Here is a 141,052-nt window from a genome sequence, read left to right on the forward strand (position 1 = left end):
AACAGCTGTAGAGCGGCTAATTTTGCAGCTAGGATGACCAAATTTTAGGACGAACTTTTATTTTTCATAACAAAAAAAATACTTTTTCTGATCATAGCCAAAAAAACGGCAAATAATGGAAACCGCTATTTTCGGCGGTTACAGCAGTAAAATGGCGGTTGGCGGTGCCAATTAATATTTTATCTGTATATTGCTGCTCAAGGATTTACCAAAAAAATTATAGGTCTCTAGCTGTAATAATATACATGATGTTCATGATATATGTCTGTAGTAAAAGCCGGACAAAAATAGGTCATAAAGTCGGTCAGGGAGTGGTCAAACGGTCATAACACCACTTTTCTCAGAAGGTCATTGATATCTAAGAATTCACCAAAAAAATTTATGTTTCTACCTTATACACAAAAGTCATAATGTAGAAATTAAGATTTATTTAGAATTTTTTCTAAATTTTATGCCACCTAACCGACTTTGACTGGACGCCACAACCGACACAGACCAGATATCCTTATAAGATCAACTCTTGCCGACGTATAATTACTAAACTTAAAAAGTCATGAAGTCACAACTCTCTATCTTACCTACAAAAAAAAATGACATTGAAAAACTAGAGGGTAGGGGGGGGGGTCAATATGACCCCCCCCCCTGGATCTGTAAGGGTTAAATACACTACAAAGTATCTTTAATTATTCAACCGTTATTCCTTAATAAACATTACTATTTCATCTGCTTTTCAGAACTCAAGATCTTTAGACGAGAACCACCCATGGACTTTATCTTCAACCGCTACTCACTGTTTGTAATAAATAAACAACCAGGTCTGATTCAAATCGCTTTATTGAAAGTGATGAAAACCATAGAGCTAAAACAAAATAAAACACATTAATCAACATATAAAGGCACAAGAATTAGATAAAGCAAAAAATCATAACAACTCAACTGAACATATTCAATATTACTAACTAGAGTTGGCTCGATATAACTATCTCACTATTGGCTAGTTTTCTATAAGTACATATCTATTTATCTATTTCAATTTTCCTCCCTCGCCATTACTATCTAAAAGAAAGAAGTAAATATTTAATATTTTAAATGATTTTAAAAAGATATCTTCAATTATATTTTTTTTTACATTACCATCACCAAAGGGTAAATATGATTAAAATTTTAGTTTTAATATTTGAACACTACAGAAGTGTCGCCACAATCGAATTCTTTTAACCCATCCGGTTTTTTCTATCTCATTTTCTGTGTGTGAAAGATGAAGAGCCCAAACTGCTTGACTTTTTAAGTATGGGTATGACACATAACTGAGAGTTGGAATTTTTTGAATATCTCCATCCTGGCGGGCACAGGATGCCAGCAAACCTGGCAGGGTCATCCAGGTAAAGAGCAAAAATATTTTTTTGACTAAAACAAAGCATTTTATCATACCAAAATACTAAAAAATCCTCTAGTAGTACATCCTTATATGAAATACAGGTGTTCAAGTCACTTTCAGGTTCCAGGTATGATCCTGCAGGTCCTGATCCTCCAGGTCTCCAGAAATCTTTAAAAGGCTCCTGTGGCCGCAATTTTTGACTTAGAGACTTCAAATTTTAAACTTAAGCTTTTCTTACATGTCTACATAAAGTATTAAAATTTCATGAAGATCCGCTGCCGTTTTCCCGCCGACCGCAGACTGCGGCGGCTGGCAGCTGCCAAGTACAGCTGCGGCCGCTGAAATTTATATTTTGATATTTCTAATGTAAAATTTACATAAAGATAAACATTTTCTGGAAAAAAAATTTTCTTCTAGCTTCAAAAATAAGAAAATTACAGCCGTTTGAAATTTTTAAGTAAAAAAGGACCTAAAAACAAAGGTTGTTAAATAAAAGGGTGAAGGAAGCGAAAATTGACTTAGACTTATAAAAGGTCGGAAATTCATTATCAAACAGGGGACTTGCACAAAAAAATTTAGCCCTCTAGCTCTAATAGGAACTGAGATAATAAGGGGGGGCGTTGAACGCCCCCCCCCCCCCCCCCCGACTGATTAAGGTGCGGCAAGGGGCCCGACTGTAAAGGGTTAAAACAGAGTTTTCTTAGATTTTCTATATTATGAACGTATATTTTTTGTTTATTAAATCAAGATTAAATACTTTATTGTAATTCAAATATCAACATGGATTGAAAAACTTTATTCATTCCATAAACAAATAGAATAAAGGTCTTATCGCTTTGGTCAATGAGAATTTAATGAGAATTATTGGAGCACTATGAGTTTTAAACATTTATTCCTTGGAAAACTTGAGCTCATTTATAGACATTTATTTCCTATGTAGATCTGACATGGATCTTGAAGCAATAAAGCAGGCTGTTTTGTAAATGTTAAAAATTGGAAGAATCTATTAAATGAAAGTTATCGTAAATATACTTAGTAAATAATAAATGCACAGGTTAAATGCTTAAGTTTTTCATAATGAGTATTAATAATCGCCATTCTAATCATAATAGATCCAATTTTTGCCCTATACACAATATGCATGAACAATCGTTACCTGGGTATATTTATAGCAAGCGTGAACAGGCTTACAGTAGGATTCTTTTGCATTCAAATGCACTTTCCAAGGTACCACACAAACAAAACGCACATTCTCCGATCAAACAAAAAGAATAGGCGCCGGAGTCGCAGTACACAGAGCGCATATGCCTTGCTTGATCATCCATCGGAGGTAAATTGTCGTCTTTGCTACATAAGGTAAGGAAAAGGTTTTTCACGGACTTTCACACAGAGCATGACACACAAAAAAGCTCAAGGGAGCCCTTGACAGCGAAACAATTACAAAGTATCTTGAATCCCACAACCTTTATTCCTTAATAAACATTACAAAGTATCTTGAATCACATAACCTTTATTCCTTAATATACATTACAAAGTATCTTGAATCACACAACCATGCAGCGCATAAATATATTTAATTTCCATACGCAAAATAAATTATATATATTTTACAAATTTTTGCAGCACAGCAACTCTAAACCGTATAATTCTATGATTCTTGTATGATCGTTCGTTTGTAAGATATCGCAACCGCTGAACCGATTGAGATCTCCATTTTAGATTAGCTTTAAATTTTTCCCTGTATGTTTTTTTAAGTAGATTAAGGTCTAACTTCCCAGTTTATGTTAGAATAAATATGAAGCATATCATTAGCGAATCTACATAAATGAAATCCTTAACAAAAAAAAGCAAAATCTAGATTTCATTAGTTATGTATATTCTTTAATAAATTAATCACAAGAGAGATTGCTTTGACTTTACTTAATACTTTAAATAAAAGTCGTGAAATCAAAGAATCAACCATTTTTTGAGTGGATTTGATTCACTGTTTAGTTTTAAATTGAGGAATTATGTTACCAATTTTTGTTCTTTTGAATGAAACTAAAGTAAGTTACCGAGGCGCTTTACTATTTTATTCAATTAATTTCCTTTTAATACAAAACATAGGGAAATTAATATATTCTTAGCTTAATGATTTCACTATATATAGAAATTAATAATCGGAAATATAGCACAAATAATATAATATTGTTTTTTAGGTTCAAAATATCTTTTTAATTTTTAAATCTTATAAATTGATATACATCCACCATCCCCAATGCGGATAAACACAATTACCAATTAGTAGTAGTTTAAATCACTACTCATTACGTACCAATCAATCAAAATCTAATAAAAGTACCCAAAGATTTTGAGCCTATCAATAAGATAACGTGGTTATAAGTTTTACTTTTAGGTACCAGTGCAATAAAAACAGTCCAATGTCTTCTCCCTCCCTGATTTTTTTTTTTTTTTGATCCAGTTAAAGGTTGTTTATAATTAACTAGAGGCTTAATCCCTCCATTACAGGGGAATGGGCAGTGATATAATCATCCAGGAAGCCTTAGTAAAATATAGAACTTAATCGATTTAATCCTTAACGGTCTGGCCCCTTGCCGCACCTTAATCTTAACGCCCCTGCCCCATATTATTTCAAATCCTCCTATCAGAGCGAGAATGCTAAAAAAATTGGCATGTTTCCTGTTTTATAATGAATTTCCGACCTCCCCCCCCCTTCCCCGACCGTTAAGGGTTACTGATTAGCGAGATCTCAACGGACAAAAACACTTTCTTCTTTATATAATAGGATAATGACTGGTGTAAGTTTATAATTAAATAGAATGATAGATATGGAAAGGTCAATTAAAATAAATCTGCATAAAATCAATCAAATTTAAAATACTTCATCCAAATCAACCTTGAACAGAATATTATTAAAGATTTTCATAAATGATTATATAGAAAGAAATTGCAAGAAAACGAAGATTTAAGTGTAATCTAATTTATGTTAAAATTTTTATATTTTCGGTACATAATGTATAAGGAAAAGGGTTTAGCTATAAAATATCCACGTAAAGAACAACTAAAATTGTAGATTCAGTATTTGTACAGGTCTGTAGAGTTGTATACGCGTAAAATGCGAAAGGCTTGAAATGCAGGGAGATGTATAATAAATATATATAGCCAGCCATTTTAGCTAGATTTCTCTGAGGGAATGAAGAACAGATGAACTTAAGCAAAGTAGCTATGCTACAAAACCTCCTAGCTTATTTAAATGTGAATGATGACAACATCCATATAAGCGAAGCTGTTAGAGACAAAGTTAAACCGTTATACTTGCAGTTCATAAAAGGGAAAAGAAAACATAGATATGTACATGGTTTTAAAGTTTCTTCCTAATAAAAAATATCTACTTACGGTCAGACTCTTTTATAAATAACCCATAATTTTACTCAAAACTATTTTTGGCTACCAGGGCTTTTCTAATTAATGATTAACCTAACCTAATTTAAATTTCTTCGAAAGTTTGTGTTTATGTGCCGACAAAAACCATAATTATAGAAAATCATTACTATTAAACTGCAGAAAACCACCTCGCTCCTGTCGCAAACAAAAGCTTTTGTCGTCACAATGAAGTGAAAAAGTTAAAAAGTTTGATGGTTTATTCAAATCTATTATAAAGTTTCATCATAACCCAATTTTAACTGATATTGCTAACGGTGAGAATTAAAAGGACAGTCCCTCATAATATATAAAATTTACAATTGAAATGAACATTTTCTGAAAAGAATGTGTTTCAAACCTAAAAATTAAGAAAATTACAGCCGTTTTAAGTTTTTCAGTAAAAAAAGTAACAAAAGAAGTTCAATAATGGGGAGAAGGAAGCAAAATGTGACGTAGATTGTCTTATGGTAAAAATTTCTTAAACACTCAAAAGAACTACACAACATTCTTAGACCTCTAGCTCTAATAGAAGCAGAGATAAGAGAGGGGCATCCACCGCTCCCTATCCCCCTGATGGCTGACAAAAGTCCGGAAGAAAGCCCAACTGTTAATGGTTAAGCAAAGAGTATCTTATTGATTAAGCTCACAGCTTCAAGGGCACCTCCCCACTTGAAGTTTAATATAACCAAAATCAAATCCAGTGGTAATCGCTATAAAGATTAAGCTTATTCAGCTTATACCAAGAAAGAAATTAATCCCAAAATTGACGACCTCTCCGTTTGCCCCCAAAATATCATTTTAGATTTATTCCGCTTGTTGGTTATACCTAATTCCTGTATCTTATTAAAGACTTAAACTTCTTTTTTTTAAATCCTTGATCGTGTTTAAAAACACGAAACTTATCACTAAAAGCAAAAGATAAGGTAAATTGAAAATAAAATAGTGGAGATGTGGACAAAAGCCTGAGTACCTTGTATAATATAATAGTTGCTATGCCCCCAGCTTCTAGGATAGTGTGGAACCACCCCAAGACATTTATAAAGCTTTTAGAACAGAGCAAACCATTCGGACTGCATTTATCTTTAGCTTCAGATAAAAAAATTACTACTCTATATAACAGGAAAGACCTACAAGTAATACTAATGAATAAAAACCATAAAGTAAATGTTTATAATAAAAGAAAATATCAAATAACACGAAAATGTGAAAGGTGTAATAAAAGGCCCAGTGGCAGTATACTTAACTTCCTTTTATCTTTCCATTTACAAATTTATTTATTAAAAGAAGAGGCGGGGAAGGGGAGGGCTGAGGTATATCTACCTCCCTAGGCCTGATTTAAAACCTACACTCCTTTTTTGAGGGGTGTACAAAAGGCCTGGCGTTATCCATAAATTTGTCCGTGTTTCATGCCATGTTTCCCCCGCGACCGAACATATTTTTCCCGCTGGACATGACATGGCCTCTGTAGGTCCCTTTCTACCTCTCACATTCTTTCCCTCCCTTCTCTCTCTTTATATCTTGTTTTTCTCTCTTTCCCTTTCTCTTTATCTCTCTCTCTCTCTCTCTAGAAAAGACTATAGAAAGTGTTAGTTTTCATGTAATTGTCACTTAAGAGGTGTGTTATTAGAATAAGGTTATTGAAAATTTGTGTGAAAAATCCGCAAAACAAAACTGTGTGTACGTAACGTACATAGTAATTAGCTGTAGCGTGTTTTACGCATCTTAGGCCTTTCTAGGGGGTATTCTAGGCACTTAAATTTCAAGGTATGCTCTTTTTATAGTTTTTAAAAGAACTGTGTATTGTGTTTTTTTGTATAAGTTTAACAACGATCCACAAAATAAACATTTCAGGGGCTGCTATTCAGCCAATAAATTCCAATTTAAAATGCCGCAAAATTTAATATTTTGTTGGAGTAAGGTTGGAGTATAACTTGCTTTTTTTTCATGTAACTCAAGAGGAGAAAAAGGGGAAGGGTGTTGTGGAGAAATTTTCCTTTAGAATTGTTTGTCAGAATCACCTTCCCTTTTCCCTGTAAACATTTAAAAACACTTATTATAAAAAAAACATTTGCTCTTAATGTATGGAAACGCGTAAAAAGAAAATTCCGCAAAACACTTCAAATATTGATGCTTTTATTAAATAAATACATTAAATTTTATGCTGTATTAAAACTAATATCTTACATACCTAATAAGAAATTATATTTACATCCTATTTATAACTTTAAAATTATACGTATATTTTATAACTGGCTATTCTTTGCCTATGACTTTACAATCTATGCAACTATTAAGTTTACAATACACATGACCTTATTATTAATTAATATATTTATTTGAATTTATTTTTGCTTTTTGTATGTATTTTCTGTTTAATTAGTAATTTATTCATTAACAGTGTCTAGTCCTTTATTGAATCTCAAAATTAATATTATTACTTCCAGTCTTTATTTTTCTTATGTTGTAATTTAATGACGATTCCTATGAAAAATTGTAATGATTCTTGTAAGTGTTTTGAGATTGGATCCAATTCTAATTAATTAAACCTGGTTTCATATCTCTACTTTCGATTAGAATTATTTGGTTGAAACTATCCTTGGTTGAAACTTGCTCGTTTCAACCGAATAATCATGCATTATTTACTGAAAGTGTCCAAAATGCTACAGCCGACGAATTAAATATTCTAAAAATTGGGTGCCTTTGTAATTCTTGGGAGAATGTCCCTGTCCAGGATTTTTTTTTTCATTTTCGCGGACAACTGGAAATGAAATAACCATTAAAGAGCTCCCGTTTGAATTGACCTTCTTTTCTTGTAATTGAATTTGTCTTTTAGTGGATTCTGAAGCTAGCAAATAGTCCAGATAACATCTTGATAATCAGAAATCTCAGCCCGTTTTTAACTTGTAATTCTGAAAGTATTATTTAACCTTAGAACCTTTTTTTATTGTCGTCTAGTGCATGTAAATTTTAAGTGTATTTACAAAATAGCTCAAGTCAAATACGAATTTAATCTGAAAAACAAGATATCTTTATTAAGAACTATAATCTATAAAAGGACATTAAACATTTACATGTGTGTACATTTTCTTATCCCTTCTTACAACCGAATCAAATAGAAATTAGAATAGATAGAATATTTTACATAAATATTATATGGGCGTAAGTCGAGGAAAAGAAAATACTTGAATACTCGTGTTACTTGTGGAGAAGTTTCGCTTAGAAATTGGTTTGTTCGTAGTGACACTTTCTATCTTGCACAAGACACATTTCAAATTGAATTTAAAACCATTTAAACAGAAATTGAAGAGTTTCAGTTTTTTTGGTTGGCTATATCTCACCTTTTTAAAATTTTATTTCTCAAAATAATTAATTTGTTAGCTTTTCATGATAAGGTTTAGTAGGTCTGTCTGCTGTTGTGCTTATCATATCTCAATGTTTCCAAAGTTTTAACCTTGGGGATTGTTCTGTTTTTATTTCTTATGTTGCTTTGTACTGGAAATAGCAAAAATTATTAACTTATTTTAATTATTTATTTGTTGTTGTTTTTTATCATGAAATGTTAAAATTTTATTAAGTTTTGTTTTAACCTTTTCAAAAATGTGTCATATTTTTACCGAAACTTCCCACTGCACAGGTTTTATTTATAGATAGAGTAGTACAATTATAAAGATAAAACAAGGATGGTAACATCCAAAAATCAATTACAATAAATGAGATTCAAATTGAAAACAGAATTATTTGGAATTTACGTATATATTATAATTAATTATACAACGAATGGACTTTATATCATGATGTAAAGTAGTTGTGGCTATAAATGGAATTGAACAATTTAATTTAAAAGATATCTTTGCAACAAAATTAAACAAAACTATCCCTAATGTAGATTGCTGCTAGTTAAAAACAAAACAATCAAGATTCAACCAGAATACCCAAATAGTTCTAATCAATGAGAAAACATGATAGTAAAACTTTGGGTACCCAAATGATTTATTATCCAATGTCAACTCCCCGCCTACAGATCAGAAAGGCTCCGGCGACGCGTTTCTTACAAAATTTAAATAAACATTATAATTAAATCATATTGAAAAGGTTTGCTTTTGAAATAAAGTAGCAGAATAATAAAGTTATTTCGGATTAAATAAGTTATAATAATAAGAGTATCTATTAATATATGATGGAAACAATAGATAATTGATTAGACTGTGTGTTTTTTTGCATAGAATCCTAGATATTTTTTTAGTTGATTAAAATCAAGCATATGCAAACAAGGTATGCTAAATTAAATATGGTTAATTATATAGCTTTAAAAATATGAGTTCCTTCTCACTGATTATTTTTGATTTAAATTGTTGCAAGCTGTAATTGTCATGGATAAAATTAACTTTTTTTTCTTTAAAAAATATCTTTATTTTGAAAACTCTAATATACATCTACTTGATTATTGCCATATTGATCTTAAATATTCCCCCTGAAGCCAAGCTTATCATATATCAATATGATTAGACATCGTTTGTGGCTAATATTAATTATTAGATTAACAGAATTAACCTCAAGTATATACATATATTTATATTATAATACACTAATAATATGATATATCTAGATTATAGTCTTTATTAAAGAATATGATACATATAGAAAACCTTCTCCTAGTCTCTAGGGACTCTGTTTTTTTGATTAATTACGATTAATATCAAACATTAAGACTTATTAGAACATAATAATCAAAAGTCTAAACTAAGTCTATATATAACGGATATGTCTAAGACAATAAAGTATGTAATGCATATACATGTTTAAGCTTGCAACATGTAATATATTGTAAGTTGACTTAATTTAGTTTCTGCATTCTTATTAGAAACCTTGCCAAGGTCAAGAGTAGAGATTACACCTTGTAATTAATATTATACTTCATAGTTAGGGTTTATAAAGAATAATTTGATATAAGATTTAGTCTTTAGATTTATATTAGATTTTATATAAAGAAGTAAGAAGAAAGGTTTTTAGGTTTTTATAGTCCTATTGAATTTCAATTCAGGGAAACTTCATCTAGCAATCAGGTTGGTTTTTAATTTCAAGTCTTGAGATGGTATTAAGTCTTTCATCTACGCTTCCTTTCAACCCATTCGAATACAAACACACTAAAGGATAGGGTCGTTAGTTGTTTTTAAATCAAACGGAAGACAAGAAAATTAGAACACTTGTGTTTAACAAATACTTTTGGTATTTTCTAAGCAGAAAATAAAAAGTTATTTGCTGCAGGCCTGCTTAAAGTCTTTAGAAGCCCTGACTAATATATATTAATTACTGCAGACAATAGAACTTGTTGATTAGATCTTGATAGACTTACTACATATTTATTCCCAACACGTTCAAATAAATGTTTTTTTTCTATAAAGCGCATTCTTATTATTTTAGGGTAGACATTGCGTAGTAAAAAACAGGAACACATCTTTTTCGCGCAAAGTTACAAAATGGTAGTAGATAGAATAAAAAATATCCAATATTATCATAATTTTAGCTTAAAAGTAAAAGCCGACATTTATTTAAATTTAACCTAAAAAGCTGGTTCCTATTCTATAATATAAAACGTCTAATTCTTTATTATATAAATATTTCATTGCAAAAAAAGTTTCTTAAAAGTTTCTGCTTTGATGCAAAATCTTAAAAATCATTCCACAAATTTTGAAACGAAGCTTTTCCAAAATTAGTATTTGTTAATTTGTCTCTTTAGTAGTAGGCTTAGTTAACTGCTTTTAAACGAGTTAGTACAGCAAATTTTGATAAACATAAGTTTCTTTAAAAAAACGTTATATGTAATTATTTCAACAGTTTATTAACAGTCCAAAAAGTCAATGGGTTTCTTGCTTTATTATAATTGAATTAAAAATAAATTTATGAAAGTTATTTATGTTGTTATCCTTGTTAAAAGGATATTGGTTACTAGAAAGTTAAACTTTGCCTAATTTTAGCTTAACTTCTTGATATACATGCAAAAATGTAGGTTGGACCTTAACAAAACATTTAATAACATTATGCTGAAAATAAAACTACAGGGTTTCCATATATCAGGAAAATTAAAGAAATTTAGAAAGTTGATAAATATGTAAAAGTTTTATCATTCAATATAAATATTAGATTTAAATTATCATGATATCAATTAATTTATTAATAAGATATGCATAATCGTTCCATTTATCTAGATGACTCAAATAAGTATAACAGTTCCTTATTTCTATCTGGTTTGTTTTATATTTTATAGCCTTTTACTAGTGCCTGCAACCGTAGCAATTATTGGCTTTTATTCGAGGGAATTTTGAAGCGCAGAAAATAGCCTAAAATAATCCCGAGAATTCAGTTTAACCCGGCTCTGGATCTTTCTCAAAATTGAGAGCTTAATCAATTCAATAGTTGAATCTTAAGCTATAGACAAAAAAAAACTTATTACTTTAAATTATAGTATAATACATTAACAGCTAAGTCCCCTGCAATTAGTGCAGTGAATTAGCTTAAAACCTTTCTGGGATCTGTATAAAACTTGCATGAAATTGGCTCAGGGGTTAGAGAGGTCGTAATAAACAGACCCTATACTTTATGTAACATGGTGTGTATTTCATAACCTTATACATTTATTGTAGAATATCGATCAAAAAGAACTCTTTTTCGTATCTTTGATGTTTACACCTTTCTAAATAAGATGTGCCCAACTTTTATTCTTTTATCTAGAAAACTAAAAGTTGACCGTGAATGAAAGAAGTTGTACCTTAGTAAGACACAAAGGGATCTCAGGGTATAAGACAATGGATGATGAATGGATGTACGTCTCCAATAATGTAAATGAATTCCCCCTTCTGCAGAAAAGATTATTGTGTGATAATCTAGACGTATGAAAAGTATCCATCTTTTTTATGCCGACGATTTAGAAGACGTGTTCAAAAAAATTTCAAGTTTTATTATAATGTGGAGTCCAAAGGCCCTACCTCCCTGTTATACACCAGGCTTCCCTATCAACATTGCACAGCATAGCAGGGGTTAAGACAGGACTAACGTGCGGTTGAGGGTAAACTTGAAAATTTATTCGCCGAAAGCATAACATAATCGCCAGTTCTGATTTTATGTACTGTATGATTTTACTATATAGAGCACTAAAATATGCCTTTAAATAATTTAATCATATTTTTTATTTATTTGACTTCAAGTGCATTGCAATAATTTAAATGTGTTTAATTCCAAATTAGACGCTTTTTGAAGATATTTTTATTTGATTAGGTAGGTGATTAGAAAAGGGTTTTTATAGTTCTCTGGGTCTTATCTAAAAAAATATTAAAATGTAATCTTTTTTTTTTCAATAGGTGGTGTATATAATTGTATATTCTTCTTTTCACAATAAAACTTTTCCCCTCCATTGAATAAACAACACTCAAGTAAAGTAACAAGAATAATAAAACAATAAAAATCGCGCAGGTCTTGAATTAATTTAACCCTGGTGATATGTAGATTCCACCTCCCCATAATATAATAAGAAAGTAAAGAGATGATAAGTACGCTAAAGCAGAGTTGCTTAAGAAATTTATTGAAAATGATGCATTATTCATAAACATTCCTTAATTTCTTTCATTGAACTATGTAATGGATAGCTGGTTTAGACCTATCGAATTCAAACTTTGTAAGATGATTCCTGTTAGAGTAAGGTACGATTTAGAAAGCATAGCAACTCTATTATCATTACCAGAATATTCTCAGTCCACTTAAAACATAAACATATGTTGATTTTTAAATTTTTCTATAAAATATGATTATATAAATTATCTTATTTTTTAATCAACGTTTCCTGGGACAACAATATACAATTTAATAAGCGAAGCATCTCCATAATAAAGACTACAAAATTAAAGTATGTTATAGTTCAATTTTGCAACAAATTTACATACTTACAAATCGAATTTAGAGCTTCGCTTTTATTGATGTTGCCATCCTTTTTTTATTACAGTAGCAAATAATAGACCACATAACCTAATAAATTTAAAAAGACATCTTTTTAGCTACTTCAGGTTTTTTATCCTGCTTGGCCCTATCCATGAGGGACTCTCTTACTCATTTTTTTCATTTACTAAAAAAATTATAAACTATTTCTTAATATAAAACAATGCCTAGTAGATCAATAATTTTGTTTATATAAAGTAAGGTATAATATTATGAATATTGTACTATTTATCCAAAAAATGATTAATATGATTTATGCTTTATACATAGGCATGCACAAAGGGGGGGTTGATAAATTGGGGGAGGGGGGGGGCGGGGGGGTTACATCCCACCTTAATATTAATTTCAGGAAATGGGTGTGTACTTTTTTTGTAAAGTATACTTTTCAGGGCGGAAGACAAATTTAAACTGCATTAAAAAAGCCAAAACCTGGGTAAAATCGTTAAGGGTAGGGACTGCACTCCAAACCCCATCCCCCCACTCACTAGATATTTTTTAGTTGGTAAGGCGGAAGGTAGAATCTTCCCCAAGGCAAAGTAGAGTGTACGCCCTTGGCTTCATAATACTTTTACTGAGGTGCATTATCAGATTAATGGAATAATTTATACAGGATATTATGTATAAAACAAAAGATTTACCTGATTATCAAAGGATTACTATATTCAGCCTTTGTAATTTTTTGACAGGATAAATTACGTGTGGGGATTAAAACCCGCGACTGTTGCGTAACAAGTAGCGCATTCGCTCGTTGTTCTAACCGTCCACATTGATGGAAATGTTGACAAGAAGTTTAAACCTTCTATCTTTCTTGGAGCCGAGAAAATCACGTTTTCCTCAAACCTTTTCAGACTCACAGACGGACATTTTAAATTATAGAGTAGAATTGCTATCAAAAATATCAACGTGTTTAAATAGACATACTGACTTTTTGGTATTATTATACTTTTCCTAAGATTAATTATACGTTAACTATACGTTAGGGACATTCTTTATTTAGATAAAGAAAATCTTTGCTTTTAAAAATATACCAAGGTTAATGCAAAACCTTGAAATTAAGAAAATTAGATTAAATGAGTTGTCCCTTTAAAGTCTCCCTACTTTGATTTGATAAAGAACGGAAGATTCATCCAGATTTAGGCAATGATTAAATTAGGATAATTTTCAAATAAAACTTTTCAGTCACAGGGAAATATATTCTGAAGACAATTCCTTTCCCTCTAGACTTTTTTATCCATCTTTCTATCAATCTATCTCTATCCATCTTTCTATCAATCTATCTCTATCCATCTTTCTATCAATCTATCTCTATCCATATTTCTATCAATCTATCTCTATCCATCTTTCTATCAATCTATCTCTATCCATCTTTCTATCAATTTATCTCTATCCATCTTTCTATCAATCTATCTCTATCCATCTTTCTATCAATCTATCTCTATCCATTTTTCTATCAATCTATCTCTATCCATCTTTCTATCAATCTATCTCTATCCATCTTTCTATCAATCTATCTCTATCCATCTTTCTATCAATCTATCTCTATCCATCTGTCTATCATTCTATCTCTATCTATTTTTCTATCAATCTATCTCTATCCATCTTTCTATCAATCTATCTCTATCCATCTGTCTATCAATCTATCTCTATCCATCTTTCTATCAATCTATCTCTATCCATCTTTCTATCAATCTATCTCTATCCATCTTTCTATCAATCTATCTCTATCCATCTTTCTATCAATCTATCTCTATCCATCTTTCTATCAATCTATCTCTATCCATCTTTCTATCAATCTATCTCTATCCATCTTTCTATCAATCTATCTCTATCCATCTTTCTATCAATCTATCTCTATCCATCTGTCTATCATTCTATCTCTATCTATTTTTCTATCAATCTATCTCTATCCATCTTTCTATCAATCTATCTCTATCCATCTGTCTATCAATCTATCTCTATCCATCTTTCTATCAATCTATCTCTATCCATCTTTCTATCAATCTATCTCTATCCATCTTTCTATCAATCTATCTCTATCCATCTTTCTATCAATCTATCTCTATCCATCTTTCTATCAATCTATCTCTATCCATCTTTCTATCAATCTATCTCTATCCATCTTTCTATCAATCTATCTCTATCCATCTTTCTATCAATCTATCTCTATCCATCTGTCTATCATTCTATCTCTATCTATTTTTCTATCAATCTATCTCTATCCATCTTTCTATCAATCTATCTCTATCCATCTGTTTATCAATCTATCTCTATCCATCTTTCTATCAATCTATCTCTATCCATCTTTCTATCAATCTATCTCTATCCATCTTTCTATCAATCTATCTCTATCCATCTTTCTATCAATCTATCTCTATCCATCTTTCTATCAATCTATCTCTATCCATCTTTCTATCAATCTATCTCTATCCATCTTTCTATCAATCTATCTCTATCCATCTTTCTATCAATCTATCTCTATCCATCTGTCTATCATTCTATCTCTATCTATTTTTCTATCAATCTATCTCTATCCATCTTTCTATCAATCTATCTCTATCCATCTGTCTATCAATCTATCTCTATCCATCTTTCTATCAATCTATCTCTATCCATCTTTCTATCAATCTATCTCTATCCATCTTTCTATCAATCTATCTCTATCCATCTTTCTATCAATCTATCTCTATCCATCTTTCTATCAATCTATCTCTATCCATCTTTCTATCAATCTATCTCTATCCATCTTTCTATCTATCCTTCAATATATAAATTTATAATTCATTTTCATTCCCTTTTACCAAATTTAACATTGTTACTTTTATTTCTCTTTTCATCTCTTTAACACAGTTATACTTTCATTTGGTTTCAAGTTCATTCCAGTTTTGGTAGCTAGGCAGCTCTAAAGTTGAAAATATAAGTGTGTCCGTAAGCTACATTAATGGAGAAAAGGGACTTTTTGAGGCGTAACCAATTCGGACCAGCTGTTTCCGAGATATCCAGCTTCAGACAAAAAAAGTCTTATTACTTTTTATTGAAGGGTATTTATATGCTTCGATCACCTCTTGATGTCGCTAAACTAGATAATTTTAAAATTTAGATTTTGAAAAAAAAGCCACGTTAATTTTTTAATATTTCTTGTGTTTTTTGCCTTGTATTTTATGACTTTACAAAATATTGTTGTTAGCTTGTCTAAGGTTATCTTATATGAATATAATGATTGATATTATTTGAGTGGTAAAACCTCATTAGATCCTATTATACATAATAAAGTAAAGCACCTTCATAATTCATAAAAAAACAAGGATGACAACATCCATAAAAGCGAAGCACTGAACTGGTAGGACAAACGGACTTTAACACTTGCATAATGTCAAAACTGAATAATCAGAATATAAAAGTATAAGAATCGAAGCAAAATTGTAAGTAAAATTGTTGAAAAACTGCTTGATACAGAATAATTTTTATGGACATATTTACAACTTTAGGATTTGATTATAGGGTTGCTTCGCTTATAAAATTGAACTTTGTTGTCCCAGGAATCAGTATACAAAAAATCAGATCAATCGGATTATTAGATCACATAACAATTAGTTGTTAAAAAAGTAAAAAAACGTACGGACGGACGGACGGATGGACGGACGGACGGACGGATGAATGGACGGACGGACGGACCGACCCTAATTATAGAAAAGCTTCGCTTTAAAAAAAAAATTATTAGCCTAACTACTTTTAAACTAATGTTTCTTTGTGTGTAGATATGAATATTCCATTGCAAAAATTATTATTAGATGGCAATTAATTATTTTTATAATTATATGATCCTGAAGTCACGGGAAAAAACTTAAGGTATATTAAATATACATTTCCTTTAATTTTAGGTAAGATTCAACAGAAAATGTGGATTTAAAGGACTTTCAAAGGACTACCACTTTTGGATACTTTTGGTGCCAAGTATACCTTAATATTAAGTAACGTCCTTGAGCTTTATTTATCTTGGCTTCTCTGGAAAATTTGAGTTTATTTAAAAATTCAAATAATTAAGTTTGTAAGGATTATGAAAAAAACAAAGATGACAAAAAAAAGCGAACCTCTGAAACAGTTGGACAAACGATTGTTAACACTTGAAGAGTGTCAGAACTGAATAATCAGAATATGAATGTATAAAAGTCGAAACAATGTTGTAAGTAATTATTTTAAAAAACTGCTGAGATATAGGCTAATGTTGAAGGACATACTTATTTTTTTAGGACCTAATTATGGAGATACTTCGCTTATAACATTGTTCTTTGTTGTCCTAGGAATCAATATTCCAAAATAAGATAAAGCGGATAATTATATCATATAAAAATTTGTTATTAAAAAAGTTAAAAAATCAACATTTTTATAATGGATTTTCGGACATTATCGTAACGACCATAGAGTTGCTACGCTTTCTAATTCGTACCTAACTTTTAAAGTAATCCTATTCAAAGTTTGAAATCGATAGGACAATTCTAACAATCTAAATTAACGAAAAGAGCTAACCGTTCCAACGGACGGACCGACCCTAATTATAAAAAGCTTTATTTTTACAAATATTAAATATCAGCCACCAGGAAAGTGTGATTAAATTTCTTTATAGCCTAATTTTATGCTTTATAATGAAATTTAACTACAAATGACAGCAAAGGGTTATTACTTACATTTAGGGAATATTTCATAAAGCAAAGCTATTCTATGTTTTGGGTTGGTTCACCCGTAAAACATTTTTCGTAAAGTATTCGTTACTTTAAGCTTGTTTGAATCTTATAGTACATTCAAATTTTGTCTTAGCATTACGGTTTGTATGAGAAATAGTTTAAGACTAGAAACTCTTTAGTATACGAAGCAAACCTATGTCAGTACGTCTATTTCAAACATGATACTATTTTAGTTTTTTAACACTATTTTTACCAAATATATTAAGCTAATTACCTAGATTTCTTGGATAGCCATTTCTAGGAAGATTAGACATAACTTCTTTATATTCAAGTCATAAAATAAATGTCTTTAATTTATGAATATTTTGCCACAAGTTTAAATACATTTAGAAATGAATAAAATTATTTGGTATCTCTGAATTTGTAATGTTTATTTTATTTGTTAAGCTATACTTTTGTGGATGTTGTCATCCTTGTTTTTTACATCCACTATATGATAAAAACATTACGTAAAGTGTTAAGTAATTGCTCTAAAAAGCATTAAATTACACGTTGGATAATTACATTATGTCTCAGAGATAGAGAGATAGATATAAAGACAATAAATAGTTCTTAACTTGGTAGCTTATGATTTTAGGGAAAGGAAAGGGTTGTTAATTAAGTTTATTTAAAAACTCAGACATTAGATTATATGTAAATAAGGCTAAATAAAATTATTCATAATTTAGATTATTGTTGGAAAATTTTTAACACTAATACTTTGTACAACTCAATGAAACTTCAATATTACCATCAAAAGTTTATAAACCAACAAATGACAGTATTAGTTTTAATTTTTAGAGGGCAGCATTATTTACAATATAGTGTTTCTTTCTCTATGCTAAGAACAGACAGGTTCAATTTTTATGTTGTCAAATGCTTTGTTTAGTTCAAAACTACAATAATTAACTTGACTCTGCTAATAACGATTGTAGAATTGCTACGCTTTCTAAATCATATCTAACTTTCATGGGAATTATCATGCAAATTATATTCGACAATTCTAACATATATAAATTAAAGAAAATAGCTAACCGTTTCGGACCGACCCTAATGGTAGAAAAGCTTTGCTTTTAAAAAGCTAAAGATAAATGTACAGAAGTGAACAACAATAATATTTTTCTCTTTTTCAACCATTATAAAGACATTTAATGAGGGGAATATCTTCACTTATATATATATTTTTAGTAGCGCAGCTATTCTATAATTAGGTAATGTCCGTCCGTCCTTCTCTACTCAATATTTAAAGATGAACAAAAAAATTTTAAATACTTTTTTATTGCTGTATTTTAAAATAATATGATTTTTCTAATTAATTAACAATATCGGCATAGAAATATTTTCACTTTAGTTTTTAAGTGGTTTCTCGCATATTGCAAATGGACCCAAGTTTTTAATTCTTATTATAGGTTAGATAAGGAACACAGTAATAGTGTCTGACTGATTATGACGTAACAAAAAAAATAGCCAATGAGAGGCCACTATAAATTTTACCATTGGTCAATAACGGCCTCTCATTGGCTAATTTGTTTTTGTTACGTCATAATCAGTCAGACACTATTACTTTGTTCTTAGATAAGGTTATGTAAGGTTAGAAGATCTCCGTAGGGTTAGGACCTTGCCGTGGAGAGAAACATCCTTTTTTTTTAATTAAAAATGATACATTTTAAGTTATAAGTGAAATCATCATTTTAATTTGAAGTATAATATAATGATAATGCTGAGCTACTTATGGCTCTACTATTTCTTGTTATTGTATCAACAATACTTTATGGTACACTAGCGGCTACGCCCCTAGAGGCCTCTAGTGGCACTTTAAATGTTTTTGTTTGTTAAAGTCTACGATAATTCTTTATGTTACAGATACATCTTAATGTTACGTTGAAGTCTTCCAGATTTTAAGAAAATTTTAAATTTTTTTGTCATTTCTTTTGGGAGGGTGGTAGTACCCTCCCCCAAAATAGTTAAAAAAAAACCTTCCCAGGACATATGAGAATCTACCCTGTTAAGGAGAACCCGATCGGTTCAGCGGTTAGCGAGATCCTTCGGTACAGACACACAGACAGACAAACATCCTGTTACTTTAGTATAAGGATATATCAAAATACTGCTGTGCTACTTATGGCTATATTATTCCTTGTTATTGTATCAACAATACTTTATGGTACATATATCAGAATACTGCGCTTCTTATGGCTATGTTATTCCTTGTTATTGTATCAACAATACTTTATGGTACATATATCAGAATACTACTGCGTTACTTATGGCTATACTAGCCCTTGTTATTGTATCAACAATACTTTATGGTACATATATCAGAATACTGCGCTACTTATGGCTATATTATTCCTTGTTATTGTATCAACAATACTTTATGGTACATATATCAGAATACTACTGCGTTACTTATGGCTATACTAGCCCTTGTTATTGTATCAACAATACTTTATGGTACATATATCAGAATACTGCGCTACTTATGGCTATATTATTCCTTGTTATTGTATCAACAATACTTTATGGTACATATATCAGAATACTACTGCGTTACTTATGGCTATACTAGCCCTTGTTATTGTATCAACAATACTTTATGGTACATATATCAGAATACTGCGCTACTTATGGCTATATTATTCCTTGTTATTGTATCAACAATACTTTATGGTACATATATCAGAATACTACTGCGTTACTTATGGCTATACTAGCCCTTGTTATTGTATCAACAATACTTTATGGTACATATATCAGAATACTGCGCTACTTATGGCTATATTATTCCTTGTTATTGTATCAACAATACTTTATGGTACATATATCAGAATACTGCGCTACTTATGGCTATGTTATTCCTTGTTATTGTATCAACAATACTTTATGGTACATATATCAGAATACTACTGCGTTACTTATGGCTATACTAGCCCTTGTTATTGTATCAACAATACTTTATGGTACATAAATCAGAATACTGCGCTACTTATGGCTATATTATTTCTTGTTATTGTATCAACAATACTTTATGGTACATATATCAGAATACTGCGCTATTTATGGCTATGTTATTCCTTGTTATTGTATCAACAATACTTTATGGTACATATATCAGAATACTACTGCATTACTTATGGCTATACTAGCCCTTGTTATTGTATCAACAATACTTTATGGTACATATATCAGAATACTGCGCTACTTATGGCTATATTATTTCTTGTTATTGTATCAACAATACTTTATGGTACACATATCAGAATACTACTGCGTTACTTATGGCTATACTAGCCCTTGTTATTGTATCAACAATACTTTATGGTACATATATCAGAATACTGCGCTACTTATGGCTATATTATTTCTTGTTATTGTATCAACAATACTTTATGGTACATATATCAGAATACTGCGCTACTTATGGCTATGTTATTCCTTGTTATTGTATCAACAATACTTTATGGTACATATATCAGAATACTACTGCGTTACTTATGGCTATACTAGCCCTTGTTATTGTATCAACAATACTTTATGGTACATATATCAGAATACTGCGCTACTTATGGCTATATTATTTCTTGTTATTGTATCAACAATACTTTATGGTACACATATCAGAATACTGCTGCGCTACTTATGGCTATATTATTCCTTGTTATTGTATCAACAATACTTTATGGTACATATATCAGAATGGACATCTGAATCTAGAGTAAGAACACACAGAGAGTTAATTTCCGGCCATCTCGTTCTACTAACACCTAGGCATTACACAAAAATGCAAAGAAAAAAAACTAAAGATCTTAAGATGGACAATCATGGCAAAAATAAGTGAGGTTTTAAGATTTATTGATATGATAAAATCAAAAAATTTAAAAAAATCTACCAATTAAATTTAAACCCTAAAAAATGTATAAAAAATACTGTTCAAGCCAATCCCAACCTTTTTGGGATGCTTTTATTAAACTGTTTTTTATTTTTATTTCATTAGCTTTAACGTATAAAACATCATGTAACACTATACATTTTCCCCTATTTTTTTCAGCGATCAATAATAAAATATAATACAATATATTTTTTTTTTGGGTGGGGGGAATAAGTTAAAGTGTTGATTTTCATTTTTTTGAGTATATTCATATTGAATGCTAAGATAAGGAAAAATGGAAAATTAGTACTAGAAGTTTTTGTCTTCCAATATTCAGATGTGTATTTTTTATTAAGTAGAAAAAATAATAGAATCCTTTTTATATTGTACTAAACAATTCAATTATATAAAAAGATAGGCTTTTCTTTCTGTAGCCCAAGATCTCGAAAACTATTGATACCTTTGAGTTTTCCATTTAGGGGAAGGTTTTCCAAGTTGCAGATATGAATTTAGGCTTTTCAGAAATCATCATATTAAGTTTGAAATCGATCGCACAATTTTAGCATACTTATAATAACGATAAGATATATGATATCATTAAAATCGAACGAAATATATAGAAAATATAATGTTAAACCAACTGGTAAAAACTAAAATAAATTTCTTGTATGCTTTTAAGTAAATTTTTTGCGCAACGTTTAATAATTATCTTGAAATTTTACGTAGTGTCTACCTACATACATTATTTGCATTAGCGAAGTTACTCTATAAGTTTGTCCGTAGGTTTAAAAATCTAGGTATCTAGGTATCCAGAATGATAAGAAAATAACCGAAAAATTTATTTTATTCCTAATGATTATACTTAAAATTACCCTTTCTGTAGATAAAAATTAGTTGTTGAAACGTTTTAGCATTAAACAATTAAATTTTATTAAAGTCCTGAAAGTTGTTGAGTCAACGAATAAGAAAACGTTATTTTACAACTTTGGGGACTAGTGTATTATTGAACTAGCCAAATGTCTCCTCTTTCTTCTTTCCTAGTGAAGAATCAATATTGGATGTGAATTATACTGATACCCAAATTCGTTCTGTCAGTCGTTAGTAAATGTATTAAATTTTGATTAATTGGTTCTAAATTGCAGATATAAAACATTTTGCAAATGGTCTAGTAGATCATACTAAAGGGTAAATTTTGTTTATCATAATTCAAGATCATCTTTTCGGACTTTATTTTACAAAACTGAACAAAATGGATAAAATCGTCCTTGTTTTTTTTTATATATTTAAACAAGTGGATAATGTATCTTAAGGTAAATATTAAAAACAATTATATGAATATCCATAAGTAGCAGTGCAAGCATAAATCCTAATATCCAATAATATAAAGTAGTAGGGTTTATATGTCTGAATTTAGGATCTCAAAAATTAATGTTACGAATGGATTGTACTTTTCAGGAGAACTTTAATCATTTTCTTGAACCCACCGAACTCCTCTTTGACTATAAATAATATTTAATATTTTATCAGTAATAATAGGTATCATTAAAAACAAAACAGCTGTTTAAACACACACAAAAAGAGCTAAAGAAAAAGTTTATATAAAAAGAAACAAGAAATAATTCATTCATAAATGGGTAGATGTACAAGTACATTGCATAACTAAAGTTCAAAAAGTAGTCTTTAATAGCGACTAATGTCTAGTTAGATCCCAAAAAAAAATTATATGCTCCTTTCATTTGCTTTTATATTTAAATATATATGAGCTTATTGTATCTTGTAATTTATTTTGTTATGTCACAAAGCTATTCTTACTTTGTTCAATTTATTTTAGTTATATTTTTGTGTACATAACATTTTATGACATTTAATTTAAATAGGATATATCCTGTTATGTTTACTAGGTCTGTTCAATATTACAGTTTCAAGTTTTTATATATTCTAAGGCATTGGTATCCAGAGTTGTGATAATTTAACCGTATTGTCTTTTTCATTGGTTCAATAATTTGGGCACTTCTGTTGAATTTTGATAGGTTGTGTTCAAATTGTTCAAGCAAAATTTTTGATCAGCAAAAAAACAGCAATTTTGACAATCATAAATGTGAATATAATCGATTTATCATCCATTTAACTATCCCTAAAGATCACTGACAAGACAAAATTTAAAGCAATACCAACTATGTATAATGTATATCAGTTATGACAAAGGCACTCTTATGATAAACACAAAATAAATGATACAGATATATGATGTCTCAATTGAAGGTTTAAAGCATTTTAATAGTTATTTCTCGCATCGTATTATAAACGGCTTTCCGCGGATATAGAATGTACAATTATGAGATTAAAACTAGTTTTTTTAGCCCCGAGGTGAAAGTTATTTCTCGTATTCATTCGAATCCGGTGGATAGGAACCGGTTCTCATACATACGAAAAAACTATGTCTAGCATCGTATTATATCCAGTTTTCTACGAATATAGAAATGTACAATCATAAGATTATAACCAGTTTTTTAGCCCGTGCCTTCGGCATCTCGGGGCTAAAAAACTGGTTTTAATCTTTTAATTGTACATTCTATATCAGCGGAAAGCTGTTTATAATACGATGAAAGAAATAACTATTCCAGTATGGCTTCGAACCCAATTAATAATTGTGGATTAGAACCGTTTCTAATCAATATCTTATGGTATTATAATGCGATAAATAATTATTTTTGTATAAAAAATAAACAAATTTTAAACAGTTCTATCATACATGTATACTTAAATTGTATAATTTATTTGTAAATACCAACATTTAAATGTACTATTCTTTTAAATTACACTATTAATAATAAGATTTAAGAAGAAATCATTTTCTAAACTTAGAGACATTAGTTTGTTTTCATTTAATTATTTGTTTAAGAATAACTTAAATTCAAAATATGTTGTTTTTAGTAGAGAAGCTAATTTATATAATTCACCATCCAGATAACAAAATGATTAGTCAATCGGTCTGTCCATCCATGTTTTTTTTTGTGCTACGCTACTTATGGATGTTGTCATCCATGTTCATTTTGCGTAAATGAATTAATGGGCCAAAAAATTGCCTATAAAATTTTATTGCTGCGCTACTTATGTACTGCGCAACTTATACATTTAATATTAATCTTGTTTAATAACTTTAAACTAGTATTTTTTCCACAAGCTAACTTTGTTTGAACAAGAAAATGGAAAAAATGATTATTATTATTATATTTGCTTATAATCTGTTTCCTAACCTACTTTGTAAATAAATATATATATATATCAAAAAAAGTACATTTGATAAAGGTTTATTCATAATGAAATAATAATAAATGTGTTTACTTTGATAATTGATTCAATAATGCCAAAATTGTTCATTATAACCTGAAAGGAAATTAATTTGTTTAAGGCAAATTTCTTTATATTGCATCAATTAATATTTTTTGGGGGAGCGGGATTGTTTTTCACATTCTATAAAGCTATGCTTCACTTTATACTCTGACTGTTTATAAAGCTATTTATTATTCGTATTTTTAAGAGAAAAAAACAATAATTAAAGAAAACAAAATAACCCTTTCTTTAGAGTAAAATTGTTGGTGAAAAGGTTTGGACACCACTAGTTTGGTATCAAAATTCAATAAAAGTACCCAAAGTTTTTGAAAAAACAAACACTATTATTATACAACTAATGTAATTTTCAGTCCAATGTCCCCTCCCTCCCAGGTAATATGTAAAAGAGGGGTAGAAAAGAGGCAATATTTATACATACAAGAATACAATGAGTTTTAGAGTCAGTCCGTCAGTAAGAAAAGAGGACTTTTATAAAGATGCTACGCATCTGAACATATTATATATATGTATAATAATTATCTTTTATGTCTGTAAATATGCGTATATTATTTATTATAAGAATACATATTGCTAAAGGCTTTTTTAATGCTTTATTGGAGGTGTGCATATATTACCGCAGTGCGCGGCTTGTGTTAATAGTAGAAAAATATTATTAATACAGTTTGAATCGTCATGTTTTAGGAAATATTATATTTCTGCTATTTGTAATTTAGGAGAAATATGTTGAAAAATGTGATAAATATTGAAAAGTTTTAAGTCAGTTAGAATATTTTTCCACGTAGCTAAACTATACGTTCAAAACTAAAGTTTAAGATTTCGGAAAAACCTATTTTAAAGGCATAATTTGTTGAAAACCAAGAAAAGATTTTTTTATACAAAATATCTCACGTCAATAAAGACAATGAGATACTGATTATTAACTACTGTTAATGGTAAGTGGGTTAAATAAAGCAATACTTTTGTTCCTTTAAACAATGCATTTAATATTCGTCCATTAAACCAAGAATATATTAATATGGGAGCGCGAAGCAAACCAGATGAGCTTGTTTATGCTATTGTTTTAATAAGCGTTTCTGTTTTTTTTCATAATGCGAAATATTTGCGAAAATGATAGAACACATTTATTGTAATTATTAATTACTTAGCCAGACTAAACAACATACTAGAATGTAGTAAATATAATAATCCCTTTTGCTTATCCAATAGATTTATACAATATAGATTGATACTAACTGGGCTAAGACAAATACAATGTTTCAGACATTTATTTATTAAATAAAGTTCAATTGTTTGTTTAATTCTTTATCTATCTATCCTGCTTGACCACTATACCGACCAAATTCTGTTGTAGTTTTTGCCAAACCATTTCAAATAAATAACCTAAAAAACTATTGAAATCTATAATCAAAGTATTTGTTTTTCTAATCTACTAGTGTAAAGGGATTTACCTTTGTTAAACAACCCATAGATTCTTTTTTATAGCGTCTATTTTTGTATATATATTGTTAGTGAAGTTGCTCTATAATTAACTTTCAATGCCCCTTTCTTTCAATTAATATACACAATTTATATGTCAACATGCATAGTTATACTGTATTTATTAATATGTTTCAATGATAATAATAGTAGAACTAATAACATAGCTTTAGAGATGATCTAGGGAGGGAGGGGACATTTGATTGTAAATTATCCTGGTACCAACACAATTATTATGATATTATCTTATTAATTGGCTCAAAAAATTAAATCATTATATTGAAATTTGAATGGTTAGTTCAATATTGTCCAAATTTTTCAACCAATAATCTACAGAAGGGGTAATATTTTTCTTCGTCACTGGGAATGTATGTCAATTAATTTTTTATGGTCTTATCACTGAAGATCCCAGATATTATCTATATGAAGAAATATAACTAGTGATAAGACAATGGAAGATTTTCAATACAAATAGAAAATTAAGAAGTTACATATTTTTACATCATTTTACTTTTTACAAAAATTCAAATCAAGATAAGAACCTAATCGGTCCAGCGGTTAAAAAGATCTTTTGACAAGCACAGACATTTTACCTTGATTATGTTAGGCTGTTTAGATAGGCGAAAGTGAACTTTTAGGGATCTTAAGGGATAAGACAATGAACGATAAATGATATACATAAATAATGATAAATAAAATTATAATACTTTTGGACACTACGATTTTGGAAGCAACCAAACATAATTTAATAAAAGTATTCAAGTTTTTGAGAAAACGAATATTATCTATTGTCCCCTTCCTCCCTGAAATTTTTAAAATAAAGTTTGAATGGCCTATACCTGTGTGCATTAAAGTTGTAAAATTAGGTCGAACTTAATGGGGTCTGTATATTACCATTACCATGTTGTATATATCAGTTTCAATGTTCGATTTTGGCTAATCTATCTAAAATATCCATAGCTAAACTATATGCACAATTTACTCCATATTCCCAATAGATATATTATATCTAGATCACCACTTACTAGATTAGAACAATAATAACACAGTGAAGGAACAATCTGGTCATGTTAATTTCAGTTAGAAAGTGTACTCGTTTTGGAAAAAAAGAACAAATTGTATCGTTCTAAATTTAGTCTCTCGTAGAATTGGAATCAATCATATACTACTAAACATAAACAAATATGGCCGCATGCTATTGATTCCTTTTTTTGTAGCATCAAGGGGAAATGTATAGATAGGGGGAGGGTAGAATGTCAGAAAAACATTATAGCATAAAACAATCTCTGTAGATTTTTAAATTTTAAAATAGAAATGTCTAAAACCAACAAGCATTGTGAATCATACCTACACTGAAGAACTCAATCGGTTCAGTGGTTAGCGAGATCTCAACGGACAAACCTTAACATTTTGTATATTTTTATAGTTAATTGCATTATAGGCCTTTTAAACAAAAAAATTTAACCTTACTTTTAAAAAATAAACACATTATTTTTTATGGGAGATATTTTCTAAACAAGGATGACAACATCCATAAGTAGCGAAGCACAAAAAATCGTCGATTGGAATACGTACAGGTAGATTTAAAAGGTTTTTACCAGAATCAAGAATAGATTTATTGGATAAAATAAACATGAAACCTAGTTTTATTTTGCATGATGACGATGGTCAAAGTAAATTATATTAAAGATGCTCATAACAATGGGAAAAAATATTTTGATACAGATATCCCATAAAAGTTTGAAAATTGCATCAAAATAAACAAAGATATGGGGAAATATGTAAAACATATAAAAATAGCCAAAAACCTGATAAAAGGCAGTCTGGCCGTCATGGTTGTTTTATTAAAACGACAAAAAATTTAATTTTTAAATCCTTAACTTAAAAAATTTGGAAAATCGGACCATATACACTGAAGATATGGAAAAAAGTTTTAAATATATAAAAATAGCCTAAAACCTGCTAAAAAGGCAGTCTGGCCGTCATGGTTATTTTGTTTAAAAGACGGGAAATTTAATTTTGATATATATTACTGAAAAATTTTGAAAATCCGACTATAAACACTGAAGATATGGAGAAAAATGTTAAATATATAAAAAAAAACAGCCTAAAACCTGCTAAAAAGGCAGTCTGGCCGTCATGGTTGTTTTCTTTAAAAGACGGAAAATTTGATTTTTATATCTATAACTGAAAAAATTTTGAAAATCGGACCATAAACACTGAAGAGAAAAATGTGAAAAATATAAAAATAGCCTAAAACCTGCTGAAAAGGCAGTCTGGCCTTTATGGTTGTTCCTTTAAACGAAGGGAAATTTAATTTTGATATCTGTAACTGAAAATTTTGAAAATCGGACCATAAACACTGAGGATATGTAGAAAAATGTGAAAAATATAAAAGTAGCCTAAAACCTGCTAAAAATCGGTCCGAACGCCAATGATGTTTTATAGTCAATTGTGCTCCTTAATGATGGGAATGTTGTCAAAAAATTTCAGCATTATATCTTTTATAGGAGCTGAGTAAATCCCATTTCCCCCATAGCGTTACGGACTGACTGACGGACTGACTGACGGACGGACAAAGTGAATTATAGAGTAGCTTCGCTACTAAAAATTTAAATTCGTCTTAATTTCTTGTCTGCTTACATGTATGTAAGAGAAACGATTAGATTATTGATTTTGAAATTGATAATAAAATTTAAGTGCTTTGGCCCGGAAACCTACATTACATTACATTAGATTTGAAAATCTTTATGTAATTTAATTGAATACCATAAGCGTAAGTTATAAAATAGATTTTTATTCTAAATGGTCAATCAGAAAAAGTAATCCGTCCAATTTATGTTTAGTCATATATGTGATTCAATTCCACTATACGAATATCAAACTTTTGTTTGATATAATTTTCCTAAACAAAGCTTCATCCTAAGTAATGTTTTAAAGCTGACTTATTACATGTATAAAGACCCCCCCCCCCTCCCTCATCCTCCCCTTAAAAAAAGCTTATGAATCATGAATATAAAATAATATTTTCGTAAAGAATGCATAAATATGATACTAAAACAAAGAAGAAAATGTTAATTCTAAAGGTACGTCGTTGTTCAAGAAATTCGTGCAGAATTTCTAGAGGTATTTTATTAAACTTTTATATTTTTTTCTTACATTTGACATTTAAATTGTCATACAAGAGTGTATGCCTTTTCTTTTTTAAATATTTAATATTTATATAATGATCTTATGTAAATGCATTAAAGATCGCAGCAATTCTATAATTGAATTGTTATGTTTCCTAACAGAAGGTAGGGAGGATACATTGCACTTTATATTATACAGTATGTTTTTTTTATGAGAACTTTTTTGAAAGCAATTTTACCCCACTTATAGTTATCAGAATTTAATGATTAATGGCTTATTTTCTTCGTTTTTTAATGTAATTAATAGAACACCAAAAAATATTCCAGTTTTTATTTAAAAAGTACAGTAAAATCTAAAATTCAAAACTTAGATGTCAACGTCTAAAAATGGTTTTAGCGCATTTTTCTTATGCTCAAATATTCAACCTTTTGCAAACATGGCTGCTAAACACTTCAAAGTTGAGATATAGAGCAAAAAATGTATACAGATACTATTAGGAACATGTATTAGAACATATCAAAGTTTGAAGGTCATATCTCAACCAGGGAGGGAGAACTGGCCCCCCAAAGTCGACTACAGAAAATCCAATTTTTTTCTTGCTAAGATTTAGGCATGAGAAAAATACGCTAAAACCATTTTTCAATGTTGACACCTAAGTTTTGAATTTTAGATTTTACTGTACTTTTAAAATAAAAACTGAAATATTTTTTTGTTGTTCTATTAATTGCATTAAAAAACGAAGAAAATAAGCCATTAATCATTAAATTCTGATAAATATAAGTGGGGTAAAATTGCATTCAAAAAAGTTCTCATAAAAAAAACACACTGTATTTATACTTTGATCTTAAAGTTTTATAATCACATCATCTTATTCGATTGGTGACTTTTATCAATTCTGAAAATTTTTACCAATAATTTGAATCTGAACAATCTAACTTTGAGGATTAATTTGCTTTACATACATTCTCTCTTTCTCTCTCTCTCTTTCTCTTTCTCTCTCTCCCTCTCTCTCTCTCTCTCTCCCTTTCTCTAGCTGCAAGATTTATTAATTTTAAACTAACTCCCAACTATTGTACATAAGTGTCCCTGTTTCACATAATGGTTATAGAATGTAGCTAGCTGCAAGATTTATTAATTTCCTCTCAATGTTTTTACAAATCTCCCTCATTCACTAAATCCTTTACAAATTTATGTATTAGAATAAAATACTTTTTGCCCATTCCTAAGTATATAAGGAAATAATCAACATAGATTTACCTAAAATACATTTATAATATTCATTTCATTTTTTAATCAATATATAAGAAGAATTAATAGTAAGATTATATAGGTTTTAGATTAATTATACAATATAATTTTACAAATGGTAATTTTAAAGGCATCGTATTGGTATTAAATACACAGACAGACAGACAAGGTGTGTAGTTGCTAGCTTATATGGAATTAAATAGAGGGAAGGGGGGTGGGGTAATGGTCAAAATGAAAAATTAGGGATTTTCTCCCGAATGTATTTAGAAAGTGGACAGCCAAAAATATAAATGATTCCCATTTCTAATAAAACCTTTGCACACGCGTATACACACACACTCACACACATACACACACACACATTCAAACTCAGATTCCAAAACCTTTTACGCAAATATATGTTTATAGCCTGACTTAGACTTTTTTTATTAGCGAAGCTACTTTAAAATTGTTAAAATTTTGTCTGTCCGCCTGTCCAATATGCTCGGATTGAGAAATCTCTTATGAGTGAAAAGTTAGATTTTCTCATAAAAAAAAATTAGTGAAGATTCCTTTGACTCATTTCATTCAATTTATGACTATTTCCTTCTGTTTTTTCTATATTACTTGCTTTATGCAAGATGCCATAATTATGGATGTTGCCACTCTTGACCTGACCAAAAGAAGACCTGACGAACATCAAGAATCAAAATTAGATAAAGCCGTCATGTCTTAATGTTTAACGGGTCTGTCTTTTTGATGCCAAATCTGGTTATAGTGTCTATAGAAGGTCATTACATGCTCTATCAAAAACTAAAATCATTATGGGGTATATCTTCAAGATTTAAGTACATAAATTGGTTTAAATTGTGACCGATTGGCTTTTTTAACGTTTTTTAGTTATGGATATTGTGATTCTTGTTTTACTATTACTTTTGATTTATTTTTGTAACTATTTTAGGTAAGCAATAATAACTAAAGAAGATAAATTGAAATTGGAATGAAGAATTTTGTCAGTACTTCTGAGTGTTAAGTTTTTTGACAGTTATGCATGATAAAACAAGAATTGCATTGAATTTAGCAATCATGGGGCTTCGATCGCGATACTCTTAATATAAAATATGCCGAAAATTTAATTGAGAACAATAGTTGCAGGATATATTTATAATATTAGAATTTTTTTGTTGAAGACAGTTTTTTATGTAAAATGCTCTAGTTTTTGCTTTTAACGCTAGAAGATTTTTCTCCTCGTTTCAAAATTAATTTTTAATAAAAAAACTAATGTAGATTTATTAATGTATGTAAAGTAACTGTTTATCTTATTAAATCTTGTAAAATATCCCGAAAAATAACATCTTAAAATTGTAAAATACAATAAGCATGCCCATTTTAACTCAAGATACTTATAGCGTTTTACTTAAGGGATGCTCTCCCTAGTACGTTTGTCTTCTAGTATGCCTGTTCTCTAATATATTTGCCGCACAAGTGCGTTTGTCTCCCCAGTAAGTTTTTGTATAGTATTTTAAACGTACTGATTGTTTAAGTCAAATGTATCTAATATATGTTTAATATTGTATATAGCTTATATTGGTTAAACAAAGTTAGGCTCCTGGTTTGCCAAGGAATGTTGATTTATATGCATTCATAATGGATTTAATATATAGGGAAAGCTGTAATCTTTGCTTTAAAAAACGAAGCTTTTAAATCTAAAAAATATAATTAATTTTATATAACACAAAAAGAACAATATTTGCTCTTTAGTAAGAAAATGTTTATAATTTTTATCATTTAAAGATAAAAACATAAAATTGAACGACAGGACCTAAACTTAGGTGAAACAAACTTCTTATAAAACCTCCTCATTAACAGAAAATGCAAATTTATTGTGAAAGAGAAGCATCTAAAATAAAAAGGGGAAGCCCTTAAGTACTTAGGACTATCAAATAATGATTTATCCATCCAAAATGAACTCCATTGTATGTACAATGTACATAAAGATAATTTACAGAATTCTGGTCTTACAACCGCAACCAAGTTTAACCAAAATGACTAAATCAGATATGACTAGACATTAGATGTATTAAATAGATAGATAGTTAATAAAGAAGTCTCACAATAAAGACATTAATAGGACTTTGAAGGTTACTATTAATAGAAATATAAGGTTTTGAAAACTAATTATTTTTTTTCAACAGGTAAGAAAGCAGTATTTTGGTAGTAATTGTTAAGTAAGAATAAAAGAAAGAAAATTATTTAATCATTCCTTATAAAACTAGTCACGATTTGATATTATTACAGAGATAAAAAGAACAAGTGTAATTGCTACCCCCAATGTTTCAAATTAGTTGACCTAAAATCTTTGGAGACTAATGTTAATTAATAATTTGGTTGTACTATTGTATTGTAATAATTTTAAACTATATCAGAGAAAATTGTACGGTATATATAAAATTTATCATCCATGTTCCAATACCTGTATACATGTACCAATTATGATCCATAATGTTGAGTAAAAATTTATCTAATCATGCAATCAAACGTTTTGTTAAAGTTCAACTGTCTTTAAATACGAATTTTTACAGAATAACTCTCTTCAATTGTATTTTGTAAAAACAGTTATAAAAATAAAGCCTTATAGATATTTTATGGCATGTTAAAATTTTATTTCTGTGACAATATGGTACAATTTACAAGGTGAATATGTTTTTACGGACAAGGACTTTTAAATAACATTTGTTTAATCAAGAATAGAAATATCTTGCAAAAAAAAAAGAACTTTATATTTGAGTATTTACATTTTTTATCGTGACTTACGGACAAAGTAAATTACAAAGTAGTTGGTTGTTGGTATTGGGAATCTTTACAAAAAAAATCCGCCGTCTTTCTTAAATAGCTGTAGAGAAAAATATATTTTCCCCATAGCGTTACGGATGGACGGACAGACAAGGTAAATTATAGAGACGCTTCGCCACTACAAATAAGTCGATACCCCTGTAAATGGATATCGTCTAAATGCATCGTCTGTAAGGAATAGAAGCATTAAACATTGAATTTTATAGCGTCATTAAATGTCTAGCAAAATGTTATTGACTCTTTAGTGTAACGTAGATGTACTTGAAGAAAACAAGGATGACAACATCAACAAGTACCTTGAGCAGCAACACAAATTAACAAAATACAAGTAGTAGAGTAAAACTTACATTATCATTATATAAACATTCTCAAATAAAGTCCTTTTACTTCATTTAAGTTTAATGTTTGTATATAAGCTCCGCTTATAATGAATAATGATGTCATACTTGTTGTTTTTAAGTTCAAAATAAATTTACTATTTTTAAAGTAAAGTTCACAAACAATTTAAATAAATTATGAAATATGTTTTATTTTTGAACAAAATAGTAAACATTGTAGGGGCGTAAGTGTTTACACTGTGTAGGTAATTTCTAACAAAAGCCAGTTGTTCAATTTATATTATAGATGTATAACCAGACAACTACCTGGATCCCCCTGTTAAGGACCTTTTCGTCTGCTATCAAATTGCTTTCTGATCTTTTGTAGCGACTGTTCTGCTGTTTTACTTTTCCCGACGCCATTCGTTTAACCAATTGAAAGTCAGCACAGGGTAAATTATGTAAGATTGTCTAAGATTGTATGTTCATAAAAACATACTTTCGATGTAATTATAGAGTTGCTACGCATAGAACATCATGATGAATCTTAACATAAAAAAATACAAATGTTTCAAATTAATTTTCTTACCTCTTAATCTTAATTTAAAAGTTACCACTCTTATTAATAATACCTTATCACTACAGAGATCCTCTCCTCATACAAGGTTTTGAATAGATAGAACAAATTAAAAAATAAAATAAGAGAATAAAAATGTTTCAAATCAATTTCTTACCTTTACACGTTTAAAAATTGCACTCTTTCTAATTAATGCCTTATCGTTACAGAGATCCTCATACAATGTTCTAAATTGATTGAACATTTAAAATAAACTTGTTGTTTCTGGTAAACACTTTATAGTTTGTTGGCAAAATTTGTCATTTTAGCTGTCAGCAGGGGATTTTAAACACATACTTAGTAAACTTACTCTTTATATACAGCATGACCCTCGAAAAAGTATTTTTAAGCATCTGCAGCCCATATTTCTCAATGAATTATCAAAAAATGTATATGTCCTTGTTCTCTGTAGATTTCCACATAAGTAGATATAAAAATATTTTTTTTACATCAATTAACAGCTGAGATTTTTAGAGCCAAAATTTTGAAAAAGTGTCTGAGGAAAAAGTAACTTTTCAAGAAAAATGTTTTTTTTAAAGTGAAATGACGTGTTTTCCTCATAATTTCAATACTTTTTATAAAACTTATATAAAGATGTTTACAAGAAATTTATTTCATGCTGAAAGCACTTTTTTCACTTGCTCTAAAAGGCATTTTTAGATTAGTGTAAATTGCAAAAACACCCTTACAGAAAGAAATCCTATAAAAAATAGTAGCAAATTGAAAGTTTACATAAACAGAAATCAAACACTTTTTATTTTATCAAAATAAGTTAAAAAACCAAAAAGTTACAGCTACAAACTTTTATTAAACATTTAACAATTTAAATGATTTTTATGTGTCTTAGAAAAATTTGATGAGTGGGCGTGAATTTATTGGTAAAGGTTGCGCTAATCTTCCGGTAATGAGCATAAATTGGGGAGGGGTTTATTTAAGGTCATATTAATAAGTGGGAGATATTATAAGATTTGAGGGAAAATGGTTATAAGAAAAATGTATTCAGTAAAATTTGAAAAGTAGTTTTTTATATGTAAAAGTAACGTTTTTTAATGCAATAAAAAATGTATCAATTGTAAACTTGCTCTTCTTTCTTATTTGTTTTTTAACTGGTTGATAAAAAGTAATATACTAATAAAAACTAAGAAATATTTAGCAATATCCAGTTTCTCAAGCACTTTTTCCAAACTTTGGCTTTAAAATCTCGGCTGTTAATTGATGTAAAAAAAAATATTTTGATATCCTTTGATGTAGAAAATTATAGAGAACAAGTACATATGAATCTTTTAATATTTTATTGAGAAATATAGGCTGCAGATGCTTAAAAATACTTTTTCGAGGGTCATGCTGTATAACTAGTAACTTAAAATAATATTCTTTGGCTTTCAATTGTACTTTTTCAAAAATAAAACAGTGATGGTCTTAAAGATTATCAAAACTTTATAAGCAGAATATCAATTTTTAAGTTTAAATTACATGCATATTTATTACTTTTATTAAGGAACCAACATTTTGACGGATCAAGCAAGTTGTATACTATATTCTTATTGTTATATAGTACATTTATGATAAACTAAAATCAGCAGCCATTAGCAGCAGAGAAAATCACACTTCTTCAATAGTATTTCGGCCGGACGGACAGGCTAAGTATATTGTAGAGTAGTATCGCTTCTAATAGTCTGTCAGACATATAATAAATTAAAACTATAATATTAGGAAATCTTAGAAGTATAAAGTTTATGACAATATTGTTCTTGTGTTGTTGGTGTATTCTGGGTTTGTCCTAGGATCGTGACGCAAAAGAAAAAAAGTTTAACAAACAACGGCCATTTTTCAGAACTTTCCCTTGCTATGTATTTTGGGTCCTCTTTTTACCCCCTGTTAAAATAACTCTTTGAAATTACGGTTTAACATGGTTTTGGGATGAAACCGATGAGAAGTGGGTATGAAGGGAGAAAATTAATGTTTGATTTACTCATTAAAATATTTTAAGCCAACGAATGAGAGATTGGGTTTTGATAACAATATTAGCAACTGTCCACTGTATTAAATTGTATCTGAAAATTAATTTATGCATAAATCTAAAAAAAATTAAAAGTGTAACTTAAAGCTTTTTTGATCAAATTACAATTATTTTTCCTTCATTTTTCAATATTTGTTAAAGCTTCATAAAGAGTAAACTGAAACCAGGGAGGAAGGGGATATTATAAATGAAATTATTTGGGTTCCATTTGTTCTAAAGACACCATTTTACATTCGCTGGCTTATACTTAACCTTGATTAAACTAGCAGTGTCTCCAAAAAAATTTTTCTACACATCTAGTTTGTAAGAGTATAAATGTAATTATTGTCCATTGTCTTATCTCTTAATGTCCCTGTCTGAACAGCCACATTAGGTAATTGTATATTGTTAGCATTTGTCCAGGGCATAGATGTCCAAAGGTTGGATTATTGGGGTGTTTCACTGTTTACCCCTCTCAAACCTTGATCCCATCATTTTACCACCTCAAAATTAAAATTATACATTAGATTACCCCCCCTCCCCCCTAGAACCTTTGAAAACTCACATTTTACCCCCTCAAAATAAAAAATTTTGGACGCCTCTGGTCCAAGATAGGATATTGTAAGGTTCAGGAGGGGGTCAGAAAATAAAAAAATAAGTGGAATTTTTGAAATCATTTTTTTCTTTTATTTGGCCAGAAAAAGCCTAAACCAAAGTGTGGATATTTGACAATATGTTTTTTATGGGATATTGATATGTTTCTTGATCTGGGATCAGTGGCGTGCACCGGGTTTGGCCAAGGTGGTGCGCGATACGCACTCTGGAATTTTGACCCCCCCCCCTCCCCTCTAAACTAAAAAAAAGTGGGATGTAGTGGTTGAATTAAAGACAACCAGAAGAGTGTTATTTCAGTCTCAGGAGAGTTAAAAGTACAACATGGTGACCATCCACCGACATTTTAAACATAATTAAAGCAAAAAGCCAAAAAGAAAGCGAAGCGCGCAAACATTCTCCACAGCCCATTTAAATTAAAGGGGGGTATAAAATTTTTACTTTGACACTCCCATAGGCTGTTTCACGGTTGTGTAACAGGGGAGTGTAAACGAGTGAGTGTAGAGGGGTGTAGGAGGTTGTTTCCACCCCCTTCTGTACGCTTCTGTCTGGGATAGTATAGAATAAAGTTTATATAAGTGTATTACAAGTTTTAGGTAAACAAATTAGGCAACGAATATTTACAACTTTTTATATGCTACCCAGTACAGTTTTTTAATGTTAGGGCATGGGTGAGAGTGACTTTTTGAGGGATGGTGTCAGGTCGGCCCCCTTCATCAAATTGTATTATAAATATAAAGTTAAGATACTTTTTGGGGAACAAGCTAATTTCAGGAGTATTTTGATTTAACAAGGGGAGGTGAAGAAAATTTAAACTCCCACGGGACCTATGGAAAACGGTACGGTTACCCTATTGAAGAAGCGGTTATAGAGATCTTTCAGTACAGACCAAGAGACATCCCACTTCTTTCATCAGATTATAACATTGTCTTATTAATTTTAACATGTTTTGCTAACAAAGATAATCTTATTTTGTACTTAAAAACATTTTTTGGCTAATTAGGCAATATAATGTGTACTAAAAATAACAAAAAACGTCATGCAAAAAGAATGGCGTTGCTACAAAAGATCAACTCTACAAAAGACCAACGCCTACAAAAGACCAACACTACAAAAGGCCAACGCCTACAAAAAATCGTAGAACTGGAAGGTCTATAGCTGCAAATGGTGTACCTGACCTGCCTAGCCTCGGGCGCTCGGCCCTCTAGCCTATAACATAACCTAACCTAACCTATGTTAGCCCCAGGACATTTATTTAAGAAAAATATCCTCAACTGTTAATACATAGGTGGTTTAGAATTTCGTGGATTTTACAAAAAGTGGTTGGTAGATGTTTACAATTTTTATTACTGTTTTTATAATTTTTGATATTGTTTTTACAATTTTTATGTTAAGTTAGGTTAGGTTATAGGCTAGGGGGCCGAGCGCTGCGGCCATGACCTTTATTTGATGTTTATATCACAATATATATTTGTTGGTCTTTTGTAGCAACGCCAAAAGAATAAGAAAATTGGTGGTGTGATAAAAGAATTAATATATTTTAAAAGAAAGTTTTACATCATTTCTAGTAAAAAGTAGAATAAAAATGTTCTTCGAAACCGATTTATATCCGCTGGATTAAAACCGATTCTCAGCCATAGCATCGTATTACAGATAATTTTCCACAAATATTAAAATAAAAATCATAAGATTTATACCAGTTTTGTTGGCCCGTACCTCAGGCCTTTTGGGTATAACAAAACTGGTTTTATAAATCTTTTCATTTTAATATCCGCGTGAAGCTGTTTATAAATTTATTGCGATAAAGAAACGTTTATTTATGCTTAATTTAAGTTAGGTTAAGGAGGGGTTATGAAAGCTGCAGGGGTTAGGAACACTAATTATGAAATTGGTTAAAACATTTAGGATATTTCCTTTACACGAACTAGCTTCATAAATGTATTGTTTATTCTCTACAATGTTAATCTTAGCTTGGCAACATCAATATCAATTTAAAATATAAATAGAAGCCTTTTAAAACTTTTATTAAATCCTTTGTATAATATATATATATATATATTCATAAATATCCCCGCTGACTTTCACAAGTTTTGGGGTCCACACAAGTTTTGATGGAGGTAATCAATATTCTGTAAACAGTTCTGATCAAAACAAAAGAGCTGCTATGCCTAGAGGACTTGCTAAGTCAAATATTCCCGCATCTGGTATTATATAACTGCCCAACTTTCTTGAAAACTGTGAAAATATACATGAGTTGAAACATTATAGGTTTTGTTACATAAGGTTTAGAGATAACCAATCTATTCTCAGCCAAACAATATTAGTTGTAGGGTTTCTGCTATTTTTTATTGGGGGGGGGGGGTTAATTAGCCCTATAGCTGGAATAAAAGCTGAAATACATTTTTTATTGTATTGGATATATATTATATAATATACAAATTGAGAGGGTGGTGATGAATGCCCCAACGGAAAAAGGATTAAATGTTTTTTTTAAATAAAAAAGGGTAGAGAAAATATATGTATTGCCACTTGTAATTTGTTATTGTTTAAACTTTTCTACAGAGTTTGAATAGAAAAGTTTGTTAAAATGAAATCATCTAATCTAATAACATCTTATAAACAAGAAAAGTTAATTTTAAACAAGTTACAAAAGTTAAATTAATGTTATTGCGTCAACAAATTGTTATTTTTTTAGTTGACAAAAGTTAAGGAATTAAAGTTAAATTATATCAATATATTTATATATTTTTTAAAAATAATTCATGATAAATGAAATTCAAATAAAAAAAGGATGACAACATCCATAAAAACGAAGCTCTGAAACGGTAGTACAAACGAATATTAACACTTGTAGAGTGTCAATACTGAATAATCAGAATATAGATTTATAACAGTTGAAACATAATTGAAAGTAAATTTGTTGCAAAACTGCATAAGTACAAGATACTGTTTACGAACACACTTAAGGTACTCTTTTAGGACTTTATTATAGAGATGCTTCTTTTATAATATTGTACTTTGTTTTCTTACAGACAAACTTATGGACAGACGGACCAACCCTAAGTATAGAAAAGATTCGCTTTTAAAAATATTGACTTTGTTATTCAAAAGAATTGATTTCTATTTTCTAAAAATAGGTGGGTTGTGTTAAAGGTCCATTAATCTTTCTCTAAAGCTCTCACAGAATCTGTCAATAAATATCACAATTTATTTTTATTGATTTATTAGGTGTGAAAACAATCAATTTATAAAAGATTTGAATATTTTTGTTTGGTAGAAAATTGTGTTTTCCTTTTGAATAAAAATTAATTCTCATCTTAAATCTAAATTGTTAATTTGCTTATTTGTTAAAAATATTTATTTAATGACATATAGTACAATTTCAATAAAATAATAATTTTATCTAAAGTAAAATTCTTTTATTTTTTACAAAAGAAACTTCATATTCTATTCTGAAATAGTTGTTCAAAAAGAAAAGAAAATTAGATTTCACATTTTATTTCAGCCTTTTTATGTTAAAAATTTACATGACATGCACATATTTTACTTTTTAAGTAGCGCTGCTACTTTGTAATTAGGGTTTTATAACAAATCATTCATCATTCTGTCCGACTATAATACATTCAACTTTATCAAGAGTCATTTTAAAGAAAACTTTATTTTTAAAAGTGAAGCTTATTATTAGAGTATGTCTGTACGTCTGTAACAAATAGCTATAAACCATAAAAATTAGGCTTGATATAATTTGTCTATCAAATTTAAATTTGGAATGATGGTTCCTTATAATATAAACGTAGCAAGTTCGTAGGTTTATTTAATAGATGTTGATCTTTATTTGAAATTGTAATACATCAATTATACGACTTTTTTGTCATATTATTATGATTTTATATAATTTCAAATATGATTCAGGAATGTTGAAGAAAAAATCACGAAAATTTTCTCACATATGGAAAAAAAATGAAAAAAAATCACCTGTCCTGTAATCTTAAAAAACAAAAATACCTCAGAACAACCGAAATTAAATTTTTTACTGTAATCCAAAAAAAATTTTATATCAAAATAAATCAAAGATATGGGGAAGTATGTGAAAAATATAAAAGTAGCTAAAAACCTGTCAAAATGCCTTCCGGCCGTCATGGATGTTTTGTACCTAATTATGCTCCATATTAATGGGAATGTTGACAAGAAGTTTCAGTCTTTTATCTATTATTGGAGAAAATCACGTTTCCCTCAAAACGTTTCAGACAGACGGACATATGGTATTATAGAGTAGCTTCGCTACTAAAAATGGTAGACTCAACATAATATCAACTGCAAATCTAAAACTTTCCTTTTCCTCCAAAACACAAAATGTGTGCTTAGTTGGTGAAATTTTAGTCAGGAACTTTAAGGGATAAAACATGGTTGATAAATTGACACTGCTATTGTGTACCAACCAATAATGATTTAACAAAGGTCCCAACTTTTTAAAGCTATATCCATATATATAAAACTTTGGGTACCAAGTAATAATGTAATTTACAGTCCAATGTGCTCTCCCTCCCTTGTTTAAGTCATTAGTTTTAGTGCTTGTCCCTAAATAGCTTATTTTTTACTCGAGACTACTTCAAAACTTACTTTCTATGGGTATGTCTGTAAGTCCCACCCTGGACTTGACTGCAATGTTTTTTAGCTGTTTTTAAAAGCGAAGCTTTTCTATAATTAGGGACGGTCCGTTGTCCGAGATAGATAGCTTTTATTCGTTAATTTAGGAATGTCAGAATTGTCCTATCGATTTTAAACTTTGCATGATGATTCCTGTAGTAGTTAGGTACGATTTAGAAACTCTATAATCATTACCAGAATGTCCGTGCGTCCATTTTAAACATGTTGATTTTTCTACTTTTTATGGATCTAAGTATCCGTTTGATCTGATTTTTGGTATATTGATTCCTGGGACAACAAAGAAGAATATTATAAGCGAAGCAACCCTATAATCGAGTCCTAAAAATGTAAGTATGTCCATAAACATTATCCTGTATCACTCAGTTTTTCAACAAATTTACTTACAATTTTGCTTTGACTCTTATACCTTTATATTCTGATTATTCAGTTTGGACACTATACAAGTGTTAATGTCCGTTTGTCCTACCGTTTCAGTGCTTCGCTTTTATGGATGTTGTCATCCTTGTTTTGTAAAGATTCTGCTGACCAACAGGCATATACTCTACTTCTCATACTTTCCGTCGGTTTTTATCTAATTATACTTAGGGACATTAAGATTTTAGAAATTGTTTTTTGTTTCAAGTTGTTAACAAATAAAAGATAAAATTGCCATGTTTCCAATTTAGTGCTACAAATGTTGTCATCCTTGTTAAATAAAAGACCCTGACTGTGAAAAGTTGGTATAATGGATATAATATTACTTGGATCTTACACCAGATTTGTATGTTCTCTAATAAAGTGAAACTGTCAGCAGGCTAAAATAACGATTTCCCCCTTTTCTTTACCCAATCCCCTTCCTTACTACTAAATGAACGTACTGATCAGTAAACAAGTTCCATATCAAGCTATATTGACAACAATTTTCCTGCTGTCTTAATATCCACGTATATTCTACATCCATTGTAGGTATACATATTACAGTTTATGGTTATGTATACACCGAGCTGTACAATACCCAGTAATTTTATCATAATGATACAACATTAAAAAGAAGAATAAAAACTTATTTGCCACAACAATCAACACCTATTTTTTACACTCACTATAGCTGTCTGGACATGAAACTTATGATAAATAATATTTTTTATACAACAACAATATGCGTCATTATTCATATTCAAACATATTGTAGAAAGTAATACAGTTAGGGAGTTGAATCCATTTTTATAGAAGCAGAAACATAATCTATGATTATGGTTTGGACCCTCTAAAACTATAATCTACCCTTCCACTTTCCCCTCTCTTGGTGAAGATATCTTCAACACCGATACGATTTTTGAAATGTAAGATTCCACTTTTGCCTCTCTTGGTGAAGATATCTTCAACGCCGATACGATTTTTGAAATGTAAGATTCCACTTTCAATAGAGGCGAAACTGGAATCATGGTTTACATTTTTAATATCTATGTTTCTGTAATCTTCCATTACTTTTTTAACATCGACATAATAGAAATGTACCATACTATTTTAAAATTATGTCAATTGTGAAAAAAGCATAGATTTTATATATGATTTAAACATTGTTGTATATTCTTAACTAAATAAATAAAACATACAAAGAGCGTATATAAAAGATATTTTGTTTATTTAAAAAAAATACTTTAAAAAGGGTATCAAATGAGTATTCAAAATTATTTTAAGAAAGTCGTTTATTAATTAATTCAATTGTATATATTTGTAAATTTTTTGTTCAATTTATTTCATCTTAATATTTCCCTAGTAATCTCTCACTGTGTAAGTAAGCACTAAGAGGTTAATTGCTTATTTAATTGTGAATTTTTGTGGTAAATTACTGATCAATTACTAAACAATTTGGTCTGCTTTGTGAGTTAAAAGTGGATGGAGTAAATAAATCCTTAGACATTTATAGTAAAAGTTGCTTGTATCAGTTAAAGTGAAGAAAAAGAAGGAGGAGTAATAATTAATCCTTTCCTTCCTGTAAGCAGTTTATGACGAAAATTGAAGATTTGGCTGATAAAATCCAAATAAGCAAAAATTATCATCAATTGCTTATACCAAATTTAACATAAAAAGGCATGATTTGGTATATAAGCCAAATAAGCAGTAATTGTCATTGATTGCTTATAAGTAATTTTTTTTTTAAAGTATGATTTTGTACATATATAAGTCAAATAATTTTCATTGATTACTTAGTAGGGGTGTCATGCTTAGTGGTAGCACACTGAGCTACAGTGGTGAGAGTTCAAGTTCAATTCTCCATATGTTGAGTCTAATTTCTCATTCGCAACATTAATCATGCATCATCCCCTGGTTGTGTAAGAAGGGGATTATTGAGTAAGTTTGGATACCCAATAGTCACTTACTTAAAATCAGTACTACCCTTAACCCAAGCTCCTCTTTGGAGAGGGTCATTCATTATGGTGACTTAATTTGGGACATCTGCCATACTCGGCAAGGGTAAGGTAATAATGAGTAGATCTCATGAGATAGCAAGTCAAGTCATAATGTGCTTGAACATGGAGCTTGATAGTCCTATTTCTATGGAAAAGTGTCTCAGCCTACTCCAGATCAAAGCCATACAAAACTATGGCTAATCAATCATTCAATCAAATTGATTACTTATAAGTATTTTATCATAATATAGCATGATTTGGTATATGAGCAAAATAAGCAATAATTTTTATTGATTGATTATGAGTATTTTTTTGTAAAATTACCATGATTTGGATAATAGCAAAAATTTTGGTTGATTGCTTGAAATTAATTTATCAACAAATGGCATGATTTGGTATATAAGCCTAATAAACAAAAACTTTCATTCATTTCTTATAAACAATTAAACAAAAATTTATATTTAATTTTTTTTGTACAAAATGAAAGAGCTAAATTTTCTTGCATTAGGGTGAGGGCAGGCTAAACCGGTAATTTTTTCAGTTTTTTAAAGAAAAAAAAAGGGAAAATATTTATATTTTCTAATAAAACCAAGACCATTAGACAGCTTACGGAAAAGACTATCAGGTAATCCTAGGACTTTAAGTTTGATATTATTGGACTCAAAGTCGTTACCGATTAATACCCCACATGGGGGGCTAAACCAATAACGTTTTTTTCAACCTAAAAAAATCAATGAAAAACGGCCAAACAGCCAATCAAACATAATTAATCTTAATTAGGTTAGGTTAGAGGGATTATCCACAAAAATTTTCATAAGGATTGGACTATCCCTTCTATGTCAAAAATCATTTTTTTAAAGACATGAAATTTAATTTTTTTTGCAAAAATTTTCTTTAAAAAAAAATTTAAATTTTTTCATAAAAAAAACACTGTCCTACTCACTTTTTGGCCTAATTCTTAAAAAACCCATATTGAATTTTGGAAAACCTGAAAATTGACCTTAAAAATCAAATTTTAATTTTTTTTCAAAATTACCTGAAAATGCCCCGCCACCAACTATGGTCATTTTTGAAAAAAATATTAACTCTATCTTAAAGCTCTCAACCGATTTGGAAAGTATGGACAGTCCTTAGTTAAAAAGGTTTTCACGGATTAGTTCTAGGTCTTACCTATTTTTGTGTAGGTCAATCTTTTACACCTACTGAAAAATTTTCAAAAAAAAAAAAAATTTTGTCCAACTTTGAGACCCTAAAAGTACCCTTAAAATTAAAGTCACAAAATTTTTATTAATTTTATAACAAACAAATTTGCTTCTATGTTTTTTTCTGTCATTCAAAAGGAACATGGAGATAAAGGTCATTTTATGAAAGTAGGTCAATAATTACTGGATTAACTCCTTACTGGTCTATGCCCCCCCTCACCCTTACTTGGTTAGTAAGATCCCTCAGTGCACACACACTGACATTTACGCCATACAAGTGGATACCCTGTTACTTATAAATAATTATGAAACTCATCATGCAATTTTAACTTGCTTTTCCTAAATATTTTGCTTTAAATTAAAATCCTTCGCTACCTTATATTGTAGACTATAGTGGTTGCGCCCCTATCATCATGAAGCTCCGTTTTTAAATGGGTAGGGGGCACTTTTCTCCAAACAGTTTTTCCAAACTTTTTCCTTAACTGATTTTGAAATCTCATATCTTTTTATATTTTTACCATTTTACTTTTTGTCAAACTTTTTATCAACTTTTTTACTAGACTTTTACAACATTTCTACACAATCCTTTCTTTCCTTTAATATATATTAACAGCCTTGTGAGTTATTTTTGTAGTTCAAATGGTGGGCCTGGGTTGGGTAGTTACATGTTTATGATAGAGTCAAATGCACATTTGTTTGCATTAATCATTTCAGATCTGTCTACTATTCTAATTGGTTAGCAAGAAGTTGGTCAACTCGTTGGTCGCCAAACGTTCATATCCTGCCTTACTCATTTAAAGTATAAAAAAATTTACCATCAAAATGGACAATGCAGCGTTCAAATAGGACCAAGAGACATTTAGAATCCATTGAGAACGAAATCCTAGCTGCTCCTACTTGGCAGATATTTAATTTCAAAGATTTGAGGTGAAAACACCAAATTCAACGAATATAGAAGGCAATTCTACTTTGAATACAGGAAGATAAGATGTGTTTCTGTAAATTGTGCTCAGTATACTTTTAGATACTTTTGTAACGCAAATAAAATCTTATTAATGTAAAATCAATGCAGCAGTTGTGATTTGACTTGATTTTGGTTAACCCATTAGTGCCGAGCGCCACTTTTATGGGCCGATCGAGCTGTAAGTTTCAGGGAAGCTTTATAATGGTCAAAACGGAATTCGTATTTTTTTGTTTTGCTCTTGTGGCGTGCACAGGAAAGTTGCAAAAAAACCCGGTTCGGCTTGGCCATAAATACCAACCAGGCATTAACACCCGTTTTTGGTGCTTTCCCCCAGTTTTAAAACCCGGTTGACCTGTATAAACCCGGTTATTTTGACCAAAAATCGAAAAATGTAATTTTTGAACGCCAAAAGTGAGATGAACACTTTTTAGAACTTTGATACGATCCGTAATTGAAAACTACACAACCTCATGTAATCTAAAGAGCTACAAGTATAATACGAAGCGATTTATTTCAAATTTCGTGTTTAGCCGGCGATTTCGGGTAAAAAAACCCTGTTTTGTTGTTGTCAAAAAAGATCTATTAGTGAAACCGGGTAATAAAAATTTCAGACTCAAAATGGAAATGCCGAACCAGGCCTATATAGGGCGTAAAAAAACGATAAAAAAATCATATAAAAAATAATAATTTAAATAAAACGAATTCACAAATAGATGTACTTGTCAATAAACTTTAGATTTAACGAAAAAAATCAGCGACTTTACTATAAAAACAAAAAAGTTAGATGGGGTATTTTGAATTTTCATGATTTTCAAACTTTGTTGATCTATACCGGCAAACGGAAGTAAGCAAAACTACCTGCTCCAGGGGGAAATGAAAGCCAGGGTAGTAGAGGGGGGATTCATACTGAGAATGATGCAATTATGAAGCCGAAAACCGTTTTTTTTTACATTTTCTGGCACTGGGTTTTAAAACCCGGTTCGGCACTAATGGGTTAACTTGTCTTTGTGTTTTATTTGTTTTCTTTTTGATCTTGAACATTAAGGTATAGAATTCTTTACTTATTAAGAATAGAGAAAATTTAGAGACACCATCTCTAAATCAGCCAATAGAATAACTGCAGAAGAACAATCTGGCTAAGTTATTGGTAGAAATATGTAAAAAGTTTGACAGGAAAGAGATAAAATTTGCATTTCTTAAGACAAAGATAGTTTTTTAGAAATCATATGGTTGAAAAATTCCTTTGCTGTATTACTGGAATGATTCATAAATAACTAAAAATAAACAAAAGTGTTTATCTACTAGAATTTCTCTTTTGAGTTGATGGATTATAGGACCAGTTAGACCAAATCGATATCCTGTTTCAATTGTGCTAATATATGACTTTACAGGTTATCTGATTTTTGATTGTAGGATAAATATTTCTATAATTTTCTATATATTTCTAATAAACTGCTAAGGAACAAAATTGTAATTAATCTGTTTCTATTAAAATTTTTGAATTAAATTCATTAATAAATGGAATATTAAAGGAACCCTGCAAGAAATACCTCTCTTTAACTGCTGAAAGCCTGCCATAAGTAACCCCAATAAAAAAAATTTGAAGCCTCCAGCTTCAAAAACAAAATTAATAGCTTATCTTTCTCAAAAACTTAGACTGCCAGTAACTGATAACATTTTTACACTAAAAACACCCTCTTTTATAGTCAAAATGTCTTTTAAAAAATTAAGTTTAAATTGTGTTTGAAAACGTAAAATCATAGCAGAAAAAAATGAAACTAATGTAAGTAATACAGATGCTCAGCTTTGATTGGTTGTTTAGCGGACTTAGCGTGGACTCAGACTTCTGATTGGCTAGAAATCCTAAAGGCTAGCATTCTCAGGCTACATTACTCTCAATACAATGCAAATTAAACTGAATTTTTTTTATATGATTTTGACTATAAAGAAAGGTGTTTTTATTTATCAGTTACTGGCATCCTAAGTTTCTGCCAAAAATAAGCTTACAATTTTCTGGGCGACGTATTTTAATAATGAAAATTTTATTATTAGCAATGAAAAACTTTCAAAATTTTCATTGTACTAAAAATATGATTTTGAAATGTCTATAACTTTTTTGTTTTTGAAGCTGGAGGCTTCAATTTTTTTGTATTTGGTCTACTTGTGGCAGTCTTTCAGCAGTTAAAGCGGTTTATTTCTTGCATGGTTCCTTAAAGGGTATTAATTTGCCTTTGCTACAAGTAACTTTTTGTTATTTAAAAATCTCTTCTATATTTAAACTACTGTAAAGCTTTCCACTTAAAAACAATAACAGTGTGGGAATATGAATCTTAATATATGGAGGTATAGATTCTTCTAAGTGTGTTCTACTATACTTTCACACAACTTCAACTGGGATAATTATCCTGAAGCTGGTATGTTTGATGGCAATAAGCCCCAACCTACAGCATCTTTCAGTTCGTGTTCCAGATATGGTTGAATCAAACAGCAACTTTTGATTTATATTTGATCTAAGTAAGTAAAATTTTTTTGGATAGTGTCTGAATACAAAGCAATTTGATTGTTTCAGTTCTTCAGACACCCAGAAGTTCATTTCCCTGTCCTCAATGTTTGGTACCACAAATTCACTAAAGATCTCAATCATGTAAACATTGCCACAGCAGAGCAAAAGCAAGTCTTTTAGTTAAAGACCCCTATTCTAACATAGTTTTTTTTCCAAACGGTTTTCATGGTACATCTTTAAAGTTAAAGCTTTCTTTAATAAACATGAATACAGAAATTCATTCAGTAATAAAGCTGAGGTTTAAGTCAATTTGGCCAGCAATTTTTCTTTATTGCTGGTAACTTGGATAATGTATATATGTAATCATGCAATTTTACTAAAAGCTAGATGAACTTTTGGGTCTGTCAAAAGTTTAAATTTTTTTTCAAGCTAGCTATGCAAAATCTTCTACATGGATTCTATCCTATACTTTTTCTTCTTTGAAGCAAACAATGAAAATTATTGCTTATTTGACTTGCTATATACCAAATCATGCTATTTTTTGATAACTTATTTATAAGCATTCAATCAAGATTACTGCTTATTTGGCTAATTAACAAAATCATGCTTTTTTTTGGATAAATTACTTATAAAGGTAGAACGATGTCTATCTGTCTGTCCATCTGTCTCTTAAGATCTAGGTAACCACTGAACCGATTGGATTCTACTCTCCAGGGTATATACCTATTAGTCCTGTTGTGGTTTTAAGCTATTTTCTTGGGGGGTGGGACAATCTCAACCCCCCAAAAAATGAAAATTCCCCCCTCCCAAAAAAAATAATAATTTCTTGGGAACACATTAGACAATGAGCAGCACCAGTAGTACTTTATTTTTTTATTATCTCTTGTGGAAAAGTCCCTAGGGGCTAGGGGCGAAGCCGCTATTTACATATAAGCAATCAATGAAAATTATTATTTATTTGGCTTATATAACAAATTATGCTATTTTTGATAAATTACTTACAGGTAATCAATGAAAAACTTTGCTTAATTGGCTTATATCAGTCAAATCTTCATTTTTTTTTCATAAACTGCTTACAGGAAGAAAGGGATTAATTAGTACTCCTCCTCCTTTTTCTTCATTTCAACTTGTATAAGCCACTTTTACTATAAATGACTGAGTATTTAAAGTGTGCTACCTTTTTATATGTTTCATTATTATTTGGCCACAACTTGGTCAAAAATGCTCACAAATCAGACCTTTTTTGACCAACGATACTCAAATGGTTCCTTTACAAGCCCAATCAATCAGTTTTAGGATATCTTTATATTTCAAGGAAAATACCAAAAAAAGGCAAATTTGGGTGTTTCTTTGGTAATTTCCTCTTAGGATTTTTTTATCAAAATATTATTATGTTTGACAGGAAGGAAGGGAGGGGTGGGAGGTAGGGTAAGTGGAGACATAAGCCTCATTAGTCTAGCATGGCAACCAATGAACAGAATCACAGTTCTTCACCACAAGCAACGGGCTTATTTATATAAAACTCCAACCAATGAGAGTCACACTCTCGTTGGTTGAAGTGGATGGAGCGCGTTGAAGGAGTGTGAGAGGGCAGAGACAAGGGATGAGAAAGGCAGAGAGTAGGGCACATATAGCACATATAAATATTAATGAAGCACAGTTACGCTGTAAAGTTTACTGACACTTACGCCGAGAAGTTTACCAACACATTTGCTGTGATGCCCGGACCATGCTTCCAACAGTATGAATCAAGTCCTATTTAGGACATAAAAATATTTTCAAAATTGAGAAGTTCCCCTGACAACAAACATCTCTTGCCGCAGCGCTTGGCTCCCTGGCCTATAACCTAACCTAACCTAAAATAGTTTTTTAATATTTTGAAAATTTTAGTACCCCCAACAACGAACATCTCTGGCCGCAGTGCTCGGCTCCCTAGCCTATAACCTAACCTAACCTAAAATAGTTTTTTGAAATTTTGAAAATTTGAGTACCCACCCGACAACGAACATCTCTGGCCACAGCACTCAAAATTTAAACTTTTTCCGCCTCCCCTTTTTCTTTCCCTTCACACTCAATCCCCCCTACTATTACCCTTGCCTCTGTATGTCTGGACAGGGCAAGGAAGGAAAGTTTAAAGAAAAGTATAGTTCACCAAGACTTTGCCTTAGATTGAATTCAGACTCTGTCGGGAGGGGGGGGGAGGTGCCCAAATTTTCAAAATTGATAAAAAAAATTCCTAAGAGGATAATGCCGTTTCCTTTTATATGCACTGATACCAAAAAATCAACAAAAAAATACTTATTTTTACTTTTCTCTCAGAAATAATAATTAGCCTAAAAAGTAAAATAAAATCACGCATGGTATATTTATCTTTTCTTAGGCAAAGATTATTTTAAATGTGCATTTATTTCAAACCAATGAAAATTCAAACTGAAGTACAAAATAGAATCCAGAAATTTTGCCTATCTATTTTGGCTTTCATGGTAGGTGGATTGAATTTATGTAAAGGTAATTCTTATCTGAGGATTCTTTAAAACTGTAAAAGTAGATTTGAATACATTTCCTATAGCTTAATAAATTAGATTCAAAGGCCTTATAGATTGGGATAATGGTAAAGGACAATGAAATATAAATTATCCTTGCCAAACTATTTCATTTTTATGTAAAAAGGTATGTCCTATCATGTCCTATCATGTCCTATCACTCTCAGATAAAGTTTAACTTTGGCCTATGTTATATGTTATAACACATACTTAAGACTTAAAACTTAATGTAGGGAACATTGGACTGAAATTACCTTCTTAGCTGGTCCAAAACCTCTAGGTACTTTAATTCAAGTTTATCGCCACCAGGGATCTAAAGGGATAAGACAATAGACGATAAGTGGATGTACATTCCCAAAAATACCCCTACTGTAATTTGCCATCAGTGGTTGAAACGTTTCGACACTATACTAAATAAACTAACCAATTAAAATTCAGTTAAAGTCCCCAAAGATGTTAAGCAAACAAAAATGAAAACGTTATTATAAAACTTTGGGAACTAGCAGAGAGAGAGGTGGACAATGGACTGTTTATTATACTAGTCTCCAAAGTTTTATGATAACGTTTTCTTATTAGCTGGCTTAACAACTTTGGGGACTTTTATTGGATTTTGAATGGTTAGGTTATTAAGTACTAGCGGCTTCGCCCCTAGCCTCTAGGGGCTTGGCTGATGAGGTAATTTTTAAAGAAAATAAAAAAAAATATTAATAAACAAAAAAATTCTGGTGCTGCGCTCATAATTTATGGGCAACACCAGAATTTTTTTTGGGGGGGGGGAATTTTCATTTTTTGGGGGGTTGAGATTGTCCCACCCCCCAAGAAAATAGCTTAAAACCACAACAGGACCAAAAGGTATATACCCTGAAGAGTAGAATCCAATCGGTTCAGTTGTTACCAAGATCTTAAGGGACAGACGGATTGTCGCCGACGGACAGACAGACAGACAGACAGACATCGTTCTACTTTGTATTATAGATAGTAGTGGTTAAACCAACCAATCAAAATTCAGTAAAAGTTCTTAAAGTTGTTAAGCCAACGAATAAGAAAATTTATGTTTTGAGATTTCTAATAAAAAATTTACTTTAAGATAAACATTTTCTGAAAAAAATTGTTCTAGATTCAAAAATAAGGAAATTACATTTAACCTTTTAATTAACCTTAAAAAATAAAGTTGTTAAATGAAAGGGTGAAGTAAGCGAAAAATGACTTTATCTCACTTAAAGTCGGAAATTTATTATTTAACAGGGAACATGCACAATTTTTTTGCCATCTAACTCTTATAGGAGCCAAGATGATATGTGGGGGGGGGGGGTCATTGAACGACTAAGGTCTGGAAATGGGCCTGATTGCTAAGTTTTAACAACCTTTATTTTTAGGTCCTTTTTTTTCTTAAAAACTTCAAACTAATAAAAATATAAAAAAAAACTATCTAATATGTACCATTTCTACTATGTCGATTTAAATATATGATATGTTATCTTAAATGTATCATTACAGTTTTGTCTCTATTGAAAGTAGAATGATACATTACTGTTATGTCGATATAAATAAGGAAATCAATGTTTATGAATACGCTGATATGTTAACATGAATGTATGATTTCAGTTTCGCCTCTATTGAAAGTGGAATCTTACATTTCAAAAATCGTATCGGCGTTGAAGATATCTTCACCAAGAGAGGGGAAAGTGGAAGGGTAGATTACAGTTTCAGAGGGTCCAAACCATAATCATAGATTATGTTTCTGCTTCTATAAAAATGGATTCAACTCCCTAACTGTAATAAAATATGGCAACAGTTTTGAAACATCATTATTCGGTATTTTTCTATTTTGATTTTTATCCCTCTATATAATGCATATGTTTTTTTGATATTTTTTTAAAAAGCGATACTCTATCTTTTCAAAGCTATAGTAGATTTAAAGTATGTTTTTTACAGATTTTAATTTTTCTAATCAAGTATAATCGATCTCGGACACTACGGACGTCCATCAGAGACAGTTAAGGTCGTTATTCGGTTAGATATTATTGATTTTGAGGTCAGCTTAAAATGGCTATATCCCGATATAAAACTTGTTTAATAGTTATTTATCTCATCGTATTATAAACAGCTTTCTGTCGATATAAAAATGTACAGTTGTAAAATTAAAACTAGTTTTGTTAGCCCCGAGAAGCCAAAGGCACGTGCTAACAAAACTGGTTATTACGGTACATTACATGATTTTTCTGTATGACTTAAAAACGGTTTTAATCCAGCTGATATTAATCATTTTCGAAGTAATGCTGGAAAATAATTTCTAGATAATTAAGAGTTTGTGTGACTTTAAACGAAAGGACAGTTATCATTTTTTTCATTTCAAAAAGACACTAAGTATCTTGTTTATATATCATAATGTTTCATTTTTTATTTTTATATTTCAGGTTTGTTTGGAAGTGAAAATTAACAGCGAAAATCAAAATATCAGTCTGTTTTTAAAACATTTCGAGGCTTCAAACGTGAAAGTGTTTTATTGGTAAAAACAAAATAAGATAAACTGAAGAAAAAAAATAAGAAGCTTGATTAGTGAACATTTCTGTCCTGGTTGTTTATTGAAGAGATAGAATTCCACGAAGATGTTGATTTTGGTTCTCATTAGTTCTCTCTTCCGATACTCAGATCAGGCAAAAACAAAATCAGCTAATTCATTTACTTACTCTCCCATCCCTCTATTTATCTAACTTTTTAAAGCAAAGCAACTCTGTAATCATTACAATAAAGTATGGACGTCCACTTTAAAAATTTGTATCTTTAACATTTTTTCAAAATTGTCATATGAATAATTGTCCTAAGGCTAATCTTAAGATTTTTTTTAAGATATAAGCTTAGCTTTTCTGTAATAATATTTAAAAATGTATGATATCTTATATAATATTTGAAGCATTTTTTTTCTTTTTTTGACAGTTTAACATTTCATTTTCGTTAAGGTTTTCTAAGTAATACTCTGTTTTATCACTCTGACAAATGTTGTGATTTTTATATAGCTTCTCATAAAGAAAGTTGTCATCCTTGTTTTTGCATCTTATTTGTGAAGAAAGAATGAAGATCTAATTATAAGAAGATGTACATCCTTGTATATATATAAGATTCAGGGATCTAAAGGGATATGACAATGGCAGATAAATTGATGTACATCTCCAAAATTCAATAATAGTCCCAAAAGTGGTTAGGCCAATGGATAAGAAACGTTATTATAAAACTTTGGGGACTAGTGTAATAAACAGCCAAATGACCCCTCCCTCCCTGTATGTATAAGATAGCATGATGTTGTTAACTTATTTTTCTTCATTAATGATTACTTGTTTCATCCTATAAATAGAAAAAAATATTGCAAAAATAATAATAAAAATATTGATAGTCTATAAAATCATGATCTTTTATTTACAAAAATTGCAAAAACTTTCTTGAACCTAAAAGATAGGACAAATTTAATTTAAATGGTCGCAGAAATTTGAAAAATAATTAAAGAATTTTCGTAAAAATTGTAGCTGTCTATCTTGAATAATAGCTAAGAAATATACTTTGCCAACACAAAGTTCCATACAGATGGAGATTTCGAATTGCAGAGTAGCTTCGCTACTAAAAATTAATTCCCTTTTCTTAATTAATTAAACACTATTTAGTTAGTAATTATCTTTTTAAGTAAAATTCCCCCAAGACTTTTTATTTTGGCTCTAATTCATTTTTTTGACAATTTTGCACAAAAAATAAATCTTCATAAATAGAATGATAACATTATTATGAAAAAAAAGTTGATTAAAGTTGAAAACAGTTGTGTGATGACATCTAGAAGATAGATGTCCAAACATTCTAACTATGCATTCTTCACAGAATATTCGTCGTTTTCCCTCAAAGTGACTTGTGGAGTACAGAACCCCCCTCCCTTAATTATTTAAAACCTTCCCCCACCCTCCCCCCTACTTTAAAAGAATAAGGAGGAGAGGGAAGTTTTTATTTGTTTGTTTATTACTTGGTTAGGTTAGGTTATATTAGTTATAGCACACTAAAGGTATAGCCGCAGCAGGGCATATGGGAAGGTATCTCAAATTTTATAAAAAGGAAGGTTTAAATACAAGTTAGCATTTATTAAATTCATATACATTAAAACAAGGATGACAACATCCATAAAAGACTATGCTAGGAATTCTCAATCTGAACAAGTTAAAATTAGGTAAAATGGTGTGAAATAGTTTTTAAAAATAACAACAACAAAACAAATCCGATACAATTTTAAATACCTTAAAAATATATAAAGTAAATGCGTAATAAAATGTAATAAAAACATTAACATTTCTTCCATATCTAAATTTAACATCTTTATAGAGAGATATTTCAATATAAATCTTTCTTTTTATATCAATATATTCCATCCTGTAACCTTCCCTATTTCACTTTTTCACAATGGCTGCCCTTTTATATTCCTTTTAGCTTTTACCTTCACCTACTCGATCTAAATGAAATGGATGAAATAACAACTGAACAGAAATACCTTAACTTAAATAATCATCCTTATAATAAAGTAACAGGATCTGTGTTTGTCTGTCTGTGTGTCTGTTTGTCTGTACCGAAGGATCTCGCTAACCGCTGAACCGAGCGGGTTCTCCTTAACTGGGTAGCTTCTCGTAGGTCCCGGGAAGGTTTATACCTATTTTGGGGGAGGGTACCACCACCCTCCCAAGAGAAATCACAAAAAGCAACAAAAAAATTTATGTAGAGACTTGAACGCAACATAGAAATTATTAGAAAATTATAGACAACATTTAAAGTGCAACTAGAGGCCTCTAGGGGCGTAGCCACTAATATTACATAATGTAGTAAGGTTTTATTGTTTGCTGCTAAAATCTCGATAACCTATGAACCAATTTAGTTCTCTAATTTTAGAAAGCTCAACAAAGTTTTAGTCCATTCTATTCTTGAATTTAAGTCTTGGATTGGTTTTAGGCTATTTTACTAGCCCCCATCGACTGTCTTTATTGTTAGAAATTAAAAAAATATATTTTATTCAAATGTTTCATCCCATATAAATGTATTAATATTGGATTGGAGAAAGTATCTTTATTGATAATATTGGAAATGTTAACAGGTTTTATAGACCTTAATTTTAGGCCTAGAATAGCCTTTTATAAAAGTGGTATGTTGTATGTTTGTCTGTCTGTTTGTTTGTATCGAACAGGTATTTGTATTTATATTATAGATACCCCTACTATAAAGTAACAGGATTTCTATCTGTTTGTTTGTTTGTACCGAAGGATCTCAATAACCGCTTAACCATTGAGGTTCTCCTTTAGAGTGTAGCTCCTCATGGGTCTTGGGAATGTTTATAACTATTTTCGGGGAGGGTATCAACCCCTCCCCCCCAAATTAAATCTAAAATAAAAATTGGGTTATTATAAAGAGAGGCCTCTAGGGGCGTAGCCGCTTATATATATTAAAGCCATAGAATCTTGTCTTTATTTATATACGTTTGTATGTCTTGTATTATCCAGTAAACGTCGAGATTGGTGTTTCTGTGGTAATACGGCAACAGACGGACGGGTAGTTTACAGAGTTGCTACGCAGTGGCTTATCATGACAAGCCTTCTGCACTAATCCCATTATATCACCATTCACCTCATGACCGCAGATGACCCCGTTGCGCAGCGGTCAAACTGGACTGGCTAAATAGGGGAGGGGCACGGACACGCAGCAATCACGCGCCCCTCATGCAACTATACAACCGGGAGGCGGTGCCTCCCCTTTTACCACAGCTACCCCCACAGACTGTCTACCGCCGCGGGCTACGCCCTTGTCTCCCACACCCCCTTCAAACCTAACCTATTGTTATAATCTATTTGTATATATATAGTAGACATCCATTGTAAATGTATTCAGTTAAATATATAATTTCTGTATGACTAAATCCTGCTAGTTTGTTTTGGTAGAATACTTCAAGGCTAGGGCTCGTTGGATTCGAACTCGCAACCGGTGAGCTGAAACGCTTCGGCTTACCACATTTCCACAATTTTTATGAAAATAAGTTAAATTTTACAGAATGTCTCATAAATTAGAATTGTACATATGTTTATAAAAGAAATGACATTTCATATTGATTATTAAAGATTGTAAAACTACATTATTATACATTATTAATTTCAATAGAAAGTCTACTTAATTAAAGAATTATTTTATTTCATTATATGATAATGCATTAACACAAGGACGATTTCATTCTTAGTAAGCAATGATAAAGTTAAAATTGATCAATGCCATTTAAACAAGTTATATGACATTTTATTACACATCTGATTTCATTTCTTTTCAACTATTTGACTTTTTTGACTAAAATATTATTGATAAAAATGAAAAGAATAATAATTATTAGTTGCCGTGAGAATTTAGTTTTAAATTCAATGATTCCAAAACGCATATCAAAAGGCCTACCTACCAAGCCTAGTGTCCTTTTCATTATTGTTAATGCATTTTCAACCTTAATAATTATCATGTTCTTGAATATTATCAAACTGTAAAAATTATTCTCGCAAAGGTTTTATGAAAAGCGTCTGTCAGTGCGTGTTTAATTGTTAGCTCTAGTAGTTAATTTAAGCCTGTTAAAATTGTCATATAGGTTTCAAACTTTGCTTGATTTTTCATGTAAAATGATTTAGAAAGCTCTGTAATTTTTTCAATCGTCCAGTTGTAACATGATGGTTTTTAAATCTTTGAAAAAAAATTGTGTATCAAATATTTATCCTATTTATTTGATTTTTGGTATATTGATTTCTGGAACAACAAGGTACACTATTAAATGCAAAGCATCTCTATATTCAAATATATATACAATTTTGTTTAGACTTCAAAATTAATATTCTGAAACTTAAAAATTGTTTTTGTTCGATTGTCTTACGATTTTATGGATGTTATCATCCTTGTTTATTTAATGTTAAAGTTAACTTTCTTGCGAAAAAAGTGTTAAATTATCTTATTAGCACATTATTTACAAATTAGTTCATTAAAAAAGAATTTAAAAGATTAAAAAGTATAAAAATAGAATTTTTATAGTGAATTATACTTAATAAAGATAATTATCATCGTTATCATGTTTATTTGCATTTAATAGTCCTTAAGTACAATAATTTTACCGTCAATTAAAGGAACAAAACTTATAACAAACTTTTATAGTTATTTTAGTGGTGTACGAATAATATTACTGAAAATATAAATAAACATAAGATTTTGCAGCTGATAATTAACAAGAGTCTGTCCAACCGTTTGGATGACATTAAAAAACTATTAACCTGGGAGGGAGGGGCCATAGCAAAGTATTGGTACCCAAGGAAATCTTTGGGTACTTTTAATAAATCTTGGGTGGTTTATCTGGAAGTGTCCATACTTTTCCACCAATAATTTTATTTTTTTGGTTTACATAAATTTACCGACCATTGTCGTATCCTTTAAAACCTTTAAGTTTTAGTAATTTTTTAGTTATGAAATTATTAAGTATTCTCACTCCAGTTGTATGGCATGGTTTTCATTGGACATACTGTAAGAAAATCACCTAAATTAGGACAGTTACAAAATTTTTTAAGCAAATTTTAAAAGGCTTTACTATAATTAACAATCATGATAGTTTTTTATTTTTTTCCGAGGATATAAAACAAACTAGTTTTATAGAAAGAAATAACACTTATTATTAGTTTAATTAGCTGATTTTGTAATAAACAAACAGGTTCATCTGATGGAGAAAACACAAGAACCATTCTTTGATGTTACTACAGACTCAGTTTTTACAGGTAAATAGATAGATAGATAGATAGATAGATAGATAGATAGATAGATAGATAGATAGATAGATAGATAGATAGATAGATAGATAGATAGATAGATAGATAGATAGATAGATAGATAGATAGATAGATAGATAGATAGATAGATAGATAGATAGATAGATAGATAGATAGATAGATAGATAGATAGATAGATAGATAGATAGATAGATAGATAGATAGATAGATAGATAGATAGATAGATAGATAGATAGATAGATAGATAGATAGATAGATAGATAGATAGATAGATAGATAGATAGATAGATAGATAGATAGATAGATAGATAGATAGATAGATAGATAGATAGATAGATAGATAGATAGATAGATAGATATCAAAGAAAAAGAGTAGGATCAATAGAATTTGAATTTGTTTCAAATGCATTTTTGTATGTTTGACATAAACAAAACATTTGATCACAATATGAATATGTAAAGAAAGAAAAACACATTGGAACAACTAAATTTTTGTTACAATATATTCTTATTTTATATGTCTTAATATATACGGATGATATGTAGAGTTGGTCTCATGTCATTATTGACCCTATCTCAAGGAAGTTCAAGCTTTTTTGAGATGGCTAGTGAGGAGTTTCAAAGATTCTTGGGGGTTAATCTAATGTAATTTTCTAAAATTTGTTTGAGGTAAAGCTTTTTTTATAATTAGGGTCAGTCGGTCCGTCCGTCAGTCCGTCACGGTTAGCTCTTTTTGTTAATTTAGGCATGTTAGAATTATCCTATCGATTTCAAACTTTTCGTGGTGATTCTTGGTAATAGTTAGGTATTATCCAGAAAGCGTAGCAACTCTATAGTCATTACCAAAATGTCCGTATGTCCATGTTGATTTTTTATTTTTTTGACATCAATTTTTTGTTGTATGTTAGAATTATCCGATTCATCTGATTTTTGGAATACTGATTCCTATTACAACCACAACCAGGTGCAAAGTTATAAGCGAAGCATCTCTATAATCAAGTTCTAAAAATTTAAGTATGTAATTAAATAGAATTATGTATTTATGCAGTTTTGCAACAAAATTTACTTATAGTTTTGTTTATACTTATGCAATAATAATCTGATATTCAGATCTGACACTCAACAAGTGTTAATGTTCGTTTGTCCTTTAATTTCAGATCTTTGCTTTTATGGATGTTGTCATCCTTGTTAAAAAAAGAAAATATTTTGTTTGATTATTAGTTGAGAGTGCAGACATTCAAAGAAAAAAGTTGAATTGCTGATGAAAAAACTTGTCATGAATTTTACAGCAGGAAAACTTTATTTTTCTACTTAATATTTTATTTATTTGAAACGAAGTTTTTCTAATATGTCCGCAGCAAATTTCAAGGTCTTTTTGGCCATGTCTTTTCTTGTTTGCGAATCTTAAAATAAAAGAGTCTGCTAGAAGCACAATCTTAATAGGTTGATTATAATATAAAAATGTGAAATAATGAAAAAGCTCCAATTCCAATATATAGAGTATTAAGATTATATAATCTGTCCTTTAATATCTCTCTAACCAATAAATTAATTGCAATTTATATTAGCACCAGAAGACTTTAAGGTTGTCTTATTTATACTTTTAAGGAACCTAGTAATAATGTCTAACTTTTTATCTTTGTGACATAACAAAAATCGAAGGATGAGAGGGGAGGTGGGAAAGGAAACCCCTAAAAAAGAGATGGATTTTTGTTACGTCACAAAGATAAAAAGTTAGACACTATTACTAGGTTCCTTTTAAGTCTTTTAATATTTTTCTGCACCCTTCTAATCTAGATTGTAGGAAAGCAATTGGTAGTAGTTAAGAAAGTAGCTGGTAAGGAAAATGATGAACAATAATAAACCTAGATGCAGCTAGATATGACATTAGGTTTTCAGTCAGGAGGACAAATATTCTTTAAAACAATTAGTTTGCTTAATATTTTCCGACAACAAATCCAAAAATTAATGGTTTTTGAAAATATTCCTCTAGTTATTTTTTAGCAGCAATAGCATATTATGATTTCCGAAATCCGAGGGGCTAGGGATAAAACAAGTGGCGTGCACAGTGATTGTAAAAAACTTCAATGCAGACCTTCCATATTTGCCATATTGTAGAGGGTTTATTTCAATATCAACCCTATTATAAACCATCTTCGTATGCCCAAAGATAAGAAAAAGGCGATATGAGTTATATATCGCATTGTATTAAAAACAGCTTCCGCGGATATTAAAATAAACATTTATAAGATTAAAATCCATTTTTTAGCCCCGAGGGGCCGATGGCCGAGACAATCAAAACTGGTAATGATATATATTAATATTCTTGGAAAGCTGTTTATAATACGATGCCATACTGTAAAAAAAGTTTCCTCCAAAAATCATTTTTAGCAATTTTTTTGTGTTTTTAAAAATACCTAACCTTGTCTTAGAAAGTTTGATAAAGTTGAATATATATATGCATTCTTAGATTGTTTCTAACCACAGTTATCATTATTAAAGTCATTTTACAATACAGCCAATCTATATTGAGAAATAGAAAAAATAACTAGTTTTAAAAAAAGGTGTTCTTTAACCCTTACAGATCGGGGGGGGGGGGAGGTGGCTCCAAGAGCCCCCTCCTCTAGTTTTTTCAATCTCATTTTTTTTGTAGGTAAGATGGAGAGCTGTAACTTCATGACTTTTTAAGTTTAGTAATTATACGTCGGCAAGAGTTGATTTTATTAGGATATCTGGTCTGTGTCGGTCGTGGTGTCCGGTCAAAGTCGGTTGGGTAGCAAAAAAAATTAGAAAAAATTCTAAATAAATCTTAATTTCTACATTATGACTTTTGTGTATAAGGTAGAAACTAAAATTTTTTTTGGTGAATACTGAGATATCAATGACCTTCTGAGAAAAGTGGTGTTATGACCGTTTGACCGCTCCCTGACCGACTTTGTGACCGATTTTTGTCCGGCCTTTACTACAGACATATATCATGAATATCGTGGCTTCTATTACAGCTAGAGACCTATAATTTTTTTGGTAAATCCTTGAGCAATAATAAACAGATAAAAATATTAATTTGCGCCGCCAACCGCCGTTTTACCGCCGTAACCGCCGAAAATGGCGGTTTCCGTTATTTGCCGTTTTTCGGCGATGATCAGAAAAAGTAATTTTTTTGTTATGAAAAATAAAAGTTCGTCCTAAAATTCGGTCATCCTAGCTGCAAAATTAACCGCTCTACAGCTGTTTTAAAATTTAGCGGCTGCCCGCTAAAAAGCGGCTAAGGAGCGGTCTGACTGCTATGATTAGAAAAAGTAATTTTCTCTAAAAATACACATGAACAACTAGAAAAAATTTTTACGTCTTTATCTGTACCAGGAGCCGAGATAGAGGGGGGGCTCTTGGAGCCCCCCTCCGATCTATTAAGGTGGGAATTGGGGCCCGATCTGTAAGGGTTAAAATGATTTAAAGTCTAAGAAACAGATATTTCGAAGCACATTTGAAATAATCATATCCATGTTTTTAAACTAATGTTTGGAATGGGTAAAGTAACTTTTCAATTATTTTTTAGGATTGATTTTTTTTTTAAACTGAGGCGGAGGATTAATTTACTATCCCCGAATTCCTGATAAGATTACAACTGTATCAAGTTTATCTATCCCATAGACAACCAATTTTAAGCTTCGATAAATCATGAAATACCAGTAGGCTCAGCCTGATGTTGGCTGCATTTAGAAAAGTAAAGGTACCCTCTTCATTATTGTTATTTCCATGACTTTGTAAAAAAAACATATCCTTTTCAGCTTTTCTCTAATATTGCCCAGAGAATATTCAATAATACCAGAGCTCTAAGAGATAAGTCAATAAATGATTGTTTAATGTACATGCCCAATGAAGATAAACATTAATACTCTACTGTTTATTCAATTACTGGTTGAATAGTTTGGACAATGTTAGTTTAAACTAAACAAGATTTAGATAAGTCCCCAATGTGTTTCAGCCAAAGAATGAAAGATATTGTTCTTAAAACTTTAAGGACCAGCAAAACTTACAGTCGAATGTCCCCTCCCTTACTGTTATTAAAAACTGTTGGAAAGCCCTTTTAACCTTTATAGAGTGTAAAGTATAATCTTTTTATCTGCTCGGGATAAAATATTATTGCAATTATTTTCTGTTGTTATTACAAATCCGCATAGTTTTTTTTTTCTCTTGATTTTGCAAATAGTCAGGGAGGAGCCTTCGGAGTTTAAATTGTGCTTTTGCAAAATTTTATAACCAAGCACTATATTTCACTGACTAAAAATATAGGTACTAATAATTTAAATTAACAGAAGAGGTTATTTTTGTTTATCATTATCATTGTTGTACATCAATTATTGTCGTATTACTTATTACCTAAGATTCCTGAATTTCCTAAAGTTGATATTTGTGCAGTAATTTAGTAGGAAAGCTACTTTATAATTCACATTGTCTTTCCGTCAGTCAGTCCGTAAAGCCATAGAAAAATGTAATGGAAATGGACAGCTGAAATTTTCAGTGAAGATTACTATGACATATACGCATTTAGTCTATACAATGTTTTGTCCGTCTGTTTGTCGGTCATTCTTCAAAGACACAAAATCTTTTTTGAAATCTTTCATAATTAAATTTGAGTTTTTGTCTAGTCTATCTCTTGAGTCTTGTTGAGTTTAACATATGCTCTTGAACTCATTTTGTCCGTTCAATCCATTTAATCAAAAAATATTCAATATGTGTTTTGATAGTTAAAAACCGGTTCTTTTGCTGGATAATCGAAAGCCAGTTTTTTTCTTCCTGGTTAGAAAAAAAGTAAATTTATTATATTTTCTCCTCACTCAGCAAACCATTGAATAAACAAAATTTGCACCAGAAAGATTTATATAGTAGTGCAGCTATTCTACAAGTTTTATCTATTATTGTGTTGTATACCTTGCTGATTAAGCGTCACCTCGCAACCGAGAGGAAGGTAAACAAACTAGTTGATTTTAATACAAAATTAAACAGCATTTTTAATAAACATAAAACAAACACACCTAAAAAAACTTACTTTTTGCTAAGTAAAAATAAATTTCAAATGGGTCGACTTAATATCGTTTAAAAATTGCATTTACTTTATATGTAATATGATTTTCTACATTTTGTGTGGAAATGTGTTTCTCGGCTTCTATTAAAGATAGGCAGCTGAAATTTTTAATGAAGATTCCTATTATATAAGTGCATTTACTCAATACATTATTTTGTCCGTCTGTATGTAGGTCATGCTTAAAAAGGCAAAAACCTTATTGTTGGTAAAATGTGAGTTTCTCAACTGTTATTTTAAATAGACAGCTGCAACTTTTAGTCAAAAATCCTATTATTTATGCGCATCTGATCTATTAATTTTGTGTATGTCTGTCTGCCGGTCATGCTTAAATAGACAAAAACCATATTATTTCAGTTCAAAAAGGCACCAGTATTCATGAAAACTATTCTTGTTTATTGCTGAACGCCTTTGAACAATTGTAACCATAGTATACTTAATTGTGGATATAAAGGGGAGGATGAAATAAATTTTGTTGATGTAACGAACACCCCCCCCCCCTTCAACCTATCATCCATGAAAAAAATCATGTGGGATGGGTGTAATTTTCTCTAGATAATCTGGGAAGTCGTAAAATTAATATTATTTGTACATCCTTTAACCTTTGCCCTCCTCCCCCAAGCCAAAATCGTGTGCATGCCTTCGAGCATTGTAGCAAACAGACAGATAGACACCATAATACATAATATTATATAATACTACATATTTGTCTTATTTTCAATACACTATGCGGATACATTTGTTTTCATTGAATTGGTTAGATTTTCAATAACTTTTGGTTTTCAACAGAGCCTTTTTCATTTAACCTGATTGTGAGGGGCAAAATAGCCAAAACCTTTGTTGTAAATAATTTTACTTATTTCTAAAAAAAAAAATTTGTATACGTTTTTTTTCCAGACAGAAAGATCAAATTTTGTTCTGTAGAAAAGTTTAGAATTTAAAAAGTATGTAAAATGTAAATTTAAAATTTCCAGTAAAACGTTTCAATTTTCTCCCTTTCTTTTCTTTGATATTCTTTTTTAGCTTTTTATTTTCTATTTTTCAAGACTGCTTTACCTCTTTATCTAAGTATTTTGTATGATTTTTGTCTGTAGCTGTACTGAACCGATTAAGTAAGCTTTCCATGGAAATTTAAATGAAAAAAAATATATGATTAAAAACAGTTTTGTTAGCACCGAGGGGACGAAAAAGGTCTATTTCAAACATTTTTCTACTAACACTTACCTCATTAATACCATTTAGGAAAGTTGATAACATGGTTGGGGAGATGACAGTTTAAACTTATTACCATGCATTTTAAGGACTTCCATACAATGACTGTGCAACCAACTCTTTGATTGTACGACCTTTACCTGAAAGACTTAACAATGGATGGTAATAAGTTTCAGCTGTTTATTGTTCTAACTATAAATGACGCGCTTCTGTCATAGTAGCATCTGAACCAATCACCTCCCCAACGTCGAGCTGTTGCGCTATGTTACAACAGCAATATTATTTTTACAGTATGTTGTTGCATAAGTAACCAGGGTGGGAGGGGACATTGTTTATGACAATAGTCCCCAAAGTTTTAAAATAACGTTTCTTATTCGTTGGATTACCGACCTTGGGGCTTTTATTGAATTTTGATTGGTTCATTTAGTTAACTGTTAAAACGTTTCAAACACTAAATTAAACTACAAAAGGGATGGTTTTGTGTATCATAATTGGGAATGTACATTAAATTATCGGCCATTGGCTTATCCCTTTAGATCCTTGTGTAGTAGTAACTGTATTTTAGTTAAGATAAGAGAATAAACTGTGTTATGGTGACACTTATTCCATATACTAAGTGGAAAATAGCCCTCATACAGCTCAGCAAATATTTTAAATTAGTAAAAAAGTTGTATGTTTATTGACCTCTGTTAATAATATCATCTGAGATGATTTACTTAAACTAAGGTAGGGGCGCAGTCAATAGATTATTTTTTTTTAATTTTGAGGGAGTATTCCTAGAACAATAAAATCTAGGATGTTTTAGGTACTTCTTTAGTCATTGATAAAAGTTAGATTTATCTATTTGAAAATAATCCTATTGAATTAAAATTGCAAATAATGATTCCTAAAACTATTAGGCACTATGTTGTAGTCTTGCACACATTATGGTTATAATTGAAATAAATTTAATTTTTTTACCACTAAACTTTAGATAAAGAATGTTTCAATGCAATTTTAGTTTGTTTGAATGTAAACCCTGTGTGTGGTATTCTCGAGTTTATATGGTCGATGCAGATAATAATATCAAATATCTGCTATTATATACATTCAATTCAATATACATTTTTATTATGTATATTTACAGTTAGGGGGTTTTAACAAACTTTTTGGGTTGTAGAAAGAAATATTATCTATGATTATTTTTTGCTTAAAAACCATATTCCTTTCAACGCCACACAAGGATGTCCAATTATTTATTTTTTGATGTAAAATATAAATAATTTAAAGAATTTTGAAAGCTTGATAGGTTTGCTAATCCCAATGGCAAAATTAAAACTTTTGATGGTGCCTGAGACACCCACAAGTTTGGGATAACTTTTTTTGAGGCCTGTTTTTATTTTTATATTACTAGTTGCTGCGCCCCTAGCATCAAGGGGCTCTGTAGTTGAAGATTGAAAATATAGCCTTAAACCATCCCAAGACTTCAAATCTTGACATAAAATATCCTAGGACCTATGTAAATCTTCCCTAAATTGCATAAATCAATCGGTTCAGTAGACATTGAAATCTTAGGCTCCAATCAAAAAAAAACTTTTACTTTACATCATAAACCCCCAACTGTATAAAATACACATTACCAACAACACTACATAATATATTTACTTTTCATAACTTTTATGCTTTTTCAAATTAAAAATAATACAACATCTATAATTTTCAAAATGACAGAACGAGTTAATAAACCATTCAGGTGGGACTGAGATAATTATACATAGAATAGCTACGCTTCTGAAAACCATAACGTGACTAAAGTATTTATGTTGTCAGATTTTCTTTGAGAATCAGGAATCAAGGAAAATTGCATTTGAAGAAAAACTTAAATTTTGTATTAATCAAAATTCTACACATTCTAAAATTGTCATGAATTAAGTAAAGATGAATTATAAAATAGCAAGATTCATTGCATTGGGGAAAATATTTTTTTCTGTAAATGATATATCCCTGATCCCGGAAAGGATAGGTCGGCCTTAGTCTTGTCATTCCAACCTTCAATAAAGAAAATGAAAGATGCCAATTGTGCCAACAGAAACGGCATCTAAATTCTGCTAAAGCAGGTCGAAATAACATTAATTATTTTGTTTTCCAATTCTATCTAAAATGATTTTATACTGTTGATAGGAGGGTTTAAGACTGTTTGGTAGAGAGAGGGGGTTGGGGTAAAAATTATCCATTTTAACTCTTAATGGGAAGGTTTTAGACTATTTACAGAGAAGGAGGGTGGGAATAAAAATTACCCACCTCCTAAAAACTGTTCTTTCATATTACAGAATTATAATAATATTCAAATCTTTTCTCAGAAAGGAAAAAGGAGTGGGTTGAATCTCAATTTTTTATTATCTTATGTTTAACTCATGGCCTAAAAGTTTTTTGGGAAGATTTATCAAATTTTAATTGTTTTGTACAAATTAGCACTGTCTTTTCCCCTAGATCCATGAGTATTTCAAAAAAGTATTTTAGGTAACTGCTAATTTACATAATAATAGATTTGTAAATAAACGATAAATTAAATTTACCATGGTTGCAAGAAATAAAATACTGAAGCGCTGGAAAGTGTCGCTTGTGACATCATAAAAATAAGTCTTTTATCCATCTTTTTTTTTTTTGGGGGGGGGGTTCTTCTCTCATCCCTCCTTTTTATTTATACGTATTTTTAAGACGTCACACATGTCTTAGTCTTCTTTAGAAGTACTAATCTCTCACCCCCCCCCCCGAAAAAAAAAACAGAGGCATCGAATGCTAGATTTAATTAGTTTATATTATACAATATACATATATTGAATTTAAAAGTTATCTACTTTAGCTTTTATTCATTCTTGCCTTTTCATGTATTAATAGAAAATTTTGGCGAAAAAGTAAATAGAATTTTTGCATAATCATGCTCAGAATATTACATAAATCAAAATGTAAATAAATAAGACCTTTTTTTTATATATTCCTATTTTAACTAGTCTAATTTTGTCCGTGTATAGTATATAAAGCGTCGTTCATTTGTTGGCTAATATTTAGAGATCAATCTTGTTATGATAATGCTGGCAAATTTGTATCTACCCCATATCTCTCTTTGTCCTTCGGTTTTTCTCAAATACTAATAAATATAGATATATAATGTTATCGGTGAAGAATTCAGTGACCTTTAAGACCTTTAATATCTGATTGTCCCAGGACTTTCTATTTTGAAATAATGGAACACTTGTATAAAACAGGATAAAATACAGTGTTGTTTAATTTGTATTGTAATATCAAAATAATATATGTCTCATCTACTACTAACCCTATAAAAAACTCAAGGTTCTTTATTTAAATATTTTATTTGTATTGTACTTTCTGGTAATGATTATAAAGTTGCTATGTTTTTTTTTAAAGTATAACTAGTAATATGATCGTTCTAGCATGCCTAAATTAACCAAAAGAGCTTTCCGTAAATAGAAATGTAGAAAAGATTTGATTTATAAAAACCATTAGATTACATCAATAAAATGTAATAAAAAAGGCTGCAATGTTATTGTTAAACTGTGCAATCTGAAAGTTTTAGAACCTGCCGTAGAAATCTAAAGAATTTCTCCTCTAATTTCTATTACATTTTCAACTCTGTTTGATGTTAAACCAAGATAAAAGGTTGCCCAGGATAAGGTTAAAACCTCTCTCTATATATACATATATTAGTCTTAACTTTGTCAAATGTCATTTTAGTATAGAAAAATTTATATACATGACAGATAGGTGATAGATAAAAATGTAGATATATAGATATAGTCAGATCTATGATAGATAGATAGTTAGCCAAATAGATTAATCAGTACAGTAAAGTCTGTATGTCAAATTAACCATGCTGTTTTTTAACTTTTAACAAACTGTTATTTATTTTATATTTTTCTACTATTCGTGTAATATTGTCTGTAATACAATGAGATACATGATTTCCAGTATGGCTCAGCACCTGTTCCAATCCTGCGGATATTAATCGGTTTTGACGTCGTACTGGAAAATATATATTACGCCGTATATCAGACTTGATACGTTATTTTTGCGGAGATTATAAGAGTCATAAATATGTATGTAAGTGGTTCTAGAGTATTTCTTTATCATCCAGGCTATTTATCATATTTTCTTGTACATTATTTCATTAATCCTTTAACATAACTGCAGATTGAGACTTTTTTGGTAAATAAGCTTTTCTATAAGCCGGTCTATCGGTGTCTTATTTAAACATTAAAGTTCTTTGTAAAATTGTATTTAAACAAATTTTGGGGATTTTAAATCTTTATGGGGGGTTTGCAGATTTTGGGGTAGGGGCTGTCACCCATACTTTATATTAATATGGGAGAGTGCATTTTGAAATTTTTAGGGGGTGGTTTTCAACCCTTTTACAACCCAATCCTGCCCTTTGACGTCGAAGCCTTAATTTCTGTTAAATCCACCAAACAACATGCTAATTCTTAAATAAAAGTAACATGATGTTTGTCTGACTGTCTGTACCGATGAATCTCCGATATGGTTCTTCTTTATGATTTAGCTCTTCATATGTCCTTGTAACTATTTTTGGGGAGGGTGCCACAACCATCCTAAAATAAATCGACTTTAAATAAAAAATAACCCACAAAAAAACTTTTTTTTTTTATTTTAAAACTAAAATTGAAAATGAGGAAGGTCGGTCGACTTATCCCTACCCCCCCCCCCTCCCCCTCAAGTATCTGATGCCTCTATTTTTGTAACTGATAGTTTTTAAAATCTAATGACTAATACACAGTTTCAATTAAATCAAAATTCTAAATCACTGTCCGAAAATGTCTGACTTGTGACTGAAGGCAACCTTTCATATTTATGATTGATATGTTGCTTACAAGTATGACTACATTATACTTTTTTGGTTTAATACATTTTAATATCATGGTTATTATTAAAACTATGATAGACGTAGTAAATTACAAATAGATTTATTTAAGCGAAGCTACAATTATACACACTTTTGGTTGATAAGATTGTAATTAAGTGGCGGATAGCTTAGACTGTTGATTATGGCATCTTAAAATCTTCATCCTTATACTAAAGTAACAGGATGTTTGTTTGTCCGTGTATATGTGTGTCTGTACCGAAGGATCTCGCTAACCGCTGAACCGATCAGGTTCTCCTTAACAGGGTAGCTTCTCATTGGTCTCGGGAAGGTTTATAACTTTTTTTTGGGGGGTGGGACACCCCCAACCTTCCAAAAAATGTAAAAAATCCCCCCCCCCCCAGCAAAAAAATTTTCGCCCCCCAACAAATTTTTTTTTTACTTTTTCTTTTGAAATCTAAAATAAGAAATTGGGTTAAATTCGACTCTTTCCTCCTCAAGTACCCCTAGAGGCCTCTAGGGGCGTAGCCGCTAGTATATAAATATTTCAACAGTCGATTGCAAATTAAAAAGCATAGCAACTCTATAATAATCATGAACTTGAAACCTTTGGGTACTTTTTTTATTATTTTTTGGTCGTGCACACTATCAGTGTTCAATATTTTCCACCAATAATTTGAATTAGGGATATAAGTAAATTTTTCGTAAATTGTTTTATCCCTGATTATTGAATAATTATTTTTATTTATTTTAGGGCAAAATGGTGGAAGTGTATTCTTGAGCTGCACTGTGTATAATCTGAACAATAGATCTGTGTCTTGGATTAGAGAGAGGGATGGATATATTCTCACTGTGGATAAGGAGACTTTTATATCTGATCATAGGTAGGTACTTAGATAGACAGATGGATATATTCTCACTGTGGATAAGGAGACTTTATATCTGATCATAGGTAGGTACTTAGATAGACAGATGGATATATTCTCACTGTGGATAAGGAGACTTTTATATCTGATCATAGGTAGGTACTTAGATAGACAGATAGATATATTCTCACTGTGGATAAGGAGACTTTATATCTGATCATAGGTAGGTACTTAGATAGATAGATAGATATATTCTAACTGTGGATAAGGAGACTTTATATCTGATCATAGGTAGATACTTAGATAGATAGATAGATATATTCTCACTGTGGATAAGGAGACTTTTATATCTGATCATAGGTAGATACTTAGATTGATAGATAGATATATTCTTACTGTGGATAAGGAGACTTTATATCTCATCAAAGGTAGGTACTTAGATAGATAGATAGATATATTCTCATTGTGGATAAGGAGACTTTTATATCTGATCATAGGCAGGTACTTAGATAGATAGATAGATGTATAGATGGTTTTAAAGTTGTTGCATTTTTTGAATATTTAAATATAAGCAAAACATTTGAACATAATATTCATGAATTAATTATTCATGAATCATTTAAGTTAAGACAAGGATAACAAGAAATATAAAGCTGTAAGAGATATGTACAAAGTTTTTGATAGAGTATTGGAGGAAGCCTTTGAAAACAAGTTGCAAATCTAAACAAATGATGACAACATCCATAAGAGAAAAGCTCTAAAACTGTAAGGCAAATTAACAGAAGTGTCAGAAGTAAATAAGCAGAATATCAATGTATAAGTCTAAACAAAATTGTAAGTAAATTTGTAGCAATTCTAACATTTCTAAAGTAATGATAAGACCATTCCATAACAGACAAATGGACATACCAACACTAATAATAAAAATGCTTTCCTTATAAAGATATAATGTTCTATACTTTAAAAATGCACAACCAACCAAATAATGATGTTTTTAACTTTGTATATTTTAATTTTATTGTGCGTCAGTTTTGTATTGATTATTTAATAAGCCAAAGTAACAAAAGTTGCGTTAGTTGTAGTACCAAAAGTTCAAGACAAAAAAAATTAATTTTAGAACCATAATATCATCCCTATGTCCCTGGTATTACTTTATATATCTTAAATCTTTAAAGTTTAGAGGCTATGGGGATTAAACTATTTTTATTTTCTATGTTTGTCAACCTTCATTTTTCTATTAGGATATTTTTGCGTCAATAGAGTTTATCAATGAATTGTTTGCTCAAATTTTTCATATCTAAGAGCAGAATTTATTTAAAAATCCCATTGCAAATTAATTAATAAGATAAATACAATTTGCTTGAATGACTTTATTTAGGTTAGGTAAGGTTAAGTAGGGGTTAGACAATTGTTTTGCAGTAAAAAAATCAGTAGGGATTGGCCTGCCGCTTTAGCCAGAAATAAATTTTTTCACATTAGTGTAAAATAAGAGGGAAGGGGTAGTTGTTCGGAGTGGTTAAAAAAAGATTTAAGTGATATTATTTAGTTTATCTACGCTTATTTACCCTTTCTTTGCTAGAATTAATAAACGTCGGATAAAAACAGTCTTGAAAATAATACAACATTTTGATTTGATAATTTGAAGTTTTTATGTTCTTTTTAGTAGACGATTTTCACCTATTTTGCTTGTACAGTGGCAGATATCCAGAAGTCCAGGAATAAGCCCAAGTTTTAAAAGTACAGGGGCAAACATCCAGAAATATACTTCTCCTCAGAGTTGAATTAAATTTATTTTATATTATCCAAATGATTGTCTCTTTAAAAATCAATAAATTTCAGCAGTGCATTTCAAATTTTAGGAAAGCAAGAAAAATACTGTCCATAAGAACGCAGCTGGATCTGTTGCATATATAAACAGTCAATATCAATCTTCTTAAAAATTAAACTACTTTAAAATACCGTTTTTCAATATTTCTCATATTATTATTAAATTATTTTTTCTGTGAGTATTTCTGGGTTTGTTTAATGCTAAGCTGCCAATGAATATTATTTTCCTTGTTAGTAGCGCAGCAACTTCTTTTAAACATAACTGCTCTTTTTAGTTAACAACTAACGAACAGAAGGACTATATTAAGAAGCTACGCTGACAGTAAAATAATTAACAACAGAAGAAATCTATATAAAAAGAATATTGCAGCGATTTTCTGGTGAATTTTCACTGCAAAACACAAAGACATAAAAACAATGCAATAATACATTTATCACAAATTTTTTAAACAGAAAAAAATATAAAACTTTTGCTTTGCCTTCATTTTCTTTTACATCCGCGTAATTACAAAAAGATTATATTATTACAAGCATTTTTATTAAAAAAAATTACATTTTTTTTCAATGGCGTTGATGATTTTTTATATCGTATATCAACAAAAACAGCTTATGTCGGGGATAAAGTTTTAATTTTATAGAACATTTCTAACATACCAAACATTTATTTTGATTGAAAATGTATAAATGTGCCTCTATTGATAAATCTTTATTGGTGCATTGGCACCAAAAGTTTATGAAAGAAAATAAAATTTGTTCCAGGTACTCGTTTCATACCTGGATACTTAGAGTTCACACGTTACTTTAATACATTCAAGAAGGAAGCAACTTATAGTGCCTATTAAAAATGACGTTATGCAATACAACTGATCAATGATAGGCCAGTATACATTGTAATTTACCAATAGTAAAATGTATATTGGCCTATCATTGGTCATTTGTATTGTAATACGTCATTTTTTATTAGACTCTATAAGCTGCTTAATCAAGAAGTTTTAGAGTTCATAAAAAATTTAACTTTTTGGGGACTTTTTAGCATAATTATGTTTTATTACCAACAGCTAGATTTACCCTCCTCAAAATTGAAATTTAATACTTAAAAGGAAATAAATGAATGATAAATTTGTGCATAATCTAAATGCTAAAAAAAAAATTACTCCTTTGGCATATTAATACTATTGGTAGAAAAGCTTGAACACTGCTAGCTTGAACCAACATATTAAAATTTTAGCCATCAAAAAATAAATCATGTTTCCTCACTGCAAAATGTTCCTCTCCTTTAACGCCCCCCCCCCCCCCCCCCGAGGGTTAAAAGATGAATCAAAGGTAAAAAAAATACATTAGTAGTGTAGGAGGGGTAGTTAAAGGTTATTTATTTTGATGAACATTTGAAAAGACTTGGATGAATTTACTGAGGGTGTGAACAGCTAAACAATCCAAATAATATTATTACAGGAATTGTGCTAATTTTTTCTAACTAACCAGAAGTCAACTAGTAGTTTTTTCCTTGATATTATTTTATTTATTCGATAAAGCTTAACTATTGTGCCTTTTTGAATTAAAATAAAAAATACTTCAAAGCAATATTTATCACTTTAAAATGTAACTGTCTTATTCTTTCAATTAGATGAATAGGAATCAAAACATCATCAAGTAGAAAAGTCTAAGCAATAACAACCATACAACCATTTAATTGAATGAACAACCTTAGTCAGAAAATCCTAACTTTACATTGTAATAGGTTGGGCCCATTCATGTCACTTATGATATGATTTTTTTGGACGAAATTGAATATACTATTATAGAAATTATATATTATAAGGTTTTTTTGCTTATGCTTAGGACTTCAAAAACAACTAAACTGATTAAGTTCTCCTTTCAAGGCAAGCTTTATGTAGGACCTGGACTGGTTTTAGGCAATTTTGTTTTTGGGTTTTAGGCCTTATGTAGTTTTAAGTCCTTTTTCGCCCCCATTGAATATGAAGCCCCTACATGCGCAGCCGCTAGTGCAATATTAAAATGTAAAAATTTCCTGAAAATTATTGAGTCACCTTTTTTTCACACAATCAATTTTTGATGTTGAAAAAAGATTGTACAAAAAGCAATTCAGCATTAAACTGTAAAATTGCAAAGGTAGCATTTAAAAAATCAAATTTGCATTACACTATCCACAATTATCAGCATAGCAACTCTACAGCTTAGCTCACTTGTCAAACACAGTAGATTTAGCTTTGAATGGATTAAATGAGCCATCATGTTTGGATATGTTCTTAATGTTTGATAATTAGTTTGCTCTTAGACGTACACAACTTCAATTACAATTACAAAAATGAGCAACACAAAAGAATTTATGTTTTACATGTTTAGAAAAATTAACTGTAATATCTCATGAATAAAAAGCTTTGTTATTAATTTTTTCAGGGAAATTCATCTCCTCTTTACAAGGATAATTCAACTGTTTTAATTATCACATTAAACATTACAGACAAGAAAATAACTCTATTTTTGAACTTACTGCTACTTGTTATAAAAAAGTTTTGATTTTAAAACATGATAAAATCAGCAATAAAAGTACAACTTTTACTGTTTAAACAAGGATAGAAAATTCCACAGAAGAAGCAGTTTACTTTTTAAAAAAATCTTGATATGTATTTTTATGTAATATTCAATTAAGACATTGATATAACAGTAAATATTATAGATTTTAATTTATTAAGCTAATGATAAGAACTTTTGCAAATAATTTTATTTTTCGAACATAAATATGAAAAAATAACCTTCCTTTATACCATCCAACCGTTTCTCAGAAACCGTAAGAGATACAAAGACGACATAAAAATGGAGCTAAATTTTTTAAATTTCAGAAAGTTTAAATATATTTTACAACCGTAATGCTGATAATTACTATTAAAACGGAGTTAAGAGTTGATCACCCCTCAACGATAATTTTTTAATTATGGCTGAGGACCGGTTCTAATCCAGTGGTGTTAATTGGTTTCGAATCCATACTTGAAAATACTATCTGAGAGATAGGTGAATCCCCAGTATGGAACTATGCCTTTGTTGGTTGTGAATTTATCCTGGTGCCAATTTCCATGTCAAAATGTCAAATCTTTTACTTTTCCAATTTAGATATTTTGTCCACTTCCTGCCCCTGCCCATCTTCTTTCAAACTAGAAATGTTTGTTTAGGTAGCGCATCTACATATACATTTGGGCTTTCTTTTTATTTACAAAAGATTTTTACAATTGTAAATTCTTAATATGTAATGTTAGACTTTTTTGTAAGAATTGAGAAAAATTACAATACAGGTGTAGGTCAGTGGAAAATAAATTAGTGCACAATTTTATCTTTCTATAGAAATATATTGTGTGAGATTAAATTCGTGCACACGCTTATACACAAAAATAAGAATAAGCCTCTGCTGAGCCCATCTAGCATCTTAAAGGACAGGGTAAAAAATATCCTAAGACCATCCCATGACTTAAATCTAAAAAAAAAAATTGACTATTACCATCTAAAACCTATATGCAGTTTCTCTAAAATGGAGAGATTAATCAGAGCTGGATCTTTAAATCATTTCAATGGTGCGCTAAATCACCCCGCGCAGAATTGAAATGATTTAAAGATCCAGCTCAGTTTAGTTATAAAGCAGATCTTAACGGACAAACCAACCAACAAAAGCCTTAATCTTGTATATAGAATGATATTCCTAATAAAAATCTCTCTTAAATCTTATTCATGCTATATTCTTAACTAGCGGCTACGCCCCCTAGAGGCATCTAGGGGCACTTGAGGAGAGAGTCGAATTTAAAAATTAAATTCCTCATTTTTAATTTTAGTTAAAAAAATTGAAAATTTTTTTTTTTTTTTTGGGGGGGGGATTTTCATTTTTGGGGGGGTTGGGGGTGTCCCACCCCCCAAGAAAATAGTTATAAACCTTTCCGGGACCTATGAGAAGCTACCCTGTTAAGGAGAACCCGATCGGTTTAGCGGTTAGCGAGATCCTTTGGTATTTTAAAAGGATTTAAAAGTTTAATATTGTTCAAATGTAATGGTTGTTTTTTATGTTGTATATTGTCATCCTTGTTTTGTAGAAATGCAATTTTTGACATAGTGTACAAAAACCATCAGTTATCAATACATTTCATCGATACACAACAAAAACATTTTATCCATATAAAAGGTACATGAATAAAAGTTTATTCATCTTTTGATTTTAAACCAATGATCCTATAGGTAATCTATGCATTTTACATTGCAGTTAAACTTTTGAACTTATTTATACATTAAATTGGCATACAGATATGAAATATTATACAAAATTTCTATGGGATTTTAAAAACATGTCTATGAGTTTTTAAATAATCACCAACTTTTTTTCTCAATACAAGTTTAGTTAAATTTGACATGATTCAATAGTTCGACTATGAAGCACAATATCTTGAAGAGCTTGCTCATTTTAATTATATTGTAGTTCCACTGCGATTTAATGATTGCTATAAACTTTGTAAAGAAAAGAAAATTACTTAGTTTTCTGGGTCTGGGTCAATATTTATGTTTTGTTGTTTCAAACTTTTTATCAAACATAATAAAACAAGGCAACTTTTTCATTAATTTATTACATTGTAAATCAATTTATTTTGTAAAATGGTAATGATATACACTGACAGCTTATGTAAAAGAGAAGGAAGGAGTATGTATATTTGTCATAGAGAATATTGTCATATTTTGGTAAATAAATAAACAATGACGACAACATTCATAAATAGACGATTTATAAATTAGATTTAATAAAATATAATATTTTAAGTATTATTAGCATAAACCTGTCGCAAATCTTCAATGATAGTTGTGTGAATAAATTTTGATTCTAGAACTTCTTTCTGACAACACTACAGTAATCATTGGTAGGTAACCTTTTTGCAGCCGTCTATCAAACTATCAGCTGAGAAAATTTCTTAAACAGATGCGGCTTGTCCTGAATTATAAAGTAGCTTTACTACTAAAAATTTAGTCAACACCTACTGTAAATAATTTAGCATTAATAATTAATTTATGTTTTTGCTTAATTATTCTTTTGGTTGAATTAATGATAGGGTGTGAACAAATATGTTAGAATTTGGAATATAAATATGGTTAGATAGACAATAGAATAGTACAAGGATGACAAAATCCATAAGTAGCAAAGCTCAAAAATTATAAATGGAAAAAATTAACTATACAGCAGTGTCATAAAATAAATATTGAACTTGAACTTGATAAAATATATCACGAAACCTTAAAAATATATAGGAATCGACCTAGCACTCCAATTAATGGTAAATCTTGATGAAATTTGGTTGAAATATGTAGGATATGGTTTAAACCTTAAAGTTTTCAACTCTCTATTTTGATAAGGAGCCAAGAAAAACACGTTTCCCCCATAGCGTTACGGACTGACGGACAAACAAAGTGAATTAAAGAGTAGCTACGCTAACAAAAGACAATGACAGTTAATATAATATTATATATTGGGGGGATTGTATTAGCCTAAAAAGGTGACCGTTTTAGAAATACTAAATTTATTGAATTTCCCTTTTTAGAGAAGCTTCTCATAGATCCTTTGTTAGTTTTTGGCTAATTTTTAGTTTATGGATGGTTTTATCCTATCTTATCCCTTTGAATACAAAGCCCTCATTAAAGTACTTTTGAATTTAGGACAAAATTTTAAATATTTTTATGGTATACAATAATGTATACAATACTATGCATGGACCGGCAGCCGCAGCCATTGCCGCTTCAGTTGCAGCAGTGTGGCTGGTGGCGCGGCGGCCAAGCCGTTATTCTTTTTTCCAGTAATAATGAACCAATTAGGACCTATGTAAATATTATTTTGTTTTCCTTGTCAACATCATAGGAAAAGAAACCTTATAGGATTTTACGACAGATTGTTTTCTGTATTTACACATTATTTAAAACTAGCGGCTACGCCGCTAGAGGCCTCTAGGGACACGTTAAATTGTTTTTGTCAATATATGGTAAAATAAACTATTTACAAAAAAAAAATTTCTCCGCTAGTACCAAATTTCTCCGCAGGTCGCCGTTTTTATATTCTTTTATATTTTTTTGCGATTTCTCTAGGTAGGGTGGAGGTACCCTTTCCCAAAATAGCTATAAACCTTTCCAGGACCAATGAGAAGCTACTCTGTAAAGGAAAACCATATCGGTTTAGTGGTTAGAGGGAACCTTCGGTACAAACAGACACACTGACAGACAAACAAACATACTGTTACTTTATTATAAGGATAACGTACAGGTATTTTATCTGTAGATTAATTTACTTTTGCGATGTTTAGTGAAACTTTAAATAAAAGTGAGTTACTTATGTTCAGTTATTTGAAGTCAAAATCAAATGCTTTGTTTATGTTAAACTAACATAAAGTTGATATAAAGATTTCCAAATTATGCTTAGTAAATCTTGGGGATAGGTTTTGGGCTATCAGAGGATCAAAAATGCTTTTTTTGCACGCTAAAGTTTTTAATTTTACTAAGATTAAATTTAGCATTAATAAATATTATGTTAACTTAAGGTATTAAATGCTTGAGAAATATTTTTCCAGTATAACCGATGGTTATCCGTTGGATTAGAACCGGTTCTAATCCAATCTGAAAAATCACGTATAACATCGTATTAAAAAATATATAATAAAATAAATGATAAGTTTTATTAGCTTGAGCCTTCGGCCCTTCGGGGCTAACAAAAAATAAACTGTATTTTAAAGTTTTATTATGTTCTCTTTTTTTAGGTTTTTCGCAGTTGACAGCCGGACTGGTCTGTCGGACACATGGTCACTGGGTATAAACAACGTCAACATGGCAGACCAAGGAAAATACCAGTGCCAGGTAGGACAGCTGTAAGCTTTAGAAAATACTGAATTTAGAGCATAAACAATTACGGTTATTTCCAATATAATAGTTTTAAATAATAAACATAAAAGCTAGAGAAAGGAAAATAAAAAAAGAAAGATAGAAAGAGATATATAGGGAAAGGTTAAAGAGTTGAAAAGAGAGAGTGATAGTGCGAGAAGCAAAGAAATATAAAAAGAGGGAAGAGAAAGATTATAACAGAGAAAAACGGTCGGACTGACAGACACGATAACTTGTATAGTATTTTCGCTGCTATAACTTAGAATTTTTTCCAATCTTATTATCTCTATACCTACCATAAATCTAAAGATTTTTAATCTTATAAATTATCTTATTCTATTCATAGGACATATAATATATATCATACTTATTAATATATTCTAAATATTTTTTTAATTGTATGTATAACGTACCTGTTATTAAATGTTTTTATGGTATACAATAATGTATACAATATTATGCATGGACCGGCAGCCGCAGCCTTTAATATAAATATATTTTTCTAAATAATTAGTTCTCGAAAATTAAATAACAGTTCTATGTCCCCTGACTCTTGATTTTGTGCACAAATTAGACATATAAAAACTTTACCGGGAACTGTAAGAAGTTTTAAATGACAAATGAAAAAACTTATCGATCCGACAAACAACTTACCCCTGTATTGAAGTATTTTCTATTAGTAATGTTCTCTTCCATTGGACCATTCCCTATTCATTTCTTAATGCACTGACATGGAATTAGTATCTAACATCTAACCTTCATATAACGTCATTCCACAATGACAATGACATTCCACACTTCTCCTTAACAAATTTGAGGCATTTTTTATATACTACTAAAACTGGAAACAGTCTTCCTGAAAAATTATGTATCCTAGCGTATAAAAAGAATTTACCACCGGTAAAAAATCATAAAGGAACACAAATCTTTTCTTTAAAAAAAAGTGGGATTAAGGTTCTAAAAAACCATCATTTTTATCTAAAGAATCAGATAGGCTAGGGACAATTGTGTTACCTACAATAACCTTGGGAGAAACGAGGCTAGCAACATCCATAATGGCGGAGTTTAAAAAATCAAACATTTGGATTGACAAACATGAAGAGAAAATGAAGAAACAGAACATCATCTAAGTAAATTTGATTAATATTGTGCCTAATCTCCGTAAGAACCAAAATTTGAAAAAAGATAATTGTATGGTGTTAAATTTGGTAAAAATCTAGGTATAAACATGTTTAGATTGATGTACAAACTGACTGGTAATTTTAATACAATTGCTACACTTGTAAATTGTACTTCTCAAACTAAGTTTAAAAACTATAAGATCTCCATTACGGACGGATTTTACCCTAAGTGTAGAAAAAAAACTATGCTGAAAAAAAGATGAATGACAATCAATCTGAGAAGAAATCCCAGTAGGGAGAGAAGAGGAGCAAAGAAATGAGGAATCAGACAATCTACATATTGTCATCCTTGGGGACCTCTCTTTCTCAGTCTAACATCAGAGGGACTAGGGATAAGGAAAGTTTGACTATGTTCAGGATTCCAAAACAGATAGTAGTAGGACAATCTGTTTCTATATAACTTTATTCGATTTACAAAACGATCAAAAATAAGTGAAAAATTTAAGTACTCAAATTAAATGTTAAACTTCGGTTATCAAGCGACTAAAATACCAAAATGCACCACTAATATGTAAAGCAAAAAGAAAACAATACTAAATTGAGTTTTAAAACTAGTATCGGGCTATTTTTAGTAAAATAGTTAGTGGTGTATTTGGTGTATTTTGAGTGTCGCTTATAATCTTAGTTTACTATTTTGTAAAAATTTTAAAATTTTTACTATTTTTAATAAAATTGTCCTTTGTGTAAAAAAATGCTTGGACATAAAGGTTTTTTTTGGTAGTTTATTAATACTATAAAGTTTTTAATTCCCTCATATACCTTATGTGGTACAGAATAATTCATATTTCTAAATTGTTTTGTTTATCTTTTTTTCTTACATCCCCTATCTGTTTATCCTTGATAATTTTTCACAAGACCTTGTTATTCTTCTTACACGTGTGTGTGTCATCTTTACATGTATTATTCAGGGTTGTCTCATATCATAATATAATGCTTTAGTTAGTAATTAATTTAGGGTTTGATTTTTTTTCATGACAAATGATTTTTTAATATGATTGAAAATCTAATCTATCTATAATTTAAAATTGTTAAAGCATATTTCAATATTCAAAAGTTGATACTTTACTTAATTTTAATTTAATTATTGAACATGATTAATATTTTCAAATTTGTATTCTAAGCATGTTTAAGATAGAATACTTTAAAGCATTCATTTTGGAGGTAATTTGCAAATAAATCAAATAACTTTTTTTATAGTTAACAAAAAATATTTTTAACCTGTAATGTTTCTTAAATATTTTAAAATCTTGTTATTGGGGAAATTATGTTTAATTGTTAATCACAAGCTAGTACAGTAAGTACACAATGAGAATATAATGCACATAATTAAGTGAGAATCTGGGCTGTGCCAATAATACTCTGTATTATCTTGTTGTCCACTCTATCTCCTTGACAGAAATGTCCACTGGGAATTGTTTTACCCTTGTAATGTTGGATTGATGAATACATAATGTCAAGAAATCAAATGGAGTGGTTGGATTGAGTTATGTCCTTTTTACACTTCTTTTACCACATTCTTATGCGGAGAATTATGTTTTACATTTACTAAGTGCCCAATATGCATTTTAAGCAGGGATGAGAGGATATTTGGTTGTAAATTACTGGTATCCAAAGTTTTATCAATACATTATCTCATTCATGGACTTAAAAACTCTGGGTACTTTTTAAGTAAATATTTGTTTCAAGTTTACTCATGAAGGTGTTTTTGAATAAAGAGTTTTTGTATAAAGAGTTAAATAAAATAAAGTAAAAGTTAACTATAAATAATTGAAATAAACATATTTTTGATTTTGTGTAAGATATTTGATATATTTTATATTGGTCCATATGTAACATAAAAAAGAAATAACATTATTCTTAAATACACAACTTCTATTTTCATCAACTAATGTAATGTAAAACTGTGTAAGTAGATTAAAAGAGACTTATATAAAGGCTTTACAGACAGCTATAAATCTTTCCTATGAAATATAAACTTTCCTAATATGAAACTATTACTAAAGATAAATAAATTAAAATATAATATTGCAGCACATAGCTCTGTACATTAAATACAATGGTCTGTTTGCCTCACCATGTGAACTGAATATATAATAGAAAATAAAGAAGAGATATTGCCATTTGGTCAGAGGGAAAATAATACTCTATTACACTTACAGAATTTATAAACACAGGCAACTGTCTGCCAACTATTGAAAACCATTTTATTATTGTTGTCCTTTTTTAAATATAAAACATGTATTGTGTTCATATATTTTTCTTTGTTTAACCTAATTTTAAGTCTCACAATTTTAGACCCTAAAAATTCTAGGGAAGCGTTATATTTGTGCTTAGAAAGTTATAGGCTGTCTTTTAATAGCAACTTCAGACCATTTCAGAAAAGTCATCTTCCTTCCAAAACAAAGCTATCCTCACTTTCTTTTCTTCAAACATCCTATAGGCTATTAAAGAAGCTGCTAGTTGGAGATCCAATCATATACTAATAGGATAATTTTAAACTTCAATTTGTTTGTTAGATAATTAAAGATATTAAATACTTTAAATTAAGAAATATACCTTTATGTGGTCTATGTATGTTAGCAAACATGTTTGGTATCTCTAATCATATGTGAAGTGAATTTAAAAGGCAGAAGAGATTCTCAAGGGTTCATTTAACTAAAAATTTCTTCACTAGAGTTTCCAAATTATTGAGATGTTTAAATTGAACATTAGATTTATCAATTATCTCATTAATTGCCCTTTAAATCTACATGTAATATTGTTGCATTTAAATTTACTTTTTTTTCGATTCCTTAACTGAAGAAATTTGTGGCAACTTTGCATAAACAAATACTTACCCCACATACAAACAAACATGCATATTATCACATACACATACATACATAGTTGAAAATTGTATTAAGTCAAATTGTGAGAAAATGAAGTTTGGATGAGTCAACACAAAGTTTTGAGAGGATGCAATTAACTGAGTGTGTGTGTGTGTGTGTGCAAGCAATACTCAGGCATGGATATTTTCCTCTTGTGTGCAAGTGGACCAAATCATGGCACCCTTGCAACAAATTATGATTAAATGGGAGTTTATTATTCTTAAAAACTTTTGTACTTTCTTAGCATATTTCATCCTATTTTACAAAGATTTCCCCCCAGAAGTTAAAGTAGGGAATGGGATTGGGGAGGGTGCTTAATTTGTTGGCCTGCTTAATGAATAAGGGTTTTTGCCAAGGCTACCTAAATTTAGTTTGATATTTTTTACTTGGGAAATTTACTCACCATTTATTCATTTATTAAAAACATATATATTTTCATTGTATAGATCATTAAGGGAACTATGTAAGAAACCTTCTACTTATAACATGTATTGGCAAACTAACTTTCAAATTATAAACAATTTTAAAAATATATTTTCCTTAAAATAAAAATGAAGTTAAATCTCTATTTAATTTATAGTGTCAGAAGTTGCCCACTTAATGTATAAGAAAGAGTTTAATGGGCTGAAAAGAAACTAGAGAATGAATGAATTGAACATTACTGACAAGAATATTGGAGAAATTTAGAAAAGAAAAGGATTCTATTCCTATTGTTGTTATTGTTTTGTGTCCAATACAACAAAGATTAATTTTGATAGACTTTGCTGCAGGTATAATAAAAAGATATAATGCAGTGTTATAGAAACAAGAACACATATATGCCAATAATCACATGTAAAAGAGTTTTTAAGTAAAAAGTATAAATTATTGAAGAGTACAGGACAAAAGCAAACATAGAAAAAAACAATTATTCAGAACTTAACTGTATAACAAATTATTTAAATATGTGACAGTATGTAAAAAATAAATAACAACTAATTTTGTGTTAGTTTTATATTGGGTCATAATTGTTTATTAAAATGACTTTGATTGTATTAATATAAGTATTATCTGACAAAACCATATTCTTTGAATTGTATTCTTACTTGGAACTGTGTAGAAGTGTTGTGATGACCCCAGCCAGACATGAAAAGAATCCAAACAAAGACTGGACCAAAACCTTGCGCCAAGTTAAAGATAATCTATTGATACAGATCTTTTGTTGAAGTAAACCACTGTTAGACATTGGCTTTAAGTAGATCACTTCCGAAGCAGCGTATAGTGCTTATCAAAATTGACTTCATATAGTACAAATGACCAATGATAGGCCAGTATACAGTTTAATTGACCAATGATAAAATGTATAAAATAGTATCGTGTGATTAATATATAGTTTAACTGTTTTGTATGCTATATGTGGCAAATTTTATGATTATGCCAATTATATTCCTTTTTTTAAAATTTCATTGACCATTCTATACATTGGTACAAATAATTTTGCTAGAATTGATAGCTGTATACAGTGCAACATATAGGTTATACAAAAAGTATATTGTTATTGAATAGAATAAACTTATCTATTTCCTAAAATATTCATATTGAACTGAATGGCAAAGAAATAGAGCTCAACCTAATCCAGAGAAATGTAAATATAATATTTGAATTCTATTCACCACACCTCCAATATTGTCAAATGCAACAAGGAAAAAGGCAAATTACATATATAACTATGAATATTACAATATTATCATATTCATTGTCACTAACTTTTCAAGTAATTCCCAGATAAACTTGTGTAATCATAAATCATAAGAAAGGTAAAGAAACACATCTTTAGAATGAATCTAGAAAAAAAAGTTTTCAAAACATAAACGAGATATGTTGTAATAGCACAGGTTTTTAAAAAGCAAGTTTAAATAAGAAAATAAGGCTTAAAAGATTTTTGTCTGTCAACAAGGACGTCCAAGGGGGGGGGAAGTAATATGGGGATTACCCCCCCCCCCCAAACGAATTTGGAGGTAAAATTTTTCCATTTTACCCTCCCCCCAATCTAAAATTTACTCCCTCCCCAAACAATTTTGGGGGGGTAAATAATCCCCCAAAAACATTTACCCTATTTCAAGGCTGTACAAACATATTGACAGACCTAGTAAGCTATATACTTGATGCTTATTAGTAAAAGGAAAATTTAAACAAAACATTAGCTGCCTTTCTTTAATATCAAACGAGCCAATTAAATTTTCTCAATAGCCCTATGGAATTTTTGACGGACAGACAAAGAGAATTGTAGAGCAGCTACATTACTTAAATAGATTATCTTTAATACCTGGAATCCATTCAGCTTTTATACACCATTATAAATTTCTTTTATATATTTTCTCTTTAATTTATTGCTGCTTTATCCATTAGTCATTAACCAATTTATAAGGAAAATAGAAGAAAATGCAAATATAAATATAAATAACCTTGAGGTATCTGTACACAGCTTGTTTTTCATACCTTTTGTATTGGTATTCAAACATAAACAATAGACATAATATCAAGTGCCAATACATTAAGAATACATTTCTTATTAATGGCTTAAATTATAAAATCTTGAGTAGTTGGTTCAACTTAGCATTAACATCGTAATAATTATTTTAATCTGCAGGAGGGTTTATTTTATTTGTCATCATTAGGGCTTTACATTAATTTGTTGTTCATTGCCTTATCCTTTGTATGCTTGTTAAGGTGGCTGTAAGATTCTATTAAATGCTTTACTAATGTCAAACTGCTACAAATTAAAAACACTAGAAATATCAAAAATCAAAAATCAAGTTTTTGGCCTCTTTTTATACAAACGATCATGAAATAAGAAATAACAAATTCAGATTCGGCATAAAACCAGTTTGGAATTATTTTACCGTTCCCTTTCAAGGCATTACTGTTGTCAAAAGTTTTTATGTCTATTGTTAACAGACATTGTATTAGCATGAAAGCAAAGCTATTCATTTTATGTCAGGGAACAAAAGCTTATTTATTACTTAACACTTACACTATTCTCTATACATTTGGGATAAGGGTATAATTATAACAGCTCAAATATCAGAGTATGTGAAAAAGTAGATTTTTTTCTGTGAGGATATCATAATCTGGTGAACCGATAGACTTTTCCATTTAAGAGAAGCCTTATATAGGTCCTGTTGTACAAAACTAGCAGAGTTTAAAAATTTCCTCCAATAATAATAGTCTATGAAAGGGTTAGTTTTTTCTTTCTTAATTCGTCTTACTAGAAAATGAAAAAAAAAATATTTTTTTGATTATCCATTTATTGTTGTTATATACACTTATCATTTACAATACCAACTATCCCTTCCTATGACGCATTAAAAAATTAAAAGAATCAATTTATGTTTTGTCTTTAGTAGTGCAGCTACTGTCGGTTTATTTGTTTGTCATTTAATTTTTAGGTATAGTCCCTTTCATGACAACGCCTCTTCAGGGGCGTAGCGTCGTAATTTCACAGTAGCTTTTGATAGGTTATTTTAGGTTAGGTAAGGGTTAGATTATTTGATTGCCCTGCAAGTTAAGGCACTTGGCCACGCAGGGCCTACAGAGGCTAGAAATAGGGGAAAGGCTACTGTGAAAATACGGGAGTTATTTTATGGTATAAAAAGATAAATTAAACAATAAATATTTTACTATTAACTGCACTTGATCCATTGTTTTTAATAAGGTAGAGAAAACCGCTGATTTGGTTAAATTCATTACAAATTATTACAAAAAAATTTAAAAGCGAAGCTTTTCTATAATTAGGGTCGGTCCGTCCGTACGTCCGTCCGTACGTCCGTCCGTCCGTACGTCCGTAACGGATAGCTTTTTCCGTTAATTTAGGCATGATAGAATTGTCCTATCGATTTCAAATTTTGCATGGTGATTCCTTTAGTAGTTAGGTACGATTTAGAAAGCGTAGCAACTCTATAATCATTACCAAAATGTCCGTATGTCCATTTTAAACATGTTGATTTTTTTACTTTTTTAACAACAAATTTTTATGTGATCAAATCATCGGATTGATCTGATTTTTGGTATATTGATTCCTGGGACAACAAAGCATAATGTAACAAGCGAAGCAACTCTATAATCAAGCCCTAAAAATGTAAGTATGTCCATAAAAATTATCCTGTATTAAGCAGTTTTACAACAAATTTACTTACAATTTTGCTTTGACTCTTATAAATTTATATTATGATAATTAAGTTCTAACACTATACAAGTGTTAATGTCCGTTTGTCCTACCGTTTCAGTGCTACGCTTTTATGGATGTTGTCATCCTTGTTTATTTAAAAAGGGCTGAAAATATAAAATTTTAAGATATTTTTGTTGCAGATATTGGCAAATAATATATAGATTGTTAATAAAAACAATATTTGTGCATAAGGATATATACAACCCAACACAAGTATCAAAACACATGATATAGGCCTGGCTATAATGTATGCTTTCACAAACCAGTAAAAATAAATGAAACAGCCAAAAACTGTGTTTCTCCTAAAAAAAATAGAATGACAATATTGTTAATGCAAAGTAGATAAACACCAATAAAAGTCAAATAGAATATAAAGAGTAGGTGCTCATAAGTCAACGAAATAAACGAATAAACGAAATTGTATGATCCTATCTCATATAGCAGCTGAGTATATCATATCATTTATATATTCACATTTTCAGGATGGATGGACAGGGAGACAGAAATTATAAATTCTAGAGTAGCCTTACTACTAAAAAATACATAGATATAAAAGTAAAAAGGTCAGAAAATTTAATTGAATTTGAAATTAATTTAATTAAATGGCTATAAATAAGATACATGACGCTTGTGTACTGCAATATCATATGTATTGTGAGGGTACCTTTATATTGCATTTGTTGCAAAAATTATTGCACTTTGATGAAGCAAATTTTGCAATGGTGCCGTGAAAATTGTAACAGTAATGAGTTGTGCTATATGAGATTTGGACACCAACAACATTTAATAACAGAGATACCTGCAGCTAGACTTGTAATTCTTAGTTTTAGTATTATAACAAGGCTTGCAGCTACATTTTTGGCAACTGATCATTTGGATGTCTAATACTATTCATAATAATGTAAATCCGTAATAGGTTTTTTAGGGATAGGACAACTGATGATAAATAATGTACATTTCCAACTAAAATTGAACAAAAATTTTCTCTTCTGTAGATTAGATATTTTTGGACACATGTCAAGGCAATCCATCCTTGACCCGGGATACGATAAATAGTAAAATTATGGCAGTTTAATGCTAACAATAGCTTAGCTTCCTTTTCAAAGATATACAAATATATAGAATGGCTATGCCTTACATTTCGGGGAAAGTGTATTAGGATTTTTAAAATTACATGTCCGAGGACTAAAAATAATAACTGCCATGTAACGAATGAGGCTGTGTATCTATAAATGTGTATGTCTATTGTGCATGTAAAGAAGTGCAAAAGCAGCCATGGCAAAGCTGTGAAAAGAGTTAATTTTCATCTTAATAAACCTTAATACAATTTATCGTAAATAAAAGCCAAGGTCTTCAAAACACTGCACTGTAAATCTGTATTGATCGGTTTCTTTATTAAATTTTTGAAAATGTTAGGCCAGTATATCTAATTATTTTGTGAAATATATTACAGCAAACTTAAGTATTTAATATGTTTTTTTTAATTAAATACATGGTATTGGCTTAATTAACCTTTTTATCACTGTCAAAAGTGTAAAAGTTTAAAGAATATGTACTCTAATAAAGTGAAACTTGCAGCGGGATAAAATAATTATTTATCCGTACCATCCCTTTTATTTTATCCAGTCCACGCCTACTGGATAAACGTAATTAGTAATAAACGAAATACATTAATAGTTTTTTGCAATATTGTAATGTCTAGTCAATCTACTTTAGAGAGTGCCGTTGGCTTTACCTTGGCCTTCAGGCATATAGCATATCTCATATCTGCGGCATATAGCATATCTCATAAATCAACCATACATCTCCAAATCCCCCCCCCCCCAAAAAAAAACTGAGTTCACTTAGAACAATTATCAAGGTAAAACAGATTAAAATTATCCATGATATTTTTTAGAAACCTAGCGAACATTCAAGTACTCCATGTATATTGTTTTAAATTAAGTACTCTAATAAAATACATTTTGAAAAAAAATTAGTAAAACACAAGAGTGTTTTCATATTTATTTGCTTTCAAAATAAAATGCATGATTCTAATTCAAAAGTATATTTAACAAAACAGAAAAAAATATAAAAAAAATTGTACACCATTTAATTTTTAACTGTTAGGCATTTACTCAAAATCAAAAGAAAATAATTTTCTCATATTCATTCAAATCCGGTGGATAGGAACCGGTTCTCATCCATACGAAAAAACTATGTCTAGCATCGTATTATATCCAGCTTTCTACGGAATAGAAATGTACAATCATAACATTAAAACCAGTTTTTTAAGCCCGTGCCTTCGGCACCTCGGGGCTAAAAAAAAATAGTTTTAATTTATAATTGTACATTCTATATCCGCGGAAAGCGGTTTATAATACGATGCGAGAAATAACTAATCTCACATCCCAATCCAGGAATCTACAGGGATAGAACAATGGCCTTTAAATTTTTGCACTTCCCTAATGATATTACTCAAAATTACTCCTAATGTATTCTCCAAAGTTATTCCGCCAACAAATATGAAAACTGCCCCAAATCGAACATCTTATCACTTAACAAGGGTAATTATGTCCATAAATAGGATAAATCAAGAAGTTAACATTATACTGTATGAAGTTTTGTAAACGACATAGGAAACGATTTTTTCGCAATGTAAACATTGATATTAATATGTTGCTTTGTTTAAACGTTTGGTTGTGCATTTTCACTCTATTCATATAAGTGTGTGTTTTATTATTTCATATTGTTTGTTTAAAAAAACAAGGATGATATAAAAGCAAAGCTCTAAAATTAGACGTTATGACAAACATACATTAACCCTTGTAGAGTGAAAAGACGTAATAAGCAGAAAAAATTGTATGTAAAATTATTACAAATTGTCAAATGCAGAGTAATGTTTTATGTCATACTAACTTATTATTGATTATAGTTATGCTTCGTTCAATTTTTGTACCTTTTTATCTCTGGATCATTATCTAAAAATCAGATGAATTAGATAATCATATCACATAATAGTTTGTTGTGAAAAAGTTTAAAATGAACATGTTTTAAATGGAACAATAACGATTGAAGAGTTGCTATGCTTTCTTAATAGTACCTAAATGCTACAGGAATTATCATGCTAAGTTTTTAATTTTTTTGGATATTAGTCTATAATCCCACACTATAAATATGAATTAAAGCATCAACCAATGAAGAAAAGCTTTTTTGTATTATGCAATATTTATCGATATCAAAATGGTTTAAAACGCTAAACAAGGTTAATGACTTTTTCTTGCTAACATGTTAAGAAAACTTTATTAATTTTTCCCTATGCAAAATGTTGAAAAACTGTTTTGAGTTTGTTAATAAAGTTTTTTTTGTTTTTCAAGTTGTGTGCTGTGATGTAACCTAATCTTGAATAGGAAAAAGCTAAATTTTCATCTTTTAATTCATCTTCCTTCATTTTTCATGTAAACATGACATATTCTTATTATTTTCATAGTAAGAAAAAAAGGTACCAATATTTCAAGTTTTTTTTGTCTGTGTTTCGCCGCAGTTGAGTTTTGAGATCTTTCATACAATTGCGCAGACAAATACCCAGTACTAGCTGTCCGACGAGGATGTAAAAGCAGATTGGTTACAGATCTTTATTATAAGATGAAAACCAAACATCTAAAAAAATATAAATACATTAGAAAATAATACATATAAATGAGATAATCAGATCGATAAGCTTAAGAGAGTCGTAAATTGTTTTAATGAATACAAAATATTAATTTAAGCATAATACATTATAATAAACAGGTTACATAGGGCAGGATTGGTCTTTTTATTAGACAAAACAAAGAAAATAATTTGCTCTTCATTTACCAAAAGTAATTACTTTTAGGATTTGGCCTTATATTCAAATAAATCGTTACCTGGTTATGTCTTGTGCAAGCAGGACAAACTTACAGATGGGTTCTAGCACTCAAACACATTTTTCACGACATACAACATTTGCTTCATGCATTCTCTGAAAACAAAGGAATTACATGCACTCGGAGACGCGCCTCTCACTACGGATGCCGATCGTGTGCTCTTGGAGGCACCTCTGCAGAAATGTCGTCGTTTCTGATTTTCCAGAGTAAGGATTAGGAGGCTTGGGGATTTTCATTTAGTACACGACACAAAGACTCAAAGGACGCTTCCTTGCGGCGATACAGTCTGAGTTACATATTTATATATGTAAATATCTATATCAAATATTTTTTCGTAGAAATATCTATAAACCTACCTTACTTAGTACTTATCATTCTACCCATGTATATATATATATATATATATATATATATATATATATATATATATATATATATATATATGTACATATTTTTCTTTGTTTCGTTTGTCTATCTAGATTTTTATCTTCTTTCTATCTAAGACCATCTTTCTGGTTATCTTACTATTTTTCATCTATAAAATTTTGTATCTATCTATCCGTCTGTTTAGGTGAGTGCTGCTACAAAACTGCAGAGGATGACAGAGCTAGTTGTAATTCAACCAGAGGCCAGAGCACGCACAATTATCACAACAAAACAATTATCCTATAATCTTAAGTAGTTGGGTGTATGTTTGTGTGTCTCGTTATTTATGAGGGAGCTAAGGGGTTTTGATGATGGATATTAGATTTTATGACAGCCCAAATTATAATGAACAAAATTACATGTTTTTCAATATTTTATAAACACTATTTATATAACTAAAATACTTTTTTGTGTTTATTTAATTTTACTATTGAAGTAAATCAATTTGAGTAGTAAATTCTTAGTTTGGACTAATATCTACAATGAATGTATTTTTGAAGTAATTTTGGGGGTAGACTATGTAAAAAAAATATGTTATTGATAAATAATTATGTCAATAAAATATTTAAAACAGTACAAAGCAGCACTTTAGAAATATAATACAAATACATTCATAAAAATATTTATATACTAGAGGCCAAAAACATACATTTATTTTATTGATAGCTATTGACAATGTGTCAAAAATTATAAGAATTATTGTTTAAACCTTAAAATACAAACACGTGAGGATAATAATTCTAAATATTTCAAATTTTATTATTTATTATGTTCCTACGAAATTGTTAATAACTTAAATTAATTGAAAATTATGTCTGTCTGTCTGTCCACTAAAATGATTTTGTATAATCTTTAGTTAAATGAAGGGAGGAAGGTGACATTGGACTGTAAATTACACTGGACCCAAAGTTTAATAACACATTCTTTTATTCGTTTCCATAAACATTTTGGGTACTTTTATTTCATCTTGAATAGTTGGTTTAAACTTACAGTATACAAACTTATCCACCAATAATAATAATATACTGAAAGGAATAATTTGTTTATTATAAAGGTAGGTGTACGTCAATTAATTTTCCATTGTATTATTCTTTAATAGCTGTGGATATACAGCAATAGCAACTTATATATTTGTATAATCTTTTGTCTACTTAGCTAAAGATACAAATTTGGTTTTATTAAGTGGCAAAATAAATTAGGATTTAAAAGTTAAATCACAGGCGTTGGTTAGCTCTTTTAATTGTAAGGCTTATCCAAATCTAGAATGGGGATTAACCATGTTATTGCAAAAGGTTAATCCGTTTCACAATTAAACCGTCCATTCATACATTAATCTATTCATTTGTGATGAATCTTAATTATAAATCTTAAATTTGAAAAGCTATTCATTATTTAGTTCAATTTTGTTATCCCTTTTTAAGATATCTAACTAATTAGGTATACGACAATTTATTCAAATATTTCTCTTTCATCTATCTTTATCTGTATTCAGCTATATATCCATTAATCTATCTACTATCTATTCATCCATCAAGATATCCATTTTTTTATTAATCCATTTACCTATCTATCTATCAATCTGTCCACACCTTTGCATGACATTATTATGTATGTTGTATATAGTTAATGTCAATATTGGTTCTTCATAAGTCACAAGTTAAGGGATTGCAAAAATAATTGTCAAGTTTTAAAATTATGTTTACTCATTTATGACTCCAAGTGTTAGATATGATTTTGCAGGGTTTATATTTTGAATCTTTTAAGAGAACTAAAAACAAAAGTGCTTTAATATAGGACATACGGAGAGAAAAGAAAAAAATGCTTAAATTTTAGTGCCCTTAAATTTTTATATAACTTTATATTTATTTTCATAAAATATAGATAATATTATGGTAAATTTATTTAATTTGTGCATTGGCTGTCCCTTCATATATGGTATAGATGGTATAAGGATGAAGGAAGGAAGGTATAGAGTAAAATATGCCTAAAATTCAAGGTGTGCCAGGGATACAGGATAAATATATATTTAAAAAAAATTAAATACATAGTTTGACAATGTTCAAAATCCAAATTTATCTAGAAAATTTAAGAAATAACAAAGTGGTAACTGTCAACCAAAAGTGTCTATTTTTATCTTGTATTTTCAGTATTGTTAATAATGTAATTTATTTAAATGGTCGTACTTCTTTTTATATGGTTTAAGTAGCAATTGTTAAATTATAAAATATATAAAACTCATTTTCCATAGCCCCATCCATTTATCCCTGATTGTGTATGCATATTAAACTAGAGGTTAACTAATTATGAAACTCTACCTACCACATCCTTATTTCCCTTATTAAATCTGTCATCATTCTTCAACATTTACAGTACACTGTTATTTGGATTAAGTTTTATGTCTTAAAACTAAAACATTAGAATTAGATAATCGAAACTTCCTTTATTGTATAAATTTGCTTTGAATTATTGTAAAAAAAATATTTAAGTTTTACATTGTGTAAAATCTATTTTATTAGAATATCCTTTACAAATAGAATTCTTGCTATAACAAACCTAAACTTTTTTGAAGATTGCTTATCAGAACCTAATATACAGTTTTAGAACAATAAAAGTAGACAATTTATTTAAAATTTCCATATTATTGTATATTATCTGACAGTGTCTTGTCACTCTGGTTTCTTATGAAGAAGCTATATGAAGCAAACATAACCTTGGCAGAATTTATGCACTAAAACAAATTTGTCCCTCTTGGACAAATTTAGATAATTTTAGGTTATGAAGCTTCAGTCTTAAGGTTATCCACTCAAATTTTGCATCAGTTTCATTGAAGAAAAAATGTGTTTATAGAGAAAAAAGTCATAAGTTTTACATAAATTATTACAAATGTTATAGGTATAATGAATTGACTGTTGTTGTCTTACATGTTATGATATGAAAATCAAGGGTTTCCTTTAATTTTATGTATAATTAAAATATAGGAAGAAATATTAATACACTTTTTGTATTAATATTGAATTATATAAAAACTAGCGGCTACGCCCCTAGAGCTCTAGAGGCACTTAAGGTAGGAGGAGGAAAAGTGGACCTCATCCCATTTTAATTTAAGTTTTAAAAAAGTAAAAAAAAATATTTTTTGGAGGGAGGGGATGAATACACCCTCCCCAAAAATAGTTTAAAACCTTCCCAGGACCTATAAGAAGCTATACTGTAAAGGAGAACAATATCGGTTCAGCGGTTAGCGAGATCCTTTGGGACAGACAAAGAACACTTACTACTTTATATAATAGGATAAATTCACAATAGACATTATTATAAAATAAAATTATTTTACTTTCAAATATAAACTGACAAGTAAAAAATTATATTTTTTTGTCATGTTCTCAATAGAATTTATTAAATTAATAATAATGAGTATAAGCTAATTGTGTGACTGACTGAATGAGCAGGTTTCAATTGCTGGAGGTCCTGAGATGCATGTCAAGTCTGGCAGCAAGGTTCAAATCAAATGTATCATGTCACAGGTAACATTTTATTAAAGTTTGTATGTAAACAAATTGAATTTTCTTTTATAATTTTGGCAACTTGACTTTATAATTAGGTTAAGCAGAATTTATGGCCTGAAATAAAATAACCATTACTTAAAATGTTTCAAATATATAAATGCATTGGATATCTTATTTAAAAACTATATGTATTTAAATAGTATTTATCAGAGATAAAAGTAATGGCAAATAATTGGTTATAAGTCTAAAATCTATAATACAAAGTAGCTTGATGTCTGTCCGTCTGTCCGTCTGTCCGTCTGTCCGTCTGTCCGTCTGTTTGTCCGTCTGTCTGTCTGTCCCTTAAGATCTCGGTAACCACTGAACCGATCGGATTCTACTCTTCAGGGAATATACCTACTGGTCCTGTGGTGGTTTTAGGCTATTTTCTTGGGGGGTGGGACACCCCCAACCCCCCCAAAAATAAAAAAAATCCAACCCCCCAAAATTTTTTTTTTACATTTTTTGTAAAATCTCAGTAACTGCTGATCAAATTGGGCTCTACCCTTCTGGGAATATACCTACTGGTCCTCTGGTGGTTTTAAGCTATTTTCTTGGGAGGTGGGACACTCCAACCCCCCCCAAAATAAAAAAATCCCCACTTCCAAATTTTTATTTTTTTTTATTTTTTTAAACAAAAACCAGTAATTGGGGTGGGGGAACCCCACTGCAACATGGGGCATAGCCCCCATGAATCCCCCCCCCCAAAAAAAATCAAAATATATTTTTTTTAATTTTAATTTTTGTGTATGCGAACAACCTAGGTCTAATTTTTACGAATTGAAATTTTTTTGTATACGGCAAACAACCTGGGTTTAATTTGTACAAATTAAAATTTTTCTGCATAAAGCGCACAACCTGGGTTTCATTTTATCACAGAGTAATTAAACAAAGAATATTTTTTGGAATATTTCTATTAAGGAGGGTTGACTTCCCAAAACTATATAGGGCGAAGCCCCTAGAGGCTAGGGGCGAAGCGGCCTTTACAAATACAAAGTAACAAAACACCAAACCAACCTGAATAATCAAATAAACTTCAATTTGATTCTTGGATCAGAACAGAATTATATGAGTGTAAAGTATCACAATGTTCTGAGTTTAATTGTTTTAAATTTAAATAAATTACTTTTGCATCAGACCTCAAGGCCTAAATCTCTTACCAAGGGCAATAATGACCATACTTCATTCCAAATATTTTACAAAAAAACAAATGCACAAAAAGTATTTAAATACAGTAGATATTAGCAAAGAATTTAATGTTGGCTTTGAAATATTTTCAAAAATTTCATTTCATTTTTAGGGAGTTTTGATTTCATACTCTTTCATAATGCTTAAATTTAGGATTAAATTTTTTTTTTGTTTCTTTGTTAAAACAAAAATATTGGAGAAATTGAATTGGAAACTTGTTGTTTATGCAACTCATCAGCAAACAAAGAAAGTATTAGTTTAAATAGTTTAACCATTATTTTTACAAAACTTAAAATCTAATTACAAACTAGTTTTGTTAATATCCTTACTTAAGAAAAATTAAGTTTAATTCTAGTAACAGGGTGGCCATGTAGTAAAAAAATTAACAAATTGATTAATTAGAAAATAAAGACACTATAGTTAGAACAGACCAGTCAACATATAGATACTAGAGGCGGCGTTCAAAAATTACCTTGCTATTGGCTAGATTGAATGTTAATCTTTTTCTTCCATTGGCCTATCCCTGAATATTAATCTTTTTTTTCCATTGTCTAATCCCTGAATATCAACCCAACTACAGAAAAAGTTACTACACATAAAGATTACTACGACTTTGGTTTCGTTTTTTCATCATTTTTTAAAGATTAAATGTCCCTCTATCTCACTTCCCTTTCCCTCTGTCTTTTTAAAATTTCATTATTTTTATTCAAAACCGTATCTATAATTTGTCTTTCTTTCTTTAAAATTTTTTAGGATCCTAGTATTTTTTTGTTTTAAATTATTGTCCTGAAAGGGTTAAAAACTTAAAATGTTTAGTTAAATGATAAATTTTAGTTAGATATCTGAACACATTACGGAGGCGTCGCTAGTATCAAATTATTTTAAAATTAAGTTTTTTTTGATTTACTATTTTATCAATTTAAATTTTCTATTTTATGAATTTATTCTTCATAGAGTAAAACAAGGATGACAACATCCATAAAAGCAAAGCTCTGAAATGGAAGGACAAACGAACATTAACACTTGTAGATTGTCAGAACTGAATTAGCAGAATATTAATGCATAAGTACAAACAATATTTTAAGAAAATTTGTTAAAAATCAACATGTTTTAAATGGACGTACGGACATTCTGGTATTGTTTATAGAGTTGCTACGCTTTCTAAATTGTACCTAACTACTATAGGAATCATTATACAAAGTTTGGCATCAATAGGACAATTCTAACATGTTTAAATTAACAAAAAGAGCTAACTGTCTGTGATGGACATACGGATGGACAGACGGACAGACCGACGGACCGACCCTAATTATAGAAAAGCTTCGCTTTTAAAAATGGGTCTTATCTTTCTGATCAATGAGAGTTTATTATAGAGTATAGCTTTGTATGAGTATTATACATTCTACTATTGGAAGACACAAGCTCATTTATAGACGGTTTTTTCCTATATAGATCTTTCATGAATCTTGATGCAATAAAGCAAGCCGTTTTATAAAAAATCTGTCAGAAATAATTCATAAGGTAAAAAACAGAAAAAGTAGTCCCTTATATAGGTATAGAATGAAATTATATAAATAGACTAAGTTATCTTAATTTGAAAGAGTAATACCTGAAATATCATTTATACCTAGGAGTTTTATTTTAACTATTTAGATAAAAAATTTCTAAAACTGACCAGCATATATGATAATGGGAAAATTGCATAGAATTTTAAAAGTTTGAATGAAATTCAGGAGTCTTTTATGCAAAGGAAGTCCAGTGTATAATAATTAAATTAAATTATTTGATATATAATTATATACACTTAAAACATCGACAAAAGTATTTAATTTGTATTATTTTTTCCATACAATTTGAGATTGCTCTTTAATACAGCACAATTACAAACCAGAATATACTTTCCAATTACTTTCCTGTGGATTTAAACTGGTTCTAAGCTAGACTGAAAGGTCATTTATTTATTTGCTTATTAAGCAATTATCCACAAAATATGTATGCCGATGATTTGTAAAGTCTCTATGTTATTGGTCTGGGCCTTCAGCAACTTAGAGCTTTGATAAAACACATAAATCATTTGTTTTTGTGGAAATATTCCACAGAAAAATTACTGAATTGATCTTTTTCTCTATCTTTTCTATCTGAGTACAACAGTATATTAAACCATATTAATGATTTATTCTAATACCCATTTAGAGCTTTTTTAATGTCCTATAAGTATTAGGAGTTGTTATTTGCAGTACTTCTCAACAACCTACTTTTACATGCTCAAAGGTTATCAACCCAAAACTATTATTGTCATTTGAGTGAACATAATGGAAATAATGATAATAGAGATACTAAGAAATACCATTGTTGATACTTAGTCATTTTTGCTAAGTTTTTTAAGGGAAGTTTAATTCAATAAAATTGAAAAATAAGAAAAAGGTTATTTTTACAGGTTTTGACAAAAATAGATTTTAAAAACAATCTTTTAAAACTCAATTGTTCTGCTCTTTTATAGCAAATATTTGTTTTCCTCATTGTAAATGTAAAACTCTTAAATTGTGTTTGGGTGTATCTGTGTTTTAAAGGTCACATATCTATCCAGAATAATGGATATATTATTATGATATTGGTCAGTGGTCACTAAGTTTAGCTATTCTGTTTACATGTTGTGTTCAGATTTTAGTAGGTGTGTTGGTCACTATATTTACAAGATAGTATACAGATATTAGTATGTGTGTTTGGCACTCTATTTATAAGTTTATTTGCATAAATTAATGTGGGTGCTGGTCACCCTGTTTACAAGATTAAAAATTAGTATCAGTGTTGGTCACTCTGTTTACAATATCATTTAGAAACAGTAATAAGTCTGTTGGTTACTCTATTTACAGTTTGTGTGCAGATAATAGAATCGGTGTTGGTCACTCAGCTTACAATTTTGGGTTCAGATATTATTAGGTGTGTTGGTCACCCTGTTTACCTGTTTGTATGCAGATGTTAGTATATGTGATAGTCACTTTGTTTACTAGTTTTATGTGTGTTGGTCATTTTGTTTACAAGTTTGTTTGCAAACATTAGTATGTGTGTTGGTCACCCTTTTTGCAATATTGCGTACATTTGTATTGTGTTGGTCACTCTGTTTAAATTATTGTCTGCAGATATTAGTATTTATTTTGGAAACTCTGTTTATAATCATATGTGTATATATTAGTTTATGTGTTGGTCACTCTGTTTACAAGTTTGCAAATTTCATTTCCTGATGAAAACAAAGTTCCACTCCACTGTGCTGGCGTGGGTATATTACATCAACTTGTAAAATAAAAAATGATGATAAAATTTATAAACAGAGAAAAAAAAACTAACAAGGATTATGCTTTAATAACCTCTAATTTTCTTTAATTGAATGTAAAATGTAATTATAACTATACAAGTCTCAAGAAGATATGACAAATTATTATTTTTTAACATTTTTGCTATTTATACCCTCTCTTTCTTTAATATTTATTCAAGAGTAAAACAACACAAAGTACATTTAAATTATTTTATTCATGCAACTTATACTACTTTAACTTTTAAAAGATCTATCTAAAAAACTTTTTTTTTAATTTACCCTTAGTAATGTTACAAAACCTTATCTTTAATACCTCTTCAGTGCTATGTTTTCAGGTCGTTTTATCGTCCCCTAGCTGGCTCCATGTTCTTAGGGAGTTTTATATTACCATTTCTTTGGAATCCTTTGTTGTTTGTTTCTTTTACTCACTTTTTAACCTGCCCGGCTGTTTTTACATCATCTTAATTGTTTTTTTTTATAATTTGTTATCTATTCTTAAAACGTATTTGCTTTGGAAAAAATATCCTTATTACATATCATTTATATTTTTTTTAGTTTAATTTTAAATAAATAATTGAGTTGTAATATAATTGTACATTCAAAACCAAAATACAGACCTATAAACTCCACAAAATATGATTATATATAATTTACCATTTAAAGTTAGTTTCCATTTGATGATTGATTAATAAAATTACAAATTAAACTCATTAAATTTTCAGCTGGAAATGTAATTAAGTATTTATGTGTTTGCTTATTTTATATCATTTTAAATCACGGACTATGTCAATTAGAATTAAACCCAAGTAATTAGACATTTGAAGAATAGCAAAACTTCTCTATAACTTAAATTGTGAGACTCTATAAACATTAGGTTTGAATTTTAAATATATGAAAAATCGATAAAATAAAGATATGTGTGGCATACCAATTGCATTAGTTTTCTATATTGGATGAATACTATTAGCCTATAAAATATTGGCAACCAAACTCACCATCCAAAACTCCGCCTATATCCTAACCATCAAAAAAATTCCTTTAATAAAAACTATGCCCCGCCCCATAACTCAAACAAGGCCAAGAATTATTCCCTACTCCTCCTGTTTTAAAAAACTAATGTTTTAATCTTTTATTTCAAACTTTTTCAGTAGTCATCTGTATTCTATGGTGATACCTAAGATTCAAAATAATTTGTGACATTGTTCTATATAAATGTATGTTTAATATCTTTGATCATATTTGCTGTTATATAATGTTTCATGCCTATATTTTTTTAGACAAAATGAATTGAAAATGATTGCTAAAATCAAAATATATCTTCATGTCTTAGAATAGTGTAATTTTTTTAAAAATAGGTTGAAAAACATACTAACTTTTAAATGAAAATAAAATAAACAAAATATAATAACCTTATAAAAACTAGTAAAAAATATATTATTTTAACCTTAATGCTTTGCTAGATTTCGTTTTTGTTAAATTCTATTTAGTTTTTGCATTAATTAAGTTGTGAGGGGTTTATAAAAGTATACCATGGTCTTAGAGTAAAAAGAAATATTATAACTATTTTAGTTTGAAAAAAAATATAGCTTTATTTGTTGCATAATAAAAGAGAATAATAAAATTGGTGTCTATGCCTTTCAATTAAAGTGCTGACTAATAGTCAAATTACTACAAAGGAACCTTTTTATATTTTTTTTGTAAAAATGTTAACTATACATTTACAATGATATTACAAACGTAGCAACTGTTTAATATTTCAGACTGTGGAGCCACCTGCATATGTTACATGGTACTTCAACGGAAAGATGTTGGTCGATTTTACAGGTAAAGTCTTAATTTTATTGAATTAAACATTAAGCTATAAAAATTGGAGAGAATTTTAATGAATATAATAGATTTGAAATCTGCATAAAATTTTAAGGATTTTTTATAAAATTCGTTTTTTATATAATTCATTATTTAAAAGCGCAAATCCAATTTAAGTTAATAAATTTTGACCAATAGGATAGGTGGATTGGAAACTACCTGCGCTCTAATTAGTTGAATGATGTACGTCACTTAAGCTTCTCCAATCAGGGCGCAGATAGTTTTCAATCCACCAATCACAGATGTCAAAATTATTTAACATAATTTGTATTTGCGCTTATAGATAAAGAATTATACAAAAAACAAATTTTATAAAAATTCCTTAAAATTTGATGCAGATTTCAAATCTATTATATTCATTAAAATTCTTTCCAATTTTTATAGCTTATTAAACACACATACAATACACATATTAGAGAGAAACAAAACCAGCAATAGAAAAATCATGTATGGCATGGTATTACAGACAATTTTTTTATGAATAAAAATATAAAAAAAGGTTATATAATTTTTTACTTTGATTTACGCGGAAATCTGTCTATAATCCGATGTAGGCTAGAAATCAACCTAATTCGACATTCACTCAAAGCCTCAAAAATAATGGACTTAAAAGTGTATTAAACTGTATATAAGACATTTGCGAATATATTGGTACCATTAATTTGCCTCTGAGATAAAAAAAAGTATGTTTTTTTGATATTTTTCTCTTGCAACAAATCAAATTTCAAATTTGAGTCACCAAAAATGCTAAACTAATTTTTGCTCTAAAAGAATCAATTTTTGGAGTTAGAAAGTGCTAAATACCTCATTTTAATCGCCTGGCATTGCTTTATAATATACAGGTAATGACTTGGTTGTTTATAGAACAGCTGACTAAAAAATCGAGGTTTTGTGATAAACCCACTTTTGTTGTTGCTCCATAAATGATATTTTTTTTCCAAATTTTTTTGGCTGTAAAGAAGCTTTATATATTCATATAACATCCACCTAAATTTGACTTTTGGTATTTTATTTATAACATCACCAGAGGGAATTGAATTTTGGAAAAAAATATCAATTTATATTTTACACTGCTATGCATTGTTCTTGTTCTTGTTTCTAAAAAAAAATTATATTATAAAAATGAGAATTATTTAACGCTTCTATAGGTATGTTTATCATTTTTCTATGCTAAATATAACTATAACTACACCATTTTAAAGTTAGACATCTTAACATATTAACACAATTATTGAATCGGTCTGTATTATTAAGCTGGCAACCCTTAAAACAGCTGCATTTCATTATCCTATTATATATAGTAACTATTATATGTATAAACACACTTAATTTTTTAACTTTTTATTGATGGAATACATATGTTTCTCTATAAAAATAGATCATCAGTTCCAATTAAGATGTATAAAATAAGAGTTAAAAAAAAATATATATATGTCAATGCATTTTGAATCCTTTTAAAAGACTAAATAAGAAAGAAGTGTTAGAAAATTGTGCCACCTGCGGGGTTTTTACTGCTTATATCCTCTTGGGGTTAGGGGGGAATTAGCATCTTTATATAAAAAGGGGGAGGTGTTTAAAGAGAATTTTTAAAGAGAAAAAAATAGGTCATATTTTATCATTTGCAGTTTTACAAATTAATACATGTTATATAAAGCTTTTTTGTCTGTAGCTTAAGATTTCGGTAAAGTATAAGGCTATTTTACTAATTTCCTTACTCCTTTAATTACAGAGCTCCTAGATGTTTGGAGCGCAGCTGCTAGTAAACAAACAAAGTAAAACGATTCCTGAATAATTGATTTACAATTTTAAAAAGCAAAACATTTTTACAATTAGGATGTGTATATCCACACCATGCACAGTGCCTTCTAAGGTGCTTTGACTTTAGTGTCAGAACCTAAATTGGGACATAGTGCATTTCATTACCCTAGGTTAGGTAACTTTATTTCACTTTTCAATAAAATCTAAAATGCAGCGGTTTTTGAGAAAATTAAATTTGAAAATTTCAAGTTCAATTTTCACCCACTAGGAGTTACCATATAATCATAACAAGAAAAGCAAAGATTATTTATTTTTAATTTTGAACAAGTTTGCTATAATAAATTTCTTCATAAAACCACTCCTGAAGTGATGTAATTAATGGCTATTTTTATCAATTGCTTTGCTAAGGTCACAGAGATTCAGCCTTAAATAAATCATATATAGGGAGGTTTTATGACTGACTTTATAAAAGCAAAGTTGTTCAAAATATTAAATAAATAATCTTTGATTTTCTTGTCATGATTATGCGGTAACTCCTAGTGGGTGAAAATTTAACTAGAAATTTTTAAATCTAATTTTCTCAAAAACCGCTGCATTTTAGATTTTTTTGAAAAGTGAAATGAAGTTACCTAACCTAGGGTAATGAAATGCACTATGTCCCAATTTAGGTTCTGACACTTAAGTCAAAGCACCTTCGAAGGCACTGTGCATGGTTAGCTCTTATTGTTAATTCAGGCGTTTTAGAATTAATCTAAAATGTTGGAAGATGATTTTTGTAGCAGTAAGGTACTTAGTAACTTTATAATCATTACTTTATGTAAAGGGATGTCCCGGTGGGAGGGGGGGGGGTTAGGGGGTTAAGGGTTATTAATTGATTTGGGACAACCCCATAATTTTTAAATTTTTAATTTTTAATCTTCCCCTCTCCCCCCCCCCCAAAAAAAAAAATATAAAAAGCTTTGACGTCCTTGCCTTTTTTGTATATAAAGATTACCCCACAAAATAAACATGGGGATGCCCAAATTTCCCTCCCCCCTTCCCCCCCCAGATCAAAAAGCTTGGACGTCCTTGATTATGTAAGCTCATTTAAAACATACTGAAATCAATTTGTGTACAACAATTATCCTATTTAGTTTTTTAGTAGTGAAGCTACTATATAATTCAAAATATTTGTCCGTCCATTGTCTGTCCATTCATCTGTATGTCTGTCCATTGGTATGTCTGTCTGTCTGAGACAGAAAGGGGAAAACGAGATTTTCTCGGCTTCTATAAAAGATAGAAGGCTTAAATTTTCATGGATTGAATATTCTCTCTCTCTATCAATACTCCATATTTTCATCAAGTTTCATTAGGATTTGCCAAAAAACTGGGGTGGGCTATATCGATTCCTACAATTCAAGTTTTCATGATTTTCTCTACTCCTATTCAAGATAGATGGTTGAAATTCAGGGATTGAATACTTTGATATTTTGCATAATTTTATCAAGTTTTATTGAGATTTACTTATTGGGGTTCTACCTCAAACATAGGAGTTCCAAAAATCGGAGTGGACAAATGCAGGAGTCCCAAACATCGGAGTGGACAAACGTAAGAATGGGACAAACGTCAGAGTGGACAAACATCAAGGTGGACAAACGTCGGAGTGGAAAACATTGGAGTGGACATTGCTTAAATAAAACCTAGGAGTGTCTACTATTTTAATAATATTACAACTTTGAAATTTTTTATACCCCTGTCTACAAAATAATGACTATGGCTGCAGCGCTCAGCCCCCTAGCCTATATCCTAACCTAACCTAACTAAGAAAAGTAACGGGACGAAGGTAGGGGGGGCTGTGTTTGTAAACAAAAATTCAAAATTGAAAAAAAAGTTTGGGACTCCTGTGTTTGTCCACTCCGACGTTTGTCCCAAAAATCCTGCGTTTGTCCACTCCAATGTTTGTCCCACTCCTGCGTTTGTTCCACTCTGACGTTTGGGACTCATGCATTTGTCCCTTCAATGTTTTTCCACTCCTACATTTGGCATGGAACCGATTATTGGTTGGGGTGCTAGTTTGATTCCTAGATTTGTAAGTTTTAAGGATTTTCTTTACTCCTATTAAAAAAATTTAAAAGGCTGGGTTTATACCCCCCATAATATATTAAGGGGGGTGATTACCCCCATCCCTAAAAAAATTACCCTTTTACAAGCACCTCCCCCTGGATACTCCTGCACTCCCCCTTGTAGTTACTAGGCCAACTTTATGGTCTCTGGTTTCAGGAAGCCCATTCAATTATGAGAAGTTCACATTATAAGAGCACTCTTATAGCATCCTCTCTATTAGCATTACATGTGTAATGCATTATAGACAGACAGATAGATATTGTGAGGGATCCTACACTTTATAACACCTTGTTTTGCATGGTAAAAATTGTTCCAATAGTTCTTGATATTGATATTTTATTTAAAAATTACAATAACTTGAATATAATGATGTTTAAAAAATGCTGGAATTATAGTTATATTTAGACTAGAAAAATGATTAACATACCTATAGAAGCATTAAATAATTCTCTTTTTAATTATAAAAATATTTTTTAGAAACAAGAACAAGAACATTGCATAGCAGTGTAAAATATAAATTGATATTATTTTCAAAATTCCAAAACTATCCAGGGTCCTATAGGAAGCATCCATAAAACACAGAACTCAATAGGTACTGTAATTGTCGAAATCTTAAGCTAAAGACAACAAAGATTTCTACTTTATATAATAGGATAATGAAATGCAGCTGTTTTAAGAGTTGCCAGCTTAATAATACAGACCGATTCAATAATTGTGTTAATATGTTATGATGTCTAACTTTAAAATGGTGTAATTATAGTTATATTAAGCCTAGAAAAATGATAAACATACCTATAGAAGCGTTAAATAATTCTCTTTTTTATAATATAAATTTTTTTTAGAAACAAGAACAAGAACAATGCATAGCAGTGTAAAATATAAATTAATATTTTTTTTCCAAAATTCAATTCCCTCTGGTGATGTTATAAATAAAATACCAAAAGTCAAATTTAGGTGGATGTTATATGAATATATAAAGCTTCTTTACAGCCAAAAAAATTGGGGGAAAAAATATCATTTATGGAGCAACAACAAAAGTGGGTTTATCACAAAACCTCGATTTTTTAGTCAGCTGTTCCATAAAAAACCAAGTCATTACCTGTATATTATAAAGCAATGCCAGGCGATTAAAATGAGGTATTAAGCACTTTCTAACTCCAAAAATTGATTCTTCTAGAGCAAAAATTAGTTTAGCATTTTTGGTGACTCAAATTTGAAATTTGATTTGTAGCAAGAGAAAAATATTAAAAAAACATACTTTTTTCTATCTAAGAGGCAAATTAATGGTATCAATATATTCGCAAATGTCTTATATACAGTTTAATACACTTTTAAGTCCATTATTTTTGGGGCTTTGAGTGAATGTCGAATAAGGTTGATTTCTAGCCTGTAATAGATAACTATTTCAGTATGTAATGATATCTGCTGGATCAAAACTAGCTCTGAGACATACTGGAAATCATGTACCATTTTTTCCACACAAAAAAAAAATAAATAGAATGCATACCTGTTTTTGGGTCAGGCCTTCGATCCCTTAGAACCACTAAAACTATAATTGGTTCTTTTTTATTTTCCTATCCTCGGAAAACTATTTTCATGCGATAACTCACTTATCTTGTACCCAAAATCTCCAAGACATATATGATTTAATCAATGGGTGTATATAGTCATATTATTAAAATGAAATTTTGCATGTGCAACCTTCTGATATTAATAAACTTGTTTTCGCCATCCAATTTATAAATCAAACACTTTTGTTTACTCAAAAGCAATTTAATTTGAAGCGACACAAAAATGCTTTACATAACTTTGTTTTTAAATGCAGATAGAAAATAAAAATATGAGAGACAATTTTTGGTGCTTTTGCATAAAGTGCCTAGCCGGCCCAGGACCCCCCTCACCTTTTTAATGCAAAATATTATTATTTTTTTCTATCCCTAGTACCTAGGGGGCTTATTCCTGAGTACAAAATAAAATATAACCTTACCTGACCTAAAGTTATAAACAAATTGACAAAAACCTCCCTCCACCCCCATATAAAAGTTTATTTCAAAATTAGGGGGGAGGGGGTTTAAGTTCTCGACTTTGAACTTTGAGAGAAACCTCCAAATTTTGTTTATAAAATACGAAAATATATTGCATACAGGGTGTTTTATTTCTATTATTATCTATCAAAAGAATTTTTGCTAATTTTGTTTTATTAACACCGTCAGGTGTTCTCAAAAATTTATCAATGTTTTGTCGTATCATTCATTTTATGTCGGTTCATATATGTTTTAATTTGTTGACTTTTTAATCAAATAAAAGTTTTTTTTCAAACTATATTTTCTACAACCTGTATTAAATAAATATATGTTTTGTGCAAAAAATCTTGAAAACTTATAAGTAAGCTTGCTGGCCTTTCTAAAGTTGGGTGGTGGAAAATGTTTCTCTTATTATATGAACATAATACAAGATTATATTTTATTCCTCTTTAAATTGTAAAGGTTGTTTTATTGTTGTGTATATTAGTATAAAATTTAAATATTTTACATTATAAAAATGACATAGAAATCAATATCTTAGATAACTAGTTCATTCGAATATGGATCAAAGTCTGAAAACCAACCATTAATATTAGTAACTTAATATATTTAAGAATACAAAATATGTTCTTACTCCCAACTGTTTGAGAGTCACATAACTTGAAGAAATACAGGGGAACAAGAAAGGAAAGAAAAAAAGAGGCTGTTTATAAGGATGGACCATGTAAATAAAAAGGGAAGGCGGGTTTTGGTATGATATGTTGAAGAAAAGTTTGATGAAAAACATTTGTTTGCATAAAAGATATATACTATGAACATGAAAAAAAGAATACTTGATAGATATGCATAGTCTAGAGGTACAATCTCTTAATAGGTACAACCCCTTAAAAGTAACTCAGTGTAAGATCAATCCTAACAAACCATTGCATTGGTACGAAAGGGCATTTATAACTATAACTGGAAAACCTCCCATATCCCCCCCCTCCATATATTTTTTTTATTATTAAAAAAAGACTTGGGTCCCTACCTTGCCTTTACTTCACCCAACGGAATACAGTCCCTACCGGACCCATTTATTTTTAATTCGCATAACCTAACCTAAAATAAGCATCAAAAGTATACTTTCAAATTAATAGCAATATTGAGTTTTGAAGGTGTTTAGAGAAAAGAAAATCAAAATAGAAAAACATTTGTACAACAAAGTAATTTTAATAAAAATATAGTTTATGAATTTGCATAATACAATAAAAATGTTAAAACTTCTTCTACAGGGTCATTCAAGAGAAATGATTTTTTTAAAAACTTAATTATGCATAGAAAATAAAACAATTATGTAAAATCCTTTATATATTTGGAAAACATATTACGAGACATTTATGTTTTGAATATTTAAAAATGATTATTTCAACAAATTATGCCCTAAAAACCGGTTTTTCCAGAGGCCTTTTTTTCGAAGATTTATTGATTTAAAGGTTGTAAAAAAATGCGCACCTTTTTGAAATTTAAATTGCGCAGCTTGTGTTAATAGTAGAAAAATGTTATGCATATCGTTAGAATCGTCATAGGCTCTAGTTTCTTAATATATAAGAACCATTCTTGTGCTACGTATAGTATAGGAGCTACGTGGTAAAATGTTCCAATTACTTAAAACTTTTCATCCTTTTTCTCACATGTTTCAACGTAGCTCCTAAATTACAAATAACACAAAAACGGGTCTTATATTTTCAAAAACTAGAGCTTATGACGATTCTAACGATATGCATAACATTTTTCTACTATTAACACAAGCCACGAAATTTGAATTTTAAAAATGTGTGTACTTTTTTAACACCCCTTAAATCCATAAATCTTTGAAAAAAAAGCCTTTGGAAAAACCGGTTTTTAGGGCATAATTTGTTGAAATAATCATTTTTAAATATTCAAAACATAAATGTCTCATAATAGGTTTTCCAAATATATAAAGGATTTTACATAATTGTTTTATTTTCTATGCATAATTACGTTTTTAAAAAAATCATTTCTCTTGAATGACCCTGTAGTTTACATTTTCTTTTAAATACAACTTTTTAAGGTGTCCCTTCGCTTTAGACAATTCTACATAATAATAACATTTAATACTATCGAGCCTTCTTCCACCTTCCTTTATTAAAAGTGAAGTTCTTCTATGATTATGGTCTATACACCATCCATTTGTATGATATAATTATCCCATTCATCTGATTTTTGGAACATTGATAATGTTTTAAGCGCAGCATCTCTATAATCAAGTCCTAATAATGTAAGTATGTGCTTAAACAGGATATTTAAGCAATTTTGCAACAAACTTATTTACAATTTTGTTAATACCTAAAATTATTATTCTGCTTAATTTATTTTGACACAATTGATTTCATGTTCGTTTGATTTCAGATCTTCGCTTTTATGGATATTGTCATACTTGTTTTTTAAAATAAGAAAATTAAAAAATAAATTTAGAGAATGTGGGAATTTTTAAATTAACTTTTATTAAAAAACGTCATTAAAGTGACAATGTGGTCGAGTTGGTGACAAACAGACAGCCAAACATCTAAAATTTGAAGATTACATATTCATATTTTATAAATCTATTTGCAGTTTTTATTTTATGATTTAATTATTAAGGTTCTATCAATGATATGTTTGATAGGTTTAACCATATGTAAAACAGGCTTATTTGCAACTTTTTTTGCACAACCAATTTTAAATTCCAATACTAATCTAGTTAAAATGTAGCAAATATTTTATATTAGCAAGTCTTTAGAAAATCCATGGTTACAAAAATTAATGTCTTGAGTATGACGAAATCGGACGATCTTGACAACTAGTTTTTTTAGATCTTGGACAAAGTAGACACGGACAAAGTAGCCTCAGACAAAGTAGCCTCCGGACAAAGTAGCCTCTAGGACAAAGTAGCCTTAAGACATTTACCTAAGAAAAGTAGCCTCCTAAGGAAAGTAGTCTCCACTGTTAATAAAGGACATGGCCGCAGCACTCGGCCTCCTGGCCTGCCTAGCTGCGGGCGCTCGGCCCCCTAGCATATAACCTAACCTAACCTAACCTATGTTAGGAGTGGGGACAAAACACCTAATTTAAAAATACCTAATTTAAAAATGCCTAATTTTATAAATGTCTAATGTGACAAAACACATAATTTATAAATACCTAATTTAAAAATGTCTAATTTAAAAATACCTAATTTTAAAAATGCCTAATGTGACAAAACACCTAATTTTAAAAATGCCTAATTTTATAAACACCTAACTATAAATACCTAAGTTTAAAAATACCTAATTTTAAAATACCTAATTTAAAAAAACCTAATTTTAAGCATATCTTAAAACTGTTGTTGAATATATTAAACCAGCGGCTACGCCCCCTAGTAGTGCGGAGGGGAATTTAATTGGGGGGGGGGGGGTTACGACCCCCTCCAAAATTTCAAAATATAGTTTTGAAATAGAAAACTGGACAGACGTACGAAGGGACCCATAGACATCCCATTTAAAATTTACCCCTACCCTGGGGGTGCCAAAGTCATCCCCAACCATTTAGGAGGGGGTATTTACCCCCCCCCCAAACAATTTTGGGGGGGTAAAAAATCTCTGACAAAACAAATTTTTGCGCACTTCGTACGCATTTGTAATACTAAATATTTAACAAAATTTACCCCCCAAAAACGAATTACCCCCCCCCCCCCCATTAATAATTTTACCACCCCCCCAAAAAAAGGCTTGAACGGACCGACCCTAATTATAGAAAAGCTTCGCTTTTAAAAATAAAATTTTATGATTAGTTTGTGGCACCTCACATGAGAAATAATTTAATTAGTAAAATCAAAGGTTGAAGGACAAAGAAAATTAATTTAGATTTTTATTGGTTTCTTCCCTAACCTAAGTAGCCGTAGCGTCGCTTTCTTGGGGGGTGATAGTTGACCATCCCCCATTTTAGTTTTAGTTTTATAAAGAAAGATTGAAGAAATATAAAAAAAAAAGGGGAGGGGGGAGATTTTTTCAAAGGGCGATTTCTCATTGGAAAGTGTTGGTAACCTCCCCTAAAGCGTTATAAACCCTCCCACGACCTACAGGAAGCTTCATTGTAAAGATGAACCATATTGGTTCAATGACTAGCGAGATCCTTGTGCAAGAACAATCAGCCAATTGGATTAATGTTATTAAAATTTTACAAAATTATAAAATAGATATTTTAGAATTAGGTATTGTTAAATTAGACGTTTATATAGTTTAGAATTAGGTATTTTTAAATTAGGCGTTTTTAAAATTAGACATTTTTAAAATTAGGTATTTTTAGTTAGGCTTTTTTAGTTAGGCGTTTTTAAATTAGACATTTATAAATTAGGCATTTATAAATTAGGTGTTTTTAACGTAGGTGTTTTTAACATTAGGTATTTTTAAACTTAGGTGTTTTTAGTTAGGCATTTTTAGTTAGGCATTTTTAAATTAGGTGTTTTGTCCCCACTCCCTATGTTAGCCTCAGGACATTTATTTAAGAAAAATATCTTCAACTGTTATGCATAGGTGGTTTAAAATTTCATGGATTTTACAAAAGTGGTTGGTAGATTTTTACAAGTTTTAATTTTGTTTTTACAATTTTTAGATTAGGTTAGGTAATAGGCTAGGGGGCCGAGCGCCCGCGGCTAGGCAGGCCAGGGGGCCAATACCTGCGGCCTTGACCTTTCCTTAGGAGGCTACTTTGTCCGAGGCTACTTTGTCCTAGAGGCTACTTTGTCCGAGGATACTTTGTCCTAGAACCGTTTTTTTTCTATTTTGTGAGAACACCTTCGATACTTGTGCATAACTTGGCCAATATTTTAGTAGATAAAACTTTGATTAACATACCTACTACAAAAACTTTCCTGAATAAAAATTAAATTTATTAGACTTGGCTAAACAGATTTCAGTTTTTAGAATAAAAACATATATTTGCATAAATGTATACGTTTTGGAATACTTTTTTCAACAACAAAAAAAGTTTGAAATTCATGTTTGAATTTATGATTTTTAATGTTTATAGTGAGTAGTGACTTCTTTAATACACATAATAATAATTCACAGGGAGGGAGGGAGCATTGAACTGTAAATTGCACTGGTAACCAAAGTTTTGTAATACATTATCTTACTCCTTTAATTAAAACATTAAATTTTAATTGGTTGGTTTCAAAATTTTCAACTATTAATTTTAATCTACAGGAGGGGTAATTTGTTAAACATCATTGGGGATATGTATCTATTTATCATCCATTGTCTCTCACTCAGGCAAAATGTCCCTCATATTTCCATTAAGATCCCAGGAATTTAGCATACCCCGTCACAAGTGAATGACCATATACCAAGACTGCAAAACTTTAAAAAAAAAAAAAAATTATTTGCATTTGTAGGTAGCCAAATCTCCCTCGCCCACAGCAAGCAGCGGTCAGTGTCTCGGCTGTACCTGAAGCAGGTCAACCAGGCCGACCGGGGCAACTACACCTGCCAGCCCTTGGGCCTGCCCACAGCTCACGTTACCCTGCACGTCATAGAACCAGTTGAGGAGCAACGCTTGTCAGTGACGTCATCAGCTGCTGGGCTCACCGAGCACAGTACAATTTTTGCGCGCCAATTTTCAGGCGCCATGTTTGTCTTTCTTGCCACCTCTCTTGTCGTACTTCAGGCTTTTAGTGAAAATACCAATATATAATTGTAAGATAAAGTAGTTAAAATCTGTTTGTACAAGAAATGATTAAAAATGAGTAAAAATTTGTATTAATTGATGTTTCTCTAAAAAAATATTTTTTTTTATTTCCATATAATCTAAGATATTTTGCTACATATTTTATTCCTATGCTATAAACAAAAATTTTATTTTAAATATATGATAAAATTAATCAAACTTATGTAAAATTTAGTATTTAGTGTTATATATATTAATCTATTTTCGATTATGATTAGTGAAGTTGCTCTATAATTCCAAATATTCCTCGGTCAGTAATAAGAGCATTCTTTCTGTAATTTTTTTAAAAATCCTTTTGGAAATAGTGCTTAAGGTTAAAGATAATAATTTGATTAAGACAGGTGCTTGTAATAGGCCTGAGCAGTGGCGTGCAAATGGTTATGAAATTGTTAATTTGGCAGTTAACCTCTCGCACGCCTTTTGGCCTAAAGTGTCTTTGAAGATCTTAACTTATGAATGATATATTACTTTACAATCAATAACAATGTGTTTTTGTGCTTCGCTACTTATGGATGTTCTCATTTTATTCAAAATTTTTTTTCTAAATATCCTATTATTAAATAGAAAGGTTTTTTGTTTGTAGCTTATTATTTCAATAACTACTGATTTCTTAATTTAAGGGGATCTTCAAATAGGTCCTGGGCTGGTTAAGGGCAATTATATTTTTTCTATTTAGGCCTTGGTGTGGAATTAGGCTATTTTAGGCTCTTTTCTACCCTTTCGGATTCAGGATCGGGCCCCTAGATTCTAGAGGCACAACCTCTAGTAAATTTTTTAAAAAAACCTTTGAGTTTAATTTATTTTTAAAATTGATTAAAGTCACTGTTTTAAGTGATGCACAGAGAAAAGTCATCAAAAATAAATGACAAATATACAAAAAAAAACATACAAATTTAGATATTTCTGTTAATGTAATTTTTTGTTTGAATTTTTAAAATCCTGTTTATTGAGAAAGTCCCGTAGTGTCTTTTCTTTAATTTCCTATATTAATATCCAATATTTTGTTTAATTTGTGATCATTACAATAATAAAAACCTGTAAATATGTACATAGAATTATATAAATCATATATTTGTTATTTCAAGTATAAAAAAAAACTGTTTGTTTGTTTATGTAAAAAGTTTATATACAATGTGGATGAGTTTTATGAATAAATGTGAAACTTTTTAATATTGAAAGTTTTTTTATGTGATGTTTTTGTCCGTGGTCCTTTTTTATGGGGTCAGCAGTTTTGCACATTTTGGGCCTTTAAAAGATTACAAAGCAAAAATGATATTATACACCAAAGCGCAAGTGTAAAACCAGCCCAACTGTAATACTGAAAGAATAATGGTTTAGTTCATTAGAAAGAACCTGCAACTATGACGCGGTAACACGTCGCGCATCCGCTCGACGTTTAGGAGGTGATAGGGATCTAAGGTAATAAGACAATGGCCGATAAATTGTGTACATCCTCAATGATGATACACAAAAATAACCCTTCTGTAGATTAGGATTAGTGGTTGAAACGTTTGAACACTCGAGTTAAAGAACCAACCAATCAAATTTCTCTTTAGTCCCCAAAGTGGTTTAGCCAACGAATAAGAAAGCGTTATTTTAAAACTTTGGTTACTAGTGAATAATAAACATCCCATTGTCCCCTCTCTCTCTCTCTCTCTCTATCTGGAAGATATAAATGAGTATGAAATATTATCCCACAAATCTGAGACCATTATTTTTGTTATGGGGAGAGGAAATTACTCCCATTATCAGTCCTATAACATATATATCTAAGGTCAAATCCTATATTCTAAAGTGAAAGGATGATGTTTGGTCGTCTGTCTGTATGTATGTAAGGGTTCAACGTATCTTTGCACAATAGTTCAGAGAAGGTTTTAGGCTATGACACATACCCCTAAATATATATCCAGTGAACCCCCTATAAACTTCGGGTACCAACATAATTTACAGTTCAATGTCCTCAGATAAAATTTTATCACTAGATGTAGGGTGTAGAACAAATATAATTCTTTTATACCAGGTTTTTGTTTGAAGCTCAAAATGTCAATAACTATTAAACTGATTGAGTTTTTTTTAAGGGAAGCTTTAAGGATTAAGTTTTGTTAAAGGCTTGATATGATAATCCATTACCCCCCCCCCCCCTAATTTCCATGCATCAAATTATGTCTTTCGTGGCTCCAAAGGCAAAGAAAATATTTGTGAAGAATAATCTATGAAAACCTTTGCCCTATCTCTTTGTCCCTGCCATTATGAATAGAAGAGGAGTAGGAAGTATAAGATAAGAAAAAGCTAACCTAGCTAGAATGTTGTGCATTCATTTCCGCATATTTTAAAATTAGCATAATGTTTTAAATTCGCATTAACACACATTATTAACAGGTGATCAATAGCTAGTGGTTATTCATTTAAAACTTGCTTCTAGGGGCTTTGTATTGAAAGGTGTATGAAGGGGCGCAAAAATATAACTAAAATCATCCCAAGTCTAAAATATAAAAATAGAATAGCCTAAAACCATCCTGGGACCTATTTGAAGCTTCCCTTTAAAGAAGAACTGCATAAGTTCTATAGTTATTGAAATCTTAAGCTTCAGACAAAAAAAAAATTTATATAAAAGGATATGAGAGTTTTCAATTGGGAAAGGAGGATCGTGCCTCAATTAACAATAATAGCCATCATTTACGGACAGACATACGGACGAACACATCTAAAATATAGAAAAGCTTTTTTCTTAATAAAAAGATAGATATATTGATAATGGGTGTTGGATTATTACTCTGCGTATTCACAATATGAATATATCATAAGAAAGAAATGTACCATATCAACACTCCGGTTTAAGGCATAATAGGCTTCTTGAGAATATTCCAGGTTGGGAGGGGTCTTTGGACTATAAATTATTCTGGTCTCCAAAGTTTCATAAAAATGAATTTAAACTTATGGATACTTTTCTAAAATCTTGTTTTTTAATCCCCACAAGATGTTTTTTGTTTAAATGTTTTTTGACGGGCAATGTAGACTGTGTCATACTCAGAGATCTTGAGGAATTATAAGACAGTGGATGTTACATTAATAAATCAACACCATATCTGCGGATGAAAAATATTGGTTGAAAAGTGTAAGCACTGCTAGTTTGAACAAAAAATATTAGTATCTCAAAGTAAAGAAGAAAGATAGATTATATAACTATGGGTACATTAATGATTTATATTTTATGGTCATTTTCCTCTCTGACTTGTGGATTTACAATTCAAATTACAGCAATGTTTGTCTGTCTGGTACAAGCTTCACTGATTGATCGTGATCTGCTTTTAAAAACACACCTTTTTGGTCTTAAAATTGTATTACCTTTGGAGCTCTTAGAAGCTTCACAAAACCTATCTTTTTTATTAAGTACTAGTGGCTTCGCCCCTAGCCTCTAGGGGCTTTGCCCCAAGAGGTATAATTACATCTTCTATTACTTACCCAGCAGAACGGATCACAAATTTTCGCACCTACCCAGCAGGAAAACATTTTGCGATTAAATTCGCGAAATTCGTAAAATTCGTAAAATTTGTAAAAAAAAAAAAAAACATTCCCTGAAGAGTAGAGCCCATTCGGTTCAGCGGTTACCGAGATCTTAAGCTTCAGAGGGACAGACAGACATCGTTCTACTTTGTATTATAGATTACAAAAACATTTGTAGGCCTTGTTGACCAGACTTAGAATTATCGTAAAAAGCCTAAAAAGTGAATATAACTTACCATATGTTAACCTTGATTTCTTTTTGCTCTAATACACAGTTATAAAAAATAAATATTTTTTTTATATTCATACACATGGATCTAAAGGGATAAGACAATGGCCGATAAATTTATGTACATCCCCACCAACGATGATACACAAAATTACCCTTTATTAATAGTAACATTAGTGGTTGAAACGATTGAGTATTCAACTTAAATATCAATCAATCAAAATTCACTAAAGTCCCAAAGTTGTTAAGCCAACGAAGAAGAAAACGTTAATATAAATGTTTGAGGACTAGTGTAATAAACATCCCATTGTATATTTTTACCATTTTTTAAGAAATAGTACTTGTACCATCCAACGATAATAGAAAAAAAAATTAACCATACAAAAAATTATCTCAAACAAGCCAAGGAAAAAAATAATCCAGGGACATGACAACGCTAGTAAATACACCTGGATATTATGACTGGAGAAAAATTGTCGTCATTTTAGGTTGCTAACATAGAACTTACTTAATGTAAGATGTGGGAGTCGATGGGGTAAAGGGAGTGGATGGTGGGTATCGTTATTTTAGCCCGCTACACGTTTCATTTTATTATAGAACATGAGAATCTGGTTTTAATATCCATTACGCTAGGATAAAAAGATTGTGTTGTAAAGGAGTGTTCTTTAAAGCATCTGGAGAAAAATGTAATCATGCCATTTATACACTTTTATATTTTAGGCAAACACAATTTCAATACCTAGGAAATATTATTTAATGTTGAATGACTAGGTATTGTCATTTATTCAAAATCAGTTTATTCGGCTTCTGGTTAAAAACAAAAAAGCTTAAATGATAGACGAATATCCTATTCACTGTGGGCTAGAATTGAATCAAGACAAAAGTAAGTGCCGAGCCGCCCTGGGACCTATGTATGGTGAAAAAAGACATAAAACTATGATGATTCCAGGTAATACCAAAATATTTCAGCGGGGGCTTTTTGAGAAAATTAGATTTAAAAATATCAAGTTCAATTTTCACTCCCTAGTAGATGCCGCATAATCATGACAAGAAAAGCAAATATTATTTATTTTAAATTTTGAACAACTTTGCTTTTATAAAGTTCTTCATAAAACCACTCCTGAAGGGAGTTAATAAATGGCCATTTTATCACTTGCTTTGCAAAGGTCACGAAAATTCAGCCTAAAATAAATCATACATAGAGAGGTTTTAAGAAGGACTTCATAAAAGCAAAGTTGTTTAAAATTTAAAATAAATAATATTTGCTTTTCTTGTCATGATTATGCGGCAACTCCTAGCGGGTGAAAATTGAACTTGAAATTTTCAAATCTAATTTTCTCAAAAAGCCCCCGCTGAAATATTTTGGTTTTACCTGGAATCATCATGGTTTTATGTCTATTTTCACCATACATAGTTCCCAGGGCTCGGCACTTACTTTTGTCTTGATTCAATTCTAGCCCACAGTGTATTAGAAAGAGTATTAAGGTTTTTTGTCTTTAGCCTTAGCTTAAGATCTTGATGACCACTGAACCGATTGAGTTCTACATTTCAGGGAAGCTTTACATAGGTTCCGGGATGGTTTTAGGCTATTTCATTTTTTTTATATCAAATCTTGGTATGATTTCACCCCTTCGAATACAAAGCCCCTAAATGCTAATAAACATTATTTAGCTTTGCTAAGTAATAAATCCACCACAATTTAATGAGTTATACATCTATTTCTAGTATATTAATTATTCAAACTAGGTCAAAACTTAAAACAATTGCATAGATGAAGTTGTCCTGTGTTTGTGTCTCTGATTTAGAACCTTTTGTTATCACACCCTGATTATGTGTAAATATAAAAGGGAATATGCAAGAATTAAATAAATAACAAAATAAGCAAAAATATTAGAATTCATGAAAACCAATGCATTTTAGAAATAAAAAAGGATTTTTGTCCTTTAAAGGTCTGAGGGGGGTCCATATGTAAGTGTTAAACACATTATTATTAACCTGTTGTCTCATGAGGCATCAATATTATTACTACTATTTTTGACTAACTGATTTGTGGTTTATCCTACGTTATCTTACTTAATGACTTCTTACATACTCAAATCTTGGAAAAAATAAAAGTATCAAAATCATCCAATCTATTTAAAAATCAATAAATATTCAAGAATTAATCTAACTTTGTTTTTAAAAATTATTATTAGAATTATTACTTGTCCTTTGAGCCCTTATAAAACAGGGAAGTAACTAGGACTATTAAAAGTTGATATTACAACAGATAAGACAAACATAATATTTCACAAATTGTGGGTTCAAAATACTTTAAATCCCATGATATTTAATATGTTTTGAAATCACAAGTCATGGTTTACTTAAAGGTTATGTAAGGTTTCTATTATAAATGTAATTGTTTTGTAATCTATTTTTCTAAATTAGAATATATCAAATACCAGTATGAAGCTCTATGTAGAGCACAATCTAATTTGACAGTCATAAGAGAGATATTTTGCTTAAGACTAACAATCATCATACCTATTAAATTTGGTGGATCTTCTGATTTTTGTAAAGAGTCAAAAAGTCTGTTCTTCAGTGGACTCCAGGGGCATATATGTTAGTGTATTTATCAAGAATTCAAAAAGTAGAAACAAAAATATCAAAGCAAGTAAAAAGTAACTAACTTTAACAGTAGAATTGATTTGCCCAATACTCTACTGTTAAATAATCTTATTATATAAATTACTTTAACATTACCTTGAATATATCAAATGATTAAAGGTTAGATGATGAGTGTTTTTGTAAAACATTTACTAAAATCTTTTTGTTAAAAAAAAGTTATTTCTGCACATAATTATGAGCTGCATGAGAAGCCCTGCAAATATTCTTTATTAATCAAATTCCAATGATGAACAGGGAAAGCTTGACTGAAGAAAACAAGCTTTAAATAAGGCTTTTCACACATTTATATGCGCTGCAAGATACCTGTGGTTTATTGGGTAATAGCTATTCCCAATTTTTTGTAGGCCTTCATGTGTTGGTTAATATTGTATACTAATATTTTACCATGAACTGCACTACATCAACTTTCAGACAAATGGTAATATCAGGGAATTGATTGTCACTTAGTTGTTACTAGTTACAACAAACCCCAAACTGTCCCAGTTTTGAGCAAGATGATTCCAGTTACGTCATATGCGTTTTGGGAAAGAAAAAGGAAAGGGGGAAGAAAATCTCTTCAAAAGAGATGGGAAGAAGGGAAGAGATTTTCTTCCCCCTTTCCCTTTTTATTTGACGTTACAGGAATCGTCTTGCTCAAAACTAGGACAGTTTGGGGTTCGTCCTAGTTAAAATTCTAAACACCCTTAGTTTAGATGACCCTACCCTGAGAGACAAGAATAAACAATATACACACACCATATAGAATATTATTGATGTTATTATGAAAGTTATACAAAAAAACTTTTTTGCTATGTTGTAATGATAAATATGCTTGATTGTATGACTATGTAAGTGTTGTAATAACTGTGTAATCCTAGCTAATCTTTGAACAGATAATGTTCAATAGTCATTACCAAAGTAATATGTTAGGATGTCTAATTCTAAACATGCAACAATTTCATTTATTTTAATTTTAAGTAAAAATCCATTTTGATGTATAACCCTGATATGTTTAATTCTGAGAAATTTAATTAATTGTTTTATTTGTAGTGCCAGAAAGTGTCATGTGTGATGTCATAAAAATTCGTCTGGGATGTGAGGAGAAGTGGTAAGTGAAAATCCTAAATGGAGATGGATTTGGATTTTTTATGACGTCATACACTTTTTGTTGATTCTTTTATTTAAGGATTTGTTAACTGTCTATCCTAGCACCCATAGGAGAAGTTCAATATAAAGATAAACCCATGAATTAACACATTAACATTTTTCAATTATGCATTATAAGAGGATTATGGGGGACTCTTGCTGATTCAGTAAATTGATTATACAATTTTAGAAAATTATTTTGTTTGGATAGAGGGGCAAAAGTATCTTTTTTCTCATATTAATTCAAGTAAGTTTCATTTGTGGATGGATTGAACTATATGATTATCAATTATATGTCTACCTTGATATATTACATTGGTAATGTGCTTAAAGTTAGTCTTACTACATTCTACATATATTGAATTTGACATAGTAACATTACATGCATTGTATCAAGAATTAAATCAAATCTAAAAATATCTCTTACCATCATAGGTAAAAAACATTTTAAACTTCTTGTAATGTAGTAACCTTTTTATGTCTGTACCAAAGGATCTCTCAAACTGATGTGGTTTTTCTTTAGAGAAGCTTATTATGGGTCAAGGGAAAGTTTTTTAACTATCTTGGGTGAGGGGTTCTTTACCCTCCCAACAAAAAAAGCTCAGTCAACTTTGAGTGCCGCTAGAGGCTTCTAGGAGTGTGGCCGTTGGTTTAATTGCAAATTACATCAAATTTTCCTAATGTACTTTGCATATTTATATAACTTCATTTGTATTAAGTAGAGGAAAAGCTAGTGGAGCAACTTGAAATTTAAAAAGGCCTTTGAGTTGAAAAATTAGATTAAAGATTGAAATCAAAGAGAATTGAGGAAAAATTTTCTTGAGTATCAGTAATTAATTTAATCATTTACATAAATTTTTACCAAAAATTAACATATTGCTGAATTTTGATGATTCAAAAAATAGTTCTCTTTCAACAGTTTTTAACAGTTTTCTATCTTCCTAATGTAGCAATAGAGTCATCCAGCACCTAACTTTAGGATGAATAAGCTTTAAAATTCTCTATTCAATATTGGTTGGAAAAACGTATGGGTAACTTTTTTTTATTAAAAACATATAAAATTATACAATTATTTTTCAGGCTTCAAAAAAAAGTAAGTGAGTTAGATCTACCCTCTGTTTTAAAATATTAAAAACAACTGATATAATTAAAAATGATAATAATTAAGTTTTAATAAAAAAGAAAAGTATATTGAACTGTTGAGATAATTTGGCTTATCAAATATTCAATTTCACATTAATGCTTGCTCCCTTTAAAGCATTTAAAAGTTAGTAAGGATAGTAAGAAAAAATTTCCAGTATAATTTCGGAAACGATTAATATCTGCTGGAATAGAGCTGGTTCTCAGCCATACTGAACAATTATGTAAACATCTTAGTACAGACAATTTTCCACGAATATAAATAAAAGTCATCCGCGAAAAGCTGTCTATGATACTATACGATAAATATATATTCTAAGGTATGATGAAAATCTTTGCTAAAGCTTTTCTCTTAAAATTTCATGTAATTATTATATCAACATAAATCATGGCATTAGAACATACTTATTCAACAAAGAATAGCATATAGACTAATTAAACCGAACGACCGTAGCTCAACACGTGACGCATCCACTTGTTGTCGGTTAGGTAATAGGTTCGAATCTCGGCTAAACAATGCGTCATAACAAAATACGTTAAATTGGTTCCTAATGCTGCTATGTCACTTGCGCGATATTAATAGTTAAAGGAGGTGGACTGACTCATTGCCATGCACAGTTAGGACTTCCATACAAAAGTCGTTCAATAAAGAGTTGATTGTCAGTTGGATGCTTTTTAATTTAAAACCCTGTGTTTTTGAATAGCATAGGAGAGATTTGGCTCCCCCTAGTTATCCTTAGTTATTGGAACTGACGTTAGAGTGTCATAGATGCCTTGCCTTTATGAGGTTATTGATAGGTAGTCTAATTAAACCATTGACAATATTTGTAGACAGAATGCTCCTAGTTTTGACAGGGAATTAATTCACCAAAATGGCAGGAAATGTATAATCATGTTGTTAATACAAAGGATATTCTAAAGATATTATGCCAAATTGGCAGCCAACAAACATCCTAAACTTAACATAATTTCAACAGTATCTAAAACAGGAAAATCACTTTTCAGTGAAATAAAATTTGAAAATAAGTTTAGTTTTCATAAAAAAATGTCTTTATAAATTTAAAATTTAATTTTAAGACAAGCTATTATATTGGTGTGTTTTTACAGGTATTTTTACAAAGACAATAAGGTATGAATACCTTTTTTAAAAGCGAAGCTTTTATATAATTAGGGTCGGTCCGTACGTCCGTCACAGACGGAAAGCTTTTTCCGTTAATTTAGGCATGTTAGAATTGTAATATCGATTTCAAACTTTGTTTGGTGATTCCTTTAGTAGTTAGGTACGATTCAAAGCACAGCAACTCTATAATCATTATAAGAATGTCCGTACGTCCATTTTAAACATGTTGATGTTTTTACTTTTTTAACAACAAATTTTAATGTGATCTAATCTTCCGATTGATCTGATTATTGGTATGTTGATTCCTGGGTCAACAAAGTATAATGTTATGAGCGAAGCTACTCTATAATCAAGTTCTAAAAATGTAAGTATTTCCAAAAACATTATCCTGTATCAAACAGTTTTTCAACAAATTTACTTACAATTTTGCTTCGACTCTTTTACATTTATATTCTGATTATTCAGTAACACTATATAAGTGTTAATGTCCGTTTGTCCTACCGTTTCAGTGCTTCGCTTTTACGGATGTTGTATCCTTGTTTAAATTGTATATTTTGGTCAATGCTGGAAAACTAGCATAAAATTAGGCACTATATTCGACGACATATTTGGATGCTGTCTAAAATGGTGCAAAAAATGGGGACAAATTTCAAATTGATTTGACTGGGCTGTTTATTTACGTCACAAGTGAGGGGAAAGAAAAGGGAAGGAGGAAAGAAACCCCCTAGAAAAGAGATGGGGGTATGACGTCACACGCCAAAACAATTTGAAATTTGTCCCCATTTTTTGCACCATTTTAGACAGCATCCATATTTGTTAAGCTCAGCTTTTATGGCATCGTTAAAATCTTTTTAACCAATAATTCTAATTTTGTTTTTCATAATTGGGAATTTATATAGATTTATCACCCACTGTCTTATCCCTTAAGATCCCTGAGAACATAGAAAATAGCTGTGGGGGGGGGGAGAGGTGTGGAAGGTAGGGAGTAAGAAAAGTTTGGGACAGATAATTACTTACCATTGTAATTTAAGTTGGTAACATCAACTTAAACATAGCACCTGACACTACATGCCATCAGGGCAAGTCAGCCGCAGACGCTGCTCAGCAGCTAAATGTAGCAATTATGAGCAGCTCTATGTTGTATTCTGTATCTTGTAGGGGCGAGTATGGTATCACCCTTTGATGTAAGATTATGTAATATTCAACTTAATCTTCCACGACCTTGCAACTGAACATAATAATGACTTGCGACTGTTTATGTGTTACTACATTCCCCTGCTTTTATCCTCAGTGACACACAATCAGCCATAGCAGGTGTAGGTACACTTTTTACGTCTCTAGTATGTATTTTTCGGATCTACTGCAGTTCACAGTAAAATATTGCTGGTAACGAATATTGCAAAAAATCTATGACTTTTAAAGACTGCTAGCTGCCAAACGGCTGAACGTACAGATCATGCCCGCACACCGCGCCAACAAATAATCTGGAATAGCCATAAATTAATATTGCATAATAATCTCGCAGTGCAGAGAAATGCGCGAAAAAGGCCTATTTTACGCGTTTTTTCTTCAGTAAAGAATTCACTGTGCATCATTGGATCTTGGGCTATTCCAGATTATTTGTAGGCCTTCTTATACCGCATAAAATGGTGTGCGGGTATGATCTGTACGTTCAGCCGTTTGGCAGCTAGCAGCCTTTAAAATTCATTAATTTTTTGCAATATTCGTTACCAGCAATACTTTACCGTGAACTGCAGTAGATCCTATTTTTCTACCGCTGCCTGACCGCTATAAAGCGGATGAATACCCTTGCATAGCACATACAACACAACATTGTGTGCAGCCTATAGGCCTCTCAATAAAAGGACAATCCAAAATATGTTATATGAGTAGTTTTTTTTACATTTATGATAATAATAATTAAATCTTTTAATAATTAAAACATTTCTATGAAAAACAAAGTTATAATCTTAGTTTATTTAATCAAATTAAAGTAACTCGTTCCAAAATAGGAGGCTTGACCCAAAAAAAAAGACGCAACTTATTATCATGTTCAGTTGGGATTTTCAGACAAATTTCGGGTATTCTATGGGTTGATTGTCTTTAAAAGTTGTGATAGAGTATAATGCATAGGTTTCGTGAGTATTTTTTGAGATATACGTCGATAGAACGATGCATGTATGTTTTATTGCTTTGTTACTTACTAGTGCCTCTTTTTCAATTTTAATTTTAAAAAGAAAAGGTATATATTTTAATGTTGCGGGTCATTTTCTATTTGAAGGGTGAAGACACCTTCCCCCAACATAGTTAAAAACCTTCACTCCTACACTGGACCGATAAAAAGCTTCACTGTAAAGGAGAACCATATCGGTTCAGCAAACAAAAAAAGCTTACTACTTTATATAACAGGATTTACATTATTGTTCAAAACTAATAAAATAAACAATTAGCACAGAGTTTCCTCTCAGCAAAGGTAATAAGAGAGGGTAATGAGAGGAGGTGGGGGGAAGCTAAAAAGGGGGAAAACTTTATACCCAAGGGAGAAAGAATAAATGCAAAAAGAAAAGTACTTAAATAAAAAAGAGAATTGCTAATATTCATATACATTTTAACATTTAAACACTTCTAATATATTTTTAAATGGTGAGAATCTTTTATATTCTATTACATAAAGTAGTAAGGTTTTTACATATAACTTAAGGTTTTGATAGCCCAAAAAACTGGCTGAGTGCTCCATTTTATGATTTTAGGAAAACATCACATACTCCCTGGGTTAGATTTGGGGTATTTTATCTTTAGATTTAAGTATAAGGAGAATTTTCCATGTGTATAAAGGGACAAGACAATGGCCGAAAAATTAATGAACATCCCCAATGATTATACATAAAATTACCCTTCTGTAGATTACAATTAGTGTTTGAAAAGTTTGGACACTAAATTAATGAAACAACCAATAAAAAATTAAAAAAGATCTTATTCAGAAAATTATCAAAAGTATCAAAGTATCTTTTTTAAAATGATAAATTAAACTAATTCCCATCATCCCCTAGAGTCTTAGAATATAGTTTTTCCTACGGTTCAATACTCCAATTCTGAATTTAACTGTCAGTCTGTCAATCTTCACAATTTAGATAAAATGAATGCTGCATTATTTATGAATGGACCAAAGCTTTCAGGAAAAAAATATGAAATTTGAATTTCTAAATTTAAAAAAAAAATATCATAAAACAAATACATCCAATAGTAACAAAGCTTTGTAATATCATAATCGCTAATAATTATTTATAAAACGGAGAAAAGTATCAACGAAAAAATTAATCATGGAGAAATTTATATTTCATGATAAAGAGCTGAATGAAATAGTTTGTACCATAATATTTTAAAGACAGGTATAATAAAACTTGGTGAATCCGCTCGACGCCAGGGAGGTGACGGGTTCGAATCCCAAAGCGTGTCATAACTTAAGACGTTAAAAGTACAAAAGTTCAAATCATAAAGGGTTGTCTCTACATTATTATGAAGCGTCTCCTGAGGGATTGAATAGTGTAATCAATAGGAGTGGAGGCCGCACAGACACGATCAATTTTAGTGTAGCTTCGCTTATGAAAAAAATTATTGTAAGCTTGACTTTAACAAAGTGTACAACATAGAATTCGTTCACAAACAAATAACAGTTTTAGAAAAAGTACAAAATCATTGTGAAACTTAAAATCAATAAAAAGAACTAATAGTTATAACTTAAAATTAACAGTTTTTCGTAATTTATTACTTTTCTACTTCAACTTCAACTCTAAGTTATTGGGCATTTCTTCAGGCTTCCTCAAAAAAATTTGGGAGGTATTTTCTCGAAAGGACGGGTTGTCGTAGTCTCTCCCTCCTCCCCTCCGAATAATAGCATTAAACCTGCACTGAATTATTATTTATGAGAATGAGGCGTGGAATATCAAGTCCTTGAAAACGAGATAATAATTTTCAAAGAAAATAATCATAGAGTAGCTTCGATAATAATAATATAAGCAAAGAATAGATAAGAATCAGCAAGCCAGACAGACCAATAGCTTGAGTCAACAAAATTGAAACAGAATTTAAAATGAAATATTGCACCATTTGGTACAAAATTGTGTCTTGTCTCAAGATGTAAAACATGAATAGATGGATAGATAACAAGGACGGGAACACATAGTAGTACATTTTGAAGAAAAAAATATTAATAGAAATTTTGACAAAAAGTTTAACGTTTCTCCCATTCCTTATCTAATGTACAGACGGATGGACTGAAGTAGTTATCCTATTAATAAAGTAGTAAGCTTTTTTACTATTTTTGGGGGTGGGTATCTCTAACCTCCCAATAAAAAATGACTCCCCCCCCCCCCAAAAAAAAAGTAGTTTTTTTAATTTTCTTTTTAAAGCAAAAACTAAATTGTTAGAAAGGGGTGTCGACTTTTCGCCCTCCCATTTGAGTTGCCTCTAGAGGCTTCTAGGGGCGTAGCTGCTAGTATTACTAGATTCAATAAGAATAACAACATCCACACGTAAAAAGAAAGAAAGAATCACACATTGCCTTTAGAGATTAAATTTGCAATAATAAATAGAACCTATGGACCTCTTGACAACAAAATACACATATTATCCACCAACAGTTTTAATTCTTCATGTAATAATGACAAAAATGAAATTATTGTTTGATCGATGAAAAATTGTTATAATGCCAGTGTAAACTTACTTCTTCTTGTCTGTCTTATGTCACTCTATATCTGGCAATAGACAAATAATATTAGACTATGTTTTGTCGCTCTCTGTATGGCAATAGACAAATAATATTAGGCTGTGTTATGTCGCTCTGTTTGACAATATACAAATAATGTAAGACTGAGTTATGTCGCTTTATGTCTGGCAATAGACAAATAATATTAGACTATGTTTTGTCGCTCTCTGTCTGGCAATAGATAAATAATATTAGGCTGTGTTATGTCGCTCTGTTTGACAATATACAAATAATGTTATACTGTGTTATGTCGCTTTATGTCTGGACATAGACAAATAATATTAGACTATGTTGTGTCTCTCTCTGTCTGGCAATAGACTAATATTATTAGACGTCTTATTTCTGGTAATAGACAAAAAATATTAGACTTTGTTTTGTCGCTCTCTGTCTGGCAATAGATAAATAATAGTAGACTGTGTTGTGTCTCTCTATGTCTGGTAATAGACAAATAATATTAGACTGTGTTTTGTCGCTCGCTGTCTGGTAATAGACAAATAGACTGCAATGAACTGTATATAATGAGCCATTTCAAACAAAAAAAAACGTGCATCCTTTTATTCATCTCCAAAGAATCATATAGACAATCGCTAATCTATTAATGTTAACCATTGCATGACATATGAATCAACCAGCAAGTAAAAATCTCATAGTTTACATTATTATGTCAATTATCTTTTTCAAAAAGTTTTCAACAATTGTACATTATACATTGTACAAATCTGCTTGCCTTTCATAGATGGATAGATAAATAAATAAAACTTTTTTGTACTTGTGTATCATACAAGCAGACACGAATAAACTTTTAGTTTTAAGTGAACCTTTTCTCCATAAAGGTTCTGCTCGTCTGTCTTTCTATCTAACGAAAGTTGATCTTAGATAAATGCACCTTTTTTGAAGTCTAGCGGATGCGGCCTTGGAAGTATGGATGCTGCATAAAAATAGCCAGAAACCATCCCCAGTCTAAATAAAAAAGGAAATAACTAAACCTTTTCCATAGTCTACATAAAATTAAGAACTCAACCAATGCCATGGTTAGTGAGATCTTTACTAACTACTTTATATTATTACTAGCGGCTTCGCCCCTAGCCTCTAGGGGCTTTGCCCCAAGAGGTGATAAAAAAATTAAGGCGAAATTCGTTAAAGGACCAAGGAAATCTTCTACAAAACATAAAGGACCAAGGAAATCGAAAAAATCGAAATCTTCTACAAAACATAAAGGACCGAGGAAATCTTTAGCAAAAAAAAATGGGGGGGGATTTTTTTGTTTTTGGGGGGTTGGGGGTGTCCCACCCCCCAAGAAAATAGCTTAAAACCACCACAGGACCAATAGGTGTATATACCCTGAAGAGTAGAATCCGATCGGTTCAGTGGTTACCGAGATCTTAAGCTTCAGACGGACGGACAGACGGACGGACAGACAGACGGACGGACAGACAGACGGACGGACGGACGGACGGACGGACGGACAGACATCAAGCTACTTTGTATTATAGAAGGCAAATCTTAAAAATTAGGAACAGTTAGTAATAATTTGGTACCTTCATCCTAGCTTTAAAGGTAGCTTTCAGGTTATACACCGATGTAACTAGTTTATTGTAGTCATATTGACAATTATTTATTAATTAATTCATTCCAGTAGAATTTTAAAATGTGATTTAATGACAAAAATTAAATATGCAGATATAATTTAGCCTTATATAGCATTTTTGAAATATCCTAATCATATTTCACTGAAAAAACCTACATAAAGAAAAGCTTTGCTATAGAAAAAAAAGTTTTTTATGAAACAAACCGCAGCTTGAAAGTTTAAATTCTGAACTTTAGTTGTTATTCTTACCAGACTAAAGTCAAAATTAAAATGATAAATCTAACCTAATCTTTCCTAAATTTCTTAGTATAATTGATTGATACTATTTTCACAGAATTTGAGGGGACATTATACTGGTCCTCAAAGTATCTTAACGCGAAGACTTAAAAACTTTGAACACTTTATTTAATCTTTATGAGGTTGGAAAGGGATGAGTCAATTGGGTGAAAGGTTTACTAGTCCCAAAAGTTTTTTTAATGTACGTTCTCTCATTCGTTGTGTTTTAAACATTATAGGATCCGATTCTACAAACTAGCAATTTCCAAACTTTTTACCAATAACTCATTTTACAGATGGGGTGATTTTGTAGATGTCCATCTATTTATCGCCCATTGTCCTTTTGACACTTTTACAGGACAACCTTTGTCTGCAATAAGTTTTTGCTACATATCAAACTTAAAACTTGCATTCAATGTCCTCGTAAAATTTGTTCAGTTTGGTACTTGCTCATCACTGATCATTTTATACAAGGAGGTTAATAACAGTTTAACAAGGATTACAACATCCGTAAGGAGCGAAGCTATTAAAAATTATGGATTGACAATGAACAGTTGTTCGGTGGTCAAAAAGAGAAAGAGAGAACAGTCATGGATATAAAGGGATAAGCCAATGGCCGATAAATATAAGTACATCCCCAATGATGATACAAAAAATTACCCCTTCTGTAGATTAAAATTAGAGGTTGGAAAGTTTTAATAATTAACTTAATGAAGCAACCAATCAAAATTCCCCAAAGTTGTCAAACCAACGAACAGTCTGGAGAACAGTTTAATTTCATACTTTGAGGATGGATATGGGGGGGAGGGGGAAAGCCTTGAGTATGTTGTTCCAGGACACTTTTGATTATTGCATGCAATTTTTTTACAGGAATGAAAAGACAATATCATATAGAATAATTAAAATGGTAAATGGATCTATAATTAGTTGGATCTATCTCACACCAGATTTTTTCATAAATTTGCTTGAAAACAATTAGATAGGATACGAAAAAGGTCATTGAAAAAGGGGGGAGGTAGTTTTCTGATATACATCTATACTATAGATCTGTTGGCTAAAATAACGATTCCCCCCTTTCACCCACTTTACCTTATCCCCTTCCTTCTACTGGATAACCGAACTGACCAATAAATGAGTTCCATATTAACAAGCTAAATTGATAACAATTTTCCCCATAATGTAATATCTATTATCCATTATTTAGTTATGAACTAAAATAATAGTTACTGTATTAAGCTTCTCCACTTAAGATCTAATTAAAATATAGAATTCTAGATCATTGTATTTCTCTGAATTCCTGAGTTTTACAACTAATCTATTTGTTATTTTACTAAAATGAAATGCATTTTTACCTTCAAGCAGCTTTAGATAATTTTCCCGACATGTATATTAAAAAACAGTTTTAACATTGATTTTTACTCAGTTAACGGTTAGAGCTTTTATTATTTTCCCACCTTTGCTTGGGTTAAAATTATATATCAACCAAAATTAATCTTGTAATACTAATCTCCAGGTTTACCATTTTTTTATATTTATTTATACTTTAGCACCTGGCTTAGTTTCAGGGATACTAAATCTTGTAATTCTCATTCCTGATTTTTTTTTTTCATTTTAAAAAATAACATAATACTTTAGCACCTGGCTTGTGTCCAGGGTTACCAGATCCTGGAATTGTTCAGCACTTGGATTGTTTCCAGGGTTACCAGATCTTGGAATACTTCAGCTACTGGCATGTTTCTGTTGTTACCCTTGTTATACTTCAGCTTCTGGCTTGTTTCCAGGGTTACAAAATCTTGTAATACTTTAGCATCTAGCTTGTTTCCAGGGTCACCTGATCTTGTAATACTTTAGCTCCTGGCTTGTTTCCAGGGTTACCAGATCTTGTATTACTTCAGCTTCTGGCTTGTTTCCAGGGTTACCAGATCTTGTATTACTTCAGCTTCTGGCTTGTTTCCAGGGTTACCAGATCTTGTATTACTTCAGCTTCTGGTTTGTTTCCAGAGTTACCAGATCTTGTATTAATTCAGCTTCTGGCTTGTTTCCAGGGTTCCCAGATCTTGTATTACTTCAGATTCTGGCTTGTTTCCAGGGTTACCAGATCTTGTATTACTTTAGCTCCTGGCTTGTTTCCAGGGTTACCAGATCTTGTATTAGTTCTGCACCTGGCTTGTTTTCAAGGTTACCAGATCTTGTATTACTTCAGCTTCTGGCTTGTTTCCAGGGTTAACAGATCTTGTATTACTTCAGCTTCTGGCTTGTAGCTAGGGTTACCAAATCTTGTATTACTTCAGCTTCTGGTTTGTTTCCAGAGTTACCAGATCTTGTATTAATTCAGCTTCTGGCTTGTTTCAAGGTTTACCAGATCTTGTAATACTTTAGTACCTGGAATGTTCCAGGGTTACCAGATCTTGTAAAACTTTAGCTCCTAGCTTGTTTCTAGGGTTACCAGATCTTGTATTACTTCAGTTTCTGGCTTGTTTCCAGGGTTACCAGATCTTGTATTACTTTAGCTTCTGGCTTGTTTCCAGGGTTACCTGATCTTGTATTACTTCAGCTTCTGGCTTGTTTCCAGGGTTACCAGATCTTGTATTACTTCAGCTTCTGGCTTGTTTCCAGGGTTACCAGATCTTGTATTACTTCATCTTCTGGCTTGTTTCCAGGGTTCCCAGATCTTGTATTACTTCAGATTCTGGCTTGTTTCCAGGGTTACCAGATCTTGTATTACTTTAGCTCCTGGCTTGTTTCCAGGGTTACCAGATCTTGTATTAGTTCTGCACCTGGCTTGTTTTCAAGGTTACCAGATTTTTACTAAATCGCATGTTTTCTGTACTAGCTGAAAAGTTTTTCACAACAAGAATGTGGGAACTCTGTTTTCATGACTAAGACATGAAATAAAATGCAGGCACGTTCATTGAATTTTATTAACCAGTTGCAACTTTCCCCTCCTCCCCTCCCATTCTCGAGTTCAATTTGATTAACAAGTTGCACCATCTCTCCACGTCACCCCACCTCCCCCACTCCATACAAAATAAAAGTTGAAGCATCTGAATATTGATTTTTTTACAGCTGCCCTAACTGAGCAATGCAGTAAAAAAATATCTCAAATAAATTTTATTCTATAAGATATATAAGAGACAATTTTATTCGTTTTTTCAAACAAAGCTTTTCTACTATTCCAATCAAGCGGAAGTAAGCAAGCAGGGATGGAGGAGACATTGGATTGTAAATTTTAATGGTTTTACAATATGTTCTCACATTTGTTACTCAATTACTATTTTTAAAATCTTGCTGCTGGAATGAAACTAGCAATATCATGAATACTAGACTAAAAATTATCATTTACATTTTGCTTATCGGGTATGTACATTTAGGCGGGTTGATTTCCAACTTTTTTGGAATTTCACATTTTTTCACATTGGCAAGGGTTACTGGGCCAATATAAAAACCTGTGAAATTTGAAAGAGGTTTTTTAATCCAAAAACAACGGGCGCGCGGGGGTTATAAAATGTGCCCGCCCTCTTATAAAACCAACAATTGAAATTCCTTCAAACACAGGCATGTTGCATATCAAAATGACCGCATTGAAATGCTGATTACAGATATGAAAACCGTTTTGAAAAATATTGATTCAGTCTGAAATAATTTTCAATTAACATTGTACATCAATTTATCCTCAATTGTTCCATTCTCTAAGAACTCAGCAGAAATGGTAATATTTTGTATATTTTTTTCAGATCATTTGACTGTTGACTAATGTTAAAAACAATGAAGATTTTTTTATACTTTATTACTATTTTATACAGTGATGATTTAGTAAAAAGTCAGAGAGAATCAATCATAGCTTGAAAAACAATAAAACAACCAAGGATGTAGAAATGTAATCTGAAAAATTCATCAACGGACATACACAATGCACAATCCAATTAAATTTGGAAAGAAAACAAATTTAAGCGAAGGAACATTCTTGTTTTCCTTGTGTTGTGTTTTTTTTTAGTATCGAAGTTACTTTATAGTTCACTTTGTCTGTCCGTCAGGAGGAAATATGATTTCCTCGGCAGATTTCTTATTACATATGCGCATCTAGGTTATACTTTAAGTTGTTCGTCTGTCTTAATTAGGTCAAGCTTCAAAAGACATAAACTTTAATTTCTTAAAGGTTTCGTGATTTTCTTCGAGTTTTCATTTTATCTTCTTTTTCAACTGAATATCTGCACGATAAAACACTTTGTCCGTTTGTCAATCGCATGATTTACTTGTGCTCCGCTTCTTGTGGATGTTGTCATCCTTATTTCTATTCTACTATTGGCTTTAAGGTGGTCTAATAAAATCCCCTTAAAAATAGAAGTAACATCAAAACTAAATGCAATTTTTCATTCCTTTCAAGAAATTTTAAGATTCCTAATCTACTCTTTGTTTTTGAGAATAAATGTTGGTTACAGCGGTTCTGTATATTTCCATGCAAGCAGGGAGGGGTGGATGCATTCTTCATCAATTAAAAAACTTTTTTCTTTTGTGCAAAAAAATATTCTCTTGTCGGTCGAGTGGTCATACAAACTCGCGCAATTCTATTTATAGTAAATAGTACCTTCACATTGACAGATATATAGTTATATGCTTTTCTGTTTTACGAAATTAATTTTAAATGATGTCGAAGGCAAGGATTATTAATGCAATAACCAGGTTCAACTTGAAAGTACACTAACTTGAAATGAAGCAGCCTAAAGTGCCTGATAAAAAAAGACGTCATACAATACATATGACCAATGATAGGCCAGTATCCATTGTAATTGACCAATGGTAAAATGTATACTGGCCCATCATTGGTCATTTGTTTTGCATGACCTCAAGTTTTATTAGGCACTTTAAACTGCTATTTTGAAATGCTAATTACTAGGACGATAAGAAATTACGCAATGAAAAATTATATATCAATTGTAAAATTTAAATTAACTGAAAAATTACCAACAATTTTTGCTATTGTATAATATTTGTCTATTTGATTAAACACCTTGTGTCGGCTGAATAAAATAGATCTATTCTATTATACCCAAAAGATAATATTGTATTACAGTATAAAAAGTACTAACACCTTAGGCTCCACCCCTACCCTTCAGGCGAAATATCACCCAATTATGATACAAATGATAAAATATAATTGTTACTGTCACTTTGTATATACCAATCATGAATGAAACCTAACCCCAAAAGTTAATAACCTAACAAATGGAAGACTGTGTTTACAGTCCATTGTGTAAATTCTGAATCTATTAAACACGTCATCAAAGAAGACGTTCAGATTTACCGGTTATGATTTTATCATTATACCATTTTGTTATAAGAATCTTTATGCTAAATTTAAAATTGGCCATATCTATTACGAGTCTAAAATGCCTAAATTAATATTAAGAGCAATCAGTCTAGTCTTGGATATTAGAAATTAGGCCACCCAATCATTTTAGAAGGTCAGATGGACAGGAACGTTTATAAAAAAAGCTTTAATAAAAAGAGAAATTATTTTGTTTTTCAAACAAATAAACTAATCTATTTTTTTATCAATTTATTACTTTCAACGAAAAAGAAGGATATTAGATGTATTGTTTTACATATCAACTTATATTTTCTTTGATTACAATTAATTAGAAAAAAGTTTTTTTATCTGTCCTTGAGTAAAAGTATGGAGGATTTCTAGACGGCCAGAAATAAAATAAATACACAAAGAAAGACAATTCAATTGTACTTTACTTTCGATATTCTGCTCTTTAATTGCCTGGACATGTGAGAAACGCTCTTTCATTTTTCAATATGATTACTGTAATAAGTAAGTAAAACGTGGAAGCGCATAGAAACTCTAAAATCATCACCAGAGAGTCTGTTTGTCCATTCTGAAAGCTTTTTTTATTACGTTCGACAACTTAAATTTTCTTACATTATTCTACCCATAAGATTTTCGGAGTTTTGATTAAAATGGCAATATTGGATTATTTGTACTATATAGGCTACTAGCGACTTCGCCCCTAGCCTCTAGGGGCTTTGCCCCAAGAGGTTTAATCAACCTATTTTTGTTTTATTTAGATTTAAAAAGAAAAAGTAAAAAAAGTTGGGGGGGTATTTTCATTTTTTGTGGAGGTTAAAAATAGCTTAAAACTATCCCAGGACTAGTAGGTATATTTCTCGAAGAGTAGAGCCCAATTGGTTCAGTGGTTACTGAGATCTTAAGCTACAGACAGACGGACAGACAGACAGACATCGTACTACTTTGTATTATAAATATTATAACATTCGAAAGTAAACTAATTATTTTGAAAATGATTTTTAGGTAATTAGAGTAATTTCAGAATTCTTAGGAAAGTTATATATGAAATGACTTGACTCTTTAGAATCTTTACTTTGTAATTTCAGTAATGGATTTCTCACTTACCTTAAATAATTACTTATATCACATATATCTATCTATTTATGGATTATTCTTCTTGATATTTCTGATAATTCCAACAACCCAAATAACTAAGGGTAGCCAATTGTCTAATTTTCTGCCAAAACACCCGGGGTATTAGGTAAAGGAACATCCATCAGACAACCTACTTTTTTATTGCACGACCTTTGTCTGAGAAGTCCTAGCTGTGCATGGTAATGAGTTGCGCCTGTTTTGGGCCAAAGCATTTTCCTTACTCTAACTATTATATCGTGCACCTGACATAATAGCAATAGGAACCAAATTTAACGCGTTTAGTTATGACGCGGTGTTACACCTTCCCGACGATGAGCGCATTCGCACGTGTTGAGCAACGGTCGCGGGTCAAATTAATGAAGATCCTCTTTTATTCTAGTGGTCTATAAAAATATAATTAATGGTCTATAAAAATATAAATTTTTTTTTGGGGGGGGGTAAACAAATTTTACCCTTGCCAACAGATTTCAGGGGGGGTAATTACCCCCAAAAGCAAATTTTCATCTTGCCAAAACAGGGATATGAGATGCGTCCCCTCATCCCTTTTATTTCAAAATAAAAGGGAGTAACTATGGTAAATTGTGCGAAAGTGCCATAAATTGGTAATGAACTCTAGGTAAAGAATGTAATTGATTTGAATTATTTATATGTTTTGTGGATAATTATATCACTATTACCCTTTTCTACAATTAGGTAATTGTTCTTATTACATTATCATATTGTTATATGTTTAAATTGTTTTTTTTGTAGCAAAGCTACTCTATAATTATAAATTTTTATCTGTCTGTTCTGTTCATTTGTTGTTTTTATTTGTTTTACTACTTATTGATGTTTACAATTTAATTTTTATTTTAAATTTATTTAGATCCGAATATCTGGTTTAGTGATGATACTGCATTTATACCTGTATAGTGTATAGGGGTCTTAGTTTATATTAGACTGGTCCATATTTATACTTGTATAGGGGTCTTAGTTTATATTAGACTGGTCCATTGTCATACTTGTATAGAGGCCTTAGTTTATATTAGACTGGTCCATATTTATACTTGTATAGGGGTCTTAGTTTATATTAGACTTCACCATATTTTATATTTATACCTGTATAGGGGTCTTAGTTTGTATTAGACAGGTCCATATTTATATTTGTGTTGGGGTATATGGAAGAATAAGAAGTTGATACATTTTTGAGCCAAGCTAATGTGCATGTGTGTGTGTGTGTGTGTGTGTGTGTGTGCACTATATCACCCGCGCACCTTCTCACTACACAGAAAAAAAAGTTTTAATGACTTAGTTAAACTTTATTTACCAAGAGTCAGTGCTTTATACTGTTGTTGTAAACTATACATAAGATCTTGCCTAAGATTAATTGGTACAGAAGATAAGAGGGGTATAGCTAAATGTTTATTATTTCTTTTTTAGGTAGAACTGTCACCAAGTTTGTAAACATAAATTCTCTTTTGATATCTAAAATTACTTTGGAGATTTTTATTGAATATCAATTGTGTTCAACAAACCTTTCATGTCCAAACTTTTCCACCATTTAATTTAATTTACAGAGGGGTTACATTTATTTATCGTAATTTGGGGTCTACACTAATTAACGTCCAATGTCTTATCCTTAAGATCTCAATGACATATAATGTAAAATGTTTTATTAATTTTTACGATTTCATGTAGAATGTAAAGCAGGTTAATATTTTTTGGTTATAATGATTTAATTGGGACTTCACTTTTCTTTATAATTCTATGTTCTGTGTATTTACATCAGCAAAAAAAGTTGTGCCTTGTGCAAATGTAATAAAGCACCTTCCAAAAACTTTACACTAAAAAAACAAGAACTAAAATGTGCACAAATATCAGATGAAAAATAAACTTTTGAATTAAAAAAGGTTTTGAAGTTCTGTGTTCTTTATAAGAGTTAAATTTATTACATATCATTTGCTCTGTTCTTAAAAACCCGTAAGTCCATAACTGATAGCTCTTATCGGCAATTTTCGCATAATTGAAATGTCCTATCGATTTCAAACTTAAGCTGATAAATCCTGTAACAGTAAGTTACATTTTATAATGATGTTTTTTACCTTTTTCGAAAACAAATATTCCCTTGAGTTATTGAATATCAATTCCTAGGACAAAAAGGTAAAAATAATTTGTATGTCTATTAGTCTAACCGTTTGATTTGTTTAGCTTCGTTTTTATGGATGTTGTTATCCTTGCTTAAATCAACTTTTGTGGTTAACGTTGTATTTATAAGAATATACCTAATTGTTCTAGCAATTATTTCAAATTCAATTTTAAATAGATAAAAATAATTCCTAAATTATACCTAGGGCAATTCGAACTATCAAATCGATTTTTTTACATAAGTTATCTTTAAAGGAATTTTAACCAGAGCTCTAGAGGGACAAGACAATGGCAAATAAATGTTCAGCCTCAATGATGATAATTAAATTAACACTTTTGAACACTTACAATTATAATCTTCAAAATTCACTAAAGTCACCAAGTTATTAAGGTAACGAATAAGAAAACGTTATTATTAAACTTTGGGGACTAGTTTAGCCTATTGTCCTTTCTCTCTCTCTCTCAGAATTATAACGCCTAAATTAATATAAATATTGAAATTAATGACTAATCATGTAAAATTAACTCATTGAATAGCTTCAACGAAAAAAAGTAATTAGGTCGTTGATTATACATGTGTTAATATTTGTATAAAAAGTAATCAACAAATATAATCAAATATAAATATTGTACAATGAATGTTAAAAATACATATTATTTCCATTAAAAAAATATGTTCCAGATGGTTAGTTTAATGAACTGAAAAATATAAGGTAATATTACCTATAAAACCTAGCAATTGAAATTGAATTTTGTTTTAGAAAGAAGGGTGCATTAGGGGGTGGATACACTCCCCCCTCTCTAGATTAAATTAGTTGCGCTTTTTTACTTTTCAAAGGGGGGGGGGGTGTAAAAAATCATTAGAGGGGTATGAAAATTTTACCCTCTGCACGCCACTGGTTTTAGATAGTTTAATAGATTTATAAGTAACTAAAAATTAATAACTGGAAGATACTTTTTTAAAGAAAGAACCTCCAACAAAATTTTTTTAAAGATTTATAATTTTCTCGGGATCATTGAAAATTTTTAACAACAATCTTTTGGGATTTATTTACACTAGGAATGTTGTCATTTTGTATGTACAAAGTATAAAGTATTTTTTGTCTGTCCGTTTAGACCTCGCTCAAGACTAAACAAAAACCCTAACAAAGCTTTACATTGGTCAATATATTGACAGGTTTTTGGCTTTTTTTACTAAAATACAAGAATTTTCGGGTATAGTTCCTTTCGTAACATCGCACCTTATGGGGCGATTCTTCGTATTTTTCACAGTAGCTTTTCTCCTACTTCTAGCCACTGCGGGGGGCTCTAACCCTGCGGGGCCAATTACCTAACCCTGTGGGGCAATCACCTAACCCAATATAACCTAACCTAACCTAAAATAACCTATAAAAAGACATTTTAGAAATACGACGAATCGCCCCATATGGGGCGATGTTACGAAAGGGACTATTCCCGAATTTTCTAGATGCAAGGAGTGTAGCAGTCGGTTTTTGATAAAGTGAAAGTGAAACCATAAGGAATTTATTTACAGGAATTTGTCCATTTCTATTTGTAAACTAATATATTTTTATGACGTCATCAGTTACTTGATTTATTATTCCTCAAAATATTCAATAACCAGAATGGCAAAATTAACATACATTATATATTTAAATAAATAGACTTAAAATACTTCGTGTATAATGTATTACATAATAAACATTACATTCACATTTTAGATGCAGGGATCTAAAGGGACAAGACAATAGTCGATAAAATGATGTACAATGTACATCTCATATAATAATAAAAAAATTGTCCCTTCTTTAGATTACAATTGGTGGTTGAAACGTTTGGACACTCAACTTTATAAACCCAACAATCAAAATTCAATGAAAGTCCCCAAAGTTGTTAAACCTGTGAATTATAGAAAAATTTTTATTGTTATAAAATTTTGGTAACTAGTGTAATGAAAGTCCTAAATATAAGCTGCACCTATTTTGGGCCAATAATTTCTAACCCATAAAACTATCTATTCAAGAGTCTGACATAGCAGCAGACAAATCATGAAACGATGGTGAACGAATCTCCTCATTCATTACTTTGTTCAGGCAGGGCTCTCCTCCGATTTCAAAACAGCATCTAGGTCTTCATCCTCTTGTAATGG

At 30.3% G+C, this 141,052-nt stretch overlaps 1 protein-coding gene across 1 annotated transcript; it reads left to right on the top strand.

Annotated features, from left to right (window-relative positions):
• The first annotated feature begins 6,389 nt into the window (after nt 1–6,389).
• On the top strand, nt 6,390–115,087 carry LOC145329955 (protein amalgam-like). Its single transcript, XM_080174444.1, has 9 exons — nt 6,390–6,565; nt 53,650–53,889; nt 58,971–59,034; nt 70,969–71,098; nt 79,693–79,789; nt 92,527–92,583; nt 95,828–95,902; nt 102,185–102,248; nt 113,586–115,087. The coding sequence occupies exons 2-9, from the start codon at nt 53,842–53,844 to the stop codon at nt 113,882–113,884; spliced, it is 834 nt and encodes a 277-aa protein (XP_080030570.1). The 5' UTR covers nt 6,390–6,565; nt 53,650–53,841; the 3' UTR covers nt 113,885–115,087.
• The last annotated feature ends 25,965 nt before the right edge of the window (nt 115,088–141,052 follow it).

Source organism: Acartia tonsa, chromosome 10 (assembly GCF_053477335.1).
Source record: "Acartia tonsa isolate MP-2025a chromosome 10, ASM5347733v1, whole genome shotgun sequence".
Lineage (NCBI taxonomy): Eukaryota > Metazoa > Arthropoda > Copepoda > Calanoida > Acartiidae > Acartia > Acartia tonsa.

Excerpts from the sequence above, each read along its gene's own strand:
- LOC145329955 (XM_080174444.1), top strand. The coding sequence starts at position 53,842 with ATGTTGATTTTGGTTCTCATTAGTTCTCTCTTCCGATACTCAGATCAG. Across the intron at positions 71,099-79,692 it reads ACTTTTATATCTGATCATAG|GTTTTTCGCAGTTGACAGCC; the intron begins GTAGGTACTTAG and ends CTCTTTTTTTAG. Across the intron at positions 79,790-92,526 it reads AAGGAAAATACCAGTGCCAG|GTGAGTGCTGCTACAAAACT; the intron begins GTAGGACAGCTG and ends CCGTCTGTTTAG.